The sequence below is a fragment of the Dama dama genome, chromosome 4 (genome assembly GCF_033118175.1).
Source record: "Dama dama isolate Ldn47 chromosome 4, ASM3311817v1, whole genome shotgun sequence".
NCBI classification, from domain to species: Eukaryota; Metazoa; Chordata; class Mammalia; order Artiodactyla; family Cervidae; genus Dama; species Dama dama.
This window is the reverse complement of record NC_083684.1, coordinates 48,659,833-48,784,964: the sequence shown is the minus strand read 5'-3', so window position 1 is coordinate 48,784,964 and position 125,132 is coordinate 48,659,833. Positions and strand designations below refer to the sequence as shown.

The 125,132-nt window shown below is 54.3% G+C and overlaps 1 protein-coding gene across 3 annotated transcripts; it reads left to right on the top strand.

The window, feature by feature from the left end:
* Positions 1-3,512: 3,512 nt before the first annotated feature.
* PEPD (peptidase D) lies at positions 3,513-122,169 on the top strand. Of its 3 annotated transcripts, none has more exons than XM_061138962.1 (15): positions 3,513-3,667; positions 11,817-12,000; positions 13,878-14,005; positions 21,645-21,708; positions 27,191-27,238; positions 28,570-28,631; positions 37,091-37,135; positions 47,613-47,688; positions 48,803-48,849; positions 97,789-97,857; positions 99,810-99,887; positions 110,003-110,151; positions 117,577-117,761; positions 121,001-121,192; positions 121,628-122,169. In XM_061138962.1, the coding sequence occupies exons 1-15, from the start codon at positions 3,651-3,653 to the stop codon at positions 121,763-121,765; spliced, it is 1,482 nt and encodes a 493-aa protein (XP_060994945.1). In that variant the 5' UTR covers positions 3,513-3,650; the 3' UTR covers positions 121,766-122,169. The 3 variants fall into 3 exon arrangements, with proteins under 3 accessions (XP_060994945.1, XP_060994946.1, XP_060994947.1); XM_061138964.1 differs by having other exon boundaries at positions 3,632-3,743; XM_061138963.1 differs by lacking the exons at positions 97,789-97,857; positions 99,810-99,887.
* The last annotated feature ends 2,963 nt before the right edge of the window (positions 122,170-125,132 follow it).

Below are 125,132 nucleotides of genomic sequence, written 5' to 3'. Positions count from 1 at the left end.
GGGAGCTCCGAGGAGAAGGTTTCCTGGGACCAAGTTTCTTTGTGGGCTCTGGCCGGGGCAGGGCAGTTCTTGAGAGCCACAATGCCCCGGCCACCGGACCAGCAGAGTGCAAACACCTCTCAGCCACTTGTGGGTCACGACGAGGGGCGACTATTTCAGCCAAGGGTTTGTGACCTCAGAGGGGATGCTGCGTGAGGCCTGAGAGTGCTGGCTGGAGCTCTCCCTTGCTGATTTATACACTCTCGCTCCAACCCTCTAAAATCAATCTTCCCCCAATTGCCTCCTGGCTCCCAGCAGCGTTCAGGGTCGGCCCTGCATGAGTAACTATGCAATCTTCTCCCATTCCCAGGGCTGCTTCTCTTGGAGCCCCTGCCAGAACCTTGATAAGGAGGGGGTGAGAGTCGGGACAGCCCTGCCAGAGCCTCTGATGGGAAGGGGTGAGCAGTGGCGAGCAGCCCTCTGTGCCAGGCTCACTGGCAGGGTAAGCCCACCATCCAGACAGACCTGGGTGGGCAGGAATTAGGGGCAGCCCTCCCCCTCCAGCACTGCCCGCAAACAAGGGCACCCCACTCAGTCGGTAGGTGACCTCCCTCTATTATTTTGTGACTGTTTAGGATAATTATTCTTTTTCATATTAATAAACACTCAGAGCTGGCAGCTGGCTTAATTCTGACATATTTTCTGTCAAAAGAAAAGGTGGAGGGGTGGTGATTAGCTCCAGGGCAGGTTTTCCTTCCACAAAAGAGCATGAGAAGCTCATTCTGCTCACTCTTTGTTGTTTTTAAAAAGTGTCTCTTATTAGAGAATGAAGTTTCTCCAGCTGAAGGTGGAAAACTGCTTAAAGGAAACGAGGGTGGGGGAGTCCAAGTTCTCAGAAAACTGGGCTGGGCAGTGGGGTGTGGGGCTTATACCTCTGCTCAGCTTCTTTGAAACTGCCAAGAGGGCAGATAGGTCCTCTCTGTGGTCTCTGGAGGAAGTGGGAAGTGGGAGGAAGGATGGGGGTCCCCTCCTTCCATCAAGTCTCCTTGGTTTTATCTGGGTGAGGGAGGTGGGAAGGGCTGTCTGGAGGAGCTGCCGGCCTCCTTACAGCTTTGGCCATTTTAGCTGTGCCACAGGCTGAAGATGCCTGGATGTTTGTTCGTGAAGTCCAACAGCAGCCCCATGAGGCAAGAACCATTAGCTCCCACCTGACAGATGCAGAAACCAGGGATGGCGCTCGGACGTGAAGCAGGCACGCTTCAAGTCACCCATCCTGCTTATGCTTCGACTTGCCCTTTCAGCCTGCTTAAGGGGCTGCTCTCTTCCCAGCTTTGTGGGGGCAAACAGCAGCTGCTTCCCTGTCCCTGGTGGTTCCCTAGCTCAGCCACGGTAACCCACATTCCTGATCCTGACAAAGAAACAAGAGGAACCCCAAATGCCAAACAGAAGCTACTTCCAGCTGTGAGATAGCTAGGGGCTGTGGGCATGTGCTGGGCCCCTCCTCCTGTCCACCCACATCTGCACGGCCTTGTGTGGCCCAGGACTCAAGGGGTACCCCCTCCCAATAGCCCTGGGCCCCTTCCTTTACAGAGCGGGTGTGAGTCACTCCCAAGTCACTACTGCATGAACTCAGCCCCTGTGTGAACTTGGGTGAGTTATTTTGTTATAGCCATGCTTTCCGGGAAACAAACTCACTTAGAAGGACAATACAGATAGTGGAGTGCAGTTTATTACACCGGCGGGCCCAAGGCAGAGTCTCCTCTTAGCCAAGGACCCCGACCAGCATTTGTGAAAATCTTTTATAACCCATGTGTACGTGTCCAAACCCACCACCCCAATCCCTTGATGCTTACAAAGGAAGGGTAAATACAATCACAATAACCCCATCATTCACGTGTTATGTGTTAAAACAGTTAATAATCAATAAGCCCGCGGTTACATTCCAAGCAGTTAATAACTAATAAGCCTGTGCTTACATTCTGATAGATACTGTCCAGAGGCAGGGGTGATTAATGTCTGTTTTCTCTTAGGTGATGAGTAACCTGGATATGATCTTCAAGGCTTCCCTGTCTGGAGGGGGTCTTATCCTTCCATTGTCGTTCCCACAGGCACTAAGCAGAGAGTTCAGAGTCCACTGGAGAAGTGGCCGAGCACAATCAGCACAGACAGGCCTGAGATGGAGTCCAGGACCTATGAATTTCTTACTTCAATTTATCTCTCTGGGCCTCAGTTTCCTCATCTGTAAAATGGCATTAAGGACAAAGCCCACCTCACAGGGCTCTTGAGAGGATTCAGTGAAATGACATTCGCAAAGCACTGGGGCACAGTAAGTGCTCCATACCTGCTAGTGTTACTATTATTCTAAGGTACCAACAGCATAGGGAGCTGCCTTGCGTCAACTACAAACTGGCACTTACCAAGAGCATTGCCGACAACTGAATGACAAAGGCATTTGCCATCTACCTCTACGGAGATTGAACCCCCTGCTGCCATAGCTGTTGACCTTCAACAACCCCTGAGGGAGTTCGGGGTGGAGTGAGACACTCCTTGCTCCAGGGAATCTGGTGGGACAAGTCTTTAGACAGCTGGATGTTTCTAGAAACAGATGTTATGATCTCAATCCTCACATCTCCTCATGTTTACAGAAGCACTGAGTCCCTTCATGGTGACATCAGATCCTCATGAATAACAAAAACCCTTTTGTAAAATGAGTGCTTCAAGTTATTGAACGCCCCCTTCACCAAAACCTTATATATTGACCTTCCCCCACTGCTGCTTTGGAGCAGTCTCTCAGAGCTATCTGAGATGCTGCCTCCTGGGCTGCAGTCCTCATTTTGTCTCAAATAAAACTTAACTTGTAACTCTCAAGCTGTACATCTTTTTTAGTCAACACTTGGAATATTTACTTACCATCCCCCTTCCTGCCCCACTTTTCAACTCTCTGGAGGACCCTGCACCCAAAAAGAGTGCACAGCTGGGCAAGGGTGGGGGGTGACCCTCTAATCGATTCTCCATCCTAAACTGTGCCCTCCCTGTGGCCACTTCTCCCTAGCCTTCCTCACTGGCCGCCCTGCCTTCAGGTTCTTCACCCTGCGGTTGAGTGAGCTCAGAAAGGTCCCAACAGACCTAACTCCCTGGCCCCGTTTTCAAGCCAGTGCAAGATCTGACCCTTGCTCACCTCTGAGGCTGCACCTCCTCTCTCTCCTGGACACTGAACTTTTAGGTTACTTCAATTGCCTTGGCCTTTGCTCAAGCCATTTCCCTTCTTAAGCCAATCACTGTCACCTCTGCCGTTACTAGACTGGGTCAGAGGCTCCTCTCTCAAGGTGTCTTTCACCCTGGGCAGGCTGGGACGTCGGGTGAAGGGCAGAATCAAGGTATTCACTGCCTCGGGTATGTTCGCTTCTATTCTGGAAAGGCCTCTGTCCGCACCCCAGCCGCACCCCTCCCCTGCAGCAAGAGGCGGGCGACCAGACAGATTCTCCACCTCCTCCAGGGCTCCGCCCCTCCGGGTCGGGGGAAGCGCTTCGCTGGAGGGCACTGGACAGGGGCTCCCGGCCCCGCCCATCCAGCCCCGCCCAGGCCCCGCCCATCCAGCCCCGCCCCCCGGAGTGGGACCTGGTCGGGCTCAGCTGACGCCCCACTTCACGTGACGCTGGAGCTGGGGAAGCATGGCGGCGGCCACCGGGTGAGTGCTGCCGCTGTCCCTGGCCCTTGGCCGGCGGCGCGGAGCGGGGGCCTTGGGCCTGCCGATTGGACAGCGGGTGAGAGCCCCGCGCTGCCAGGCCGCGTCCCCGCCGGGCGGGCAGTGAGGCCGTGGGCAGCGCGCTTCTTCGCGCGGGTCGGTCCTCCGAGCGCTGGGCATCCGGCTGCGAGTCCCCTCCCTGGCCGCTGCCCATTGCCCTCAGGGCTGCCGTGGCGCTCAGGCCCCACCCGCGTGTGTGGCGTCCCCACTGTGCGGCCGAGTTGGGTGTCGGATCCACACGCGCGTTCCGTCATGGAACTCCGATGGGAAGGCGGCGTTGCCAGGGTGCTGGGGTCCTGGGGATCCGGGGAAGAGGCAGCATTTGAGATGGCCTTGGAATCCTCTCCCCTAGCCAGGCAATTTCACTCTTTCTTCAGGGCCCAGATGGAACCTCCTCAGAGAAGCCTTCCCTGAGCACCTTTCCCACTCTTAGCACCACTTGGTTAATAATATAGTACCTTAAAAAAAAAAACAAACAAAAAAAAAACCCAACGAACCTGTTCTTGTCCTCTCTCCATTTAGAGTGTGAGGTCACGGGCTTTGTCTCCTTCATCCCTGGGCCTCATTTGCCTTGCATACATGCCTCATAAATCCTGCCCAATAGAAGAATGGTGAGTGGTCCTAGTGGAAGGAAGTGTGGACAGATGGGCTCACTGAAGCATTGGAGAGTGTCCAAGATGAAGGAACATTCCAACAAAGGTTGAGAGTGTTCTGGGGACAGGGGACAATGGAGTGTGTCCCTGTGCTGGAGGGCACGGTGTCCCAGTTGGCTTTTCTAGACTTTGTCCTAAGGGACTGGGACATTCCAAGGGTTTTAATCTGCTCAGTTTAGATAACTATCTTCTGAGCTCTGGGTGAGTTCTGCCTTTTAGATAACTATTTCCTGAGCTATTGTGAGTTTAGGGCAAGACCTGGCCTGGGGATGCTGGGGCTGGAATGGGGTGTGGTAGATAGAGCAAAGGCACTGCTCTAGATGCCAGGCCCAGAACTGAGATCAGAATGGGGAAACTGGTGGACTAAATGGGCGTCTCTCTTTGGAAGGTACGGAGAATGGCAACAGAAAATGGCCCCCGAGGTTGGGAGAGCTTAGGACAAACAAACACGTTAATACAAATCAAACACATAATAGGACCCTGCTGTATTACAGAAAGAGTACTGGGTCTACCCTTAGGTGTTCACGGGCCACCTGCGTAGATGTCATCCATCTGTCTGCCTCTTGATGGGTGCCTTGGACGTGCACGGGTTCTGAGCTCAGGGGAGAGTGTGGGTGGCCTTCACTCCCTGGATGGTATTTGTGCTAGTCCTTGAGTACCCCTCAGGCAGATAACTAAGTCTCACATGAATGTCATGGAATCCAGGGTCAGACCCTTGAACCCAGCCTGTGACCCTGTCTTAAAGAGCACAGTGAGCAGTAGGTGTGGGCCCGTGCCCAAATGTGGTTCTGTTAGCACTGTATCTGGGCCACCATGTGGTCACAGGGAGTTCCGGTTGCTCCATTTGGGTTCAGGGCTCCATGCTGGTTTGAGGTCTGTGCTACCAAAGGTACAGTGAGCTGGGCTGGTGATTGGATGGGCATGAGCCTCGAGCTGGCTGAATCCTGGAGGGAAGGCCTTTATAGCAAAGCTGATTCTCTGGGCCATGTGCAGTAAAAACAGAGGTCTTGGAAAGGCGTGTAATGCGAAGGGAGACCTGAGAGGTAGCTTCCAGAGCTTGATAGGCCCTCCTTGGCAAGAACCACCCCAGGCTGGTGTTGGTTGCCCTGCTGGACACTTGGAACCCAGCAACTTCCTTAGGTGGAAGAGGCTTTGAGTGTGTTTCCAGCAAAGCTGTGTCCTAGTATGTCTGGGGACCTTGAAGAATGGCTTTACTGCTGTAGTTATAGTTCTTCAAGGTCCCCAGACATACTCAGAGCAGGTCGGAGCGTCAGGCATAATGAGGCACTGCATCACCAAGTCATAGCCACAGTCTCCCCAGGAGTTGAATTTGGTTGCTTATAGAGCCCTCCCTGAACACGGAGCTTCCCTGGCGGCTCAGTGGTAAAAAATTCACCTGCCAATGCAGGAGATGTGGATTTGCTCCTTGCATTGGGAAGATCCCCTGGAGAAGGAAATAGCAACCCACTCCATTATTCTTGCCTGGGAAATCCCATGGAGCCTAGTGGGCTACAGTCCATGGGGTCTCAAAGAATCGGGCACGACTTAGCGACTAAACAACAAGAGTCCTTCCAGATCCTGGGCCCCGGGAGGCCAGGAGACCCAGGTGCTGGTTTGTGCTCCATGTGATCTGGGGAGCATTGGAAGCCCTAAGGTAGTATCTCAGGTTCAACTGGAAACTTGAACTGCTCCTCTGAGGAGTGTTTCAGGGTTGATCCTGCTTTGTCCTACCGGCCTGGGCGAGGACTTCAAGATTGAGACAGAGGGTCCCACAGCCCCCAGAGGGTCTGCTGTGAAGTCACCTCCACACCCCCCGTCCATCCCATGACACTTGATGGAAGGTGTTTTCTCCTTGAGTAGAGATGAGACTGCTCTGCTGTAGCCAGAGCTGCTGAATCGGTACCCCTCATGGCTTTTTCCTTTCTCCTCCTCCCTCTGCCCACTCACTGGCTGGCCCTGGACCGCCCTCACCCTCTCACATACTGTTCTCACACTTGCAGGCTCAGCTCAGGTGGTTCCTCCTCCTAAAAGCCTTTCCTGACCTCCTTCCCCGCCCCCCGCCCCCCACCGCCTCCCTGATTTGGACCTCCAGTCAAAGCTTCCTTCTCAGAACTTCAGAGAATCCCAGTTTTTCCCTGCTGGCAGGATGCTCTTCTGCATCTGCATGCCTGCCCATAGTGGTCAGGTGAGGGGTTGCTCCCCTTCATGCCTCTGCCAGCATCCTTAAGCCCAGGGACTACTTCAGTGTGTGTCTCCAGGGCCCCATGGCTGCCTTGTGATTGGTTCTGGGTGACGTGGTACCTAATGATTTCTCTATGTTAGTCCAGCATGCCATCCTGCTTTCCATGGAGCCCTCAGTAATTGAGGAAGGGAGCTGTGGGCGGGAGTGGGGACAGCACGCTGAGCAGGATGAAGGGATATCTTTAACTCTCTGAGTGACACTCGGGATGGAGGGGCTGCTGCCCAGAGGGCTTTTGCCCAGCGAGGAGCAGCAGGTGAGCTGTCCTGGATGTGTCCCTGTGAGGTCATAGGTCACACTGGAGTCAGCATTTCTGGAGAGCAAGTATCTGGAGGAGTCAGATTCTGGATCAGAGCCTGTCTCCACCCTGATATGAACCTTGTGCTCTTGGAGAAGAGGCAACGAGCTGACCTTGGGGGCTGGGGTGAGGGGTGGGTCTGTGGGAGGCAGACTGGCCAATGAGTGCCCCTTTGCCCTCTGAGGCCCTTTCTCAGGCCTGGTCTGCCTCCACACAGGTCCCTGGTGTGCTTAGCCCTGCTCACCCTCCTCAGGAGAAGGGTAGGCAGAGTGGGAGATGCCGGCCAGCTGCTGGGAGGCCCCTTCAGCCAGGGTGAGAGGGTCGGCCTTGCTGTCAGCCAGCCAGAGGGTTCAGTGCCTGACCTGAGCTGGAGGCTGTGGCTGAGGAATTAGACCAGTCCTTGGCTGGCCTCTCTTGCTGGGAGCTTAGCAGTATGGCCCCATTCAGAAGTGGTGTCACATCACAGGGCAAGGATGTTGTCCTCATCCGTGCTATGGACCCCATGGACATCCATGAGAACTTTTTATCCCTCCCAGCATGACTCCCACGTGGCTCAGTGATAAAGAGTCTGCCTGCCAATGCAGAAAATGCGGGTTCAATCCCTGGGCCGGGAAGGTCCCCTGGAGAAGTAAATGGCAATCTACTCCAGTATTCTTGCCTGGGAAATCCCATGGACATAGGAGCCTGGCATGCTGTAGTCCATGGGGTTGCAAAGAGTTGGATGCGACTGAGCAACTAAACAACAAAAACATGATGAAATAAATTACAGAGGCGTACAAGGAGAACCAATTATATAGGAACACAGTTATTAAGATGTTAGGAAACAAATTTGTGGTATAGTAATATATGCTTCTTTATTAACACATTAAATAATAAAAGCAGCAGGTCTAACCTTAGTGTTGAAGTAGTGATGAGGAAAAGTGGTAATCTTGAGATATGGTAACATCTATAAGGTGACATGAAAATACTTCTGATTTCTGTTCATAGATTCATGCTCTGCTGATACTGCTGTGGTTTGTTGCTTATGTTAATAACTGAAGAAAATGTTAATTTGAAAGAGAGGTTAGAGAAAATAAAGATATAACTTTTTTCCCCATTTAGGTAGGTGGAGTCCCTAAACTCTGTGCATTAATCCCTTGGGTAAGAGCCCAGCAGGTAGCCATTGAGGGAAAGGAGAGGTGGCTTGGTGCTGACTTGGGGGACAGGAGAGGTTTTCCCGGGCATCAGTGTCACACCTTCCATGGGGGCAGGTCACTGGCTGTTTCCTGGGCTCTGGCTGTTGACAGGGGGTGGGCTGGCCCATGAGGGCTGGAGCTTGTTCTGTGGGTCTCTTTGATACCCTGGAGTCTTTATCCGCCAGCCCCTACTGTCTTCCCTGGGCGTTGCCCGTGCCCTTGGCTGCCTGCAGTAAAGTGTGCCTTATTTACACTTGGACTTGGAGATGACCTGGCTTTTGCATTTTAGATTCCAGGTGCCAGTTAGCAAAAGCTCCAGCAGAAACCAGGTGGGGATGTTTTATTAGTGCTGCTTTTGCTGAACTTGCAGGGAGAAGCCACCTGCGATGGCTTTGGGCCCAACATTCTCTCTGAGGGTTGGTTTATGCCATGAGAAATCAAAGGGCATGTCTCTATACCCTTGGATTCTGAGGTGCCCTGCAGTAATAAATGACTGCAGCCGTCAGCCCTGCCCAGGGGCTCTGGCCAGGCTGCCTTTCTCTGTTCTGGCTGAGCCCATGCAGGATTAGGTAGTATTGGAGATTTCCTTTGCAGCAGCAGCTCATGCTCCCAGGGACGGTAGCTTGTCAAGTTTCCTGTCTTGACCTGGGCTGCTCGGCCCTTGGGCCAGAAAACTCCTGTCCAGGTGCCCTGAGGAGTTTAGGTCTCTTAGAAAGTTCTGGATAAGATGAAGTGAAAGTCGCTCAGTTGTGTCTGACTCTTTTTGACCCCACGGACTGTAGCCTCCCAGGCTCCTCCATCCATGGAATTCTCCAGGCCAGAATACTGGAGTGGGCAGCCTTTCCCTTCTCCAGGGGGATCTTCCCAACCCAGGGATTGAACCCAGGTCTCCCGCATTGTGGGTGGATTCTTTACCATTTGAGCCACCAGGAAAGCCCAGATAAGATGACGCCTAGCCCTTCTGAGAGCCTTCCAGGTGGGGATGCTGTGTCAACTTGGGGATGCTGTGTCAACTGGTTTTGTTGTTTAGTTGCTAAGTCATGTCCGACTCTTTTGTGACCCCATGGACTGTAGCCCACCAGACTATTCCATCCATGGGATCATGGAATTTTCCAGGCAAGAATACTGGAGTGGGTTGCCATTTCCTTCTCCAGGGGAGCTTCCCAACCCAAGGATCGAACTCATGTCTTTTGTATCACCGGTGGACTCTTTACCATGAGCCACCCGGACAACTGGTACCTGGTATGTTTAAGGAGGGAGGTGGCGGGGTGAGGTGGGGGGAGCTGAGGTGGGCGGGCTCTGCAGGCTGGGGGCCAAGGCTGGGCATTTTTAGGCACTGGTGCTGTTGAGTCTGCATGGGTCTAGGCAGCTTTGGCCGGGGCCTCTGCAGCGGTCCTTCCCCTTCTGTGCTGTTGGGAGTCCAGAGAGACAAGGCTTTTCCCTGAGCCCACCCCATGGGCTTTGCTGAGTGAGGGGAAAGAACGGGGAAACACAGGGGCCTCTGTGCAGGGGTGCGGGCGGCTGCACTTTCAGTTCCTGACAGCGGGGATGCCGGCCTGTTTGTGAGCCGTCACCCCTTCCTTTCATCCTGGTGCTGAGCATGGCAGGCAAGTGGCCTGGCTGAGAGGAAGCCCTGGCCCCTTGGGTCCACCCTCCCGGGAGGGTGAGGGAGGGCCGTGCCCAGGGAGGCTCTTGTCCCGTCAGCACGTTGGGTGGGCAGGACCTGTCTATCCTTCCTGGCCAGGCCGGTCTAAGGGTGGGGCTTCCTTCCCCTCTGGGGCTGAAATGGCAGCTTTGCACAGCTGTGTGGGTGGCCCCAGGCTGTGACAGTTGCTCACTCAGCAAATCTTTATTGAGCACTTGCCACGTGCCCAGCACAGAGCTTGGTGTGGGGCGGCACTGACCAGAGCAGACCCAGCTCTCTGGGCTCGTGGGGTTTCCGTTCTAGTGGCTGGAGGCGGCCCTCACCCGTGAGCACCGTCTCTCACTGCAGCCCCAGGCAGCGCCCCCTCTCTCTGGGCTGTCCCTGCCCTCCTGGACCTCCGCTGGCTAGAGAGCTTGCAGGGCCTCCCTCCGCACAGGTCACACGCCCCTGCCTAACTCCTGCCCTCTGGCCCTGACCTTGCTGGCCCCCAGCCCACTCACTGGGACTGCCCTTCCTCCACTTAGTCATTCATGCAGCTCTGTTTTGGGCTTCCCAGGTGACGCCAGTGGTAAAGGACCCACCTGCCGGTGCAGGAGATGTTACAGACCTGGGCTCGATCCCTGGGTGTGGAAGATCCCCTGGAGGAGGGCATGGCAACCCCCTCCAGCATTGCCTGGAGAATCCCATGGACAGAGGAGCTTGGTGGGCTACGGTCCACAGGGTTGCAGAGTCGGACACAAATGAAGCGACTTAGCATGCATGCACGCATGAAGCACTGTTTTAGGGGCCTGGAAGGAGGTGGTCCCCACCCTCATGGAGCTTACATTTTACCTGGGGAGACAACGAGCAAGTAAACATATACCATTAGACAGTGATGCGTGCTCTAGAGAGGTGGGAAGAGAGCAGTGGATAGGTTTGGGTGGGGTTGTTGGAAAAGTTTCCGGGAAGAGGGGTTATGTCTGCAGAGGCCTGGATGAAGGGAGAACATGACCCTGGTCGGCAGTAGGAGAGGGTGTTCCTTATGGGGAATAGGAAGGCCCCAGGTGGGAGCGTTCTTAGGGTTTAGGGAAGAGTATGATGCCCGTGTGGCCCGCCTCAGCGCCTTGTGGCTGGGAGGAAGTCTGCACTGGGTTCTAAGTGCGCTGGGGTGGCCAGGACATGGGGAACGGCTGGGTGACTCTTCAGAGGATTTTATTGCACAGAGAGAGAGAGAGAAGTAGATGCTGGTGGGTAGAGGTCAAGGGGCGTGTTTTTACTTATTTTAAAGATGGGTGAGGTTCCTGTACGTCTGAATGCTGAGAATGGTCCCCAGAGGGGAAAATTGATGCTGGAGCAATGCAAGGGGTTGCAGGGGTGGGGAGAAACATGAGGGGTAGCTCAGGCCACGCCCAGGTGGAGGGGAGGCCTCAGCACAAAGGCCGCAACTTCTGGATCCTTCTTGTCATGGTTCCCCCTCAGGCTGGCTCGGCTCAGTGCCTGGTGCTGAGTGCCGTGTGTGTGTGTGTGTGTGTGTGTGTGTGTGTGTCTGTGTGTGTGTCTGTCTATGTCTGTGTGTGTGTCTGTGTGTGTGTGTGTGTCTGTCTGTCTGTCTGTGTGTGTGTGTGTCTGTGTGTGTGGTGTCCCAGCTCAGGTGAGAAACAACCCGGGCTGCCGGGTCTGTGACCTACAGAACAGATGCAGCCTGCGGACACGTGGGCAGGGATCCAGTGTCCTCTGGGAAAACATCTCACATGGATGGGAAGCTCCTTGAGGGCAGGAACTGGAGGGTAGGAAGTGTGTCTGGGCACCGTTATAGAGTCTCCCTCGGTGGCCTCATCTGTCTGCTGGTTAAACAGACCCAGCTGCCCCTCATCCCACTTGTCTGGCGCTCAGGGCCAGGAGGGGAGGGTGTGGTTGACAGCCCCTGTGGTCCGCCGGCGGCCGGGCAAGGAGCTGTTTCCGGATCACGCGCAGGTCGAGCTTGGATCAGCTTGCCACGTGCTAATGGGGGTCCGGTGTCAGGCTGAGCCCTGAGGCCGCCCCAGACTGTGCATAGGGCATGTGCCTGGCGGTGCTAACAGAAGCCTGCTTGTGTCTTTGCAGACCCTCGTTTTGGCTGGGGAACGAAACCCTGAAGGTGCCGCTGGCTCTCTTTGCGCTGAACAGGCGGCGCCTGTGTGAGCGGCTGCGGAAGAACCCGGCGGTGCAGGCGGGCTCCGCGGTGGTGCTGCAGGGCGGCGAGGAGACGCAGCGCTACTGCACTGACACCGGGGTGATCTTCCGCCAGGTGAGCGCTGCCGGCAGCTTCCCGCCTCTCTGGGTCTGCGCTGGGCCTCCTGTAGGCCGTCTGCCCTCCTCCAGCACCAGGCCGGGTGGGTCTGGGCAACTCTGCCCTCCTGAGGGACCAGGAGGAGGTTCTTTCTCTGAAGGCAGGCCAAGGCCGAGGTCCCCAGGGGGCCCCCACTCCGGAGGCAGAGCTGTCACCAATCAGCCTCTGCTCTCTCAGATCAGAGTACAGAGGGATGATGTTCCTGGGGAGCAAGCAGGCAAGGCTTCCTGGAGGAGGCAGTATTGGGCATGGACCCTGAAGGCCAGTGTGAATTCTGACAGATGGAGCTGGGGTTCGGTGTTCTGGGTGGGGGAATGGTATCCACAGGATTGGACCCCAGAGGGTGGGCTGGGCAGCCTTCCCTGGGCTGGGAGAGGTGCTGTTGGGGAGGGCTGAGTTCCTGTGACCAGATTTTGCCGCAGCAGGAAGAATGGACTGGTGCTACAGAGGTCCTGGGAGGAGGAGGCGTGGAAGCAGGGTCTGAACAGGAGTTCAGTGCCCTGGCATTCATCCCAGCTTGGCCAGTGCTGACCCCTTGGGTTTGGTTTCCTCCCCTGGGAAGTGATCCAGGGGCTCCTCAAAGTTCTAGAACCCTGGGGGATGGCGGCGGGTGGCTAAGCTGTAGAAAGCCAGCCTGGATGTGATGGCCTCTGGCGTCACTCAGTTCCCAGGGACAGGAACAAGGACAGTCATCAGAGGCTCACCCAGGGGGCCCTAGGCTGCCCCCACTTTATAGATGAGGAAATAGACTCAGCGGGAAATGACTTGCCAGAGGGGGAGCTGGGATTAATTAGAACCCATCTGCTGACTCCAAGTCTCCCAGAGCAGGGGTCTGATGCACTGGGAACTCCCTGGGGCCAGGCAAGGCCTAGAGGACATGGCTGTCCAGCATCCAGGTCAGGGAGCAGGCAGGGGAATGGGAAGGGAGCTGAGCATGGAGAGCAGACAGCAAAGCATGGCCTCCGCAGCTGGACAGTGTCTACCCTTCGCGGCACAGGCCTAGATCCGCTGCTGGGAGCCATGGAGCACGCAGCACCTTCCACACAAAGTGTCTCCTACTGGAGGGCTTCCCTCTGCCTCTTCGTTCCTGCCGTCCCTGGTCTGCTGGAGACGTGGAGGTCTAAACAAGTTTTCTCTGCCTCGTCCTGATGCTTCTTGAGGTTTCCGTAGTCTATGGTTTAAAAACCAATCTCCTAAATTCAGCTGTTGGCTCCCTTACTGATGTTTTATGCAAGATTAATTTTAGAAGAGCGCCTCCTCCACTTCATACCTTTACAACGATATTTTAGCTCCGTGTTTAATGCTAAACACTGAAGTCATCAGCTGCCCCGGGGGCGGGAGAAGGAAGGAAGAAGTCCTAAATGGAGGAATCTGCTTCTGAGCAGATGCCCGGCCTGGGCGTCTTAAGTCAAGGTGGAACCTTGCCTGCCTGCAGGCAGTGGGGGTGGCAGAGAGGTGGGGAGGGACAGGAGGATGCAGGTAGGGCGTTGCCAGATCTGTGATGCTCTCGGGAACCGAGTTTTAACCTGTCCTGTCTGGGACCTGAGGGGTGTGGCGGGGAGGCAGGGATGGCGGGTGGGCCTGGGACATGGGCATGAAGCGGGGTCCAAGCAGCCAGCCAGGAGGAAAGAGATGGCAGTTGGTTGGAGTCGGGGGCACAGTGCTGAGGTGCAGGGCAGTGTGAGACTGGGGTCCAACTTCAAGAGCTAGGGAGACTGAGTCTCCTCTCTGGGGTGTGGGGAGGAAGGCACTCGGTCAGACTCCCCACCTCTCTCCTTGTGCCTTAAGTTTCTGTCCTGCCGACTGGGTGACCTGGGTCCTCGTTCCTGCCATAGGAATCCTTCTTTCACTGGGCGTTTGGTGTCACCGAGCCGGGCTGCTACGGCGTGATCGACGTGGACACTGGGACGGCCACTCTGTTCGTGCCCAGGCTTCCTCCCAGCCACGCCACCTGGATGGGCAAGTAAGGAGCAGTCTGGGGCTGTGAGTGTGCCTGCTGGCCACTGGCTGGGGGCTGTGAGCGTGCCTGCTGGCCACTGGCGGGCTGGGGGCGGGGGCACGGCCTGGCCTGTGAGTGGCAACGGGGGAAGGTTAGCAAGGGGCAAGGCTTAGTGGGCAAGCGTATTAACAGCCTGCTCTGGGCTGGAGCCCAGTGCCCTTGGATGGGAAGGAGTGTCAGAGCCGGAGCCGCAGACTTTTCATGTTTGTTTGGAGGTGGTGTTTGTTAATACTGAGATTCCGGATTCCCGGCTGTGTTGAGATGCCTGAGGCCTTGGCTCTGGGCAGGGGGGACCTTCACTCCTGTGTAGCGTCCATGGGAGGCGGCCCCACCCTGGTGTGCTGGGGTTGGCTTTGGCCAGGGAGGACATCCTGGGGTCCTTCTCTGAGGCCTGTCACAGATTACATGCTGTCACGGGGTGCCTCCCATGTACTGGCCTCTGGGCTAAGCCATGAGGGGCCGAGGATGTAGGCCCTGCCTCCGGTGGCTCAGCTGGGAGACAGGGTCATGCTCAGGGGTATGCTGTGTGATAAGCTTGGGGCCAGAGGCCTGAGTGAGGCTGAGAGGCTGCCACACTCATCATCTGGGGTGTCTGCCAGTGTCAGGACCCTTGGCCACATCCGCTGCTCCCAGGAACTGTTCCTGCCAGCTCCAAGGTGCTGAGGTGGAGGCTGTACTTAACTGGGCACGCTTGAGGTGATCAGAGGATTCCGCTAGATGCTCTCCACCTTCTAGCATGTCATTTCTGCCAGGAGAGTGCTTATTCTGGGCTAATGTACAAATTTCAGCCTTCGCTGCCTTGTGTCCCAACGCTCATTGCCAGGTCGGCTGGTGGGTCTGTGGCTGGTTTGAATGACGAGGCGTCTGTGCAGAGGGCCAGGGCAGGGCCCCCCAACCTCAGTGGGCTTCTCCAGGGAGCGGGTCTGACCACTGTTGGAGCCTCCAATGCCTTATCTGTGGAACAGCCATGGTGCCACTCACGAGGCATCACCAGGGCTTTAGTCAGTCACTGTGCGGTGGTTACACTGTGGGACGGTCACTGTGGTATGGCATTTGAGTGAGGCAGTGAGGATGCTGGGCACAGGCAGCTTGTAATGTCCACAGTATTTATGGCCATTCCCTATGGAGAGTTGGAATCATTTCCCTCCTGCCTGGCTTGGTCAGGACCTGGGTCATGGCCTCAATGCATAAACGTGGCTGGGTCACTGTGTGACTTCTGAGTGAAGTGAGTGTTAGTCGCTTAGTTGTATCTGACTTTTTGTGACCCCATGAACTATAGCCCTCCAGACTCCTCTGTCCATGGATTTCCCAGGTGAGAGTACTGGGGTGGGTAACCATTCCCTTCTCCAGGGGATCTACTCAAACCCAGGAATTGAACCCAAGTCTTCTACATGGCAGGTGGATTCTTTACCATCTGAGCCACCAGGAGAGCCTGTGACTTCTGGGGCTAGACTGTAAATTGTGCTGTAGTTTCCATCAGGATCTCGTTCCTCAAGCCCAGCTGCCACGTGGTGAGGAACCCAGACTCACTGTGTGGAGGGCCCAGGGCCGGCTGTCAGCCAACAACCCCCGCTGGAGCCCCAGCTCTCTTGGGACTCTTCCCGAGCCCCGACCTGCAGGGTCTGTGGGCGTGGTACGTGGTTTTTTACTCCCCTACGGGTCAGGGTGGCTTGTCACAAAGCCCTGGTGACTGCAGGAGTTCCCTGGTGAGAGTTTAGATCTGGTCTGGGTGAGAAGCCTCTCCCAGAGCCCTCCCTGCACCCTGAGGTGATCACCAAGCTGCAGCCTCAGCCCTTCCTGCCAGGGGCGTGTCCGGGGCCCCTGTGCCTGGATGGCCCCCGTGGCCTTGGCCTGCCCGCCCTCTCAGCCTCCCCGTGGCCCTGCCTCCTGGCCCCAGCTGTGCTGAGATGCCCAGAGCATCAGAGACGCAGTCCCGTGAGACGTGGGTGTGGACAGTGGTGAGTTTCCATCAGGAGGCGTGGCGGTGCTCTGAGGGCGTCCCCCCTTCTGACCACTGATGCTGCTTACCCAGGGCTGACTCTTGCCAGAAGTCAGGGAGTGCCTGTCCACGGGGTAGGGTGCACACCCTCCAGGGTGTGGCTCCTGGCCCTGGGGACTCCACACAGCTGAGCAGGTCTCACCCTGCCTCCCCACAGCCAAATGGCATTTGGGGGGTTTTGTTTCGGCCGCTTGGCATGACATGTGGAATCTAGTTCCCTGACTAGGGATATAACCCTTGCCCCCTGAAGTGGAAGTGCAGAGTCTTAACCCCTGGACCACCAGGGATGTCCTAACATGAGGATTTAAAACTCTGGACCTGACTGGTCAGGGAGCAGCTGTTAGCGGTTGCCTGTTCTAGAGTATGGTGTTGCTGCTGCTGCTGCTCCTAAGTCGCTTCAGTCATGTCTGACTCTGTGCGACCCCATAGAGAGCAGCCCACCAGGCTCCCCTGTCCCTGGGATTCTCCAGGCAAGAGTACTGGAGTGGAGTGCCATTGCCTTCTCTGGTTCTAGAGCATAGTCTTCAATAATACAAGAATGATCTTCTGCACTCTGACCATGGCTGCGTTTCAGAGCTGCTGTTAAAAAGTTCTTCTCTAGTCTGTCCCTGCTTTGCCAGGGCAACTGACTGTGTGGTGTGGATTTTGGAGGGTACAGATGGGTCTGCAGGGCACGTCTCCCTGTCGGAAAGGCTCCAGGTGGTCTGGGCAGGCCAGACGGAGCAGGCCAGTCCCCAGGGCATTCTGGCTCTGCAGCAGAGAGCTAGCCCCTTGTCTCTGGCAGACCTGGCTCTCCTCCGTGCCTACCCCATCTGGCCTTTCCCTCCCTCTGCTCTGGTGTGACCTTCTACTAGTCCGCGTGTCCCAAGCCTTTGGGAGAGAAGGCGGCATGTCGGGCAAAGGGCAGTGGAAGGGTTGGACTGTCTGAGGCTGGAGTGGGGAGTGGCTGGATCTGATGTGCGGAGCTGATCAGACACTCCTGATCAATAGGGCGGGAGCGAGGCTGGCGGGATTACCTGGCCTTTGTGATCAAAACCCGCCAGCCTGAACGTTTGACCTTCAGCTCCTCAGCTTCCTTCTGAGTCTCTCTCTGATAGCTTTTGAAAATTCTGCTGGCAGATACTGCAATCCGAAGTCGCCCAGGGAAACAGCACCCCCGTCTCCACATTTGCTGCTTCCTGTGTAAACAGCCTGTCCTGTCATCAAGGCTTCAGACGCAAGGGGCCCGAGGGCAGCCGGTGGCTCAGGCTGTTCCTCACCCTGGGCCGTTGTGGGGACGGGAATGTGGTAGTTTCTATTTTGTTTTTATTTGGCATCTTTGCTTGTACAAGTCTGGTGGTTTTTTTGTTGTGAGAGTGTTTCCTGTCATTTCCATCAGAATTGGGCTCAGCTGATGGCAGTTTTGGCCCCCGGGGTGTCTGGGGTCCTCTGAGCAGGCGGGAAATTGGCATCCTGGGGAAGCTTCAGCACGGATAGAGGGCGAACGACTCTGGGCCAGGTTGGGGGACCCCTTCTAGGACCTTGGCAGCCTGGCTGTGTTCTGCTCCCACCCCTGGCTGAGACCTCAGGCTTGAACGTGAGAGAGTGTGGCTGGCCTGGAGTTTGTAGGGAGGAGGGAGGTGTCTGCAGGGCTGAGGCCCTGAACATGGCACTTCTGGTGTGGGAACTGAAGTGTGTGTGATGTGTCTGCAGCGTGTGTGCTGTGTGCATGTGTGATGTGTGTGGGTCTGTGTGTGGGGCGTATAGGGGGTATATGTGGTGTGGTATGTGTATGGGGTGGTGTGTGTGTAGGGTAGATGGCATAGGAGTGGGGTGTGGCACAGTATGTGTGGTGCAGTGTGTGTATGTTGTATGGTTGTGGTGTGGTGCGTATGTGGGGGGTGTGGGGTGTCTTCACAGCCCCTGCCCCCCACCCTGTACACACAGCTGGGTCACAGGATGATGGCTGCCTCAGCCTGTCTGGTGGCCTGGTCCTGGCTCCCTTGTCTTCAGGATAGTGATGAGAGGTGCAGGCCTCCCAGAGGAGGAGGACCGAGGGAATTCCTTTGGCTCTGACCCCAGGCAGCCTGAGGCCTGGCAAGGGGTTTTGCCAGGATGCTCAGCAAGGCTCCTGTCCATCACCTCTGCTCCCTGCACCAGCCTCTCTGAGAATTGCCGCCTTGCCCCCAGGATCAGTGACCCGCACTTTGGAGAGTCCTGCTCTTCTTTCTTAAGCTAACAGAACCCCGACATGGTTGCCATCTTCATTCCGGAGCTGGTGTGGGGCGCTGGGTGGTGAGCAAGAGGGGAAGAGCTGCAGGCAGGCTCCGGCTGCTGGACATGGATGCTGACGGCTGTAATTTGGCCCTGTTACTGGTTCATTAGCCACATGCAGGTGGTCAGCTCGCCAGCTAGACCTGTGCTTGGAAATTTTATTTTCTAGAGGGTTTCACTGTGTCTGCCCCGTGGGCGTTAGTTGAAAGTTTCCTTCTCAGGGGAGGCCCCGCACAGGGTATTGGCACTCAGCGCGCCCGCCCTGACTCTGAGTTCTAGGAGAGGCCTCCCCTGTCGCCTGCTGGGCCCAGTTGCCAGTGGAGAAGGCCTGCATGGGCCGGGGCCGTGGACACCGGCTCCTTCCTGAAGATGTGAACCCTTTTGAGAGGGGGCCCTGCCTCCTCTCTCCTGCCAGAGCTTCCCCTTCCTTTTTTGTACATTTTTTTTAATTTTAATTTTTTATTATTAATTTTTTAATACCCAAAATATTTTGCATTGAGGTATAGCTGATTAACAGTGTTGTGGGAGATTGAGGTTGCCCCTTCCTTTTGAAGGGAGAGTTTCCGGGGTGGGCTTGGCTTCCCTGCTGGCCCACTCTCTCGCATCCAGTTGCTGCCACTTGGATCTCCCATATGATGAGATCTGGCCCGAGCTGCCCTGCTGGACTCCAGACTCCAGTCTGGGCAGCGTGCAGCTCTCCGTGTGGCTGCGGCCGGCCCAGCGCTTGGTGGGCATGGAGTTGCCCAGTGACCTCTCCTGCAGGGCTTGTGTGGACATGGCACTCCTTTTCCTGTCAATCCCTCTGGTGGCTGGGTGACGTGGTGGTCTGGCACACTTATCTCTTACGGTGCCACTTAAATGATTTTTACTAGAATTGGCGCCAAAACATGAAAAATAAGTACTATTCCAACTTAACTATCCCTATCCTTTAGAAAGAAGTGACATGCTAAGTGCCAGAGAAGATGCAGTTGGTTATTCCTGTTGAGAGCCAGGCCTGTGGCTAGTTGGTTGACTCGGGGCCCTTGAGGCCCATGTGCACTCTGGACTTGTTGAGGTGGGCAAAGGGCGTTTGGTGGGGCTGACTTCCCAACTCGCTTCCTCTTGGACATCAGAGCAGCAGCATCTGCCTCTCCCGTGGGCTGGCTGGCCCCTTGTGGCTCCTTGGCTCCCGTGGCAAGTGGGCTGGCTCGTGGCTAGTGGGTGAGGGGTGGACAGGCAAGCACACAGCCCTGGGCCACCCATGGGTCACAGCTTCCTGTGCTCCTCTCTCCTTTACTCCCTCCTCCGCCCCCCCTCCACCAGTTCCTCCCTGTTAAGACTTTGACCTCAGGCTGAATACATGGAGATGTTCCCAGATCTGAAGTCTCCTGGGTTTCTGCTGAATCCTGATTGACAAGACCCCCCACCCCCGCCCCGCCCCCGGGCAAGGGCCAGCAGGAGCACGATTCCTGCGGTGTCCCTTGGCAAGGTGGCTTGGGAGACCTGGGAGGGTTAGGGTCCCCAACAAGAGGTGAGATGAGAAGGTCAGTGTCCAGGCTAATGGCCGAGACACCCGCTGTAGGATCATCGAGGCCGGCCTCGGAAGCAGGCCCTTAGCTCTTCCTGACTCTTTTGGGAGTTTGCTTTTGATGTCTGTCACAGCTGGAGCAGATGGAGTGACGGGGGCCCACAGGTGAACTGGGGACCCACCGAGGTTGTTGAGTGTCTATCCTTAGCTGGGGCTGGAGTCACAGCAGTCATCGGGAACATGGTGATGACCCCAAGGTCCCTACCTCTTGCCCTTCTGGCCTGCGCTTCTGTGTGTGGCTGCAGGGTCACCTGCAGAGTGTCACCCCTTAGTAGCAAAGGGTCAGCGAGCTCTTGGCAATAAGCCTTGGAGCCAGGGCCTCCAGTGTCCACGCGGGGTGCTTGTCATTAGTTCCTGCCCCATGTAGCTGCTATGGTCAATGCTAACGGAGGCACCAGACTTTGGCCATTTACCTTTGAGTCCTGTCTCAACCACAGAAGCTGATGCAGTTGGATCCTGAAAGTTTAATTAATGATGGGAGCTTGACACCCAGTGCCCATGTCAGAGAAGCCAGAAGGGAGCTGAAGCAAAGAGGGTTCTGGGACAGTGAGCTGCCCGTTGCCAGGGGCCACTGTCTCCCCAGCCCAGCTCGCCCCCTGGGGCTGTGAGCGCCCTGCTGCTAATTCCCAAGGCCACCTGTCTGTCCATGGATCATGCTGTGTGTTTCCTGGCCACAGTCCAGGCTGGGCTGCCTGTTTGGGTGGAAGGAAAATTCCCACTCAGGGGATGGGAGTCTGTTTTCTGGGTAGTGATGCTGTTACCTCAGAGGTGCGTGGAGCTTGCTCTCAGAGGTGGTCGTCTCCAAGTGCCCTCTTCCTTATCCCCTGTGGGCCTCCCAGGCGCACTGTCCTTGGCACCTCCCCCTGCCTGTCTGCTCATCCTTGACAGCCCAGGAAACACACTCCAAAAGCCATCTGCTGCTTCCTCTGAGACCTCCTTTGGATCTGACACTTAGTGACTAGAGTACCACACATCGCAGGTAGGGGAAGGGCGAACCCCCTGAGCTGATGCAGTGCCCAGGCATGGGATGGCACAGGGCAGTGTGTGTATGTGTGTGTGTGTGTGAGACTAGACTTGGGTTGGACACCCTTCTCCTGGGTGGCTAATGCTCCTGATGTGAGCTCTGTCACCAGCAGTGACATTGATTCATTTTTCCCACCAAGAGGCTGGGGGATGGGGGTGGCGCTTGCTGGACCCGCCAGCCCTGCCCAACACAGCCATGACCACGGTCAGCACACACGTGATCGTGAGCCGGGCAGGGGCAACTCAGCCACCTCCGCTCCGGGTCTTTGTCTTCTCACCAGCTGATTTTTTAGGGACGATGAGTAAGCTTGAGTGTTTCTCATCACAGTGAGTAATACTGTTATTGACTTCTTTAAAATGTTAATTTTTAATTTTTAAACTTCCTTTAAAGAGGCTCCGTGGGGGCCTGGGAGGCAGCTTATTTCACTCCCCAAAGAGTAGGGTGTGCTGACAGGCTGCCCTTGGACTCTCCCTGGTGGGTGGAGGAAGGGTTGTCCCTACTTGCTGCCAGCGGCGAGGGTCACAGACTCGAAGGAAGAGCAGAGGTCGGCTGGGAAGGTGGAGGGAGGCAGGCGGGGTTCAGCGGTCTCTCTGTGGTCCAGTGTCCTTTGCCCCCTGTCCCCGAGTCTGTGTTGGGCAGACTGGCTTGGTGCCAGGTGCTGGATTGGGTAGGAATGGGCCTTAGACTTGGGGGTGGGAAGGCAGCCGGGGCCCAGCCAAGGCCAGACCCTGACCCTGGCTTTCTTTGTGCTTCTTTTGAGGATCCACTCCAAGGAGCACTTCAAGGAGAAGTACGCCGTGGATGACGTCCAGTACACAGACGAGGTCAGTAGTGGCTGACCCCTTCCCCTGCCGCAGCCTGGCTTGACATTGTGGGGCAGCATGGGCCAGCCACCAGCCCCCTTAGCAGTGCCGGAAGCGTCTGGTACCTGGGAGGTGGCCGCTGAGCTGCCTGGGGGAGGCTATCTCTGTGAGGGTCTGATCAGGCTCGGCTGGACCTTCATGTATCGGGAGGCCCTCTCGCAGGCCCTCATCAGCTGCAGATGCTGCTGTCAGAAAAGCCCCAGGCTGCGAGAGGCCTGTGGGGTGGGGTGGACTTGGAGGTCCCCTGGCTATACTTTTATTTATTTATTGGCTATGCCACAGAGTTTGCGAGATCTTAGTTCCCCAACTAAGGATGGAACCCGGGTCACGGCAGTGAAAGCGTGGAATCCTCACCGCTAGGCCACCAGGGAACTCCCCCCAGCTTTAATCTTCTTCCTAGTGTGCTTGGCCAATAGTGTGTGGCCAGGGTAGGGATGCAACTGTCTTCCTGGGACTTTGAATCTGTCCCCAGTCCAGGCAATTGGAAGCAGCTGCCCCTGACTTCCACTGCTGTTAGAGCAGGGGGAGATGCCCATGCTTAGTTCTCATTTTGTTCCGATCCTCTCTTTTGGTGGGTGTGTCCCTCCTGCCTTTGTAAACTGCATTGTAACATTATTGCCCTTTGGGACCTTGACCTTCTGGGTCTCCTGGGTGTGAAACCTGGAGGTGGGCAGCCTGGGATGGGTCCTGGGGCTCAGCCCACCAAGTCAGAGCCTCCCAGCCACAATCTGATGGTTTTGCTTCTATGAGTAGGAGGTGAGCAGTGGCAGGAAGAGGGTGAACTCAGCTCCACTTACACTGTGATTTCTGGGGAGAAGGAGAGCTGGCTTCTAGATGAGGTAAAACAGAAGAGGTCTCGTGTCAGGACAGGAAAGCCTGTAATGATGGTCTAGGATTACAGCCCCACAGACCAGCTCATTCTGAGTCTGTGTTTAGGAAGCAGAATCTTAAGTGAAGGCATCAGTGGAGTTGAAAACAGGGAGCTTTCAGCAGGCCCCTCTATCATCAGTGTCATCGGCCTTGTCGTGCCTGTTTCTCCTGTGGATCTTACTGGAAACGAGGGCTCTTGTGGACTGGGGGAGAGGTGCTTCACCCTGGGGCGGCACCTGCAGGTTCCAGGAACCTCAGTAACTCTTATGGATTCCCTCCTCCCTCTGCCCTGTGCTGTGGGGGCCAGAGTCTCACCCTGATAAAAGGAGGAGGCCAAGGCTCCAAGCAGCGAAGGGCCTCATCCACAGCCCCACCAGTGTGGAGTACCAGACTTGGATGTGACCTCAGAGCCTGTGGACCCCAGAGGTGCACCCTCCACCCCCGCCTGTGCCCTGTCAGAAGTGAGCAGGTGCTGCTGGACGCGCCTGTAGAGCTGACAAGGCCCCCAAGTGCCTTGGATTTTCTGTGGCTTGACTTGGAGCCCAACCAAAGTACAGATGGCTAAGCTGGGAGGCACTCAAGGTGCCCGGGGCTGCTCCATCACGGACGGTGACAGGAAACCCTTTGTCTTGGGCCGGTTCTATGAGGCTTGGCTCGATCTAACCCTCAGACAGCCGTGGCTGTCTGCACAAATCACAGACAGGAAGCAGCTGACACGTGTCTCCTCTGAAAGAAGGCAGGAAGCCCCCACCCCAGGGCATGGCCTGTCACTTGATACCACATGCAGGTGGCTGATGTAGCAAACCTGGCTGTTTAGTCCCCCCTCCTCGTATAGGTGATCCTGAGTTTAATTATTGAGAAGGTCGAGTGAATAGTGGCTCCCCTGAGAGGGTGGGGCTCAGGAAAACGTTGAGAGGGGCTAGGCATTGCCGTCGAGGTGCAGTGCAGAGGCTGTGTCCCTGGTGATGGGAGCTGGCCTGGCAGAGGGCAAGTCTTGTGTCCTCTTTTGTGGCACCAGACAGGTATTGCCAAGGTCACTGACTCAGATATAAGAGACCTTGGTGACAGCCCAGTGGCTGATACCCCCTGTCTCCCCACCTCAGTGGGTAAAGGCATCAGGAAGAGGTGTGCCCCCGATCGCTCTGTGGGACACTGGCCCCAGGTTACCGGATACCCCAATTGTTCGTGAGTAGATGCACATCCATGTTGTTTATGGTCATTCCCCACATTTAAATTTTAGGAACAATTTGAAAATTTTAAATGCATTGCTGTATTTAAAAACTATTGTGCAGCCCTGTTTCAGACTGCCATGATAAAGGTTCATTTTTTAAAAAGCTTTGCTTTTTGCATCGTGAACCCAGCTTCCTGGAGCAGTAGGAGCTTGTTTTGACAGTACTGGTCAAGGATCGTCCAGCCCCCTTTTCTGGATCATCACCCTTGAAGAGTGGCCAGCAGGCCTGGTGGAAGCCTTAGGTGCGAGGGTGCAAGAGGAAGCCTCTGACTGTCCCCAGGGAAGGATCCTTGTCCACAGGGCTCTGAAGCATTCTGTGTTTGCTGTCCACCTCAACCTGCCGGAGAGGCCAGGCTGTCTGGGAAACAGGTGCTATAGCATGAAGTTAGGCAGGGGTGTTTAACAGCACTGGTGCGTGAGAGCTGGTGGGTCCCCAGTGACCGCTGCTCCATGGAAACAAGGCCCTGTGTGACCGGAGCTGTGTCATCCTGTATGTGGAGTGGCATTTCCCACTGGTGACGCATAGCTGCCTCCCGTCACCTTAATTTCAGAGGCATGGAATCAGGGTGTGCCGATGAGAGTGTAGCAGTAATGGGTCTCCACAGGGAAGGGTGGATGCGGCTGCCCGGCTCGGGGAGGTTTCACAGCCGCAGAGGTAAGCAGGGCCCACTCAAGAGGTCGTGATCAATAAAAGACGCTGTCCTGCCAGGACCGTCAGACGCCCGGCCCGCCACGTCAGTCCTCCTCCATCCGTCTGCTCCTTCTCCTCTGTTATCCCCCACCAGCACGTCCTGAGTCGCAGCAGAGAAGAAAACCAGCAGCCAGCACATTTGTCATCCTCCTCCCCTCTCCCAAGGACAATAGCGCCTACAATCCCCAAGTGCCCGCTCGCGCTCTGGCTCTGCTGCTGCAGTTGACAGACCCGCTCCACGCTGATGAATGTAGACCCTTCAGTCGCCGTAACAACACACCCAGGGCTGACAAGCACGGCTCCGGTTCCTTCTAATGAGCCGCCCCCTCCTCAAGGAGGGCCTGGGGAGTGTCAGTGACTCAGCGTGCTGTGGTGCGTGCAGCTCGGAGGCCGGGCTTCAGTCATTCTCAGAGCAGTTACTGAGCAAACGAGGAGGGCCTGGGGAGATGGAGCGTCGGTGGGAGGGTGGTTGGTACACACCCGGGACTCATCAAAACCTTGACAAAGTGTGGGGCTTGTCAGACAGCAGTTTCCCTAAATCAATTTTTTTTTTTTTAAGAAAGCCATTTTTTTTAAAGATAATTTATTTTAAGGAAATAAAGACTCTATACCAGGATGTCCATTGTCATGATTTATAATAATTATTAGAAATAATGTAAGTGCCCACAGAGGAATGAGTAAATAAACTATGCCAGCTCTGTTAAGAGACTAGGACACGGCGCAGCTCTGCACTCTGCTGTCTTTTAACTGTGAACCTGGTTAGATGAAGTCTTAAGTTTTTTATTTTATTTTACTGTTTATTTTGGGGCTTCTCAGGTGGCTTAGTGGTAAAGCATCCACCTGTCAATGCAAGAGACGTGGGAAGAGATGTGGGAAGAGATGCGAGAAGAGATGCGGGTTTGATCCTGGGGTCGGGAAGATCCCTTGCAAAAGGAAATGGCAACCCACTCAAGTATTCTTGCCTGGGAAATCCCAGAGGAGCCCGGAAGGCTCCTGTCCATGGGGTCACAGAGTCAGACTCAACTGAGCAACTGAGCTTGTGTGCACGCAGTGTTTATTTGTTTGGCTGCATCAGATCTTAGTCGCAGCACACAGGATCTTCCTTGCATCATGCAGAATCTTTCACTGCTCGGGCTCTCTAGTTGTGGTGTGAGGGCTCTGGAGTACGCAGGCCCAGTAGTTGTGGTGCATGGACTTAGTTGCCCTGCGGCACGTGGGATCTTAGTTTCCTGACCAGGGATTGAGCCCACATCCCCTGCATTTCAAGGCAGGTTCTGGGGTCACCAGGAAGTTCCCCTTAAGCTTTTTCACCAGTGGAACCTGAATCTGCAGCACTGGTTTGGTGGGTGGTTACATGAGATGAGCCTGCAGTGACTGACACAGGCCATAATCAAGGTCTCCCTGGATGTTCACCATCCCCCTCGGCGGTGACTGGTAAAAATGGCAAGTTTGAAGAATATTTAATGACAGGAAATAAGCGAAGCGTGTAACTTCATATAATCCAGATGTCCTTACAGATCTGTTTGTATATGCAGAGGTAAAAAGTCTCAGGGGATGGTTTTGTAGGTGTGTTTTATCTTTTTTTTATAGTTTTCAGTATCTTCCAGATATTCTTTGGGAGCCTCTCAGTATTAAAAAGCATATGTATTACATATGTCAAAGCTTATCAAAACATGCACTTCAAATAATGTGCAGCATAGAATATGTCAGTGACGGTTCCATAAAGCAGTTGAAACAACAAACAAATCCCCCTCACTCCCATCCTGTGTCAGAGTGTTAGAGTTTAGGGTGGGGGCTTGGGGAGGGGGCCCAAATACAGTGGGAGCTGCCATGGCCAAGATGCAGAGTGGACTGAGGGGTGGTGCCAGGAGAGGAAGCAGGTGGTCCCACTGGAGTGGCAGGCACCCTTGGATGTCATGGCCGATGCAGTGTGATGGGCAGGTTGCCAGGGGAATGAGGGCTGTTCGGGGGCAGTAGAGGAGGGGGTGAACCAACCTGCCTGGGAGGGGGGCAGGGACCTAAGTCTTGAGTACAAATTGAGGAAGCAGCTGAGATGGGGAGAAGTGTGCCAGGCAGCAGTGAGAGCCCAGGCAAAGGCATGGGGATGAGCCTGCGTGGCGGGGGTGGGAGTGGGGTTGTTCAAGGGGGTTGACTAGGAAGCAGCCAGCAATCAAGGGCATGAGTGGGCCATGGGAGGGATGGAGAGCAAGGATGTGGCGTCAGGAGTGGCTGAGTCCATGTGGTCAAGGGGATGAATCGGGGCAGGGAGGCGGGTGTCTGCCCAAGGCACCAGAGCCAGGTGGGGCCGGTACCTAAGAGCTGGCTGGAACAGGTGTTTTGCAAGGGACCAGGCAGATGAACAGAGGTGCTGCCCTTGGCAGGCGGGTGGGACTGGCTGTTTAGAGCTGGGGTCCATGTGGGTCCCGGAGGCTGGGCAGCACATGGGGAAGTGTGCCAGGTTTAAGCTTGTCTCCCTCTCTGCCCCCTGATATCTCTGTGGCTTTCTGAAGTCCCTTATTCTCTGTAAGTTTCCTGTTTGAAGGATGTGCTTGATCCATGTGAATTGTCAGCCCTTAATAACCCTTGTACGTCACCACCATCAGGCTTCATGCGGTGGCACTAAAGAGGATGTTTTCTTTCTGACCTTTCAGATCGCCAGTGTTCTGACATCCCGGAGCCCCTCTGTGCTCCTCACGCTGGTAAGTGGCTGGTGTTCAGGGACCAGGCAGCGTCTGTGCGCAGGGAGGGGCTTTGGGGAGCTGCTTGACTCTGCAGAGGTCAGGGCCTTGGGGTGGGATGGAAAACTGTGAGCAGCAGTCACTGGTGATCAGTAGTGACACCTCGGTCTGAATGACTAATCGTGCCCAGGATCACACCCTCCATTCTCTAGTCGCCCTGGGCCGCGTCCTGTCCTGAGGCCACTGTGGACGAGGTGCCTTGCATACTCCAACAAGAGTTAAAACCCGGCTAGAGGATGTATTTGGGTCAGGTTGAGCTCTCGGGGTTTGTTTATCAATTTGCTTCCACCCTGTGCCTCCCTCATTGTTGATAGAATTTGAAAAACACACCCTTTGCATCAGCCCATAAAGGTGCTGGGCTGTGTGGCGTCAGATTTTGGACCCAGGGCGCCAAATAACAGAGGACCTGCGGCAGCCTGGGGCTGGCAGGGGTGCACAGTGCACCCCAGCGGGGTGGGAATGCTGGGGCTGTGAAACGGCTCCAAGAAGAAGCCTGCCTTCGTACACTTCTTCAGCCTTGGGGAGCTTCCAATATGAAGAGTGTACAGAAAGTGACCCTTCTCTCCTTTGTTAATTGATTTTTACAGGAATAGTTTTTTCTCAGTTATTTTTGTTAGCACTTCACATGGTCTCTTTTTTCCACCCTGTTGTTTTGATGGCTGAGAAGAAAAGTTAAGATTGTGGTCACAGTGGGTCCAGTTTGTTTTATTTGGGGGGACGCAATCAGACATCCACCTGAAGGTCTTGAGGAAGAATTAAAAGGGGATTTTAAAGGCCTGGCCTCTCTGGGGATAGCAGATTTTCCTCTGAATCTTTTGTTTTCTCTCCTTCCCTGTCTGAGTTCTACTTGGAGTCTCCTTACAACTAGGGAAAGAGAGGAATGTAGCAGAGTCCCATCGTCACCGGGAAAGTCCCATCCCTCCCGAGTTGGGTCACACCGGCAGCTCTGGCAGGGTCAGATTTGACAGTGTTCTTGGGACACTGTCTGAGGAGCGTGTGTGCACACACACGTGTGCAAGGGAGATGGGTCAGGCTTGGGGGCAGGGGCTTGTGATCGAAGGTGGTCCCAGGCAGCCCGAGCTGGGGTCAGCAAAGTGCTTGGACGAAGGAGACCTTGGTTTCCTCTGCCTTTCAAGCTACAGCAGAGAAAGGAGGGTTGCCCTTCTGCTGGGGCCTGGCCTTTCAGGAAGGGATGGGTTGGCTGGGCCAGGGTGGGGGCTCCCGGTCCTTACCCAGTCCCACAAGGCCCCGTGTGGCAGGTCTATGCCCTCACTCTCCATCTCTCTCCCCAGCGCGGTGTCAACACCGACAGCGGCAGCATCTGCAGGGAGGCCTCCTTCGAGGGCATCAGCAAGTGAGTCCTGGGGCCCCGGGAACCGTCTTCCTACTCCCTCATCTCACATCTTCTCCCCGCAGGCCTGACCCAGTCTATTTATATAAACTAGATGCAAAACACACAAGCAGGGGACTTCCCTTGGCGGTCCATTGGCTAAGACTCCCTGCTTCCAATGCAGAGGGCATGGGTTCTATCCCTGATCAGGGAACTGGATCCCACATGCTGCAGATCATGGCCAAAAAGTTAAAAAGAAAAAACAAAAACCAGAAGGATATTTATAGAAAGGGGTTCAATTTGGTACTTTTGAGGAAATGCTTAGAAAAAAATTTGCTTACATTCAGTTCAAGTTTGACTTTAAGGACCGATGCTACTTCCCTACAGAGCTCCATCATCAAAGTGCTGGCGACCGGGTGCTTAGGGAGCCCTGGCCACTGGGCACACTCAGGGGGCCGTGCACACTCAGGGGGCCGAGTACACACAGCGGGCGGCTGTTTTCCCTCCAGGGACCTGCTCTGACCTTGTGGTCTTCATTCTTACCAGCCCCCTCCCCTCACTCCTGGCTGATGACCCTCTCCCAGTCTGGCTTACAGCTTTCTCCTGTGCCCGCTGCTGCCCCAGTCCCGGGCAGGGGCCCCTGCCTTTCCTGCCCTCACTCCCCAGTGTAGCCCCAGGCGGGGCCCTGGAGCCCTGTTCCCCACTTTAGGCCTCTGTACACAGGAGGGCAGATGTTGGGCACAGAATCTTGCCTGCCTTGCCACCCTCACGCCCTGGCCCCCAAAGAATGTGGCCAGCCAGCCACCCTCATGTCTCTGGGCTGGCTGCTGACTAGCCCTGGCGGGGACGGGGGGTTATCTGCGGGGCCCCAGGCTGCAGCAAACGAGCCCTTGAGGAGAGCACTACCCCTCGGGGCTGCTGAGTGTGGATGGCTTGCTGGCCTGTTCCTCTGGCCCCAGCCCCTCCCGCACCACCCGTCCTCTGCACCAGGGCGTCCTCTGTTGTCCTTTGGTGGACCGCAGCGGTGGCAGAGGAAGCGCCTTATAACTATGTATGAGCCAGAGCCATGGGAGTTTGTGCGTATGTGTGATGTAGGGTGATTAGCAGGGATTATGAGCTCATAAATATGTATCACTTCCCCCAATGATAAGAGCGGCGGGGCAGGGGGAGCGGGTATCAGGTTTGCTGCTTTTCATTGCACGAATCTCTGCATCCTCTCGGGAGTTTCCCAGAGTGGCCTACCTCCCACACCAGCGGTGATTAGCCCAGCTCGTTGAGATGCTGGCCGCGGAGCCGCTGTCTCTTCCCCAGGCCCTTGAGAGGGTGGTGTGGGTGCAGCCGGCTGCTTCCCGTCCCAAGCCTCCCCTGGTCCCCAAGCATAGCCCGATGCCAGCGCTCCCGTGCCCTGTTCACCTGCCTCTGCCAGCACCATGGACCATCTCTGGTCCTACGGGCTGGCCCCTCTGGTCTCAGCGTGGGTCACTACCTTGTGGGGAGGGCCCCAGGCTGGGAGGAGGGTGGGCTTGCCACGTGATGCAGTGAGACCCCACTCATCCAGAGCCTGGCGTGGAGCCAGTGCTTAGTAAACAGTTACCCATGAGCAAACCCCCATCATGCCCCAGTGCCTCTACAAGCCTCAGTTTCCCCAGCTGTGTAGTGGGCCAGTGGACTTTAGAATCTCTGATGACAAGATTCCCGGATGTCAGTGAGCTGTCGGGCTTCTCGGCTGTGGGGTCTTTGCTTGCCCAGCTCCCCAGCCGAGGTCTCTGCTGTGGAGAATGCCTCCCTAGCACCCTGGGCACAGGTGGTGAGGCCAGAGTGGCTGCTGGCTACTCCCTAAAGTTTTCTGGGGGGAGAGGCAGGGGACCCTAGCGACATCATCACTGTCAGTGAGCAGTGAAAGCTGAGGCCCCCTGCTCACTCCCCCGGGAGGATTCCCGCTGTGGGCCGACCCCTCCCTCCATGGAGTAGACCCAGCCTCTTCCCTGCTGCCCCCGGAGTCGCCATGGTCCCTGCCAAGAGCCCAGAGGAGCCTGTGCTCGGCCAATACTCCACCCCACCGTGGGACGCTTTTTGGAGAGCCAGGGCCTGCCTTAGCTTTGCACACGTTCTCAGGCACTAGGTTAGCCCTCTCCAATCCATGGTCCAGTCCAGACAGGGGCTGGCTATGGGCTGCTCCCCAGGCCCCTCACTGCTGGGCTGAGTGCTGCCCCATGCTGGGTGGATTCATTTCCACGCCCACGTGGCAGCAGAGTTTTCTGACTTGGCTGCAGATGAGAGCCCTCCATGCCTTGGGGTCCCCAGGCCCACCTGCAGCACTCACCTCTCTCCTGTCCCCTCACACCTCCCGCTGGGCCCCACACCCCAGTGTGGCGGCCTTCATGTAGCTCTGCCCTCCAGGGTTGCTCCATTTGGGTGCCCTCACCCCGCACGCGTGGTCACTGACCTCGGGTCCCCTGCCAGCGCCTTCCCTATGGAAAAGTCATGTTCAGATTCCTGGGGTCTGGGTGCAGTCCAGCCCGCTGCCAGCACTCTAGTTCTGCCACCTCCCGGACCCTGTTTCCGAGCTGGCGGGGCCCTTGTCCTCCAGAGCCGCGGGGCTCAGTGACCGAGTTCACCTGCCTGCCGCGAGCCTCTCCAGCTGTTTTCGGGGATAATAATAGCCTGTTTCCTAAGCAAGATGAATCTTGCTGTCGTCCTAGTTTCCAGTACTAAGCTGCTGCTATCCTCGGTCACTTCTCATTGCCCTAATGAAGTGCCTTATTCCTGGAATTTTGTTTTTAACCGTTTTGAACTTCTCTGCAAACCTCCCACCTTAGATCCTTATTTGACCTCTGGCAGAAGTTCAGGATCCGGCCTCTCAATTTGTCCTAATGGGCCACCCCCAGCCACCTTGATCCCTTGACTTGGGGTAGGAGGGAGCTTGTGGCAGAACAATGGCCTCACCTGTCCACCCATGCCTGACCCTCCTGGCCCTGGTCCAGCCTAGTGATTGGGCTGTGACTGTCTCTCCAGGTGTGGCTCCTCAGGGTTGGCTGCCTCGGGCCTGACACCTTGTCAGAGGCGGGGGTGGCTGTGGTTTGATCCTGGGAGCCTTTAGGCCTCCCTCAGCCTTCCCAGATCAGGGCCAGGCCTCCTGCTGCCCACGGCAGGGTTTGTACCAGGCATCACAGTGGTGGCATCGGCAGAGGATCGGGAGCAGGGAGGCAGAGGCAGGCTGGGGGCGGTAGACGTGTGCTGGGTTCTCCCCATGGCATGGGGCCCCCGCACTCATCCGGGAGGTACCCTCTGCTTCTGGGACACGCCCCACCCTCATGGGCTCTGGTGGGCTTTGTTTTTATTTTTTACATAATTATGATATGCTCGCGTAGAGAGCTCTTAACTCACACAGAGGCGAAAGCAAGGTGGGGCTTTGTCCTTCCTGGGGGGCAGGGTGTGCTATGCTGGGCTGAAGGGAGCGGGGTGGGGGCAGGCCTCCTGCTCAGCTGGACTCTGGCCCAGGCCACAGCTCCCACGAAGGTGCAGGAGGAGCAGGCCCCGAAGGGGCTCTGGACACAGGGTAGGGTCCAGCGTCCATTGCCAGGTGCTGGCGAGGGCAGGGCCAAAGCTGGTCTGTGGAGAGGACAGCTTTGCCGTAAACACGGCTTCTTCCCGTGGGCTGCACGTACCACTGGGCCTGCCGTAGCGGGTTCCTGCAGCCTGGGCTCCAAGGCAGACATAAGTCTTTGTTAGCAATCTGAGGGGGTAGACTTGATTTTCCTGAGAGACAGACAGACCCTGGCTCTGAAGGGAGCGAGATTATCTGTGGGGGACCACCCTTTTGGCCTGAGACCGCTCCTTCCGAGGCGGGCAGGCTGCCCAGGAGCCCCAGGCGGGGGCCATTAGCTCAGAGCGCTTTGTTTCACGCCGTTGTCTGACAGAGAAATATGGTCGATATTTTACATCAGCTGGTTGTTCAGGATAAGCATATTTCTTATCTTTTGGCATTTACTTAAATTGCCTTGCGCACTTGAAGACAATCGGTTACAAATTAATTCCGTTTAAATAAGCGGTTAAATATGAAATTGCTGAATTGGGGGGTTATTAATACAGGAATATTAATGTTCAGAGATGTGAATTTTTAAACCCAAGAAATAGAAGAACATTATTAAAACCTGACAATTACAATAAAATGCTGGTCTGTGATGGGGGGACCAGTGGCTCTCTGGTTCCTGTTAACTTATGTATCAAGGTAGCAGTTCAGATTGAGGTTCTGATTCTGGCTCATGGAATTTCCATGAGTCTCCTGAAGAGACAAGAGCCCGTCCCAGCCCCCAGAGTTGGTGGAGTGGGAAGCCTTCGGGGCCTGTTCTCCATCCTCAAGTTGGAAACTAGGGAGGAGCCTGGGGGCTGGGGCAGGGCTGGCTGGGCCCGTACTGCTCACTTTGCATCATCCAGCCCACAGGTGGAGCCCACCAGGCAGGCACCCTCTGCTTCTAGGACACTCTTCACCCTCATGGACTCTGGTGGGCTTTTTTTTTTTTTCCCACATAATAATTACATGTTCGTTGTAGAAAGGTCTAACTAGCACAGAGGCAAAAGCAAGGAGCTTTCCAATTTCATGACCCTAAGTTAAACCATCAACATTGTAGTGAATGTCTTTTGGACTCTTATGTGTGTGTCTGAGTGTGACTCTCTGAGTGTTTTTGTGTCTCATGTGTACGAATCTGTATATTTCTGTATGTGTGTATATTTGGATGTGGATCTTTGTTAGTCTAAGTGTATGCCTTTTTGTGTGTGTATTTGCCCATGTCCGTGAATATACATCCATGTGTGGGTCTGCATGTGCCTCTTTTTTAAGCATATGCCCTCATGTGTGTGTGTCTGTGTGTCTGCATCTGGGTCTTTGTGCTGGGTCACCTTGCTGTCCGTATGTGTGTGTGAGCACATGTGTATATGTATGTATGTTTTGTAATGTGAGATTTTATTGGCATGTTTGGCTTTTGAAGAGATAGGCCATTGCTTTTCCCAGCATCAAAGTGACATTTGGCAGAATGGGAGACAGAATCTCTATTGCCATCTTTATTTATGTCATCTGCTTCTCTGTTCTTCACTCTGCACCACATTGGCTGTCTGTGGTCGCTTTGATATTTCACAAGTAGGGCTTGATTCTACAACATTTTGCTTGACTTTGCAGTAAGTAGTCTTATTTTTCTAGTTAGGGATCCTGAAAGCTTTCATACTGTGAAAACCTCTCAGCCTGCCAGTACCTCCTTCTCTCTCCTCTCCCCTTTCCCTTTCTCTTCTTCAGCCAGGAGTGGGGGTGCTAGCTACACAACCAAGGCATTAGATAGGTGTTTTCAAACACCCGTCATTGAGGCCCTGGAGAATTCCTGATTGCTCACAATCCTGTATGCCCTGCGTGCAATCTCCTGGCTTGAGATGGAGCAGGACTCAGAATCCCGAGGGTCGAAGGCCTGCCAAGGCTTCTCTGCTGAGGCCCATGCATTGTGCCGGGCCGCATTGTGCTTCCCCGGCTGTCTCACTGATAGCTTGAGCTCTGAGGCATATGTGACACCAGTCTCAGGGGTTTGCCCCAGCCTGATCTTTTTGTTTCTTGGGTTCCGTTTCCAGTTATGTTCACTTTACCAAAGAACAACTTGCTTTCTATTTGCTTTCTATTTCATTGATTTTTGCTTTGAAAAGTTTCTAATCTCTTTACATTTTGTTTGTTCTTTCTCTAGCTTCTTGAGAAAGAAGAAAGGCATTTCCGGGAAAGAAGTTTAGATCACTGGTTTTCAATTTTTCTTTTCTACTACCTACATTTAGAGCTTTAAATTTTCCTCTAAGCACTGCTTTAGCTGCAGTTCACCAGTTAGGCTATTTCATGTTTTTATTTTCTAATTTTATTATTATCTCCTCTTTGAAGAGTGGATATTTAGAAGTTTATTGCTTAATTCTCAATTTTGGATTTTATATTTTTCTTTCTGTTACTGATTTCTAATTTAATTCTATTGTAATCAGTGAATGTTCTCTGTATTTCAGCCCTTTGAAATTTGTTGAAACTTTCTACATATGATCATTATGATAAGTGTTTCATGTGTACTTAAAGAGAGCACAGTTCACAGCATGTAGGTTGTAATGTTCTGTATATGTCAATGAAGTTAAGTTGGTTAAGTGTATTGTTTATATCTTCTGCATCTTTACTGATTTCTCTGTTTGCTTGTTCTGTCATCCAAAGAGGTATGTGAAAATCTCAAACTATTCTTGTTGATTTATCTGTTTCCGTTTCTGTTCTGAGAAATTTTAGAAATCAATTTTATTAGAATAAAATTTGTATGTAATAAAATTAATTATGTATATATTCAGTAAGTTTTTAAAAACAGTTTTGTCAGGATATAATTCATATGCCTTACAATTGACTCACTTAAACTATACAATTAAATGGTTTTTGTATGTTTATAGATTTGTGCAATTATCATCACAGCCAACTTTATAATATTTTCGTCATCCATAAAGAAACCTTATATCCATTAGCAATCATTCCCTTGCCCACCACTAATCTACTTTCTATCTTTGTAGATTTGCCTACATTAGTATTTGATATAAATGGAATCCTGCAATAAATTGCCTTCTATATCTGGCTTCATTCACTTACTGTGTTTTCAAAATTCATCCATATTGTAGCATGAATCAATACTTTGCTCATTTTTACGGCTGAAAAATATTCCAGTCTATGGATGTATTGGTTTCTGTTTGCATAATATATCTTTTCCTATCCTTTCACTTTCATCTTGTGTCTTTGAGTCTAAAGTATCTCTTTAGAGCATATAGTTGAGTTATTTTTTGCATCTATTCTGTCAATCTTTGTCTTCTAATTAGAAATTTTAATCCATTTACATCTAAATTACTGATAAGGAAGATCTTTTTTATGCCATTTTGTTTTTAGTTTCCTGTGTCCTATATTATTTTTATTTCTCAGTTTCTCCATTACTCTCATTCTTTGTGTTTGAGGTTTTTGCAGTATTCAGTTTTGATTCCTTTTTTATTTTGCTTTCTGTATATTTTAGTTATTTTCTCAGTGGTTACCCAGAGGATTACAAATGACCTCTTAAACTTATAATAATATAGTTTGCATTAATAGCAGCTGGTTTCAGTAGTACACAAAAAGTATGCTGTCTTCCTTTGTGCTGTTATTGCATACAGGTTGCATCTTTATACATCTTGTGGTGATCTACACAGGTTTATAATTATCGCTTTATGCAATTGTCTTTTAAATCAGATAGGAGAAAACTAGGACTTAGAAACAAATAATGCATTTACACTGTTCCTATACTTGCCTATGTAATTACCTCTACCCCTGCCTTTTTTCTTCTCATTTGAATCCTAGTTACTCTAGTAACTCCTTTCACTATAGTCTGAGAGATCCCTTTTGATATTTCTTGTAGGCTAGATCTTCTAGTGATGAATTCTCTCAGTTTTCATTTATCTGGAACTGTTTTAATTTCTTTCATTATTTGAAGCATAGCTTTGCTGGATATGGAATCTTGATGGACAGATTTTTTTTTTTTCTTTTAGCACTTTGAATATGTCATCTTATATTCTGTCTTCTGGCTTCTGTAGTTTCTGATGAGAAATCAGCCATGAATCTTATTAAAGATTCTTTGTATGTGATAAATTTATTTTCTCTTACTGCTTTTAAGATTTTCTTTTGACAGTTTGATCATATGTCTGGGAGTGGATCTCTTTGAGTTTATCCTACTTGGAGTTCGTTAAGCATTATGGAAATTAACACTGATATTTTTCATTAAATTGGGAAAGTTTTTGGCCATGATATTTTCAAATATTCTGCTTCACTATCACTCTCCTTTTCTTCTGGGACTTCTGTTATGTACATGTTGGTACACTTGATGGAAGCAGCTATGCTCCCTGTCTAGTGAGGGTGGAAGATTGTGTTTTGCAGCCAAGCAGCTTGTTCTCCAACTGACTGCACTTGGAGGACATGGCCTGAGCTGCCAAGTCTGCTGCAGGAAGTGAGCAGCAGGCCTTCTGTTGTCCAGAGAGTCATGAAGTTAAAGTTCTCTTGATTAGATCTTCTCTCAGTATGTCTTTTATTTATTTATTTATGGCTGTGGTGAGTCTTCGTTGCTGCGTAGGCTTTTCTCTAGTTGTGGCTAGCGGGAGCTGCTTTCTAGTTGTGGTGCATGGACTCCTCATTACGGTGGCTTCTCTTACTGCAGAGCATGGGCTCTGACACTTAGGCTCATAGTTGTGGCTCCTGGGCTCTATAGGTTTAATACTCATGACACACAGGCTTAGTTGCTCTGAAGGATGTGGGATCTTCCCGGATCAAGGATCAAACCTGTGTCTCCTGCATTGGCAGGTGGATTCTTTACCACTGAGCCACCAAGGAAGCCCTCTTGATGTGTCTTGAATGAAATATTTCTTGCTGGGAGATGAATAGACTGTTGAACTAATGGACTTGACTTGTTTTCTCTCCGTAGGTTCAATGTCAACAACACCATTCTTCATCCGGAGATCGTGGAGTGGTGAGTATGGCTTGTGGCTGTTGGTTGTGCTCAGCCCAGGAAGGGGAAAGACCCCGCTGTTCCCACCCACCCTGTCTCAGGGAGCCCCTCAGGCAAGCTGGTCACTAGAAGCTCTTCTCTCAGCCTCTTCTGTTTTGTTCTTTTGTCGGTTGGTCTGTTTTTCCAGAAGGGCATGAGTCACTCGAGTGTCAATTGTATTTCTCCCTTTCTTTATTTAGAAGTTTTTAAAACGAAATCTTAACTGTAAAGGAGCCAAAGTTACATAGCTCAGTTAAAGTTGATAGTGAAAGGAATAAAAGTAAACCTCATACATAATTCCATAACCCAAAAGGCAAACATGTTTTCCTCATGTCACATGTATGTCTTAACTAGTTGGCCTCCTTTTCACGTGTCTTACGTTGCCCGCTCGCTTCCCAGGCCAGAACCGGTAGCCCCTGCCTGCCGTGTTGTTTCTGTTGGGTCACAGCAGGGTGACGTGCCTCCAGTGCGTCCCAGAAGAGACCCTTCAACTCTGATCGCTGCCAGTTTTCCTACGCCATCGAGGTGCTCTTGGGTAGCACTAAAACATGTTTTATTTGTCATGTGGCTGCACTTATTGTGAAGAGAGGAGAGGGGAGAGGCAGGGCCTTTGCCACGTCATCCCCGGACTGGGAGGTGTGTGGATGCCTCACGTCTGACCCTAAGGCCATTAGTCAAGTTCACCCTCTGGTTGGGAGACCTCGCCCATCTAGTCTTGGGAACACTGTGGCCTGAGGGTGAGCACGGGTTGGCTCATGAGGTTGGGGGGCAACTCAGAGCAGGGGAGAAGGAGAGCATAATCCAGGCCAAGGGGCCACTTGTTCAAAGGCTGGAGATGAGAAAGATTGGTGGCTCTGTGGCCAGCCTAGGGCCACTCACTGTGGAAGTGACCCCTGAGGTTGGTCAGAGAGACGGGCAGGGGCCAGGCAGGCCATACTGTCTGCCCAGACCTTGTCTTGAGACAGTGGAACCAGAAGAGTGGTGGGATCAGCTTTGTGATTTTTTAAGTCGTGGGGCAGGAATGGGAGCAGGCTGCCAATTAGGAGGCTGCTGCAGGGTCCAGGTGGCTGTGGAGGGCTGGGGTAGGTGGCAGAGTTGAGAGTAAAGGGCAGTCAAGCAGAACGCTCCTGAGAGGAACTGGCCTTGGTGCCTGAGTGAAGGGCACAGTTGAAGGTGACTCTGGGTTTTTGTCCTGATTAACTCTGGGTGGTGTGTCACTGAGATGGGGCTGGTGCTGTGGCCGATGAGGGACTTGTTTGTGGTGTGTTGAGTTTGAGGCAGGTGCCAGTGGGAGAGAGGCTGAGCCAGAGGCGAAGATCTGAGGGCTGGTCGACTGGCATCTGTACCAACCCTTGGGAGAGCTGGGGGCTGGCGGGCCAGCAGCTCTGTCGGCAGCCCTGGCCAAGTGCCCGGCATGGCTGCACACTTGGAGCATGAGGGCCTGTGTCTTGCCAGTTCACAGCCACCTCTTTTTATTTTTATTTTTTTAATTTAAAAATATTTGTGTATTTTATGTTTTTATTTGGCAGAGCCGGGTCTTAGTTGCAGCAAGCGGGATCTTCCTTATGGCATGTGGAATCTTTAGTTTCAGCATGCAGGAGCTGTTAGTTGCAGCGTGAGAACTCTTAGTTGCAGCCTGTGGGACCTAGTTCCCTGGCTGGGAATTGAACCCAGGCTGGCTGCGTCGGAAGCACAGGGTCTTAGCCAGTGGACCACCAGGGAAGTCCCCCATCTCTTATTGTTTATATGAAGTAACATGCCTGGCCCCTCCGTAGCCCGCAGCCAGCAGAAAAATAAATCCTGGATGCCCAGGAACCGTGTCTGCTCCTCCTCGTTACATCCCTCACAGCTGCTGACACTCTGGGTGCTTTGGAGACCAGGGCTGGTTGTGCACCTCGCATCTCCAGAGGGACAAGTCATTAGTTTGTCATTTTGGAACAAGCGCACTTTAATTCTAGTGACATTTCCAATGCTCTGAGGTAGATCCTGCACTCATAAACTACTTCCCAGTCTTATTAAAGCCTTTAGCAGAGAGGACTTACTTGGCATTTGATGGCCATGGAACTATTTTAGCAATGTCAGACCGTGCTTACAGCCTCAGGGGTGTGTTTAGCAGCGTGGGTTCCGGCCTCTGTAGTGACTGCAGTCATTCTTGGCAGGCTCGGTCACCATCCTCGCCCTCCTCTCTGGTCACTGACGGAAGGACTCTGGGTGGGACCGTGGGCAGGCCCCTCATTTATGGGGGAGACTGGCCTTCCGTGGTGTTAAATTATGGCTCATTGATGTGTCTTCGGGCCCTGTGTCCTGGCTGCTTTTACCACCCTCTTTTTCTCGGCTCCACGGAGAGAAGTTACCTGGGGTGATGGAAGAAGTGTCCAGTCAGGCATATCCAGATTCTATCCCCAGCCCATCCTTACACGCCCTCTCGCCCCACGGGAAGTCACTTAACTTTTGTGAGCCTCAGCTTCTACATCTGTAAAATGGGGATGTAATGCCTAACTCACAGCATGCATGTGAAGATGCGTGTTGCCTAACAATTACCACAGACCGAGTGGCTTACAAGCAACCAAAGTTTATTTCTCACAGTTCAGAAGACTGGGAGGTTCAAGGCCAAGGCGCGGGCCCACTGTCTGGTTCATAGACGGTGCCTTCACGTTATGTCCTCAAGTGGCAGAAGGGGTAAGGGAGTCCTCTAGAGTGTCTTTTATAAGGGTGCTAATCCACATTCATGAGGGTTCCACCCTCATGACCTAAAGCACCCCACAAAGTTGCTACCTCCAAACACCATCACACTGGAGATAGGTTTCAACCTATAAATTTGAGGGGAACACAGCATTCAGTGTACAACACACCACACCTCAGTTTTCTCAACTGCAAAGTATATGTGGTCTCCCTTGGTGAATGGCTCAAAGACTGAGGGCAGAAATCAAGTGACGACACATCCTGGTAATAATGGCAGTCACTTATTTTGGCTGCACTGGGTCCTCCTGGCAGCCCACGGGCTCCCAACATGTGGGAATTACGGCTTCCCAGGTGGCACAGTGATAAAGAATCTGTCTGCCAATGCAGGAGATGCAGGTTCAGCCTCTGATTTGGGGGGATCCCCTGGAGGAGGAAGTGGCAACCCACTCCAGTATTCTTGCCTGGGAAATCCCATGGACAGAGGAGCCTGGTGGGCTACAGTCCGTAGGGTTGCACAGAGTCAGACATGACTGAGCAACTGAGCACGCACATGTGGGATCTTAGTTCCCCGACCAGGGATTGAACCCACGTCTGATGCATTGGAAGGTGAATTCCTAACCCCTGGTCCACCAGCTGTCACCTTTTGAGGCTTCCTGTGTCCCAGATGCTGTGCTAAGCACTCGACACCCATCACCTCATTTGAAGAGACATTTTATTTACGTTATAAGGTAGGATTCTGATCATCCCCATGCTGCAGGTGGGCAGACTGAGGCACAGGGAAATGATTTGCCCAAGAAGAGGCCAGGAGCTGAGCCCAAGCCAGTGGCTCTAGGCTCAGATACCGCCCCATGTGGCTCTGAGGAGCATCTTGTGGCGTGTGGGTGCTGCCTGAGTATCAGCCACTATCAGTTCATTCTTGGCCACCCGACATGCTCAGAGCCCCTGGAATAGATCTCATGTGAGGCCAGGGTGTGGTGGGGTGGAAGAACCATGCCCTGCTACCCACATGCACCCCAGCTCCCAGGTGGCAGCTGGCCTGGGGATTTGGGATCCTTCCTGGAGACTGTCTGATTCAGAGGCCTCTCCTAGCACAGGAGAAGCTTCCCTTCCCATTTTTGTTTGGTGTCATTCATTTCCTTTCTATGACTGCTTTTATTGTTTTCCATTCACTTGAGCAGTACCTTTTTGATTTCTTGTAAATTCCTCTATAATCATACTCTTCTTCCCCCACAAACATGTGATCATAACTGATCATTTCTTTCCTTACGCCGGGTATTGCAGTGGGAGCGTGGAGGTCAAAAGTTGAAACTTAATAAGAGCAGGCGTCTCACTTCCATAATTTAGGCTGTGGTTCTGCTTTCCTGTTTGGCAGATGATTAAATTGATCTGAAGGTGGGTGAGGAAATAAAAGGAGATGCCTCTGTGCTGTCTAATAGCTCGGTGCTGTGGGTTTTAGTTCAGCACCTCTGGAAACGTCACAAAAGAGCAAGCATGTCAGCCATTGCCACGTACCTTTTCGGGTTTTAAGTGAGACCATGTTAACTTGAGTCCTATGCCAGTGTTGGAGCTGTTAGTGACACTGGGCGGAGGTGGCCTGTGTGTATTCATCAGGCGGTGGGGTGACCCTTCTGTTTCTACTGCCCTGCCTTTCTGTGCCCAGGAGATGGTGAGGTGTGGATGGTTTGGGGCAGACGTGCATCAGGATCCTGCATCCTGGGTAACGTGGCCCAAATTAGAAAGGGTACATGGATGATGACCTAGATTCTCTGACCTGTATGTGGAAAGCATTCCGGTAGGATTGCTGTCTTTGCCTCCCAATGAATAGGCATTTAGCCCTAAGTCAACCAGAAAGCGGAGTGGAAAGTGGGGACCTGAGATTAGAGGGAGAACCTGGCTTACCATGGGCCAGAAGGCTGGACACAGGATATGGGGGCATTAGGCCCCGGTCCCAGCCCTCCCCCCACGTGGGCCACGACTGCCTGGCCCCCGTCAGTTTTCAGGCACTCTCAACTACCAGCTGAGCTCAACCACCGTTTTCTTTCTTCGCAGCTCTGGTTTCTCTGAGAGGACGTATTGATCGAGCTTCCTGAGAATATGTAATTCCAACCAGCTCTTTCCTTTCCCTCCCTCCTGTTGTTCCGGGATTTTACCCTTTTCGTCCCTGGGTCGTGGCGTAGGGAAGGAATGGCCACGTGGGTGCGGGGGTATTGAAATCCTGCCCATGGCTCCCGCAGAACTTGCCTCTGCACATCCATCTCTGGGAGAGACGAAATTCCTGTCCCTTTCAAATGGGTTTTTGTTCAACACTGTGACACTTCGATGCTTAGAGACTGATTTTGGAAATCCTTCATCCTGTCTTGCTACTGTTTTAATCAGTGGAGCATTCAGACTTTACTTAATTGATGTCTTAATCCTGGGTTTAATGCCCAGAGGCAGTTTTGTGACCTGTGAATATTTAAGGGAAAGGGAAAAAAAGATTGCACAAATGGATCTCAGCCTGGTCCGGTTATTGTCGTTTTAGGCCTGTAGCCGGGGATTCTGGGCCTTCACCCCCTCTCTCCCCTCCTCTCCCCTCCTCTCATGTGGGGCTGCCTTTCTCCTTGAGCGGCCTCCTGATATGGTGGTACTCACAGGCCTGGCCATGAGCAGGGGGCTCTGCCTGAGTGTCCTCATCTGCACACGTCAGGCACCTCCTCTTGCTGCTAGAAGAGCCTGAACTGCTTTCTGCCCAGACATCTGAAGGGCATCAGTGCCATCCTGTCCTGAGCATTGTTGGTCCCCTGATGCTTCATGGAGGAGGTGACCTCCATCCTCTACTGGGGATGGACACCTCGCAGGTGATGTTTCTAACCCCACCCCATACATCCTTGGGCTGAGCAAAGCTGGGGCTCAGTGTGACACTCAGCATCCTTCCATCACTCCAAGGCTGCTGGGCCTACAGAGGCCAAACCATGGCCAAACCACTTGCCTTTTTGTGCTCGGCAATAAAGGAAACAGCTTTCTCAACCTCAGGGCAGCACAGTCTTCTTGCAGATGAGGAGAAACTGTGCAGAACACTGGAAAGTCTTACTGCTTCCTGCCACGGTCCTAAAGATAGTTTCCCGTGCTTGTGTTGTGGAGTTAACGGGGCCAGGCTGGGACCCCCAGGACCAGGGCGAGACGTCAGCCCTAGAGCACCCATGGGCAGTCGGGTTAGCCGGCACACGCAGCTGTCTGGGCCCTTAAAGCATGGATTCAACAAGGCCAGGCCTGGGCTCAGCAGGCTGGCTTCACTGGAGAACTGCCTTCTCGGGACAGTTCACCCTGGTTCTGTTTGATTTTTTTTTAACATGACTAAAAATATAAGTCCTGAGTAAATCAGCTAGAGGTCGAGTTTGTCATCTTCCCCAAAGTAAAATTAGAAAAGAAAACAGGACTCTGGGCCTCAGATAGCTCGACATGCTTATCAGCTCTGATGGGAGGGGGCATGGTTTTGGGCTCCCAGAGCCCTCTCTCCTTGGCTGGTGGAGCCTCTTCCCTGCTTATTTCAACACTGAGGGTGTCCAGGCTGCAGAGAGGAGGGGAGTGGAGAGCCTTGGAGGTATATATGCTGGCAAGTGAGTATAAGAGCCTGTGAGGTGGGCTCCTGGGGCTCAATCACTGGGGCTGCCTCTTCCTACCTGGGTGGTGGGGGGCGGGCAGTGGTGGGGCAGGGTCAGGCAGTTGAGGCCTGGGGAGGCTGTGTTTCCCCGTCCTGCCCCGGATCTGCCAGGCTGGGCAACATCCCACACTGACCTAGGGAACAACCCAGGGTGGGCAAGAGTGGGGAGGCCTCTTTTTCTTTTTGAGATGCGCCATTCTCTCTCCTGGTTGGAAGTGAGGTGTTTTCCAGCTTTGGTTTCAATGCTCAGGTCCTGTGTGTCTGCTCAGGGCCAGGTACTGTTTTGGCTCTGGGAACCTTCTCTCAGGGACCATGGGTGGGAGACTTAAATGAAAAAGAAACTACAAGCCTGATCGCTTACTGCACAGGGAATAGAGGGAGGGGATTTTGCCTGGTGAGGGACTGGATGGAGCCAGCCCTGAGAAAGGGGCATTTCAGGTGGAAGCCAGAGAATGAAAAGGCAAGAATCAGTTCCAGGCAGAGGGGTCCCTGGTCGGGGACGGGGGAGGAGGCTGCAGCTAAGTGATGGAGATAGGTCAGGTGGGCCCTGGAGAGCCTCAGGGTCCCAAGATAGGATTGTTGTTGTGGTTTTTAACTGAAGTAGACCCTGATGCTGGGAAGGATTGAAGGCAGGAGGAGAAGGGGACGACAGAGGACGAGATGGTTGGATGGCATCACTGACTCAACGGACATGAGTTTGAGCAAACTCTGGGAGATGGTGAAGGACAGGGAAGCCTGGAGTGCTGCAGTCCACAGGGCCACAAAGAGTCAGACACGACTGAGCGACTGAGCAACAATAGTTGATTTACAGTGTCATATTAGTTTCAGGCATGCAGCACAGCGATCCAGTTATTTTTCACACACAAATATTCCCTTATAGGTTATTACAAAATATTGAGCATAGGTCCTTGTTTTAACTTCGTCTGGACATCTAGGGACTACTAAAGGTTTTAAGCCAGGGAATGCCTGGTCATATTTGCATTGTCTGAAGAGCCACAGCTGTGGTCCAGGAAGCAGATGGGGCTGGAGGCCAGAAGAGCCAGGAGAGGTGGTCCAGGCTGGGGGCGGTGGGGCAAAGAGAAAGGGGAGGCATGAGAAGGTGCGGAGGTGGGATCACAGCCCCTGGTCATCAGTTGGATGTGGGAGTGATGAACAGATGAGAGAGAGGTCGCCCAGGTCTGTGTATTAGGCAGTGGGGATGGGCAGCTGTGGCTGGAGGTGGGAGCTCAAGGAAGGATGGGAGTCTCTTCCCTGCTGAGCTGGGGGTGCCTCGGGAGTCCTGCAGGTAGAATGCAGCTGAGAGGCCTATATCTGAGCCAGGGGTTTGGAAGCAGGTTGTGTGGCAAAGCTCAGGGTGTGGGGTGCAGGGAGGGGAGGACCCAAGAGAGATGGAGGAGGTGAGGTGGCTGAGGATGGGCCAGTGGAGGCAGGCGTCTTGGTGCCTCTTGCTTTCAGGAGGTCACTGATGCCTCTGGGCTTGTGAGAAGGTCATCCCATACATTGGTGGCAGGAGAGCTGGGAGAGTGGCGGGGGCCGAAGGAGACAAGGAGAGGGGAGAAGGTAAGGGAGAAGCCAGGGAAGAGGCTCGTAAAAGCTCTTCTCCCAGGGCAAGGACTGTCCGGGTTTCCTTTCTGGAAACAGGGCCAGGAGTTGGGGAGAAAGCTTGGCCAGAGGAGGAGGTGAGCGGTCATGGAGCTTCCAGGAAGAGCGGCAGGTGCGGAGCCCAGGTGTGCATGTTAGGGGGCTGAGCCTCACTGGTAAGAGGGCACGCCTTCCCTTGTACCAGTTTGGGGGACAGTATGGGGGGAGGGCTTGGGAGTTCGGAGAAAAGGTGAGAGCACACCTGCCTGCCGGCTTCCGCGTTCCCCAGGAGGCAGGAGGTGAGTTCCTTCGTGTGAGAAGGAGCCCTGGGAGGCCTCCCTGGTGGGGGAAGTCGAGAGCAGCCTGCATGCTCTGCTGTGACTCCTGGCAGAGCGGGAGCATTGGAGGCCGGTGGCGGTGCTGCCGTCTGCCCGCCGGCCGAGTGGTTTCCGTTCAGCCATCCTGTCCTACACACGAAGGCCTGGGCTTGGCTTCGTGCCTCTTGGGGCTTTGGCCAAGCCCCTGCTGATGGAAGGGCGCAGGGCCTAGGGGTTTAAGTGGCAGCAAGAGTGTGGCTAGAGCACTGGACCAGGCTGAAGAGGAGGGTCAGAGGCTGGGCAGCCTGCGCCTGGTCCCCACGTGTGTTGTCACCGTTGTCATCACTGTATCGGAGAATAGAGAGGTCTGCTCCCCCTCACAGATCTTAGGGCTGGTGCTAAGTAGGCAGGATCAAAACACCAGGGGCCACTAGGCTATCCTGCGAGTGGATTTGGACCTCAGCCTCCAGGGCACAGGAACCAGCTTTTGGTTCCTCCTGTGGCAGTGCTCACAGCACCCGGAGAAGGAGCCAGAGTACCTTTATGATGATAAAGAGCAGGCTGAGACTTCCAGGTCTGGTTCTCGGCAAAGAAGACGTGTTTGTTTGGACAGAATCTCAGTGGGTGGGTGGTTGATCTTTCCCCCAGAAGGTTTTATAGACTTAGAAAGGTGTTCCTGTGCTGTACAATGCCTCCCTTCCTTCCTGGTGTTAAATGGCTGGAGGCTGTCCAGCTGGGCACCATGGAGACAGCGTGTGTTGGGGAGTGCATCTGGTGGAGACGGGTGCTCCATGCCATCCTCGGCCACCTTGGCTGAGACTAGCTCAGAGCCACCAGGCTTTAGGGGAGGACAGTGCTTAGACGCAGGTGCACTCTGGATGGAGGAGCAGGCGTTAATCTATCACCATGACAGTACGCTCTGCTGATCTTGTTTTTGGCCCTGTCGGGTCTCAGTTGCAGCACAAGGGATCTTTCATTGCAGCACACGGACTCTCTAGTTGCAGTGCACAGACTCCTTAGTTGTGGTGCATGGACTCTAGTTGTGGCGCACAGGCTTAGCTGCTTTGCAGCATGTGGGATCTTAGTACCCCCACCAAGGATGGAACCCGTGTCCCATGCATTGGAAGGCAGATTCTTAACCCTTGGGCCACCGGGAAGTCCCCTACCGTGCTGATCTTGAGGGGGCTTGGGCATGTTCCCGTTGTGAGAGGAGGGGTGGCCATGTGGGCCCTTTGGTGAAGCCGGGTCACCTTTCATAAAGGGAGCAGACTCGGCCGTCAGGGATGCACCGAGGACTCCATGCACATGAGGGCTGGGCCGGGCTGCTGTCTAAATGCTCGTGACCTACAGTTGCTTATTTCAAATGAGTAGAGGTAGAAAATGAATATTTATTTAGCTTCTCTACAGGAGTCTGACTTAGGCTTGTGATTGATTGCAGAGACCAGAAACCGAACCAGATTTGGGCAAACTAACATGAGTTTATTGGGAGGACCCCCCTGGAGTGCAGCTGGCAGGAGGCACAGTTGAGCCTTGAGGGGATGGCAGGGTGTCTTGGTTGCATTGCTCGCCCCGTCCCTGTTCCCACCATGACCCTGTCTCACGGTAGGGGCCTGAGTCACATGGTTTTCTAAGGCTCCCTGACCTGTGGGCTAGGTGAGGAGGAAATGGGAGAACTCTTCAGCCATCTGGGCAGAGCGCTGGGAGTCAGCACACTTAAGAATCAGGTCCAGCAGCCTTGCTGTGCTGGAGGAGGGCACTTCAACCCACTCTAATATTCTTGCCTGGAGAATGCTGTGGACAGAGGAGTCTGGCAGGCTACGGCCCATAGGATCGCAAAGAGTCAAACACGACTGAAGCAACTTAGCACGCATGCGTGCAGTGTTACCGTGTAGCCATATTCCCATTTAATGGATGAGGAAGCTGAGTCCTGGTGAGGCAAGCTGTCTCTGGCCACAGAATCTGGTCTTCTACCACCCACAGTGGCTTCCCAATCTCATCGCTGGAAACAGCCCACGCTCCTGAGGCTGGCGCTGGGTCTCCAGGGCCATGCCTAGCTCAGCTTATTATTGCTGAGGCTTGGCGGCCCATCCCCTGCCCACCCCCATGCCCAGGCAGCCCATCTGCAGCACCAGGCTCCTTGTCAGGCAGTGCTGGGTGTAGTGCAGGGTCTCCCTGGAGGGGTCGGCCAGCTCCCACTGGAAGTCACTGACTTGCTGCTTTGTTTCTCTCCTCTCTGCAGCCGGGTCTTCAAGACGGACATGGAGCTGGAGGTTTTACGCTACACCAATAAAATCTCCAGTGAGGCCCACCGGGAGGTAAGCTGGGCGCTGGCTTGTGGGACTTGCCATTCCGGGAGGGCCAGGGAAGCAGCCTTGCTCTGTGTGGGCCAAGAGGGGAGCGTGGAGATGGACGAGGGGAGGATGGACGAGATGGAGAGGGGAGTGTCGAGAGTGGCACTGGTCCCCAGGCCACGCCAGCAGGCAGGAAGTGCCTCTGCAGGCCGAATGCACAGTGCTGGCTCCTTACTGTTCCCCAGTGGGCACAGGACCTGTAGGACAGAGGCTCCGCCCCAGTTTCTCACCTTAAGACCCCCACTCTCAGGGAATTTCTCAAGAAGAAGTACCCCCTTCTGGGAGAATAGGACTCTCCCTCCTGGCATCCTGGCCGTCCCAGCTCCTTTGAAAGAATCTGTGGTCCTCCGGACTTCCCTGGTGGTCCGGTGGTTAAGAGACCACCTTCCAATGCAGGGAGTGTAGGTTCGCTCCCTGTTCGAGGAACTAAGATCCCACATGCCACAGGCTGTGGCCAAAAGTTTAAATAAATAAATAAAGCCTGTTACAAAAAAATAATCTGTGGTCCTTACCCATGAATCAAGCACATTTATTACCATCATACATTTTCTGAAAACACCCTCACATGGTTTTTTCCCAAACCTTTCCACTTTATCCAAAGGAAGTTTATTTCCCAAAATGAGTCTGGTTGAGTGGGCTAGCCCGGTACCTGCTCACTGCCCTTTGTAGCCTTGTGTCAGGAGATGGGTGGGGATCATTGAGAGCAACAGAATCTGTTGTCCCAGTTCATGTTGTCTGTGTTTTATAAGGAGGGAAACCTTCTAGGATAGTTGCCATGGCCTTCTGAGCATTAAGTATTCACCCGACACATCTTGGTTAAATCTTCACTCGCCTGCCGAGGTGTTTATTGACTGCTGAATAGAAGTGCTCCGGAGTGGTTTAAATAAACTATATGACTTTGGAGCTTTAAAAAAAAAAAAAGTTCTAATTTGTCACATTTCTGCACCGCTGTGTGCTCGTATCTTTCTTTTTTTTTTTAAAGAAGAGATTCTTTGGAAAAAAGTGCTATACATTATTTATAAGGCAGTGTTACTTATCTCCTTAATACAAATGTCTTTGCTTAATATCCGTCCTCCAGGTAATGAAGGCTGTAAAAGTGGGAATGAAAGAATATGAGATGGAAAGGTAAGCTGCCGTGTTTCTCTGGGTAAAGATTAAAATGTAAAAAGCAGTAATTGATGCTCCCCGAGCGAGTAACAGATGAGGCGCGGCGGCTGGCACACAGATTGAGCAGGGATTAGGGGCAGACTCGACGTCGTGGGCAGAGAGGATTTCTCTCCTGACTCGGGCCACCTCCCTGCCTCTTGGCAGAGTGTTTGATGGTAATGGTCTTTGATTACTTTTCAGGGTGGTTTAGTGCCCCAGCATTCCACTCTTGGACTTTCTGCCATTTGTGGGAAACTTTACCAAATAGCTGCTATTGTGACTCTGAAAGCCGCTAGTAAAAACAGCTTGCCATTTTTATGTGTAAACACTGCCATTATGTCTGCTGTGCTTGGACGACTGGGTTGGAGGGATGGTTAAGTGGCTCATAAAGCGTTCTGGAGAGCTCTGTCGTCCTGTGGCTCCAATTAGGCTGAGTCCCTTGCCACCCGGAGGCCTTGAGGTGGGGCGAGGGCTGCCCCACTATCCTGGGTGTGGCCCGGCCAGTTCCTCAGCCCCACTCTAGGACCCTGGGGTCAGCAGGCTGCTCCCCAGGGCATGAAGAAGCCCTGCAGTCAGCCCCAAGCTGCCCCAGTGGCTGCCCTCCCACCCACCTCCTGGGGAAGGAAGCCCCCATTCCCAAGTCTCCCACTCGTGACCACACTGGGAGCCCCCATCCTGTGGAGAGAGGACACTGAAGAGGCTGCCATTTTTCCATGAGTGACGTAATAAAAAATGCATGTTTTGTCTCTACCACCAGTTCCTGGCACAGAGCTTATAAAACCTTTGAAATCCCCTCATAGAGAGGAGCATATGATTATTTACAATGAGCCCCTTTCCACCACAGCTGAGTTTATACTAATGAGTGAGTGAGTGTGAAAGTTGCTCCGTCCTGTCCAACTCTGTGACCCCATGGACTACACAGTCCATGGAATTCTCCTGGCCAGAACACTGGAGTGGTTAGCCTTTCCCTTCTCCAGGGGATCTTCCCAACCCAGGGATCAAACCCAGGTCTCCTGCATTGCAGGCAGATTCTTTACCAGCTGAGCCACCAGGGAAGCCCAAGAATACTGGATTAGGTAGCCTATCCCTTCTCCAGCAGATCTTCCTGACCCAGGAATCGAACCGGGATCTCCTGCATTGCAATAGGCAGATTCTTTACCAACTGAGCCCTCAGGGAAGCCCCTTATATTAATGAGGAACCCTCAGAGTGGGAGGAGAGAGGCACTAGGGATTGAGACTGAGTTCTGGCTGTGATTTAATCAGTCGTGTATCTAAGGAGGTAATGGCACTTCCATAAAAGCCCTAAACCACAGAGTTCGGAAAGCATCTAGGTTGGCGAACATGGGGAGGGTTTGGAAGCTCTGTGTCCTTACCCCCACACCTGGCCCTGTGCTGCTCTCCATTCAGCCCTTGCTGAGTTTTATCCTTCATAATGAAGTGGTTGTAGCAAGTAAAGCGCTTTCCTGAGCTCTGCAAGCCATTCTAGCAGACTGTGAAACCCAAGGCTCGGCTCGGTGGGAACCCCTGATTTCAGGCTGATCAGTCAGAGTTTAGTAAAGGAGGCCCGGACTTGGGCTTGGTGCCTGCAGAGGGGCCAGTTTTGTGGTACGGAGCCCTTAATCTATGTCGTCTGCAACTAACTCCAGCAGTCAGTATCAGAAGGTATCACAGAGAACTGGAGAATTACTTAGTGTGGAAAACCCACTTATTTGATGTCAGAAATGTTGTGAGCACAAAAAAATGTTTTGCCCTGTATCATCCATCCTGGGCTGCCTGGCCTTGTAAGAGCTCAGTGTTGTGCCCCTTACCCCCTTGCAGGACCCAAGTCTACCCGAGGTGCCCTCTGGGTTGGCCTGCCTCCACACCCCTAGCCTATTCTGACAGCCCACCTCATCAGTGCAGGATGAGGGTGAGGTGCAGACTGAGTCAGCTGTGGGCATCGTGGACATTTATGGTCATTGTCATCCTGGGCTTGGGGGGTAGGCATCTTTTTTTCAAAGTCTAATAACCTATAAAGGAGTCCTCTGTATTTCTCTCTTCTTATCCCCGGAGATAAGATGTTAACATGGCCTCAGAGGCCCGGCTGCTATGACTTCCCACGAGAGGGCACAGAATTGGTGAGTCATCAAGGACCCAGCCCTGTCACTCCTGCCACAGGAGGACTCTTGCCTCCCCATGGTCTCCTGCTGCAACATGGTATCTGCTCTGGGACTCCTATGGATGTGGGCCCTGGGTCAGGGGCCGGCCACTTGAAATACCTCCTTCCTGCTCCCTAACTCCCTGACCCCAGGCAATAGAGATCATTTTTTTCTTTTAATGAGAAATTTCAAAGACTCCCCAAGTAGACTCATTGGAAGAGACCCTGATGCTGGGAAAGAAGGCAAAAGGAGAAGAGGACGGCAGAGGATGAGATGGTTAGAGAGCATCACTGACTCAGTGGACGTGAATTTGAGCACACTCCAGGAGACAGTGAAGGACAGGGAAGCCCAGCGGGCTGCAGTCCAAAGGGTCCCAAAGAGTCAGACATGACTTAGTGACTGAACAACAGCAGCAACAACTGCAGAAGAGTATAATAAACTTCCAAGTCCCCATCAGGGTTTTTGTTTAGTATTGTTTTGCTGGAGTATTTAAAACCAAACCCCAGACATGGAGTCATCTCACCTATAAATACGTCAGCAGGTGTCTCAGTGGATGAGGGTACTTTTTCCCTTTTCATGTAACCACTGAGTAAGTTAACAGTCATCTTGAATATTACAAGTGTCTAGGTCACATTGTCTAAAGCTATCCTTTTCAAGTTGGTCTGTGTGAGTTGGGATTCAGCATCTACATGTTGTGTTTGGCTGTCATTTGAAGGAGAGCCTCTTGACAAGCTGAGCTCTGGGGAGAGCTTACATTTGTCTACACACTCCTTGGTCTCCCCCCTGCCCCCGCCCCCACCCGTCCCAGGCTGGCCCCACTGCCACCGCCTCTGTATATCAGGGGTGGCCCTCCGAGAAATGATGCTGAGGCTCTGGGCCAGAAGCAGCCGCCCTGAGGGCGATGAGGGGCATTAATCCAGCTCAAGTGCCAGGTGGGTACACTGTTGTGCACCTACAGTGTGCTGTGCCCACCCTGCGGCTGGCCGTGAGGGATACAGATGGGAAGTGGTGCCTGCCCTCAAGGCCTCAGCCAGGCAGAGTGGGGAGGGCATCTGATCTGTGGGTCCCTGAACCCTGGGAGCAGGGGGTTCCTGGGGTGGAGGGTAGAGGCAGTTTTCCTCTTGGAGAAAAGCTGAGGCAGAGATGATGAGAACAAGAGATGGGGTCTGTTCCTGAAGGGCAAGGGGGAGGGGAGAGGCAGGGCAAATGACCCTGGGGAGCAGATAGTATCATACCCCCCCCCCCCCAATAGAGGCAATGGGAAGGTGGTTGTCCTGGGAAAGACTGGAGGTAGGAGGAGAAGGGGACAACAGAGGATGAGACAGTTGGATGGCATCACCAACTCGATGGACATGAGTTTGAATAAGCTCCGGGAGTTGGTGATGGATACGGAAGCCTGGCGTGCTGCAGTCCATGGGGTCACAAAGAGTCAGACATGACTGAGCGACTGAACTGAACTGTCCTGGGACACCGCCACATCTTGGGGTGTCTCTGGCCAGATTTGAGGAGGGCACCCCCTACTGCCAGCGCCACCACTCAGTCTTCGGTGGTGAGGTGGGCCCACACCTCTGCCTCAGGCTCCCTCTCCCCACAGGCACGTCTCTGTCATGGCCCAGGTGGCCCAGGATGCTGTTTTGTGGCCTGTGTCCTTGGAGCCTAGGAACTTCCCCTTGGAGGCCCCACCGTCTCATTAATCTGCAGCGTCCGCCCCACACTTGGTGTCAGGAAATACACGTGGGTGAGTTAGATGGATGGGCACGCAAGAGAAGAAAATGTCCTGAACTACTTTTCTCCTGTCGTCTCAGCTGGCTGTAAACTTCAGCGTTCTTCTCTTGACTGGGAGTGTGAGATCGTGTCTGAAGCAGGTGGAGGTTCCCCAGGAGGTGTGGTGCTCATTACACAGGCTGGACTGATGCCCGGGATGGTCCAGGGCAGCGATTCCCCTGCAGGCCACTGACCCCTGGGCTGGAAGTCTCCCTAGAGTCTTCTGGACGTTCTGCTGGGAGCATGGCCAAGCCCCAGCCCCACGGAAGGGGGAACTCAGGGCAAGAAGCACAGGGACTCTTGCAGGTCAGGATTGAAGGGGGAGGAGACAGGACTGACTTTCCAGGAGGAGGGCATACCACCCCCGGCACAGTGGTGCTCAGACCCAGACAGGGGCTGCTGGCCAGGAGACCTAGTTGTAAGCCTCATCTTCTTGTTTTGTTTCATCATCAAAGGTTTGTCATAAAATCTTCAGGGCACAGTGGAAAAATGGAAACGACCCGCTGCCATTTATTAAGACTCCCCCCTCCTCCGCACTGTGCCTGTGAGCGGGGTTCCAGAGGAAATGAAAATCAGTTTCCGCAATTGAGGTGTCGTAAATTGTGTTAAACCGATGAGACGTTAATGTTTGGGTAAATTGGGCGCTAACGGCATCTGACTGCAGGCCCAGTCAGGCAGCACGCTTTACCGCCCCATATTATTTAATGTTAGTGGCGTCACCAGCTTGTAGCGGCCGGCGTGAGGCTGGCAGCTGAATCAATTACCTGCAAACACTAATTTAGAGCACGCTCAATTGGCTGTGTAAGCAGGTCCCGGTTCACATTTGCCACGAGGAGATTAATAACTTGACGTTTTTTGACAGTCTGGGACCTTAATTGAAATTATGCTCTCTTTCTCTCCAAGTGGTGAATGGGGGCATTTCGGGCTCTTTCCCGGCAGCGTCCCTGGGGGTTGTGGGTGTCACTGAATAGGCAGAGGGGTCTGTGAGGGCTCCAAGGGACAAGCACCGTGTTGTCCTCCTCCCCTGGCTGGGTCTTCGCAGACCCCCGAGCCTGTGTGGAGACCCCCTGTCAGGGCCTGATTTTCCCTGTGCTCCGCCCCAGACGGTAGCCCGCAGTAAGAGTCTCCTCTCCTCTTTCAGTCGTTTGGTAGTGACCAGCTGCGCGGCCGGACCGCTCTGGGCTCAGGGTGGCCTCGCTTCTTCCTGCCCTTTTGTCGGAGGGAGGAAGTCATGGTTCTGTGTGCCCACTGGGCCCGGACTGGGGGTCGGGGGACGGGACCTGGCCTAAGGGGCTTCTCCCCAGGGCTGGAGGGGGGGCTCCCCCCCATACACGTCACGCAGACACACTGCGCCACTCATATCACACACACACACATACACACACTCTACCACACATCCTGTCTCACAAACACCCCACCACTTACACCACACACACATTCCCCACTACCCACACCACATATCCCACACATGCACACACACACTCCATCACATACTCTGCAACACATCCTCTCACAAACTCCCCACCACTCACACCGTACACACACACACTCACACACACACCGCACGATATGCTCCACAAACTCACATCCCATCACATATGCACACACACCTAGCACTCATACCACATGCACACTCTGCCACACATTTTGCCACACACACCCCAGCTCTCACATCATATATCACACACCTCACACACACACACACACACTCCACCATATATTCTCACACTCACTTGCACTGCAACCCGCACTCTTTCACAAACTCACATCCCATCATACACACACACACACCCCACCCCCCACACACATACCACACATATACCACACGCCACGCCACACACTCACACACGAATTCCCTCCAAGCCATGTGTTGCTGGATCTGCTGGTTGAGCTTTCCGTTTACCCACCCCAGGGAATAGGCTGCAAAAAAAAAAAAAAAAAAACACAAAAAACCCTTGCTGTGTTCTTGTTAAACAAGGCCTATGTTGTTTGTTTTTCCTGAGGATTAGAAAATGTAACTCCAGTGAGGATAATTGGAAGGTAGGAGAGTTTACAGGAAGCCGTACAACCCTATGAACCCGTGGTGATTGTGGCCGCTGAGAGCGTAGGCAGGTGTGGAGAGTTCTGTCTCTCCCACCCAGGCCTCGCCTGCACGGTTAACCCCCCACCCCAAACTCTCTGCAGTGCCACCCCGCCCTCACTGGTCTGGACCAGCTTCTCAGATCTGCAGAAGCTGTGTCTCCCGCTCTCGGCCTGTGTCCCTCTTCTTCCTCAGCCCGTCCCTTCTGGTGCCCTGTAACTCCGGAGGGGCCATCTCTTAGATTCTTGGGCCTTCGTGGTCCTCCTCTTGCTCTGGGTCTTGCCCAGGGCTCTCCCTGCCCGGCACGGTGGTCAGGCATGGCCCTGTGTGTCTTTGGCCACCCCATGGGTCTCGCTGGAGATCCAGGTTTCATTGGTGATGCGCATCACCCAGAGGCCCTTATTACTTCCTACTTTCCTGGAGGGTCTGGAGATGTCACCTGGAGTGATCCAACCTAATGTGCTCACAGCCTGGGCAAGCTTGGGCCCCTGTGAGACTGCCCTCTGTTTATTACCCTGGGAAGGTACTAGACTTTTGCCGGGGGCCCTGGGACAGGCCTGGGTCCAGGCAGCCTCTGAGACTAGAGCCACTAGGTAAGTACAGGTGTAATGGGCCCTCTCTATGGGCCCGGCTGCCCTCTGGGCAGTACCTCACACCCTCCACAGCAGACCTCACTCAGTCTCGTCCACCCCCTTGAGGGACGAGGCTGGGCCTGGCCCGCTGAGACCCCCAGGTCTGGTGTGGCCAAACCGGCTCTTTGCCTTGTGTGTGTGAGGCTGCTGCGGGTTTCCTGCCAGCACTTCCTCGGCTGTTGGAGATGGACCACACACAGCCCACCACGAGGGGGTCAGGAAACCCCCATCTGTTTGGTGCACCCCTCAGGAAGGCCGTCCATGAGTCCTGCCCCCCCACCAGCCATGCGCGCCTTGGTGTTCGAGCTGAGCCCTTTCTGAGAAGTCGGGGCTGTCTTGGGTGGAGAGTTCCTGGAATTCTGAACAGACTTGACCTCACCCTGGGCCACCCAGTATCAGAGAGGGGAACTGTGAGGCTCTGCAGAGTCCGGTGTCTGGAGTGTAGGTGGGCTTTGAGGATGGAAGGCTGTGGGGATCTGTGTCTTGAAGCCTGGATAGCTCATTTTGCTTGAAAAATAGCTGAGAAATGGGCATCTTTAGGACATAAACCAAGTGTCTGGTAAGTGGCTCAGACCGTAAAGAATCTGCCTGCAATGCAGGAGACGCTGGTTAGATCCCTGGGTCAGGAAGATCCTCTGGAGATGGGAATGGCAACCTGCTCCGGTATTCCTGCCTGGGAAATCCCATGGACAGAGGACCCTGGTAGGCTACAGTCTATGGGGTCGAAAAGAGTCAGACACGACTGAGCAACTAACACGTTCACTTTCAGGACAGAAACTAGACTGCTTGGTATTCAGCCAGAAAGCTCGCCAAGAACTGGAGGGAACAGCTTCTGCAAATACGCACCCTGGTTGATGCAACCCTAATTAGAGCTTTTGGGGGCAAAGCCAACAGAAATAGGCATTTTCTTTCACATGCCAGGGGAATTGCCCTTGGAGAACCTATTAAATAACAGTAGTGCTGGTTGGCATCTTTATGGATTTGCCTCTAGTATGTCACCATTGAACCTGGTGCTGACTGTTGATTTTTGATAAATATTTATCATCATTGTAAGGAAGTAGTGTTTTCTTCCTGGCTTACTAAGATTTTATCAGGAAAGGATGTTGAATTTTATCAGCCTTTTGTCTCTGTGTTTTAAGCAGTTAATAAACTTTTAACTTCAGAATAGTTTTAGATCACAGAAAAGTTACAGGAATATTACAGACAGTTCTCTTTTTCCCCTATCATTAATGTGCTTGTGATATACTGTCGTAACTAATGGGCAGTGTTGATACATTATTATTATTGAAAGCCCATACTGTATTCCAATTTCCATAATATCTTTTATTTCTTTCTTTATTTGTGCTAGTGCAGCATGCGGGATCTTAGTTCCCTGACCAGGGATCGAACCCGTGCCCCCTGCAGTGGAAGACGTGAGTCCTAACTACTGAACCGCCAGGGAATTCCTTCCTTAGCTTTTACCTAATTAACTTTCTTCTGTTCCAGGATCCCACGTTACATTTAGGCTCCCCTGGCTTGTGGCAATTTCTACAACTTCCCCTGTTTTCAGTGGCCTAAAATTTTGAGTGGTCAGGTATTTTGCAGAACGTCCCTCAGTTTTGGTTTTTCTGATGTTTTTCTCCTGGTTAGACTGGAGGTATGTGTCACTGGGAGGAGGACCCCAAAGGTAAAGGGCCACTTTTATATCTTATCATTGTGAGAGCACATGCTAGTGGCCTGACGTCACTGATACTGAGCTTGACCGCCTAACTGAGGTAGTGTTTGTCACGCCTTCCCACTGTAAGCATACTTGTTTTCCCCCTGGCTATACTGCCTTCTTCAGAAGAATTCACAGTGTGCGGCTCATGCTTACGGAGAGGGGGGTTATGCTCTGTCTCCTTGGGTGGGGAGTTATCTACATACGCTGTTTATAATTCTTCTGTAGGGGAGATTTGTCTCTTGTTTCCTGTTTATTCAATGGCTTATTTGCTTCTGTCTTTTTGGATTCATAGATGTGTTTTGTACCTTGGGTTATAAACCAGTATTACACTATTTTATTGCTTAAATCGTTCCAACTTGGCCATTGGGGATTCTTTCATCAGGCTCCTTTGTCCCTCTGATATACCCCATAATTTTGCGTCTTAAGTACTTCCTTACTTTCTGGCCCTGCAGGATGCTCCAGGCTCATCTTGTATATTTCCTGCTCCATCCCTCAAATCAGCCATTTCTCGGAGAAGCCCTGGCTGGCTGCTTTTATTGGAGCATGGTATCAGATACCAACACCAGGCACTGGGTGTCCCTTAGATGAATTTTGTGAGCAGACTTCCCAGTGCAGAGCCAGCCTGGCATCCCTGGTATACCTTACTTTGTTGTGGTGGATTCCTGTTTTAATAAACTGCAGGACTGAAAGGGGAGGCAGTGTATTTCAGTGATTAGGGCATGGTCTCTAGAGACTGGTGTCCTGGGTTTGGGTCACAGTTGTGCCACGGTTTCCTCATCTGGAAGAAAGGATAATAATAGCACTTCATAGGATGGTTGGGAGGATTTGGTGAGTTGATACATATACACTATATAGAACAGTGCAGGTAGTGAGCATCATAATGGTTGTTTTGATGATATTCTTTTACTAGGATTGTATGTAGGTTCCAAAATCAGGGATTGAGGTCTACTTTTTTTTTTCTTTAGCTGTGTTGTTTTTTTGAGATCATGATTTGGGAATCTCTCTACTTTTAACAATTTAGAAAGCATCGGGGCTGTCTGCTCCTTGAAGGTATAAAGAAGTCTTTTGATGCTGTCAGAACCCATTGTTTCTTTGGGGAGAATTTCTCTGATACCTTTTTAAGTTTCTCACAGATGATGTTTTATTCTGACTTTATCCCTCTTAAAGTCAATACAGTACATTTTCCTGGAAAGTTTTTGTTTTCATCAAGAATTTTGAACTTCTTAGAAGCAAGTTATCAGTTTTATTCCCTTAATTTTATTTATTTATTTATTTTTCCCTTAATTTTAAAAACTACATTCTCTAGGGAATTCCCTGGTGGTCCAGTGGTTCAGACACGGTGGTTTCACTGCCAGGGCCCAGGTTCAATCCCTGATTGGGGAACTAAGATCCTGCTAGCCACAGGGTGTGGCCCCCACCCCCACCCCCAGCCCCACCCACAAATTCTCTGTAACTGTAGTTGTATTCCCTTTCACATTCTTGTTCTTTTTCTATTCATTAGCACTGCTAAAATTGTATCAGTTTTATAGGTATTTTCATAAATCAGATATTAAACATATTTATTGGTTCTGCTTGTCTAACTCATGGATTCCTAGTTTCATTATTGATTCCTTTCTCCCTCCACTTCCTGACCTTGTTTTGAACATCCGTCTTTTAACTTGTTTAGTTGAATCTAATTTTTAAATTTTTTCTCCTTTAATAATATGTGAATTTAAGCTAATATATTTTTAAATACTGCCTTGACCATATCCCAAGAGGTTTTGATTCACTCATGTTTTAACCCCAGAAATGAGCTAAAAGCATTTCTTTTCATTTTTAGGTAAATGTGATTTGTTAACTTTTTGTTATTGGTTTCTGGTTTTATCACCATTGTAGCGACAGATTGTGGTCTATGTGAATTTTGAGATTTTTCTTTGTGGACTCTGTAGACATCTTTTTGGTCAGTATTTTATGGAATACTAGAAACTATTTTTTTAATTTGTATATTACTTACTTTGGTGTACATTAAATCAGATTTCTTATATTATTCCAATCCTCTGCCTCCTTCCTTATTTTTTTATATTTAAGATTAAGAGAAATGGTTTTATGATTCTCTTTGTGATTCTTAGTAGCTTTTGTTTTGTTCATTTCCACCCCAAGTTGTTTGATGCATAAAGGTTGATGATTATGACATTATTGTGATATTTTACCTTTTTATGGCTTTTAAGAACCATTTGACCTAATTAATCCTTTTCGTCTTAAATCTGACTTTAACTGACACTGGTTTTGCTATTAAATGTTTTCTTTGTGAAATTTGCATAATATATCTTTGCTTACTCCTTTATTTTAAACTTTGTTCATTGGTTGCAGTTTATCTGTTCCAAATGGAGCCCCTCTAAGTGTTAGGAGAGCCAATGGCATCTGTGGTAATGACTAATATGTTTGGTTTCTCATCAGAGTCTCCTTTGGCACATTCTGGTTTCTGTTCTGGCTTTGGGAAAAACAGTTTTTTTGTCTTTGGAAAGTTGGTGAAATTTCCTTTGTTCTTTTTTATGCATTCCACTTTTATTGTAGAATTTATCTTTAAATTAAGAAAAAATGACCTGTATTTCTCTCCATTTTCTACCTCTGTTAAAAAGTTAATTATGTTAATAGTTATTTAGTTGTCACTGTGTTACTGAATCCAGTGTGGACCCGTATTTTGCCCTGTGTTCCCCCTTTCCTCTAAAGCAGAAGTCCCCAACCTTTCTGCCATGAGGGACCAGTTTCATGGAAAAGAATTTTTCTACAGACCAGGGTGGGGGAATGGTTTGGGGATGATTCAGGCACATTACACGTATTGGGCACTTTATTTCTATTATTATTAAATCAGCTCCACCTCAGATCATCAGGCATTAGATCTCGGAGGTTGGGGACCCCTGCTCTAAAGCATTTAGTTTAACCTTGAACATCAGAAGATCCTTTCCTTGCCTCCTGTGTGAAGGATGGCTTCCCAGGTATTGAATCTCTGTTGTTTGAAAACATTCCCTCCATTGTTGCTGAAGACCTTAGGCAAATCATATGCTGCTCCTCTCTAGGGAGCTGTTAATTTTCTTGCCCGATGCTTACAGGATTCTTTTTTGTTTTTTTAATTTTCTGTTTATTTCTTTTTGGCTGTGCTGGGTCTTTGTTGCTGTGTGGGCTTTTGTCCAGTTGTGGTACGCAGACTTCTCATTGTGGTGGCCTCTGTTGTGGAGCAGGGACCCTAGCGCAGGGCTTCAGTATTTGCATCTCTCGGGCTCTAGAGCACAGACTCAATAGCTGTGGCTCACGGGCTTAGTTGCTACACAACATGTGGGATCTTCCCAGATCAGGGATTGAACCCACATTTCCTGCATTGGCAGGCAGACTCTTTACCACTGACCACCAGGGGAGTCCCGCTTACAGGATTCTTGAGTGCAGCAATATTTCCCAAGGATCCGTACTTCTGCTGGACTCCGGGAGTCACGGTTCCGCCAGCCTCGCCAGCTGGGTGGGAGCCCTGTAGGCAGCGCCTGGAGGAGAGGTGTGCGTGGGCCTCGTGTTAACTGACCACTCTCCAGCCAGGCGGCGTGTGTGTGTGTGTGCAGAGGGCAGCACAGCTCAAGTGGCAGGACTCCGGTCAGGTGTGTTCTGACTTAGGCCAGTGAAGGGTCGAGCAAAGAAGCAGTCACACCTGCACACAGACCAGACGAGGTGGAGGAGGACACAGCCTGTCGACCGTGATCCAGGTGACAGGTCCGGCGATGTCATCAGCAGCTCTGTGGGGTCAGGAGCAGCTGGGCCACCAGCAAGGACAGGCCGGAGGCAGTGGCCACACACTCTCAAGTGAGTGTGTCACACGCTGTGTATTTCCTGTCTGTTATCCTGCTGGTCACTTCCCGGGCGCAGGCATTTATCCCCCAGGTCACGTTATCTGAGACTTGTGATGGAATTATTTATCATGTCACCCTGGACAGGTTTCACACCCCCATCTTTCTGTGGCTTCCTTTCTTCTTAGTTAACAGGAGCTAACGTGGTGACCCGTTGGGTGCCAGCAGCTGTGTAGACAAGCCTGGGGTCGACCCTACGATCTCCCGAATGGTCTAGAAACTGACTCTCTAATCTGAACACTGAAACCTTTCTTCTCCTCAGGGCCTTCATTCCACAGGTATTGGGTCACTGGCCATTGTCTTGGGGCTCTCATCTTTTCTCTTGCACTTCTGCATTGGTGGAAAGTTTGCGGGCTTGTCTTCCTTTTCACTTCCTGCCACCCCCTTCCAGAAGCTTTGCTCCTTCCAAATACACCCTTTTTATAACCTGGCCACCATTTCTGTGGTCTTGGAGAGCCCCTCCCTAATAAGGCCCCTTCTCCATCCATGACTGTCGGCTCTGGCTCTTCAGATATGCTGTCCTTGTGGATCCCATAAAAACATGGGCTCGGGACTTGCTTTAAATTTCCTCCCGTTTCCCACAGGGAGAGATTCTTTCTGGCTCCTTCTGCACAGCTGAAAGCCATCTGATTGACTCTGGGATGCCGGGTGCTGTTGAAATGGCTCAGGCCCAGAAGAAAAGGGGAGGAAGGTTAGGGTTGCCTGTGGATTCACTTTCAAGATGAGCCACTCAGGGGTGCTGAGGAGGGCATGAGCCACACCGGGGGTGCAGCAAGCTTCCGCCCTGGTCGCTACTGGAGTTGGTTTAGGCCGTACCCCCTGAGCTGGCCTGCCTCCACCTGGGGCCCTGGTGAGATTGGCCTGCAGCCCCTGTGGGTTTCCAGAAACTTCTGTCAGGTTAAGGCCTTGTAGGAGAGGGGTTAGAACCTTTGGTGTCCCCACTATTTTCTAGCAAGACCAAATCCAGAGGTTGTATACTGGTGGGTAGCCCTTTGGGCCGGACCCAGGGCATAGGCAGAGTGAGTTTAGCCCACACAGTGAGATTTTTTGGCTTATTCTGGTCATTCTAATGCAACAATTGTGGTTTTGGAGAAGACTCTTGAGAGTCTCTTGGACTGCAAGGAGATCCAACCAGTCCTAAAGGAGATCAGTCCAGGGTGTTCATTGGAAGGACTGATGTTGAAGCTGAAATTCCAATACTTTGGCCACCTCATGTGAAGAGCTGACTCATTTGAAAAGACCCTGATGCTGGGAAAGATTGAGGACAGGAGGAGAAGGGGATGACAGAGGATGAGATGGTTGGATGGCATCACTGACTCAATGGCCATGAGTTTGGGTAAATTCCGGGAGTTGGTGATGGACAGGGAGGCCTGGCGTGCTTCAGTCCATGGGGTCACAAAGGGTTGGACATGACTGAGTGACTGAACTGAACTGAATTCAACAATTAAAAATCAGGAAACTTCTCTGGGTTTCCCTAGACATTGAAATTAGTTCTTGGGTGGCAGCTCCCACAGAGCAGCGGCCCAGTAGGGCAGAGTCCTGCTGCCTCCCCCAGCACTAAGGCAGACCCTGCCCCCACCTTTTCTCGTGGCTCTCATGCCACTGGTTCTTTCATAGTTGAGAAAGATTTCTCAAGCACCAGTGTCTCTATAAAAACACAGGAAAAGAGAAGATAGTCAAAGGGGTCATGTATTTTGAGAAAAATGGGAACACTATGGGGAAAAAAAAAAAAGGCCACTCTCATATTTTGTGTATAAATCTCTGGTCAACTTCACTCCTTTACAGGTTACCAGCCAGGTGCCCCTAGGCCTCTGAGCAGGTCCTGGCCCTCAGCACACCCAGGAGTAGCTTTTCTGCTTTTCCATATAGGAGGAACCGCATGGCAGATAGATAGGGATGGGGAGGGGGTGCTATGTGTAGGCCAGGGGCCCATCTTGGAGGGCAGTCTTCGCTGCCTGGGTCTGATGATCAGAACAATCACTCAGGGTCTCAGGAGCGTCTGGTGAGAAATTACCCTGCAGGAGCCATTATTTCGGTTTGGCTCCCCAAACAAGCAAACAGTTGTGATTTTGCTGCAAGGTTTGGTGCCGGTTTTTAGAATATTCTCATCCAGACCTATTACATTCTGGTGCAGAAAGATGCTCCCTGTGGGAGCAATTATTCTGGGCTGGGAGTTTTTCCCTGCTAACTCTGAATTCTGTAGATGTCATGAAGGGTTTAATCCAGGAACTCTGAAAGCCCGTTCCCATATCTGCCAGCTGACTTGTGTGCTTTTAAAACCCAGAGGTAATTGATGGTGGAACCATAGAGAGACTTTCCCGCTTAGAGGTTCCAACATCAGGTGCCATGCAGGAGTGCCCCCACCTCCACCCACCCTGGGCCAGGCCAGTCTCTGTGCCCTGCACCAGGGCTCCCCTTGGTCCCTGGCCTGAAGGGTGGGCAGGTGCACCTCTGACCTTCTCTGGTTGTGGAAAGGCCTGCCATGGCCTCTCCTCCCACTGCTGCCCCAGAACAGGGGAAGAAGAGTGCAGGGTTGGGTGGACGGTCAGGAGATGGGCTCTTGCAGCTCCCATGGACCTGGGACTTTCCGCATGCTGTGCTTGAGGCTTGGAGGACATGAGGATGTCCGGGAACCAGGCTGCCACTGCCCAACTAGGGGCCAAGTCCAGTGTTGGTGATCGACCTCAGGTCAGGGGTCTGGGCTCACCTGTTGTCCCTGTGGAGTGTCCTGGGTTCCTTCAGGCCCTGCACTGCCAGGACTCAAGTTCCCTCTGTCCCTTGCTTCTCCAAGGAGAGTAAGATGATGGCTGTGCCCTTGGTCACGGCCCTGGGCAAAAGGTTGGTGTCCCCCGGCCAGCACCTGCAGGAACCTGGTGTGGTTACCGCCGCCCCCAGACTCAGCGGGCTTTGTTTATGTTAATTCCACTGTTTTGCTGGAAAGGCCAGCTCTGCGGCGGCCACACCTCATCCCCCTCTGCTCCAGCATCCTGAGCCTGTGCTTCCCACCACCCCGCCCTCCCCGGCATCCTCCTCGACTGTGTCCCACCCACATCACCGGGCTGCGCTCCTGACTGCTCCTTGGGTCCCCTCGCTTGCTGAGTGGCAGTCCCCTACCTTCTGTGTTCAGGCCTGGGCTGCGGCTCTTCTCATGTCCTGACCTTCAGGAGCAGCACAGAGGCCTGGGTGTCCTGGCCAGGGCTGGGGCACGCTGTACCTATCCCGCCTGGGTTGACCATGGCTTCTTGGTGGACATTCCTGCCCATCCGGCCCCCTGCACAGGCAGGCATCTGGTAGCTTTTGGGGTCGGGGCCTGGCTGGGCTTGTTTCTTCTGTTCTACTTTGTCTTGATGTTCATCCCAGCAAGAGAAGTGGGGTTGGACTGCTTGATCTAGAGCTGGGCTGGTGGCTGTGCAGATGGGCACCCTGGGTGGGGGAGGCTGCTATCAGTTGGGCCCTGCCCCCATGGGTGGTGAGCAGCCCCTTCATGGGTAGGGGTCTTTTGGGAAAGAGTTACCAGCTGCAGGACTGGGGAAAGAGGGTCCTCCTGCATTCACAGTTTGAAAATTGGGCTACCTCCTTGTTCCCACTAGCCACAGCTGGTGTATGTCCCTAGGGCCATGGGTGACATTCTGCTGAGGGGTAGGAGGGGCTTGACCGAGGCATGGGCAGCTGGTGCTGGCTGCAGATGGACAAGTGTCACTGTCCTGCAGGTGAAAAGACACAGGAAGGAATGTGCAGGGGCCCGCCTGCCAGCACTACCTGTGGGATGAGTGTGGTCGGAGCCGTTTCCCCCAGCGTGGGGTTATTCTGAATAGGCTCTACGCAGTCCATATATTTTCAGCACGAGCTGGAGTCTTTGAATCATTTATCTTGGCAGCTCTTCTTGAAACTGGAGAAAGGTAAAAATTCATCCAGGTGCTGAGAAAGGAGCCCGGAAGAAGAAAGTGTCTGGTAGCTGCCGTGATGGGTGGCATGCCTGGAGATAGTGCTGGTGGCTCAGAGATCAAACAGCTGAGAAATGGTTTCCCAGGAAGAACTCGGGGAATTCTAAGTAGGTAATGAGTAGTGACTTTCTTTTGATTTACAGCAAGACTTGGCAATCAATCCGTAATGCTTTGAAGAGGAAAGAAATGAATCTCCGCGAGGCTGCAGTCTGGATGGTTCAGAGCGGCCACCCTTCCTTGGAGTGGCAGTGGAGGGGGGTTGCCAGAACTCCAGCCAGGGGCCGGCTGGGTGGGGGCGGGGAGGGGTCTGCTTCTCTCTTCTGTTGTGAAGACACAGTCCCCTACTGACAGGCGACACAGCTGTGGCTGGAGCTCACCTGGGGGCTGGGCTTGTCACTTCCTCTCTCTGGCCTCTGAAGTCTTGGCTCTGACCCTGATGGGACTCTGGTTCAGCTTTCAGGACATGGGCAGTTCAGGCCTTGGTGCTTTGTGGCCACAGCCTCCCCGAGAGCTTCTGGGGACTGCTCAGCCTTCTGGCTTCCCTATGGTAGTTTGCTGGCACTGCCATAACGAAATATCCCAGACTGGGGGCTTCAGCCACAGAAATCTATACTCTTGTAGCCTTGTAAGCTGAGAGAGACCAAAATCAAGGTGTGGGCAGGTTTAGTTTCTTCTGAGGCCTCTCTCCTTGGCTTGCAGATGGCCACCCTCTCCCCAGGTCCTCACGTGGTCTCTCCTCAGTGGACAGATGTCCCTGGTGTCTCTCTGTGCCCTAATCCCCTCCTCTAAGGGTGTCAGATTGGACTAGAGCCCTATGATGGCCTTAATTTAGTTTAATCACCCCTCCAAAGGCCCTATCTCTATCTCCATACAGTCACATTCTGAGGCACTGGGGTTTGAGCTTCAGCATAGGAATTTAGGGGGCACACAGCTTAGCCCCTAAGAGTGCACCGCTAACATTCCAGAGAAGACAGACAAGCAGGAGAATTGTACATGGTGATAATCCGGAATCCAGGAAGGAACAGGGAGCCGATGGCCCAGCATGAGGGTTGTGTTGAGCCCGAGAAGGGCTGAGCAGCCAGCCTGGCACTGACCACGTGGTGAGGGGCACAGGGACCAGGGACCGGGGGGTGTGAGGAGCAGTGGGGCGCCAGGTCTCAGTGAGACGCCCTTCGGAGGTGTCTGTGAGTGGGTGACGTGACTTGCTGAGGCTGTGGCTTTGGGTGGCAAGCAGACAGAGGCGGCCACCGGAGAGCAGTGACAGGGCTGCCATGGGGCCGGGCTGGGCGGCAGGAGGAGAGGGTGGGTTGGAGGATGTTGGGGGCTGGAGCTGGGGGCTCGCTGACACGTGGCACATGAGGGTGAGGGGGAAGGAGTGGTCCCAGGCTCCTGACTTGCCACCTGGTGGTGCCGGGCCAGGCTGGGCAGGCTGAGTCATGCTTCCCCAACGTCCCTTACCTGTCTTCTTACAGGTGAGTCTGGTCTAGGTAGCTGCAGGCGCTACTCCCCCAGACACCTGCTCTTCTCTCTCCTGCCTCCTACCTCCCAAGCATTGTAGTTTCAGCCCCTGGAATGCAGAGGCTCTGCCTTCAGGCTGTGCTTTTATGACATCCTGAGTTTGGATGGGGGAGAGATTCCCTAGGGCCCCGGCGCTGCACTTTCATTCAGGCCTGGCTGTATTTCACATCTGCCTTGAGTGTGGTGTGTGAGAGAGAGTGTGCGCGTGTGTGTGTGTGGTGGTGGTGGGGTGTGTATGTGGTGGGATGTGTGTGTGAATGGGTGTGGGCTGGGGTGTGTGTGTGTGTGTGTGTGTGTGTGTGTGGTGGGGTGTGTGTGTGTGGTGTGTGTGTGTGGTGGTGGTGGGGTGTGAGTGTGTGTGGGGGTATGTGTGTGTGGTGGTGGTGGTGGGGTGTGTGTATGTGGTGTGGTGTGTGTGTGTGGTGGTGGTGGGGTGTGAGTGTGTGTGGGGTGGAGTATATGTGTGTGGTGGTGGGATGTGTGTGTGAATGGGTGTGGGGTGGGGTGTGTGTGTGTGTGTATGTGTGGTGGTGGGGTGTGTGTATGTGGTGTGATGTGTGTGTGTGATGGTGGTGGGGTGTGTGTGTGGGAGTATGTGTGTGTGGTGGTGGTGGTGGGGTGTGTGTATGTGGTGTGTGTGTGTGTGGTGGTGGTGGGGTGTGTCTATGTGGTGTGTGTGTGTGTGGTGGTGGTGGGGTGTGAGTGTGTGTGGGAGTATGTGTGTGTGGTGGTGGTGGTGGGGTGTGTCTATGTGGTGTGTGTGTGTGTGGTGGTGGTGGGGTGTGAGTGTGTGTGAGGTGGAGTATATGTGTGGTGGTGGGGTGTGTGGGGGGGGATTGTGTGTGGTGGTGGGGTGTGTGTGTGTGTGTGTGTGGTGGTGGTGGGGTGTGGGGGGGGATATATGTGTGAGTGTGTAGTGTGTATGTGGTGGTGGGGGGGGTGTGTGTGTGTGTGGTGGTGGGGTGTGTGTGTGTGTGTGTGTGTGTGTGTGGTGGTGGGGTGTGTGTATGTGGTATGGTGTGTGTGGTGGTGGTGGGGTGTGAGTGTGTGTGGGGTGGAGTATATGTGTGGTGGTGGGGTGTGTGTTTGTGCAGTGGTGGGGTGTGTGGGGGGGATTGTGTGTGGTGGTGGGGTGTGTGTGTGTGTGTGGTGGTGGTGGGGTGGGGGGGATATATGTGTGAGTGTGTAGTGTGTATGTGGTGGTGGGGGGGGTATGTGTGTGTGTGCTGGTGGGGTGTGTGTGTGTGTGTGTGTATGTGTGGTGGTGGGGTGTGTGTATGTGGTATGGTGTGTGTGGTGGTGGTGGGGTGTGAGTGTGTGTGTGTGTGTGTGTGTGTGTGGTGTGTGTGACATGTGGGGTGGCAGCAGCAGCAGTCCCACAGGTGTTTCAGAGGCCTGGGCCCTTTTGCACTTCTCGTATTGAATGAGGAGGGGACAGTGCGTTTCATCCTCCCAGCAGCCTTCTGCATGTAGGGACAGTTGCCTCTTTCATAGGCAAGGAAAGCGAGGAACAGAGAGGCTGAGTAGCTTTTCCAAGGCCCTGCCACTGACACGCAGAGCAGCCAGGACTGGCGCCCCAGCTGCCAGCTCTAGAGCCTGCAGCCTTTGCTGCTTGGCCATGGCGATCTCTGCCCAGTGGATGGGGGCCTGCTTCTTTCAGCCTGGCAGTGGTCACTGCACAGTGCAGGGTTCCGGAAAGGCCCACTTCTTTTCTGTGGGGAGTTCTTATTTGTTTAAATATCTATGCAGATTAAAAATGATAATATCTATCAGTTTACGAATTATGATGACATAACCTAATGCCAGAGTCGGGGAGGGGTGGGATCTGGAGCCAGCTGTAGGTAAGGAAGAAGCCTCTGCCCCCTAAATTGGAAAGAGATTGCCTAAGAAATGGCAGGGCATTCAAAACACCCCCCACCCACTCTCAGGGTCAAGGCCATTGTCTGGAGGCCAGGGCGTGGCCTTCAGAGGTTGCTCCAGCGTCTGGAAATGTTCTCTGTGGCCCTGCAGAGACCGCAGGTCCAGAGCAAAGGGACGGCTGGGCAGGGAAGGGATGAGGAGGCATGGGGGAGATGGCAGAGGTCGCCAGCAGGGATGGACGGCTCCGGACTGCAGATGGAGCCGGAAGGACCAGCCTGGTACACAGCAGGTGCTCAGTAAGTGTTCCCGAGGAGGAGGAGGACTCCGCAGGCTCCTCGCTTAACCTTCGGAGGATTCAAGGTCCAAGGAGTGTCCAGGCTGGACGGGGCCGAAGTCCTGCCTGTCAGGGCAAGGTCACACGCCACCCCCGCCCCACCCTGCACCCACGGCCACACACTCTTCCAGGCACCTCGCTTCCTGTGGATGTGGTCTCTGGCCCTGGTGAACCTGCCAGCCCAGTGGTTATCAAGGAATTGGGTCCGTGCCCCTGGGCTGGCAGATAAAAGGTCTGATGGTGTCGCAACGAGGCACGTGTGGCAGTCGTTCACAGGTGGTCTCAGGGCCAGGCAAAGGCCAGCCTCACCGGAAGGATGTTCAGACGGCAGGCTGACGAGGCCATCTCCGGGGGCCCGGGAGAGCCAGGGCTGACCTCTCTGGGTTTGGCGGAACCTGCCAAGCCAGGTTCACTGTCCCTTCAACACCAGTATTTCCAAAGTCATTTCCAGATGCAGTGGGGGTGTCTCGAAACTACCTTTAGGGCTGTGCATTGCAGAGCTGATGTGACCACGCAGAGGCTTCACCGGAAGGGCAGTGCAGCCCCTGACCCTCTCACCTGCTTTGGCCAAGCGGGCTGACAGATGCCCCCCACATGCTGCCCGTCCTTGGCAAGCGGGTCCCCGCCCCGGGGCCCATCCTGCCCGCTGGCCAGCAAGTGTTGGCTCAGCCTCAGCTTGCCTGTGCCAATTGGTTGGATTATAGACCTTTATGGGGGAACCACAGGTGCCAAGCAGTGTTCTAGGAGCAGGGAGATAGAACAGGGAAACCTGTCTGGAGCTCTGGAAGGAAGACAAACAAAATAAATAAGTAAAATACAGAATGTTTGATGGTGACAAATTCTACAGAAAATGGGAAACCATAGAGAGTGATGGAAGGAGTCCTGGGAGTGATTGTGTGTGTTTGTTTTTTATATTTTTATTTTTGATGGCACCCCGAGGCATGTGGGATCTGAGTTCCCCAACCAGGGATCAAACCTGCACCCCCCTCCATTGGAAGGGGGAGTCTTAACCACTGGACCTCCAGGGAAGTCCCTTCTAGGATTTATTTGCAGTTTTGAGTAGGGTGGCATCACGGCCTCGCAGAGAGGTTGTGGAGGACCCAGAGGGGCCCCTGGCCACAGCAGAGCGGCGCGGAGGAGAGGGCTGGGGGTGAGAGCCGAGAGGCGGCAAGTCGGGCAGAACAGGGACAGTCTGATGGCAAAGAGCAGCCTCGGGCAGCTCTGCTGAGCTGAGATTGCAGTGGGGCAAGGGTACCAGCAGGGGCCTGGAGAGGAGGCCGCTGCAGTGGTGAGAGGCGGCAGGGCCTCAGTCTGGGGTCAGAACATTCAAGGGGAGAAGTGGGCAGGTTCTGGGCATACCTTACGCCAGACCTGGTGAACCTGAAAGCTCAGAGGTTATCGAGGAACCCTGTCTTATTGGAAGGTGGAGACCAGCAGAGTTTGTTGTCAGATCAAGGTTGACTACAGGGTTTTCGACATGAGTATCTGGAAGAATAGAGTTGCTATTAAATGATGGAGAGGAATAACATTAGAAAAAAGAATCAGGCTCATAGCAGCTATTGTGTAGAAATTCCCATTACTTGTAATTTTCTGATGAAGGGAAAAAAATCTATCTGTGATATTTTCAGGGACTTTTGCTCTAGTATGGGTATTTAAACAATAAAAACTTAAAAGAAAAAATAATAAATGATAGGAGGGGGAAGTCTGGCTGGGAGAGGCCAGACCACCTATCCCTGGGGAGATGGAGGCAACAGAGGGGAAAAGTTCATCTCTAGCCAGGGTCACCCGGCCTGTGACAGGTCCCGCTGGACATCATTTAGAATCTTTATAAATGAACCATTTCTGTGCTTCAGGAGAAGCCAGCATAAAGTCATTCAGAACATTCCTTGGAACCGTTTTCTTGTGAAGTTTGACATTTGCTCTGGGGAGCATGTGAAAGGCATTCAGCAAGGTCCAAGAGTGGCAGTGCCTGAGAGGCTATGATCCGGTTTAATCGCAGGCGCTGACAGTTGGGGTCACTGGCCACCCTTCATAAGGATGGTGCCAGGCTGTGTGGCCCACAGACCCCTGACAAGTCAGCTGTGGTGGGCATCTCGTGGCCAAGGCCTCTCACTTGGCAGTGTTTTTGAAGAGCCCCCAGGAAGCTAACACAACTGCCTGGGCCCAGGAGCCCTGCTGGGTCTACCCCCACGAACCCCCGCCAGAGCCCCAGCTGCTTGGGGAGGCTTGCCAGCCTGTTCTGTGCCCTGCCCCCCCACCCCACCGCCCCTGTGCATGGGGGAGAAAGCCTTTTTCTGAAGCTTTGGCTCCTCCATGAGAGAATTTGGGGGCTCTGGGACTGCTCCCCAGTCCCGACGAAGTCATGGTCACCAACACCTGGGGCCCCTTGTCCTGAGTGCCCAGCCAGGGGAGGCGGGGCCAGGGGTTGCAGGAGGTGTCGGTGCCCCCTGGGACCTGTGGGTGCATGTGAGACGAGGCAGGTTATGGGAGCCCTGGCCAGGTCACGATTTTCCCTCCCTGGACCGTGACCCGTCTGGAGCAGCCCCTCAAACCTCCCCTTCAAGAGCAGCCACTTTAAAAATTTTTTGCCATGCCACATGGCATGCAGGATCTTAGTTCCCCGACCAGGAATTGAACCCATGCCCCCTGCAGTAGAAGCACAGAGTCCTGACCACTGGATCGGCAGGGAAGACCCAAGACAGCAGCGACTTTTGCACTGCCAGGGAGAACTGTGTCACCGGCTGTCCTGGAGCACAGGCTCCTCTTGGTTAGAAAGCATCTTACCTTCTTAGAGCAAAACGCTTCAGTCCCAGAGGTGTCTTTGGTTGGGCTCTGGAAGTTCTGCTCCGGGGAGAGCGGCCAGTGCCGGGAGAACATTTCCTTCAGTGCAGCTGCTCTGCCAGGGCCAGCTGTTGATGAGAGCAGGACCCTGCTGTGCCCACCTCGGTCTCCCAGGGGCCACCCCAGTTTGGCCTGGCCAGCTGGGCAGTGGAAGAGCTCCCACCCAGCAGGGCTCGGGGCACAGCAGACCCTGGCGGAGGGAGGTCTTGGCCTTGCCGGAAATAGGACTAAAGGGACCCTTTGACCTGCCTCTTCTCTCAAACCCTGCAGGCTACATTTTCTGGCAACCACTAAATCAGGCTGGCCTGGTGCCAGAGAAAGGAGCAGCCCAGTGTGCTGGCTGAAGCTCTGAGCCGGGGTAGGATCCTAAGACAGGTGTTGTTTCTCCCGTGGGACAGGCATAGCACGTGAGTTGGGGTGTGGCGTCCCTGCCTCTGATGGTTCTTCCCCAGACCTGGGGGCAGATGAATGTCTGTGCACCCAGTTGAATGTCTATACCAGAAGCCTGTGTGCCCCGGGGTGGTGGTGGGGGGGCTGCCCTCTGAGCACCCACCCCAGTTCCTGGATGGCGCACAAAGTCTTGCTGGTTGGCAACACCCTTGAGGGCTTGCCTCCTGGCAGTGGGTCAGCCAGTGGGACGTGGAGGGAGATTTCCCGCTGTCCAGGAGCATCAGCCATTGCTTTAATGCCATGTCTATCCTTATATTTCACGGTTGGACACTGCACTCCATCATTCTCTGTATTTATTTATTTTTTCTTCCCATTTCACTGTCTCTGCTGTGATGTGGTGGTTGTTGGGGAGAGCTGAGTATCAGACCCCACGTGTTATTGAGGGTTGGAAACAGTGACATGACATGACAGGAAGTGGTGAGAGTTGGCAAGAAAGCAGGCCTCTTTGCATGGCCCACACACCTCCAGAAATCACTGTCTGAGTCACTTCTGATACCACTCCCCCCTCAACCCCCCTGTCACCGCCTGGTTGCCTGTAGTGGGGAATTTGGTTGGATTTATTCCGATGGGCTCTGTGCACTTAGCAGTTGAGAAAGATATTTGTCATTTTGCTATACAGCATCAGACACACGGTGGCCTAAACGATTGTGACAACAGAGATTGCAGCCACCGTCTAAAATTTCAGCATTATTTATGATGCTGAGAAGTCCTGGGTCTATGCTATCTCCTTAATCCAGTCTAAATCTAGAGCCCTGTCTCCCGGCCCGCCCGCGTGTCTCTAATGGCTGTTAATAACAGTCCTCCAGGCGCCCTGTTTGCTGAAGGAAAATCCATCTGAAGCTTTTGCATCTCATGTGGCTGTTAAAAATTGACGTTTCTTTATTGATGTAACTGGTTCCTGCCAAATACTTGGGGACAAATAGAAGTGATTGAACTCAGAGATAAGCAGAGAGCCATTTGTTCGTGGAATGTCTGGCCAATTGATGTTGCTAGTTAAACAAGCTATCATTTCAAAGAACCTTGAAAGAGGAAAAAAGTAGACTGTTTTGAGAAGTTAGTGTTCAGAGTGCGAAGGGCAAGTGACATACGTGTTGTGAGGGTCAGACCCCACCCCCTTTGCCCCCTGAGCTCTGGCTGCCTCCTCGGGCCTTGTTGCTGCCCCCTCACATGTTCTGCTTCCCTCTCCCTCTGAATTTCCCACTTGCTCTGCCCCCTCCTCCAGGAAGTCCTCCAGTGAGTTCCATCCCTTTGGCTGTGCTTTGTCCAACTTCCCATTGCCACGGTTAATCAGGTCATGCCCATCTCTCCGTGGATAAGGGCCCGGGTCTCCCTCATCCTGTGGTCACAGTGTGTGACAGCTGGCATATAGTAGGTGTACAACAGTATCGCCCACAGGCCTAGTGGACACGCACGGGAGCTGGGCGTGATGAGTCTCTTCTGGCAGCTTCCCATCCCGGGCCCTCCTGGGATGCAGGGGTGGGGGCGGGCAGGCGCTCCAGGGAGCACTGGCCCGGTTTTGGCCTGTTGCCTTACGGAGAAATTACTTTAGACCAGCAACAAGTGTGGAAGATCGAGGAGACAGTATCATTGATTTTCCCATAAAGGTACAATTTATAGTAAGTAAGAGGAGCTTCCTGGCAATTCCTCACCAGTGGGCCCCGAGGCCCTCCGGGGGGAGTGGACCGTCTCTTGGCTGACCTAATCAGGGGCAGCCACTGAGACACCCCCCCCACCCCCGGCTCTAGTGGACACTCGACTCATAGCCCACGCCAGGGGAAGGTGTCTCCTCAGCGTGCAAGGGCGCTGGAGTTCTGGACTGGGCTGGTCTCGGTCAGGCAGGAGCAGCCTGGGCTGGGCCAGCGGAGAGGCCTCCAGGTGGGGCACTGGGGGCCCGCTGGGAAGGCTCCAGCCTGAGCCCTCCTGCCCCTCCCTTCCCCTGCCTCCTCTCCTCCCCTCTCCTGGTCCTCTCACCAGAAGGAACCAGAAGTCAAGTTGGGAGCCCAGAAGTCAGACGGAGCTCTGAGCCACATTGACCTCAGGCTTCACCTTGCTGCCCCCAGCTCCAGAGGCCGGCGTCTCTCCTCCTCCACACCTGCTCTGCCTTCCATTGACGCTCGTTGAGGGGAACTGGGTGCCAGGCACTGGGAAAGCAGAGGAGCTCCTGAGAGCCTGGGGCAGGGCAGGGTACCCACCTGCAGGCTGGCGGGAGCTCGGACTAGTGGGAGCACATCCCTGGGGCCAGCGTCAGAGTCCAGGCAGGGGCCACCGTGGGAATGTGGTGTGAGGACCCCCAAGCAGCCCTCACCTCGCAGCCTGTGGCCGTTCTGACCCCAGGATGCCGACGTGAGTGAGAGTGGAGGGTCACGGGATCAGCACTGGGGTGACAACATCCAGTCTGAGCGTGGTCCTTGTTCCAGTTCACAGCCGAGGGGACCTGGGCCTGAGAGGCACGCTCAGAAGCCAGGACCCCTATACCGCCAGGGCGGGCCGGGCCTGGCACCGAACCAGGGGGAGGGTGCTGGGGGCCTGTATCTCGCACCCAGACCCAGACCCCGATGGTCCTTTGTTCTGGGCTGAGGCCAGGTGAGAGAGGGGCCCGGCGCCCCCGCCTCCTGACTGCCTGTCCTTTGTGAGGGACCGGGCAGCCAGAAGTGGCAAGGGAGGCCACCTGCTGAGTCATCACCCACCCCGAGGCCTCCACTCGGCTTCTGTTTTCCATCACATTAATTGCATTTATTATTCATAAACTTCCAAAACTGGCCTCTGGGGCCTTCATTTTCCAACCTCCCCTTGCCCCCACACCCGCTGGCACAGCTGAGCCTCTGTGTTGGGGCTCACCAGGGATCCGCTGTGGCTTTGAGTCAGGATCAGACACTGGCTGACGCCAGCCCAGGGCCCTTTGAATTGGGAAAGGAAAACAAAGGACCCCCAGCTTGGCGTCTTTCCGGCAGCCCTGGGAGGCTGGGCCTCTTCTCTCCTCTGCCTGGAAGTGCAGGGTGAATAAGGAGCTGTCACCTCAGCCGCCTGCGCTCGGCCGCCCGCCGCGCCCAGGGCTGTCCGCCACCTCCGCTGTCCCGCGTCGTCCCTCAGCCTCCGTCTAGCCCGCACCCTGGCCGTCCCTGGCCCCGTGCTGCAGCTGGCCTGCGTCCTGAGGCTCCCTCCCAGGGAAGCTGGCGTCTGGCTGCTTCCTCCCCCGGCTTGTCCTCACACGTTTGCCTGTCCAGGGTCTGCGCGCCACCCCCACGCCCGCCCTGCCGCAGTCCATCGTTCAGAGCAGGGAGGGCTGGACCTCAAATGTTGTTTACTGGGCTTCCTCCGGCTCCTTCCTGACTCTGCTCCCAAGACTGAGCGGCCACTCGAAAGACGTGACCTTTCCCAGCCACTTCTGGATGCCCCCAGCTGACACCTTTCTCTCCCAGTTGGACGGGTGTGTGATTTTCACTCCCTCTGCCTTGTTCTGGATCAAGTGTCTGCGTCTGCAGACATCTACTTGTAGATGAAGGGGCCTCGGAGTCCACCTGCAGCTCTGCTTCTCAGGAACGTGTGGTCCTGCCTCTGGGGTTGGGGGAAGGCCAGTTGTGCCATCATCCCGTGTGCAGGTCTGGCTTTGTGTCCTAAATCGCTCAGTCTTGTCCAACTCTTTGTGGCCCCATAGACTGTAGCCCTCCAGGCACCTCTGCCCATGGGATTCTCCAGGCAAGAATACTGGAGTGGGTTGCCTTTTCCTCCTCCAGGGGATCTTCCTGAACCAAGGATCGAACACCAGTCTCTTACATCTCCTGCTTTGGCAGGTGGTTTCTTTACCACTAGCGCCACCTGGGAATCCCAGGTCTGGCTTTCAGAGAAGGCAGTTTCTTCCAGCTTTGGCCAAAATGACCAAGGGAGGCAGGACCCAGGCCTGGTGAGGTGCTCAGGCTTCACCCTCGGGTTCATTCCTCTAGTTCAGAAAGTGATGGGCTTGAAAGTTTCTTCTGTGCCAGGGAAAAAGCAGCAAACTTGAAAAACAGAGACACTGGAGGACTATTGGCAGCGTCCGTGAAAGCTGAGTGTTCCTTACCTGGTGACTAGCGGGTCCACTCAGCTCACAGCCGACATGCTAGAGCCACACACGAGAACGCTGTGTGTATGGGCTGGGAGTGCTCTAAAACCAGGGGGACCCAAAGCCTGCCTGTGGAGGTGGATAAACTATGGTGTGTTCACACGATGAATACCAGCACACAAGACCAGGGTTGGGCAGCTCCCATGGGGGCAGTGTCGAGAGAAAGGAGAACCGTTCCATTCCTTCAGGTTCCCCAACAGGCAAAATTCAGGTGATGGAGGAGCAGGGGCCAGGGAGAGGGGCAGCAGTGTTCCCTGCCAGGGGACTAGAAATGTTCTGTGTCTTGATCTAAAGGGTACATTTGTAAAGTCTCATCCGTCTGGACGCCTACGATGTGTGCATTTTATTGGTGGTTTAGTCGCTAAGTCATGCCCGACTCTTATAACCCCATGGACTGTAGCCTGCCAGATTCCTCTGTCCGTGGGATTTCCCAGATATGAATACTGAAGTGGGTTACCATTTCCTTCTCCAGGGGATCTTCCCAACCCAGTAAGTGAACCCGGGTCTCCTGCATTGCAGGCATTTTACTGTGTGTATGTTCTATTTTTTAATAAATAGGGTTACCAAAAAAAGGAAATACTAAACAACTCTACAAAAAGGCATGCTACTGCAGTAACCAGGCAAGAAGCTGCTGCATGTCTCTTGTCCTAAGCGGCCTTCGTACCTTCTAAATTTATAGGCGTCTCGGGAGTCACAGGCTGACGCAGTAAGATGACCATTTGTGTGCTTCCAGAATGATTCCGTTGGCCAGTGACAGTGAGAAAACGAAAAGTGTAATTTGGGGAAGCACCACCCGGGCTGTCTACTAAGGCCAGGACCTGAATATTGAGTCTATTAGAAGCAATTATAAAAGGGACAGCATTTTTTTTAATGTTTCTCATTTGACAGGAAGGTTTTTAAATATGGGACATTAGTTAATAAAAAGTCCCCAGAAGCCTATTGTAATATATTACCTAATTCCTATCAGTTCGTAGTCACTGAAATAGGTAAAAAGGGAATGCAAAATTAATATATAGTTATTATTAAAATTGCCTTATAAATTAGTTAAGTCCCCTGGAGGTTCCCAGTGGGCATCATTATTCTAAGACCATCTGAAGGGCCTCCGTGTGCCCCGTGTGTGTGTGTGTGTGTGTGTGTGTGTGTGTGTGTGGAGTGGGAATGCCCAGCCAGGACGGGAGCGCTCCGTCTCCGTACTTAAGGATAAAACCCCTGCTCACCCCAGAAGAGGCAAGAACTAGCAGCCAGACCACAGAAATTTCATAGAGAAATCTCTTCCCTAGTTGGTGAAGTTTCTGGGGAGGCTGGCACTTTGTGGCCTCACCAAGCCTGTCCTGTGCCCGAGTGAGGAAGGCCGGGAGAGACGACCAGGTTCAAGTGGTAGAATTGGTTGGAAGCCACATTCAAGTGTTTGTGTAGCTCCCCAATCCCTGGGGACCACCAGTTGTCTCAGAACTGGGGTGGGAGGTGTAGACAGAAACAATTCCCTTAAAGTATCCTCCCCCAGGACGCCCTGCTGCTGGCAGGCAGGCAGAAGGGTCTGATGCCATGCTCCCAGCCACAGCAGCAGCTGGTACAGCAGAGAGGGACCAGGGGCCTCTGGGAGACGTGTGTGCATTTGACTCAGGCAGTGTCAGGGGACCGTCTCCAGGCTACAACGTGCAGGGAGCCCCAGCTTCCCACCTTTGCCGTGCAGCAGTGCGTCGCACTGGGGATTTAGAAGCTATGAATGGAAATCCATTCGACTCCGAGCTACTTGCTGAATTCAAGTGCTCTTTCCAGGGGCACTTGGTGAATGTCAGGTCTTCCCTGATGGCTTGGACAGTGAAGAATCTGCCTGCAGTGCAGGAGATGTGAGTTCAGTCCCTGGGTCGGGAAGATCCCCTGGAGAAGGGCATGGCACCCCACGCCAGTACTGTCTGGGGAATTCCATGGACAGAGGAGCCTGGCAGTCCATAGGGTTGCAAAGAGACTGACACGACTGAGCAACTACCGCTTTAACTTGTTTTTTTCACTTTCATGCCTAGCGCGTCCTGGGTAGGATTTGCCCTGTACCTGCTGAGTCTGTTTACAGTAGCAGACTTGCCTCCAGACAGCCCAGTCCCCAGGGCAGAGAAGCTTCCTTCTGCTCCCAGGAGAGAGAGAGAGAGCTGGGGTTTCCCAGCAGCTCCCTCCACCCAGAGGGAGGCCAAGCCCTGTGAGTTTGCCGAGGGGGTGGGTAGGTGGTCCAGGAAGGGCAGTGTGCACGGTGGGGTCAGACAGAGGGGGTCCAGCCAGTCCCTGACATCCCCAGCTCACGCTGCAGTGGGGGTCCCTCCTCATGCAGACAGAATCCCGTTCTAGAGAAGACAACTAAGTGGGGTTTTGAAGCAAGACTGAGCAGACATTCTTGTGGCTTGGATTCTTCGCACCCCATGCCCAAGAGTTCCTGCAGGGTTTGTTTCTGAACCGTGGGTCCCTCAAGCCAGACTGCAGGTTTCTCAAGGTACTCAGTGTGGGCGGCAGGCAGTGTGCACTAGCGACCCCTTGTGGCAGCTTCGTAGCATCGTCTTAGTTGGTGGCTTTGCGGGTCGTGTCCACTGAGCCCCGCACATGGGTCTTTAAAGAGGCCTACTGGGGCTGGTGCGGCAAGGCTGGCTGCAGGGGAGCTGGTCTTTAACAAGTAGCTTTCATTCCTTCCGGAAAATATTGTCAAAATGAAAACAGTTTTCTCGGATGAAAAGATGAAGAGATATTGCTTGTGCCAGCAGGAAATTCAGTCAGCACAAAGCATTATAGGCAAGCTATGAAAAATCTCCTGTGATGCAGAGGTTCGCTCACCCCTGTTTCTTCAGTAGACGTGTTGTGGATCTCTCCGGGGGCACAGACACACAGACTCAGGTCTGCCGGGATCACACCGGGCAGAGTTTTCCCTCCTCCTTCTGAGAGGGGGAAATCTCTCCCATCAGTGAGCCGGGGCCTGCCGCACCTGCGGGGCTGTGTCATAATCCGCTTATCCAGCCCTCCGCCGGGGCAGCCAGGTGGTTTCCGACTTTACGGTGTAAATGACACTGTGATGATCAGCCTTATCTATCCCCCTCTTGGGTTTTAACTGATAATCTCTTCGGGGTAAATTCTGGGGTTGGGGCGGGGGTAGGATTTTGATGCGCGAAGCATAACTGCCTTCTCGAAGCTGTTCTCCCACACAGCTTGGATGACATTAATGTCTGTCTGGTGAGCACACGCTACGCGCTTCCTGGGGATTTTCTCATTTAATCTTGGAAGGTGGGGATGGCATCCTCTGAACTTTACACTGCACAGAGCTTTAAGGAACTGGCCCAAGATCCCACAGCAGACAGATGGGTCTTAGAGGAGCCAGGTGGCCTCTGTTCAGAAACCAAATTCTCACCTACCGAACTGGACACACACACATGCCACGCATCCATCCTTAGGTGCCTGTGCCCACTTGGGCTTCAAAGTTAATTAGTATTGTTTTTATTATTAACAATCTGCCCAGTCTGATAAAAGTATCCCACCTTTATTTGTACTTCTTTATTTACTGGTGAGATTAAACTTCTCTTAAAGGTATTTCCTGGGCATTTGTTTTTGTGGCTTGTCTGTCCTTGGCACAATTTTGCCCTTGGGACATTTGTAGGTGGACTTTCTACAAGAACACTTTATAATAGGGCTCTTTGTGTTACTGTTCTATCTGTTAAAATATTTTTCCCAGTTTGATATACAAGAAATTTAATAGTTCAAATTGACTTTTTCTTGTATAGTTTTTGCCTTTTGCATAGTTAGATCGTTTCTACCACCTCAGCACAGTTCAGTTGTTTGCCTGTGTTTTCATCTATCTTTATGATTTCATGGTTTTCTTTTAACAATATTTTCTGTATGATTATGAAATAGTTTGACACTGGTACGTGTCGTTTCACATATCCGTGTGATTTCATTTTTTACTTTTAACTTTTTAATTAAAGTGCGTTTAAGAGTGATGAGCAAGTGAGGATCCTGGCCCTTGTGTCCTCACAAAGTGACTAGTTGGTCCGCTGTCTTTGGAATAATGTCTTTTCCCTATTCACTTATAATTTCACCTTTGTTGTTGTTGTTCAGTTGCCAAGTCATCTCCGACTGTGACCCCATGGACTGCAGCACGCCAGGCCTTCCTGTCCCTCACCATTTTCTGGAGTCTGCCCAGTTTCATGTCCACTGAGTCAGTGATGCCATAGTTTCACCTTTATCGTGTTCTGAACTCCTGTGTGTGTTAGTCAGTATAGGATAGCCTTTGCTGCAGTAACAATAAAACCCCAGATCTCAGTGACTTAGCCCAGGAACAGTTTGTTTCTGACTTACGCTGAGGTCTGATCAGGCCCTGTGGCCTTCCTCCAGAAGTGTTGGGTCAGTTGCATTGTCCGACTCTATCCCCTTTGAGAGGAGAGAGAGAAAGCACGAGGAGCATGCATCCAGTTAAAAGTCTCATAGGAAGCAGCACGCGTCCCTTCCCCTCTTACTGCCGTTGACAAGAGTCAGCCCCTGGTCCCAGCCAAACTGCAGGGAGTCTGAAAAATGTGTCCAGAAGAGGAAGTGGAGTGGTAAGTAAACACATGGCCAGGTCTCCACCCGGGGCTCCGTTTGTACAGGCGAGGCTTAAGGCTATGAGTGTGTACTCACATGTGTGCGTGTTCTGTTTTGGTCGTTAGGCATGTGCAGGCCAGCCACCCATATCAGCTGTTACCCTTGCCCCCAGAAGAGGACTGACGGCGTGCTCTTCACTGTGCCCAGCCTTGGGTACATGGTGACTCGGGCCCGCCTCTGGGAGCTCCCTCTGAGCCTTGTGGGGGAAGGACAGGCCCTGTGGCACAGGCGTCTGCAAGACCACCGGCCATGGGGGCGTGCTGGGGAGTGTGGCGGGGGTGGGGGGAGGAGGAGAGGGCTCACCTGTGAAGGGCTTGTGGTGGGGAGAGGAGGGGGAGGCTGCAGAGTGGGCAGATGGGCCCTGAGAGACCCTGGTTAAGGCCAGCAGGGCAGCCAGGTGGCCTGGAGGGAGCCACGAGGAGGGGCTGCAGTGTGCTGGGGAAGGGGACCTGGCGGGGGCCGAGGGGCTGGCAGGAGGCAGTGCTGCAGGTGGAGCCCAGGAAGGAGAGCTCGGGGCACGCCGGGCAGGGTGAAGATGCTCCCTGCGGTGGTCAGCGTGCTGGGGGGGGAAGCACGCCTCTCAGGGTGGCCCCCTCTTCCTCACCCTCCAGGCTCTTGTGAGTTTCTCTGAATTTTGCTGTCTGATCTGGTGGCTCTGACGAGAAACCTTGCAGGGTGTGCCGGGAAGGGACATCAAGGGGCTTTTCTGCCTTGTGACTGCACAGCAGAAGGGGAAACCCTGACCCTCATCACATAACTGGCGTGTCCGCCTCGCTCAGACCAGGAGCCAGGAGAGCACTTCCACACCAGGCGGTTTGCTGGAATTAGACTGCTGTCTGCCAGGACCAGGGCACAGAGTTCCTCTAAGTACCTCTGCTGCTCTCCGGCTCCCTGCGAGGGGATTTCACACCAGCTACTCGTCTGCCGGCTTTGGTTAGCAGCATTAGTACCATGAAGAAAGATCATTTAACTTTGCATCAATAGGCAAAGAATAATTAAAATATAATTAAAAGCATGAATTTTTCTAATTATTGGCTTTATATAATGTATATTTAAAAACGAGACATCTGTTAAGGCTTTCTTTTGAATCTATCCAGAAACCAAGAGAGGGGTAGCATTTTAATTAAAAATGGATTATTTCGAAAACACTTCAATCACTCTGTCATCACAGGACTTGGACCTTATTAATTAGCTATTGATGAATAGGTTCCAGTCACCAAAATATTTAATTCATGGGGCTTAGAGGACTGCTTTTAGGAGCCTGCCCTGCAACACTGGGATGGCATCAGTGGGAGGAAGGTTCAGAGCACAGGAGTGAGTTCTTTTTTGTGTTTGTTTTTTATGGGTGTAATATTTTTATTTTATTTACTTTTGACTGTGCTGGGTCTTTGTTGCTGCACAGGCTTTTTCTAGTTGTGGCAAGCGGGCTTCTCACTGCAGTGGCTTCTCGTGGAGCATGGGCTTGGCTGCCCCAGGAGTGACTTCTTAAGTCACCTCCTCTGTCCCCTCAGACCCCGAGCAGACGTCCGGCAGCAAGTCGGGAACAGTGGGGAGCACCGTGGTGGTGGAAGATGGCCGTGTCCTCACTGTGCTGAACCGTGGCCGAGGCCCCGCTGATCAGTTTCCGAGGGAGCACCTATGTGGCCCCTGCCATGCCCGGGCTAAAGCTCCGGCCCCTTTGCCCCCCGACCACACCCCATACTTGCCGAGTGTCCCCGCAGGCAGCACTTCCTGTTTTCAGGGCTGATCATTTTATAAGGAGAGCGTAAGTGCCACTCCCATTTGTCATCTTAAGCAGATGATGAGTTTCAAAGTGATCAATAACATCCTCCTTTGTTCCTTCAGCTGAGTGTGCCTAAAATAGCATTTGGAGTCCTGAGTGGGGATGGAAAGGGTCATGAGAAGAGGGGTCTCGGCAGCTCACACCAAATAGTCAATTGTTGTTGTTCAATTACTAAGTCGTGTCCAACTCTTTTCACCTCCGTGGACTGCAGCACGCCAGGCTCCTCTGTCCTCCACTGTTTCCTGGAGTTTGCTCAAATTCATGTCCATTGAATAGGTGATGCTATCCGACCATCTCATCCTCTGTTACCTCCTTCTCCTTCTTCCCTCAATCTTTCCCAGCATCAGGGTCTTTTTCAGTGAATTAGTTCTAAGTATTGGGTGGCCAAAGTATTGGAGCTTCAGCATCAGTCTCAGTCCTTCCAATGAATATTCAGAGTTGATTTTCTTTAGGACTAACTGGTTTGATCTCCTTGCAGTCCAAGGGACTCTCAAGAGTCTTCTCCATCTAACACCACAATTCAAAAGCATCAATTCTTTGGCAATCAGCTTTCTTTATGGTCCAACTCTCACATCCGTACATGGCTACTGGAAAAACCAGAGTGACTAACAAAGTGATAGCTATGCTTTTTAATACACTGTCTAGGTTTGTCATAGCTTTCCTTCCAAGGAGAAAGAGTCTGTTAATTTCATGGCTCCAGTCACCATCCACAGTGATTTTGGAGCCCAAGAAAATAAAATCTGCCATTGTTTCCACTTTTTCCCCTTCTATTTTCCATGAAGTGATGGGACCAGATGCCATGATCTTAGTTTTATTTTAATGTCCAGTTTCAAGCCAGCTTTTTTCAGTCTCATCTTTCACCCTCATCAAAATGCTCTTTAGTTCCTTTTCACTTTCTGCCGTTAGAGTGGTATCATCTACATATCTGAGGTTGTTGATATTTTCCCTGGCAGTCTCGAGTCCAGCTTGTGATTCACCCAGCCCAGTGTTTTGCATGAAGTACTCTTCAAAGTTAGATAAGCAGGATGACAATATACAGCCTTGACGTATTCCTTTCCTAGTTTTGAACCAGTCCATTGTTCCATGTTCAGTTCTAACTATTGCGCCTAGACCTGCATTCTAGTTTCTCAAGAGACAGGTAAGGTGGTCTGGTACTCCTGTCTCTTTAAGAATTTTCCACAGCTTGTTGTGATCCACACAGTCAAAGGCTTTCGAGTAGTCAGTGATGTGGAAGTAGATGTTTTTCTGGAGCTCCTTTGCTTTCTCCATGATCCAACAGATGTTGGCAGTTTGATTCCTCTGCCTTTTCTAAACCCAACTTGTACATCTGAAACTTCTTGGTTCACGTACTGCTGAAGCCTCCCGTGAAAGATTTTGAGCATAACCATACTACCATGTGAAATGAACACGATTGTACGGTAGTTTGAACATTCTTTGGCATTGCCCTTCTTTGGGATTGGAATGATAACTGACCTTCTCCGGTCCTGTGGCCATTGTAAAGTTTTCCAAATTTGCGGACATACTACGTGTAGCATTTTAACAGCATCATCTTTTAGGATTTGAAATAGCTTAGCTGGAATTCAGTCACCTCCACTAGCTTTGTTCGTAGTAATGCTTCGTAAGGCCCACTTGACTTCACACTCCAGGATATCTGGCTCTAGGTGAGTGACTGCCGCCCCGCATTGTGGTTATTCGGGTCATTAAGACCTTTCCTGTATAGTGCTGTGTATTCTTGCCACCTCTTCCTCATCTCTGCTGCTTCTGTTAGGTCGTTACCATTTCTGTCCTTTATCGTGCCCTTTCTGCCATGGAATGTTTCCTTTAAATCTCCAGTTTTCTTGAAGAGATCTCTAGTCTTCCCCGTTCTATTATTTTCCTCTGTTTCTTTGCATTGTTCATTTAAGAAAGCTTTCTTATCTCTCCTTGCTGTTCTCTGGAACTCTGCATTCAGTTGGGTATATCTGTCCCTTTCTCCCTTGTCTTTGCTTCTCTTCTTTCCTCAGCTATTTGTAAGACCTTCTCAGATAACCACTTTGCCTTCTTGCATTTCTTTTTCTTTGGAATAGTTTTGGTCACTGTCTCTTTTTTTTTTTTTTTTTTTAATTTTATTCATTTATTTGGCTGCACCAGGTCTTAGTTGCAGCATGTGGGATCTAGTTCCCTGACCAGGGATCGAACCTGGGCCCCCTGCATTGGGAGCTCAGAATCTTAACCACTGGGCCAGCAGGGAAGTCCCGGTCACTGTCTCTTGTACAGTGTTACGAACCTCTGTCCATAGTTCTTCAGGCCCTCTTTACCAGATCTAATCTCTTCAATCTATTTGTCACCTCCACTGTATAATCACAAGGGATTTGATTTAGATCATACCTGAATGGCCTAGTGGTTTTCCCTACTTTCTTCAATTTAAGCCTGAATTTTGCAATAGGTAGCTCATGATCTGAGCCACAGTCAGCTCTAGGTCTTATTTTTGCTGACTGTGTAGAGCTTCTCCATCTTCGGCTGCAAAGAACTAATCCATCTGATTTCAGTATTAACCATCTGGTGATAGGCATACATAGAGCTGTCTCTTGGGTTGTTGGAAAGGGTATTTGCTATGATCAACATGTTCTTTTGACAAACCTCTGTCAGCCTTTGCCCTGATTCATTTTGTACTCCAAGGCCATATTGCCTGTTATTCCAGGGATCTCTTGACTTCCTAGTTTTGCATTTCAATCCCCTATGATAAAAAGGACATCTTTTTTTGGTGTTAGTTCTAGAAGGTGTTATAAGTCTTTATAGAACCAGTCAACATCAGCTTCTTCATTGTCAGTGTTTGGGGCATAGACTTGGATTATTGTGATGTTCAGTGGTTTGCCTTGGAAATGAACCGAGATCATTCTGTTTTTGAGATTACACCCAAGTACTGCATTTCAGACTCTTTTGTTAACTCTGAAGGCTACTCCATTTCTTCTAGTGGGTTCTTGCCCACAGTAGTAGATATAATGGTCACCTGAATTAAATTTGCCCATCCCTGTCCATTTTAGTTCACTGATTCCTAAAATGTCCATGTTCAATCTTGCCATCTCCTATTTGACACAACTTATTTGCCTTGATTCATGGACCTAACATTCCAGGTTCCTATGCAATATTGTTCTTTATAGCATTGGACTTTACTTTTACCACCAGACACATCCACAACTGAGCCTCATTTCCGCTTCTTCATTCTTTTTGAAGCTATTAGTAGTTGCCTGCTACTCTTCCCCGGTATCATACTGGACACCTCCGATCTGGGGGATGCATCTTCTGGTGTCATATCTTTTTGCCTTTTCACACGATTCATGGGGTCTCGTGGCAAAAATACTGGAGTGGTTTACCATTCCCTCCTCTAGTGGACCACAGTTTGTCAGAACTCCTCACTGGGTCCTGTCTGTCTTGGGTGGCCCTGCACGGCATGGCTCATAACTTCATTGAGTCACACACTCCCTTCTCCAGGACAAGTCTGTGATGCATGAAGGAGAAATAGTCAATATGCTACCCCCCAGAACACAGCCACACACAGGTTGGGAAGGGTTGTTTCTACCAAGGTTCTGCCTGGGTCCTGTCAGTGTCCAGGCCTCCCTTCCTGGTTCTTTTGACTTCAAGCTGGGCTCTTTGCCTCCTGGGAGCCTGGGAGCGGGAGAGGGAGCCGGCGCTTGACATGAGAAAGGCATTGACATAAAATGGTGTTTTCCAGAGAAACTTCTATTTGAAATGACACACTTGTGAAATATGTTAAGATTGTAAGGCCGAAAAAGAAATTTGATGTTTGGAAATAAAGTGGCACTGGGCTCTGTAGCACCCTAGAGGGATTCAGAAAGCAGAGCCCAGAGGGATTCAGGAAGAAGGGCTGGCTATAGGCATGCTATCCTGACTGCACTGGGCTGAACCCAGGACCTTGTCTCCTGTAGGGTTTGTATTTAGGAAACACCTGTTTGGTGAAAGATTCCAGGTTTTGTTTTTTCCACTGGGGATGGGAGGAGAGCTCATGGAATGGGGAGAGTTGTGGCAAATGGTACCCCAAAGACACCCCAGGGTGGAGTAGGGTAGCTTCCAGCACGCGAAGTGCCATGCAACCATGGTCCTGAGTGGACACCCTGAGAGGTGGCCATTGCCCTGTCCAGGCTCCATCAATGATCCGGCCTGATGAGCAGCTGTTGAATAAAGGAAGGTGGAAAGCTAGGCTCTAGCCAGGATCCTGGGCTGAAGGGAAGTTCTCACTAGCCTGCACGTGATAGGGAGCAGAGCATTGTGATAAGAGCTCGGCATCTGTTTGTCTGAGGCCCTCGGCAGTCAGGTTTGCTGGAGGTGGCTTTGTTCCCTGAGCCCCCCTAGTACCCCCAAGTCCTAAGGACAGAGGGCCCGTTTGTCCGTTGGCCTTTGTCCACGGGGTCCACAGTGACCTGGGGTCCAGGCTGCTGAGCAGGGCACAGGAGCAGGTGGGGGCGTGGGTAAGAGCCTGGGTTCTGTTGGAGTCCATCCCACCAGCTGTTTTCCAAAGGCCAGCAGATTTGGGGGACTCCTGGGAACGGGGAGCATCTGGATGGTGTCCTCCCACCCAGAACTAAAAACAGGCTTTTCCTCAGAAAGCTTCTGCCCCATTCTTGTATTATTTGCTTAATAATTGACTTACTTCTTTCTTGAAATATACTTTAAAGGAAAGCTTTGTATTCCTATCAGTGTAATTTGCCATAAGTGGAAGGTGACTTTAAGATAAACACCTAGGGCAAAACATGTTTATCGGTGTACCCCATCCCATAATGTCATCTCATGGACCTTTGTCATGCTTTGGGAAATACCAGCTCCAAGAAAACCGCTTCCCTCCTCTCTCTGTGTAAGGCCGGCCCTGCCTTGCGCCTTCCTGGGGAGGGGAGGAGGGGGTGCTGGCCTCCCTTGGAGGGAAAGTAGCCTCTAGATCCTGGTGAACAAGGATCCTCTCTCTCCACATCTTCCGGTCATGCAATTTGAGCCTCCCTGGCTGATTCCTATGGCGGCCTGGTGCATTTTTAAAGGGGAAGTTTTTGGTTTGGGGCCAAGAAAGATATTCTTGCTGACATGGGGAAAAACTAGTGAGATTGGGTCAGATGAGAGCAGACCCTGTTGATCTCTGAGGAAGGCAGAGAGCAGTTAGCAGACTGTGCCTGTGTTTGCAGGGCTCTTCCAAGGCCTTCCAGAGCTGAGGCCTCTCACTTGCTCAAGAGTGCCAGCCCCAAGTTCAGTTCAGTTCAGTTGCTCAGTCGTGTCCAGCTCTTTACAACCCCATGCACTGCAGCACACCAGGCTTCTCTGTCCATCAGCAACTCCCAGAGCTTGCTCAAACTCATGTGCATTGAATCAGTGATGCCATCCAACCATCTCATCCTCTGTCATCCCCTTCTCCTGCCTTCAGCCTTTCCCAGAATCAGGGTCTTTGCCAGTGAGTCAGTTCTTCACATCAGGTTGCCAAAGTATTGGAGCTTCAGCTTCAGCATCAGTCCTTTCAATGACTATTCAGGATTGATTTCCTTTAGGATTGACTGATTTAATCTCCTTGGAGTCCAAGAGACTCTCAGGAGTCTTCTCCAACACCATAGTTCAAAAGCATCAATTCTTCGGTAGTCAGCTTTCTTTATGGTCCAACTCTCACATCCATACTTGACTACTGGAAAAACCGTAGCTTTGACTAGATGAACCTTTGTCGGCAAAGTAATGTCTCTGCTTTTTGATGTGCTGTCTAGGTTTGTCGTAGCTTTTCTTCCAAGGAGCAAGCATCTTTTAATTTCATAGCTGCAGTCACCATCTGCAGTGATTTTGGAGCCCCCAAAAATAAAGTCTGTCACTGTTTCCACTGTTCCCCCATCTATTTGCCATGAAGTGATGGGACCTGATGCCATGATCTTTGTTTTCTGAATGTTGAGTTTTAGGCCAGCTTTTTCACTCTCCTCTTTCACTTTTATTAAGAGGCTCTTTAGTTCCTCTTCACTTTCTGCCATAAGGGTGGTGTCATCTGCATATCTGAGGTTATTGATATTTCTCCTGGCAGTCATGATTCCAGCTTGTGCTTTGTCCAGCCTGGCATTTCTCAGGATGTACTCTGCATATAAGTTTAATAAGCAGGGTGACAGTATACAACCTTGACGTACTCCTTTCCCAATTTGGAACCAGTCCATTGTTCCATGTTCAGTTCTAACTGTTGCTTCTTGACCTGCATACATATAGGTTTCTCAGGAGGCAGGTAAGGTGTTCTGATATTCCCATCTCTTTAAGAATTTTCCACAGTTTGTTGTGATCCACACAGTCAAAGGCTTTGGCAGAATCAATAAAGCAGAAGTAGATGTTTTTCTGGAACTCTTGCTCTTTCTGTGATCCAACAGATGTTGGCAATTTGATCTCTGGTTCCTCTGGCTTTTCTAAATCCAGCTTGAATATCTGGAAGTTCTTGGTTCAGGCACAGTTGAAGCCTAGCTTGGAGAATTTTGAGCATTACTTTGCTAGCATGTGAGATGAATGCAATTGAGGGGTAGATTGCACATTCTTTGGCATTGCCTTTCTTTGGGATTGAAATAAAAACTGACCTTTTCTAGTAGCCATTGCTGAGTTTTCCAAATTTGCTGGCTTATTGAGTGCAGCACTTTCACAGTATCATCTTTTAGGATTTGAAATAGCTCAACTGGAATTCCATCACCTCCACTAGCTTTGTTCATAGTGATGCTTCCTAAGGCTCACTTGACTTCACATTCCAGGATGTCTGGTTCTAGGTGGGTGATCACACCATCGTGGTTTTCTGGGTCATGAATATCTTTTTTGTATAGTTCTTCTGTGTATTCTTGCCACCTCTGTTTAATATCTTCTGCTTCTGTTAGGTCCAAACTGTTTCTCTCCTTTATTGTGCCCATCTTTTCATGAAATGTTTCCTTGGTATCTCTGGTTTTCTTGGAAAGATCTCTAGTCTTTTTCATTGTTTTCCTCTCTTTTTTGCATTGATCTCTGAGGAAGGCTTTCTTATCTCTCCTTGCTGTTCTTTGGAATTCTGCATTCATTTGGGTATATCTTTCCTTTTCTCGTTTGCCTTTTGCTTCTCTTCTTTTCACAGCTATTTGTAAGGCCTCCTCAGTCAACCATTTTACCTCTTTGCATTTCTTTTTCTTCGAGATGGTCTTGATCACTGTCTCCTGTACAATGTCATGAACCTCCATCCATAGTTCTTCAGACACTCTTATCAGATCTAATCCCTTGAATCTATTTGCGATTTCCACTATATAATTATAAGGGATTTGATTTAGCTCATACCTGAATTGTCTAGTGGTTTTTCCTACTTTCTTCAATTTAAGTCTGAATTTTGCAATAAGGAGTTCATGATCTGAACCACAGTCAGCTCGCAATCTTGCTTTTACTGACTGTATACAGCCTCTCCATCTTCAACTGCAAAGAATATAATCAGTCTGATTTTGGTATTGACCATCTGGTGATGTCCAATAGAGTCGTCTCTTGTGTTGTTGGAAGAGGGTGTTTGCTATGACCAGTGCATTCTCTTGGCAAAACTCTGTTAGTCTTTGCCCTGCTTCATTTTGTACTCCAAGGCCAAACTTGCCTGTTACTCCAGGTATCTCTTGACTTCCTACTTTGGCATTACTGTCCCCTTTGATGAAAAGGACATCTTTTTATGGTGTTAGTTCTAGATGGTCTCGTAGGTCATCATAGAACCATTCAACTTCAGCTTCTTTGGTATTTGGCAGAGACTTGGGTTACTGTGATATGAATAGTTTGCCTTGGAAATGAACAGCGATCATTCTGTCATTTTTGAGATTGCACCCAAGTACTGCATTTTGGACTCACTTGTTGACTATGAGGGCTGCTGGATCTATTGATCTGGACTATCCCACTTGAGCCATGTGCTGTGGGAATCCAGGGTTTCTTCCTCCTGTGTGTTTTCACCATCCTGGGAAGCAGTCATGTCCTGCCCCGGGCACCCTATTCTCCCCGACAAAGAAGGTGCTGGAGAGGGTCAGAACAGGCCAGCCCCTTGCCATGTAGATGATGGTCCAAATCTTATGTAAATCCCTTGAAGATCAGTAAGGAAAAGGTGAACATTCAGTTTTCTTTTTTTTTTTAATAATTGCATTTATTTATTGGCTGTGGCTGGGTCTCTGCTGCTGCGTGGGCTTTTCTCTAGTTGCGGTAAGTGGGGGCTACTCTCTAGTTGGGATGCATGAGCTTCTCATTGCAGTGGCTCTTCTTATTGTGAGCAAAGGCTCTAGGTGCACAAGCTTCAGTAGTTGTAGCGTGTGGGCTCAGCAGTCTCAGCTTCCGGTCTCTAGAGCACAGGCTTGGTAGTTGTGGCACACAGGCTTAGTTGCTCTGTGGCATGTGAGATCTTCCCAGACCAGGAATCGAACCCATGACTCCTACATTGGCAGGCGGATTCTTTACCACTGAGCCAGCCACCAGGGAAGCCCAACATTCAGTTTTCTAAATGAATGGAAGGAATAAATATGAGTAAATAAACATGTAAATATGTTCAAACTTGCCAGTTAATGAGACAGCAAAATCCTGTTTGTTTTGCCTGCCAGACTCTCAGTCCAGTGGCCGACAGGCCCCATGGTACACAGCTCAGGACCCTGGAAATCCTTGTGAGCTTTCTGGAGCCCATTTGGCAGAACATTCCCTGAGATCAAAACTACTGTGCATATGCTCAGGAATTCTAGGAATTTAGCCCGAAGATAGTAAAAAGGCATATGGCCACGGGTGTCCATCATAACACGGAGGTGGAAGCAACCTAGATATCTAATAGCATGAAGTGAGATAAGTAAATTATAGACTGTGATCCTGCTCACACAGCCACTTACTTACTCAGTCTTTCAACAGCTATACTGAAAATCTCCTGTGTTCCAGGCACTATTCCAGGTTCTGGGGGTTCTACAGTGAACAGAAGAGATAGGAGCCAGCCTAGTGGGAAGCAAGAGAGGATGGAGGGATGCATAGATGGATGAAGGAATGGATATTGGTGAAGGAGTGTTCTTTCCCCAGGGAGCTCAGGACAGGTGTCCTTGAGGAGGAGACATGAAGAAGCCTGAAGGAGAGAGAGCAAGCTGTAGACCTCTGGGCCAGACGTTCCAGACAGAAAAGACAGGGCTCAGCTGGTGGTCCTGCGGTGGGAGCTTGGCTGGTGGTCCCATGAATAGCAAGGAGGCATATTGAGAAGATGAGCCGAGACTCAGGAACGAAAGGAAAGTGGATTGCTCATGGCAAGGTGGGGTTTGAGCAGAGGAGTCCTGGGAGCCCATTTACGTTGTTGAAGGGATACACTCTGGGGGTGAGGGCTGAAGCAGGGGCTCCGGCTCCACCACTGTCACCGTGGACCAGGCAAGAGAAGGTGCATCAGGGGCGAGCACTGGGGGAAGTGTCAGGGTCTTGTCATGGAGACAGTCGCGTAGACATGTATCTGTTGACCGGGAACAACACTCCAGCCCTCATCCTGGCCTGAGTGGGGCCACTGAGATGTGCACAGGTATGAAGTGGAAGAGACCAGTGAACACATGGATCCAGCTGCCTGGAAAGACTGGCTTTATCTGCTAAAACTGGACCTACACAGAATCCAGCAACACATAGCGTTTCTACTCCTGGCTATGTGCTTGACGGGGATGCGTGCATGTGCCCCAAAAGACCACATGAGAATGTCCTCAGCAGCACTGTTCCTGATGGCCACTATCTGGAAGCAACAGGAATGCCCAACAATAGAGTGGGGCACATTACCTGGTGGAACACTGCCCTCGATGAGAGGGAGCAAGTGACCATGACTCATTGTTGAGGATTGGTTCACCCATGTGACGTGGAGCAGTCGGGGAGGCCACACTCAGAGGTCTTGTTGTTTGATTCCATTTACATCAAGTTCAGAAACAGGAGAAGCTAACCCACAGTCTTGGAAGTCAGGCTTCCCATGGGTGTGAAGACTGCCGGGGCAGGGCCTCTGGGTGCTAGGCACAGAGATGCTCACTTTGTGACTGGCCATCGTGCCCAGTCCTTATGATTGTGGTCTTTTTCTCTGTGTGTGTCAGACTTCAGTCAAAAGGTGACTATTTTTCAGTAAAGTTTGAAAGTGAAAGTCTCTCAGTCATGTCTGACTCTTTGCGACCCCATGGACTGTAGTCCATGGAATTCTCCAGGCCAGAATACTGGAGTGAGTAGCCTTTCCCTTCTCTAGGGGATCTTTACAACCCAGGGATCATACCCAGGTCTCCCGCATTGCAGGTAGATTCTTTACCCCCTGAGCCACAAGGGAAGAAGCCCAAGAATACTGGAGTGGGTAGCCTATCCCTTCTCCAGCAGATTTTCCTGACTGAGGAATTGAACCAGGGTCTGCTCCATTGCAGGTGTAAGCTAATTGTTATTTTAAAAATCTGTGTTTCTGCGTTTAGAAGTGTCTGAGAAGATGTTCAAGAAAATATGTGATAGAGGTTATTTTGTGGGGAGAAGATTATGGGCAGACTATAAAGAAAGTTGAGCACCTAAGAATTGATGCTTTTGAACTGTGGTGTTGGAGAAGACTCTTGAGAGTCCCTTGGACTGCAAGGAGATCCAACCAGTCCATCCTAAAGATCTGTCATGGGTGTTCATTGGAAGGACTGATGTTGAAGCTGAAACTCCAATACTTTGGCCACCTGATGTGAAGAGCTGACTCATTTGAAAAGACCCTGATGCTGAGAAAGATTGAGGGCAGGAGGAGAAGGGGACAACAGAGGATGAGATGGTTGGATGACATCACCAACTCGATGGACATGGGTTTGGGTGGACTCCAGGAGTTGGTGATGGACAGGGAAGCCTGGTGTGCTGTGGTTCATGCGGTCACAAAGAGTTGGACACGACTGAGTGACTGTACTGAACTGAACTGAACTGATTATGGGTGATTGTCATTCTCTTTTTCTTTTGTGTAGAAAATGTCTAAAATTGCATATGTGTATAATGCCGACTCTATATATGTTGATGATTAGCAGTCTGAGGCAGCCAGGGATTTGACAGCCGAGAGGATATAGCACTTTATCCAGGAATTGATGTTGAGGAACTCAGAAGCTCCAACTAATTGAGCATGTCAAGAATAAAAGGGAATATTTGTTAATTGAATGTCATTTATGTCCTCAGTCACGCCTCATACAAGATAGGCAATTCGGAATTCCCAATTACCCAATTAAAATGCTAATTATCTCATACCTTGATAAGGCCACTCTCTCCGGGGGAGAAACAGTGGCCTCTCCCTGACGCTGCCCCGACCACAGCCATCCTTGCAACCGCCCTTGCCTCTAGTCGGCGGGTTCTCCTTTTCCAAGGTCTCCGCACCCCAGGGGCCTCTTCCAGAGCACCAGCTCCAGCTTTCCACTGGCCGTCCCTGGGGTTGGTGGGCCATGTGTCCTAGCAGACCTGTTCCCGCTCTGTCTGGGCTCCCTGCACAGAGTCCAGAGTCCAGAGCCCTGGAAGGCCCAGCATGGCATCACCCACCGCTGGTGTTTGGGGAGCAGAGGGCCTTGTCCTGCCCAGACAGCTGCTGTTCCAGACCCCCGTCACTGACAAACCTGAGGTTTAGAGGCATCAGGGTCAGAAACCCTGCATGGACTCCAGGCTCACAGGACTCCTTCAGGAGGTTCTCTGACCATAGCACAGCACCACGCTGACCCGCAGTTTTCCTCATTAGCAAAGTTGGAAACCCTCTCCTTCCCCCGAAGGATGGTCGTAAACACCAAAGGCTACAGGAGGCTACTGGGTGTTTCTTGCTGGCTGGGCCTGTGCCGGGTCGTGGTGGGAAAGCAGCAGCGGCCCCAGTCTGGCCAGGGTTTGTCCTCTGTCCCTGGTGGTGCTGCATTGGTGCCAGGGCAGGTCTTAGCCTGCTGTTTGCTCTATTATTGGGAGTTCTGGGGGGCTGCGTCTCAGCCTGCTGCTTGCAGTGTCTGACAGCTCCTGTGGACTGTTTTCAGATCCCGAGTTCCTCTCCAGTGCGTGCGTTGTGTATACGTACCTATGTGTGAGTATGTGTGTGGGTGCATGTATTTACATGTATGTACACGTGTGTCTGTACATGTGTGCTGTCCTGCCTGGGTAGAGGTGCGGCCAACCAGTTTGGCTTTGTCGGTTTGACTCCAGGTATCACCGGTCAGGGACTCAGTTTTTTGTTGATTTCCTGGCTTCAGGGTTTCCAAAACCATGTAAGTCCTTCACCCTTGCACCTGAACCCCATGGAGGACAGACCTATGCTGCGAATTCTGAGGAAACCTTCCCTGTTTTTTCCCAGAGCCCAGGAACACTTCTGCATTGCATCCTGAGATGCTGGTGAATTTTCTCCAAGTCTGTCCTTTCGCAGAGGGTGCATCCTTGCCCCGCCCCTGGCGTTATGTCAGGGGAGAGCTCAGTTCTGGCCCCCAACTCTGGTTTGCCTGAAGTCTCCTCACTGTCCCCATGTGGCAATGAATGCCAAGCCCTTCAGGCTCGCAAGACCGGCAGCTTCCTCTTCTGGCCTCACCTCCCTGCTTCTCCTATGGACATGGCTCTGCTTATCACATTTAATCTTCAGCGCTGCGGGTTGGGGGTCAGAGGGTTTCTGGCCGTGGACTCTGCCTTCATCTCATCGTGGCTCTGGAGGGGCTCAGTGGTAGCTCACAGCCGAATTCAGCCGTGGACGTATATCATCAGTAGTCAGCCCCTCCGGTTACGCAGCAGCTGGCCCCTCTTTGGCTCACAGTTTGCCGTCTTTTTTGTAAAGATCGAGTGGGTCTTTACAGAGCGTCCTCCCATTGCTGCATCTGGGAGCCATCCATTGGGACTGAGGTGGCTCTGCTGCTGCTGCGATCTGTCCTCTAGACCCATTCCTGCCGAGCTCTGACCGGGCCATTCAGGAGCCTCACGTCGAGCCTGTAGCCCCAGTTTGGAGCATCCTCGCACCCCCACCCCTTGAAAATCAGAAAGATGTTAAGATTTAGGGCCTGGGCCACAGCACTTGCCCCAGAACGTGTCCACAGCCCAGGGCCGAGCTCCTGGGGAGAGGGGTTCCCTGAGGGGTGTGAGCAAAAATAGGGCCCACTGTATCTGTTACGCCCCCGTTGCATCGGGTGGTTCTTGTGTCATGTCAGACAAGTTCACCTGAGACAGGATCAGGTGCTGAAGTTCAGTGTGAAGGACTGGAGCCCTTCTGCGGGAGACTGGATTTCCAGCATTGGTGTTTGCGGCTCTTCTTGCGGGTGTGGGATCGTGTGACTGGCAGAGGCAACCCCGGCTACAGTTAGCAGATGAAAACTGGGTCGGCCCTTCCTTAGTCTGGCACTTCTGTGAGCCATGCGTTTTCTCTAAAAGGCTTTTCTTTACTCAAGTGGGAGCCCGAGCGTGCGATGAAGGCTGTTTTATTGAGTAGATTACAGGGCAGGACAGTGCCCGCTGCTGAGACTGGAAGCAGGTGGGGGAGCCAGTGTTAGCCCATTCCCCCAGGCTGCTCTAGCGGTTCTGGTTTGTTCATCTGCCGCCCTTCTGCCTGTGCCCGTCTGCCCCCGTCATCCGGAGAGCAGCTGCTGCCCCCTGACCTGCTTCTGTCTGGGCAGGGCCTCGTCCCCCAAGGCTCAGGGGAGCCCGGCGGCTCCTTGGCCAGTCAGCATCCCCCAGTCTCTGGGGGGCAGCTGCATGGAGTCCCCGTGTCTGAGGCCCCAGCATCTGGGCAGGCCGTGTGGAGCCACCGTGGGGCCCGGGCTTGGCCCAGTTGTCCTGTGGCCTCAGTAACCGAGGCTGAGGTCGGCGGCAGCTGCCTGAGCGCTCCCACTAAGACTGTGGGGGCGGCTCGTACCTCACACGGCTTTCCTCACCTCCCTGGCAGTTCCTGGATTCTTTTGTGTTGAGGAAATATTTCACTTGCAGATACCCAATTATCCTGTGAGATTTGTAAAGCAAGTCTGAAAGCTGACTGAATAGAGCAGAACCCTTCCTGCATAACAACTACTTTATACCCAATCATAACAATTACACATAATTTGTGTTTACAGTGCCTGAAGATTAGACTCCTCCGTTCAGACGTTCTCTTAAACAGGCCCAGAACATGCAGGCAGAACTGCCACTTAGCATGCCCACAGGCGGCCTCGGGGCTCTGAGCACGCCCCGTGGTCGGTCTCCCCGCCACTGGTGGTCAGTGGGTGGGGCGGGGTCCACTTGGACCTGCTTCTCAACTGGGGCCAAGCTCTGGCGAGGCCTCAGGGAGGGGGCGGGGGCAGCCCCCAAGTGTCTCCCCCTTCCCCACTGGGTTCTGCAGAGGCGGGGCCCTTGGCACCCTGAGTCCCATGCCCAGACAGTTTCTTACCCGCTCAGGTCCTGGGGTGTGTGGTGAGGGGCAGGGGCAGGGACCTGGCCTCTGCAGAGCCCTGGGCAGCGTGGTCTCCCGAGGGTTCCAAACGCTGCTCACGTTTGTGGATGTGGCGGGTCTGGTCCACCAGTCACCCCCAGGATCTGCCCCAGGGGGACAGGGTTGAGGCTGGCTCATCCTCTGACCTCTCACCCTCCACTCCCGCGCTTGCTGGGCTCTGCTGACAGCCGAGCTCCCAGAGGCCTCCACTGGCTCTGACTGTGTCTGGGCGCAGCCTGGAGGCAGGCTCCCAGTTGCCAGCTACCTGCTCTGGGCTCTCATCTTCCCTCCAGACCTTGTTCTTGGACTCCCCAGCTCAGAGAGGGAGCTTGTCTAGGGGACCAACTGGTCAGTGCCTACCCCCAGACTGTGCCTCTCTTCCCCCCTGCCAGAGCCCACCCAGCCCTGCTCGTCTATACACCGACCTGCCCCCCATCCCCAGTCCCCAGGCCAGAGCCCAGCAGCCCCTGTTCTCCTTCCTCCGCACCCCTCCCCAGGGTCAGGCTCGGGGCCCCGGGTGAGTCCCGCACTGGGGTCCAGAGAGCTCTCATCCATCCCTGGCTGTGCACCCAGCCCCTGCTGGTGGGGGAAGGATGTGACCTCTGGAGGAGGGAGTCACAGGGACATGCCCCCTCCAGCCCTGCAGAAACAGGGGGTCCCACCCCAGGCTGTCTCCCCACAGGACCAGACCTGTCCTCCCGATGGGCCCGAAAGGCTGGCGCTGGAAGTGGCCGGCTCCTCCAGCCTTGCTCCCTCTCTGCGCTGACCTCTGTGCTTCAGTGGCCCGTGTCCTCCAGGCTACCAGCCACTGACCCACACTGCGCAGCTCAGGCCTTCCTGTGGGCGCAGCCGAGGGAGGCCTGGGCTGAGGATTTGCACGGGGGCAGGGGGCGCGTGTGCTCCGGTGACCCCACTCTGACCCATCTTCCTTCGCCCGCAGCCTCTTCGAACACTACTGCTACTCCCGGGGGGGCATGCGCCATAGCTCCTACACCTGCATCTGCGGCAGGTAAGCAGCCACCTGGGCCACGTGGGGATGATGGCAAGAGGGGGTTGGGGGGGAGTGAGGGGACCCCACCATCCCCCAGCTTAGACGCACCTGTTTGCTCTCCTGCCCCCGGCACCTCATGAGCCTGGAAGTCACTCCCCACTCCTAAGGCTCTGGGAGCAGAGGTTGCTTCCTGCCCGCCCTGGGCAGTTCGGTGTGCAGAGGGGAGCCTTGCCCTCCCATCCCATGTCCTGCTGGCGGCTCCTCCTGGGGCCGGCCTTCCTTGCCTCCTCCACACAGGCAGCTCCCAGTGTGTGGGGACCAGGCCATGACCCCAGACTGTGACGGCTTCTGTGTGCAGGGTGTGTGGAAGGAGCTATATCGGGGCAGGAGGCTGTGGTTGTGTGTGTGTGGCTGTGTGTGCATGTGTGTGTGTGGTTGTGTGTGGCTATGTGTGTGTGCGTGTGTGTGGCTGTGTGGGGAAGAGCACAGCCACGGGTGGGTCTGGGGCTCTGCCGTGGGGGCTCTTACTGTAGATGTGTGTGTGTGTGACGTGGCTGGGGGCAGGGGGTTCTGTGTGTGTGTGTCTGTGTGACATGTGGCTGGGGGCAGGGGGTTCTCTGTGTGCGCGCACGCGTGTGTGTGTGTGCGCGTGTATGTGTGTGACATGTGGCTGGGGGCAGGGGGTTCTGTGTGTGTGTGTGTGACATGTGGCTGGGGGCAGGGGGTTCTGTGTGTGTGTGTGTGTGTGTGTGACGTGGCTGGGGGCAGGGGGTTCTCTGTGTGCACGCGTGCGTGTGTGTGTGCGCGTGTGTGTGTGTGACATGTGGCTGGGGGCAGGGGGTTCTGTGTGTGCATGTGTGTGTGTGACATGTGGCTGGGAGCAGGGGGTTCTGTGTGTGTGTGTGTGTGGCATGTGGCTGGGGGCAGGGGGTTCTGTGTGTGTGTGTGTGACATGTGGCTGGGGGCAGGGGGTTCTGTGTGTGCATGTGTGTGTGTGACATGTGGCTGGGAGCAGGGGATTCTGTGTGTGTGTGTGTGTGTGTGGCATGTGGCTGGGGGCAGGGGGTTCTGTGCGTGTGTGTGTGTGCGTGTGTGTCTGTCTGTGTGTGTGTGTGTGTGACCTGCACTTGGCTGGTGGGCTTGCAGGCCCAGGGTAGAAGTGACCATGCATGTGGGGCAGCTCATAGCCGTGAGCCTGCAGGCCTGTGTGTCTTTGAGGGACACGTCCTGACTGTGGGGGCTCCCAGTCCCCCAGGCTCACCCCATCTCATCTCCCTGTGTTCTCCCCTTGGGTCAGAGGATCAGGCCTCTGCCCAGCCGGGATGGAGCCGGCAGCTCTGCTGGCGTGCACGTCCTTGGCACATGAATAATACATGTGAACATCTCAGTCCTTGGAAATGTTCTTCTCTGGTGGATAGAGAGAAAAATCATTATTTCTACTTTTATGATTCCTGAGACTCCTGAACGGGGCCATAAATATTATACACAGGTGGGTTTTTTTTTTCCCCCTTTGGACAGACTAAAAAGTCCTTTTTTCTTAAAGGTATCGCTCATTAGGGAAGTGCTCTCAAGCTGAGGAGCGGGCAGCCGCTGGCTCCCTGGCTGCGGCCCTGGCCCAGCCCAGCCAATCTCCATGTAGCCCCGTCACAGTCCCGGCCCTTCCCAGTGGGCCTCCCCTCCCCGTTTAGCCACCAGCACGCCCGGCTTCCTTGGGGTCCCTTCCCCTGGCCTGCAGGCCCTTGCTCCCACATCAGGCCCACATCCTCAGCCCCAAGGGCACCTACCTGAGCAGCCCAGAGGCCAGCCGCCAGCTCTGTGGCTGCAGGACGCCAGGGCCACCATGCCCGTCACCCTACCTCAGGCTCCTGGCCGGGTCCACCTGGCCCTGGGCCTCTGCTGCAGGGTATGGTCCCGCCCACGGGGCCCACTGGGTGAGAATGGGCTCTTGACTTCCCCCTGATGCTCCGCAGTGGTGAGAACTCAGCCGTGCTGCACTACGGACACGCCGGGGCCCCCAACGACAAGACCATCCAAGACGGAGACATGTGGTGAGTGGGGCCAGCCCACAGCTGCCCTGGCTGGCGTGTGAATGGTGGGGCCCAGGTGGGACTCAACCCCAGGCGTGGCTGATGGGGGCCCCTCGGCCCCAGCCCGGGAAGGCTGGCCACAGCACGGTCCCTGGGCCTGCTCTGGGTCTAGACTTCTCCGCCAAGGCTTTGTCCTCCATGTTGTCTCCTCTCCAGGACCAAGGAGGCCCTGAGAGGGGAGCGGGGGCCAAGTGCTGTGAGGGTAAGGCCCCACCTCAGAGGAGGACCTACCCTGTGACCCAGCACCCACCGTGCTGGCGTCTCCAGCTCGAGTCTCCAGTTTGGAGCAAGGGAGACCCCTAGGGAGTCCCCCGCCCTCTGAACCTGCCAGCTCTTGCCTCCCGACTCCTCGGCATGAGCGGCCACTTGTTCAGGAGGTCAGAGCGGGTGCTTGGCCCTCAGGACTGCCTGCCCACACGCCACCACTCCTCATGGATTCCTGACTGAGCATATGTGGGCAGGCCCCACAGCCTCCAACTCCCCAGTGTGTAGGGCTCCCATTGGGCATACACCCCTCCACTCTGAGCGGCCCCTTGGCAGAGCATCCCTGTCCTCAGCTCATGGGCACTTGTATTCCCCGCCTGTACTCTCCACCACCCAGACGTCGGGCAGGGCCAGTCCAGGCCAGAGGCTGAGAGCCGCCCAGAGGCCACAAGTTCCACGGGGCCTCCTGTCTTGCCCTTGAGACATCTCACATGGCCACCAACCCGCAGGTGTGGGCAGGAGAGCTGGTGCACATTGGCCTCAGTTCAGTCAGTCACTCAGACGTGTCTGACTCTTCACGACCCCCTGAATCGCAGCACGCCAGGCCTCCCTGTCCATCACCAACTCCCGGAGTTTACTCAAACTCAAGTCCATTGAGTCGGTGATGCCATCCAACCATCTCATCCTCTGCCGTCCCCTTCTCCTCCCGCCTTCAGTCTTTCCCAGCGTCAGGGTCTTTTCTAATGAGTCAGTTCTTTGCATCAGGTAGCACATTGCCCTACCTGGTCCTTTGGTCCTTTTCCTCTTGCTGCTAAGGCAGCTGAGCCCCTCTGTCCCACTTCCCACCAGCACCAGTTCATCCGGCACCTCATCCGCCTCGGTTCATATGTGCCATCCTGTGAGGTTTTGACCCCACGCTCGTATTCTGGTCATGCCTGGACACTGGCCAGGACCTGGCCTCAGGCTGGGAGTTGGGGAACCTGCGCATGGGGGGCCCTCGCCCACAGCCATCAGGGGACCTGAGCCGAGAGACACCCCATTCCGAGCTGTCACTGCCCAGTGTTCTCAGAAACCCACCCAAGCCCAGGGTGCCCCCTGCCCCAGGACGCCCCAGCACCACTGGCTGTGGTATCCACTCGCCCGGGGTCAGTAGCTGGATGGGATGTTCTGGCTCGGGACCCTGTTGGGGTCCAGGAGCCCAGCTCAGGCTTCTGGGAGGAAGCAAAGCCTCCGGGTTCCCTCTGAGCCTGAGTTTACTGTCTGTTGGTGGAGATGGCACGCAGCACTCAGCCCTGCAAGGGGTAGTGTCAGGGACGTGTCAGGACCACAAGTGCTGGTGGACACACGGTCCCAGGAGCCTGGGCCCACAGGACAGGGACAGGGGCACGCAGAGGGGGACCCCAGCGTGGTCACAGAGGTCACTGCAGCCCCGCTCACTGCTCACTCCACCCCCGGAGAGTCTGAAGCCCTTCCTGGCATGGGGGTCAAGGGTGTGCAGCAGCCTGCATGGGGTTCTGGCCCTGCCTGACACAAGGTGCCGCTCATGATGTAGATTCGCTCACTCTGATCCCATGAGGTGGGTGTCTCCCCCTCCCACCAGACCCCCCCCCCCAACATGTAGCAGAGCCACTGAGACCCACGGAGCGTCCGGGTGCAGAGCCAGAGGGATTTGGGGGAGGGGTCAGCTGCCTCCAACCTGACTCAGCTGGAGACTAAGGAAACGGGGGGCCTGCCCTCTGGGCCACAGCTGGGTCACTGGTGGCCCCAAAGGGAGACCAACTGGTGTCTTCAGGGACTCACGCCTCCAGAACGTGTCGTAACGCTTCTGACTCTGCAGCCTGCTCTGGCTGAGCCAGGACGTGGGAACCCAGTCCCCAGGCGGGCAGAGCCCCGGCCACACGAGCAGCCACAGCTGTCCCTGCGGAGGGTCCTGCGCCGGGGCCATGTGGCTCCGAGTCTGTCTTCTCTGTGAGTTCACACAGCCCGGAGGAAGTGGTTGCTTCTCCTCTCTCTCTCTGTCCCAAGAGAGTCCTCACCCGTGAGAGGCTTGTTGCAGCTGTGTTCCGGGGGTGCCTGGCACACTGGGGCCTGGCTGCCTAGGGACGCCATGCATCAGGCCTCCATGCATCCAGATGCTGTGTCCCCGACCCTCCTGGGCAGCGTGTGGCACCCGAGTCTCCTGCTGCTTGAGAGTCAGGAGTGATCCAGAGAATCCCACAGATGTTAATGCCAAGCCCAAATGGGTGATTTTATTTTTCTAGTGCTAACTTTGAAATGTAGCCAGTAGAATAATTATGAGTTTGTTATAGTCAATTTATTATGCAGCATTTAGAACAACATGTTTTGTTGATTACTGCTACTGCCAGATTGCTGGCAGCATTTATAATCCATTGTTTTATTGAAATTGATCTGCCGAGCGCCTACTGTGTTCGGTAAATAATAAATCACTCTGTTAGCCCAACATAAAAGTCACAGCACTTCATTATAAGGTATGAAACCAAAATATGAGCCTGGTGTAGAATTTTTCTGAACCTGAGTGTCTCTCTCAGCTGCGACTGTTCTCCAGGCGCCCGTCCTGTGGTACGCTCTGGGTCTCAGTTCCTTGAGGTCAGGTGAAAATGCCCCAGAGATCTTTAACGTTTAGGAATGGGGCTGTTTGGGGGCCAGGAGCTGGTCCAGGGCAGTCAGACTCTGCTGGAGAAGGTGGAGAGTGGATGCTGAAGGGCATCCCTCTCCCTCCAGCCCCAGAAGTGTGGTGATGAGCATAGAAGGTCCCTGGCTCAAATCCCTGGCGCCCCCATCCCCACCCCCCACCGCCCAGCTGAGTGATCACCCCTCTGAGCCTGTTTCTCCATCCATCTTTGTGGGTGAGAGCACCCAGCCCCGGGAGGACTCACTGATCATAAGGCTGAGCATGGAGCCTGCACAGGGGGCCCCTGGTGGGATTGCTGCTACACACCAGAATTCCCAGAGCCAGCAGCACACCTGTGCCCCGAGGCCCGCCTCCCAGCAGCGCTTCTGGACAGATACTGGAGGCAAGAGGCCCCAGCGCAGCGCAAGACGGCCCCGGTTTGTTCACACAACTCTCAGGTTATGTAATTGCCTGCTCTCTGTTTTTAGCCCCTAAACCGTCCTCGAGGCTTGCGCTGGGTAGGGCATGTAGCTGGCCAGCGCCGCATTCTACTCCTCTGTCCTTCCAGTACCAGGTGCTGCCTGGGAGCTGGGCCCAGAAATTGGGGCCTGTTTATCAGATGCACTGGTTCTTACTCCATGTCAGAGGCATCACCCAAGAGCTGAGAAGGGGATTTTGAGGACCACTCCTCACACCACACCAGCCCCGCCCACCCCCCGTTTATCTCAGCTGGATGCTGCCAGACTTGCTCTGCCTGGATCCGAGGGTGTGGGGGGGACGACGAATGGACTTTGATGTGGCCTTGGGTCCCCACAGACCTCCCTCTTGGCTGGTTTAGAGGCACACAGCCTCTTGTGGGGCCGCCCAGGGCTTTGCTGTCGCCTCTGAGAGCCCTTTTCCTGCTGTGGCCCTCAGGGCTCTCCATGAACCCCATCACTAAGTCGCTCTCCTCTTAAGCCATTAGTTGCTTTCTGTTTTTGTTTTAAGACAAAAGCAAGCAGACCTTCTAAAACACGGTCCCAGAAGTGTGGTGCACTTCTGATGAATACCCTTCCCAAGCTCACACAGCAGACCGTGTCTGAAGCCATCAGAAGTCTTCCTGGGTGGGAGCCCCGGAAGACCCCTCCCCACCAGATCAGCCCTGAGCTTGTGGCGGCGAGGTCATTGTCCTCACCGTCCTCATCGTCCTCTGTCGTCATCTGAGCCCTCAAGCGCTGGCCCGTCCTCCCAGAGCCTCCATGGTGGGTGGAGGCACCCAGGGCTAGGGCCCTGCCCATGGGCCAGGGAGCGCCACTGTCCCCAAGGAAGCCGTGTACCCAGACTTGGACCCTCTTTTGTGCTAGACTCCCCGCCTCCTTCTGGGCGCAGCAGGCACACCCCAGAGGGCAGAGGTGGGGAGGGTCCAGGGTCTGCTTCCACTGGGCTCTGATTTGGAAAACAGCTGGGACAACCTCTTCTCAACTGCCACCACCTCCCTCTCCCACCATTTGATTAGGTAGCAGGGGGGTGGTTCCTGGGGTAGGGAGCCCAGTGGCCGCCCTCAGAACCTTCTAGATGCCCTAGTCGAAGCATGCTCGGGCCTGGGTTGCCCAGCTGCAGGCAGGATGTGGCTGCTGGGTGGCAAGCCGGACCTCCCAGCACTGGCCAGAAGAGGGCAGCGTTGTTTCAGGACATGCCAGCCGGCCAGGCTCATCCCTGCTGGCTGTGTTCTCTGTGTTCTGGGGCCTGGGAGCGGGTGGCTGGCCTGGTTAGTGGGGGAGAGGCTTGTCCCAACCCCACTCAGCAGCCACTCAGCGTGCTAAGTCACTTCAAACGTGTCCGACTCTTTGCGACCCCATGGACTGTAGCCTGCCAGGCTCCTCTGTCTGTGGGCTTCTCCAGGCAAGAATACTGTAGTGGGTTGTCTGCCCTGCTCTCCAGTTAGTTCCCTGATCATTCCACAGGTTTGATGTGGACTAGACATTAGTTTAAACTGCTTGGGGGAGCTCCCCCCTTCTTACCTCCATCACACTGTGCCTGGGGCTATAGCCTGCATCTTCATCACAGACATCCGCCCCCACCTCCACAGGCTTTGGGTGCCTGCTGCTCACTCGGGGCCCAAGCAGTCCCCTTAGCATTTCTGGGGCTCCTCTGGCAGGAGTGGGAACAATTCTGCCTGCTCCTGGGGGCCCCTTGGTCTGACATCTGTCTGGCATCTGTGTGCTGCTTCCTGGGGGCAGGCAAGTCATGCCTGGGTCTCCTCCCCAGCTGGCAGAGGGGCCGCAGTGAGGGGTCTTCAAGTCCCTCCTTGTCTTGGTGCCTGAAGCCTTGGTCAGCTTTAGAGAACAAGTGTTTCCTCCAAGCCCAGCCCAGGACACCACTCCCCCAACTTTGCTGTCTCCTTAGAGGACATCTCTGGAGAAGGAAATGGCAACCCACTCCAGTATTCTTGCCTGGAGACTCCCATGGACAGAGGAGCCTGGTGGGCCTTACAGTCACCAGCTGGCCCCATCCTGAGGAGTTGATGGTCTTCGGGACATGCCCCAGTCCTGGGGGCAAGAGAACACACTCAGGAAGGCACAGGCCCTGGTCAGCTATCTGTCCAGACCAGTGGCCGTGGCCTTCAACCTGCCGTCTGGGTTGAAGCAGCCTTTGCATTCTAACGTAGTACCGCACAAGCGGATATGCCTGACAATAACCAAGCGCCCTCACCGTGGGGTCCGCCCTGTGTTGCCTGTTTATGCTGCTGTCCCTGCATCCCACATGGTTGACGCCACAACCCACAGTGTGAAAGCACCAGGTCAGCCGGGGTGCTCGCAGACACCATGGGACACTGCTTACCGAAAAGTGGAACGAAGCATGTGCTGTGCGCGTGACGCCGACTCACCGCCTCCCCCGACCCCGGGGAGGCCACTGCCCGTGGCGGCAGGAAGCCCCGGGGCTGGGCGGCCGCCGCGTCCCACCCACATGTGGGGCTAGGGACCGCGGAACGTCCTTCCTGGGGTCGTGGCCTGCACTGGGGCTCTGCCGCTCCCCACGTCCTCCACGGAAAGGTAACAGCAGTTCCATCCAGACACACGGGAGGCCCACAGCACGTGCCGACCCTTGGCTCGGGGCTCCTGGGGCTGGTTGCCTGGATGACTTTCCTGTCTGCCCGGGCGCCACACACCCATCCCATGGCTGGGATGGGGAGCAGGGACGCCCAGAAGGCAGTGGAGAGAGGTCGGCTTGGGGAGTCAGCCCCAGGGCTTTGAGCGTAGGCCTTTGTCCCAGGGCTCGGCACCACCCAGAAGGTCTGGCTGGGAGCTGGCGGGTGACCCGTGGGCCTTGTGTGGCCACCACCAGTGGGAAGGTCACCAGTTCGCCTTCCTCTCTGTCTCAGGCTGAGGTCTGGAGGGGAAGCAGGAGATTCCTGCAGCTCAGAAATCCCCCAGCCTGGTCTAGAACGCCGACTGGGGTGGGTGCAAGTCAAGGTCTGAAATGGTGCGCTGCGGTGAATAGATCTATGAGTGAGTGCACATGTGTGGGCACGTGTGTACCGTGCCTGTCTGGGGTGAGAGAGAGCTGAGAGCGAGGCCACAGCCCTGGAGAGTAAACCAGAGCTGCAGCCTGTGTACACAGTGACCTTGCCGTAAAGATCACAGAGTTCCCCCCAAAACTCTTCCCAGGCCTCATATCAGAGACCGAACCATCTCATAGGCCTTCTGCCTGCAGTGGGGCAGAGAGGACAGAGGGGATCTGGGGAGGGCCTGGGTGGGCCGATGGTGGCAGGTAGCTCGGGCCCAAAGTTGCCCGGGAGGAGCCAACGGAAGACAGAACCTCTCCTCTAAGCCAGAAATAGAACCAGATGAACATGTGAGGAATGAGCCACCAGCATATTGCTTGGAGATGTGTAATACCTCCCCAGATGGCTTAGATTATCACAACGCATTCACTCGGCCAGAGATGGTAGGGTCCCCGGTGGGTGTCCCCAGGCAGCTGGGAGGAGGGCTTTCGTGTTCTCTGTTGAGCCAAAGTATGAGCGAATTCTCCGTCATCAGCCTGCGTTCAGAGGACGGACGGAGTGGACACAGAGGAACTGGGGGAAATGATTTATAAAAGCGATGGCTTTCATCCCTGGATTCCAGAACGACTTGAAATCTGAATAACTAATACATGTAGGAACTCCCTGAGGGAGATTTAAAAAAAAAAGGCAGAGGGATAGGGAACTGAGAGCACAAAAATAGACGTCAGCCCCGTGCCCAAGTATCGCTGGGCAGGATGGAGCTGGCCGGCTGGGTGTACACTTCCTTCTCCCTAAAGTGGATGATTTTAAAACAAAAAAACTAGAGCTGAAGGTTTCTAGAAGCTGAACAATAAAGCCAGGCTGGCCAGGGAGCTCACCCCCGCCTCCCGTGTTTTTGTTTTTGAGAACTTGGTCAGGAGTCGTGCCTGCCCCGGGGAAGGGGCCTGTTTTCACTGCTCCGGATGACTCCAGCATTTGGTGTGCTCTTGTGGGCTTCCTGGCTTTTTAAATAGTTTAATTTCTGTTTTCCTTTGAGCCCTGCACAGCCCCATAGAACTTTCTGCCTGGGGGGATGCTGCTGCAGGTCTCTTTCTGATGTGGTGGCCCCCAGGAATCTGTGTCCCCACGCCCCTGGCTCTGTCCTGTCTGCTCAGGCCATTCCTGGTCCTTCTGAATCAACAAACCACAGACCATTTTCCTTTGTTGCCTCCAAGGACCCCAAGTAAGAATGCTCTGCTCCCCGGGTGAAGCTGGGCCATGGCCCCATGCAGTTCCACTCCCAGGCCTGCCTGCACGCTGGCCGCGGAGGACGCAAAGCCGCCGCAATGGCGGCAGCCACATGCTAAATGTGGGGCCGCCCTGAGGCGCTCGAGGCTGAGTGCCGGAGCGAGGACAGGAGAGCCCGTCTCTGGGCTCTGAGCTGCTGACCCCGACTTGAGATGTTGCCAGGCCAGTGTGCAGAGCCTTGGTTTCCCTGCAGTTTAGGGTTCTGATGTGCTCCGCCCTCCTGGCCAGCTGGCGGGAGGGGGAATGTGTCCTGGGGCACTAGTAAACCTGCAGACAGCTGTCAGCCCCAACCCGCTGGTGCATCAGAGCGTCCTGGGGAGCAGATGCTGGGCGTGTCTACCGGGGCCTCTTGCCCTTGGATCCTTGGCTTCCACACCTGGGCTGAGCGGGTCCCGTCTAGTGAGCCCCAAGTCCCCCCGCAGACACACACACATTGGCCCACCCCAGGGTGGGTCCCCCAGAGTCTCTGGCCTTGACCCAACCCAAAGTTCCTCTGCCGTTCGGCTGAGCTCTCCCCACCACCACCTGAGAATCACCTGAGTTGTTATCCGGTGCTTCTTGCACTGTTGACAGTTTATGATGTTTTGCAGTCAGAAAAAGACAGGAGATTAAAAAGTGCCCGACTGGGGACTTCGATTTCCAGCGGAGTATCTTGAGATCCTGAGTTATTCACGACTTTCCTTTAGAAACAATTCTGTTTCTGTGGAGTCCCTGTTGCTGCCATCAGGCCGCGTGGCCGACCCCTGGCTCCCCCTGTAGGGCCAGTTGCTCAGGGTGGAGGTCCCCTGAGACAGGCATGCAGGCAGCTCTTGGAATGCGGTATGAGCCATCGTGTTTACCACTGAACTTTGGGGGTTTTAAAAAAATAATTTTATTTCTTTATTTTTGGCCGCGCTGGGTCTTCATTGCTTTGAGGGCTTTTCTCTCGTTGTGACAAGCGGGGACTACTCTCTAATACAAGGACTTCTTGCGGTGGCTTCTCTTGTTTCAGAGCATGGGCTCTAGGGCACACAGACTTAAGTAATTGTGACTCCTGGATTCTAGAGCACAGACTCAGTTGTGGCGCATGGGCTTAGCTGCTCCGAGGCATGTGGGATCTTCCCAGACCAGGGGTTCCAAGCCGTGTCTCCTGCGTTGGCAGGCAGACTCTTCACCACTGAGCTCTCAGGGAAGCCCAGAATTGGGGTTTGAGAGGCTCTTTTCATGGCAGGTGTGGCTCTGCCTCGGGGCTCCAATTTTCCAACAGTGGCTGCAGACTGCCCCCCACGGGGCGGAGCCAGACCCAGAGAGGACAGCGGCACCCACCTCCGCCCCTACCCTTCCCGGGGCCCCTAGTCCCGAAGGTACCGCAGGGGCCTGGGCCTGAGGCTGAACTGATGCCCCCAGGCTGTCTTGTCACCATCAGCATCATGACTTGACCCTGACCCCATGATGGTCCAGCTCTGGGCCCGCTGTCCAGCATCCTGCTGGTGAGGAGACAGGACAGGGAGGCTGCTCATTCTGGGCACCCCACTCCTCTCTGTGGGTAACCTGGTGGGAGCCAAGGTTGGACCCAGCAGCCCCTCCCTCGTTTTTGTCTTATCCCCATGTGGAGGGTGCATGAGGCGGGATTCTCACCTGCCCTTGACAGTAGGGCCAGGCGGCGAGGGTGTGGGAGCCTGGCTCCCCGCACTCTGGCCCAGCCCCGTGGCTCGGGGCCCTGTCATGGGTGTCCAGAGGGCAGGCCCGGTGGCCCGGCCTCCTGACTCAGCAGCCTGCTGTCTGTCCCAGCACCGCCCTGCCACCGCCGGCAGGGGCTCGCGGCTCCCGCTTCTGCCTTCCTCCCACACTCTCCACGCCCACCTCTGTGCCTCCTGGTCCCTGCTCTGTGGCCCGGGGATGCTGGGGGCCAGGCAGCCCCCAAGTCGGGATATTCACTGGGGCCCTGGGGCCTGTGAGAGGTGGGCGCCGCGCCTCAGCCCACGTCTTCTGTGTGGCAGGTGCATCTGTCCCGAGGCCCCGTCCGGCTCCCATGAGCATTGCCCTGTGGGCTGCAGCTGTGCCCATGCTGGGTGCAGGGTGGCCCCTGGGGGGGTGGGGGCAGCGCTGTCAGAGTGCCTCTGTGGAGGCCAGGTGGCAGGTCGGGGCCTGGGGATTCCTCCACCCCTCCCTCAGGGAATCCCCACAGCCAGGCGTCCAGGGGCCTGGCCCGCAGAGGCCGTGAGGGTGTGGTGTGTGGGCAGCCACATTCCCCCCCAACCTTCCTGCTCTGGAGCGGGAGCCTCCCGGGGCGCCCCTGGGTCCTTGACTGCCTGTGCACCGTGAGGAGACAGTGGGGTAGGAGGGCCCCACGCTGCTGTCTGCACAGGCCGTGTTGCAAGAAGTCTCTGGTTTGGTGGCCTTGAGTGCCCAGCAGGAGGGAAGCGTGGCTGGGGCGGGTACAGGTGCCCCCGAGGGTCCCACCAGCCTGACGCCCCACTCTCCCGGCAGCGTGTTCGACATGGGCGGTGAATATTACTGTTTCGCTTCTGACATCACGTGCTCCTTCCCCGCCAACGGCAAGTTCACCCCAGACCAGAAGGCCATCTATGAGGCGGTGCTGCGGAGCTGCCGGGCCGTCATGAGCGCCGTGAAGCCAGGTGAGGGCAGGGGTGGGGCCTGGGGGGAGGACCTCCTGGTAAGGGGATGCCGGTGGCCAGGGGGCGGGGCACCTCTGAGAAGCAGGTCCGGCACTCTGCAGCGACCTGACTCTGTCCCCCCATCTCATGCTCAGCCAGTAGGGCCCCAGATGCTAGTGGGTCCCCAGCATCACTCCTGGGAAAGAGGGCTGACCACCAAGCAGAGACAGGGCCAGGGGGTTCAGGGAGCTCAGCCCGAGGCCACCCCCCATCCCCTCCCACCTTCTCCTTCTGCGCATCTCCCTGTCCACACTGGCCACTGGGATGTCAGCATGTCCGCTGCCCTGTCCCACAGCAGCGGCTGCTGCAGCGAGGGCTTGGCAGTGTGGACACTCGCCTCTGGGTGGGCAGGAGCTGAGTGTCTGTCCGGTGTGTGGCGAGTGATGAGCAGAGGCTGTGGGGCCATTTGAGGACCTGGCCTGACAGGCCTTGAAGGCTGGACTCTGAGTTCATACTGGAATCAGGGGGACTGTGGCAGTCAGACTTGTATTTCTTCACGGAACTTTTACAGTCAGTCCCCAACATGCGAACCTTCAAGTCGCGAGCTCTCAAAGATGCGAATGTGCGTGCGCCTATCCAGTCACTTAAATTAGTTCACGTGTCTGGCATTGTCTAGAAAAGTCAGATACCTAGGCTAACTTGGTCGGACTTAACGAACACGTTGTCAGAACTGAACTCATTTGTATGTAGGAAATTTATTGTATTTACAAAGGGAAAAAGAAGAAAAGATCCTGAGCCCCTAAACTGTAAAGGCCCCAGAGTGTGGCCCCTTGAGGGCCCAGAATCTGATGGCTCCGCCTGGAGCCCCTGCCACCCCGTGTCCAGTCGTTGCCGGCCAAGTGCTGCTTGTGAGGGTTCAGCAGCGGCTGCCGCCTCCCGAGGAGGCAAACCGTGAGCAGGGCTTTCCGGACGCCCCCATCCAGTGCCGGGGCCACCAGAGGCCAGGGAGCCGGGGAGGGGTGACGGGCCCACACTCTCACTTGTCCAGCGGGAATAAAGCCTGGTGATCAGATGAGTCCAAAGATGAGGAACTCAGATACACCCGAAAAAGGACACAAGGAAGGAAACCTGAAAGCTCAGCTCGGGGCAGCTGACGGCGTCAACAGGGCTGGCCTGGTGTGGCGGTTGCAGAAGAGAGCAGCAGCTTGCGCTGTGTTTAAAAAGCAGTTCTCTCTAGGTAGGGGCTAGTGTGGACACTTTCAGGGCGGACTGTTGCATAAAGACAGAGCGGCACAGGAGCGGGTGAATTCACAGAAGGTGATGATGAAGAGGGCGAGGGCTGTGAGAACATGGATTCACAAGTGCTTGTAAATCCACAGGGGGAGGGGCAGGAAGGGAGCCAGCCAGACAGACTGACAGACCGGGTGGGGCGCGGCGAGGAGGGAGGGTGCTCACCGGGAGCCTTTTATACTTTCTGACCTTTAAACCCCGGTACATGGCACCTGTTACCTGTAAAACTCTGCCTGTGTGGAGCCGTCACCCCGAGTAAGGGGCACCATCTCCTCCTCCTGATATCCTCGCGTTACCCCAGGGAGAGAAGGAGTAGAAGGTTCTGTCCAGCTTTGAACGTTAGTTGTTTAAGTGATAAGCATTTCACTTGCAGCAAAAGGTTTGGGCCAGTGGGAGTGCATGGAGGTGCACGGCCCCAAGACCCTGGTGCACCCACAGCCCATGGCAGGTCCCTCCAGGAGCATAGAGGGACCTGTGTGGACCCGATTCTGGCTCCGGGCCGTGGTACAGAGTGTGGTCCTGGGCAGGCTCTGGGTGGCACGTCCCCAGCTGGTGTCCTGGCCGGCTCAGTCGATCAACAAAGCAACCCCAATTCTGCTCAGAAAGTGGCCAGGTCCACAGGCAAGTCCCGGAGGCCACACATTGAACTGAAAAGGGTCCCAGCACCAAGGTCCTATGGGACTGCCTGGCCATGTCACTTTGGGGGCGGTTACAAGGCTTCAGGCCCCACCAGGCCAGACTCAGCCGAGATGGTCCCTGGGGACTGTGAGGCAGGCCTCCCCCTGCACACGGCGGGGCACAGGCCTGGCCTGCCCTGGGGCCTCAAGGTTCCCGTGTGGAGGGGAAGGGAGCAGAGCCCCCAGCGTGCCCCCCACCCCATTCTTCAAGGCTGTGACACACTCTTCCCTGGGGGTCACATGCCAGGCAGGCCTGGCAGGCCAGGGGTCCTATGCTCACAGCGCTGCCCTCAGAGGGGGTAGCCATACCCCCCACAGCAGCACAAAGGCTGTGGCCAGGTCAGCCCCGTGCCCGGTCCTAGCGGAAATGCCCCTGGTTTGTGGGCCTGGCTCCTGGGCCAAGACAAACACCCGCAGAGACTGTGTGACTGCTTCCTGCGCCTTCCAGGGACGAGTGAATAGAGACAGCCGGGGTCACAGCGAGATGCCCAGAGGAGGGGCAGGGGCCAGTGCTTGGAGCACACAGGGATCCTGAGTGAGGCAGGCCTGGGGCCACGGGGGAGTGTCCCGCCCTGCCACGCAGAGGCAGCCTGGGAAGGAGGGCTGAGTTCGCTCAGAAGCTGTACGAGAGCAGCAGGGCCGGCCAGGCAGTGGCGGCACCTGGGGGAAGCGCCACCCTCACTGGCCCCTCGGCGGGGTGGGGGGTCGGTGCAGCGGCCACGTGCCGGCTTCTGGCCCATGCAAGCAAATCTCTCCAAGGCTTCCGCGTCAGGGCAGGCGCCCATCCTGGGCTGACCACCTGTCTCCGCGGGCTCCCATGGGCTTGCTGATAGGACACCCGGCCCCCACGAGAGGAGGAGGTGCTGTGGGCAGGGCAGGGACCAGAGTCGGTGTCTGAGCTGGCCACCGGTCGGGGCAGGGTCGTTCGTTCTGCAGACTCTGGTCAGGGTCCATTTGCCAACTTTGCCTCCCTCCCTGGTCGGGGCAGGGGCCGCAGTGTCTGGACTCCCCTGGAGGCCTAGCCTCAGAGATGGTGCTGGGCACAGAGGCCCAGCAGGCAGAGGCAGTGGGACAGCATGCCTTGCAGACCGGGGGCACCCTAGGGCAGAAACCAGCAGAGCCAGGACTGTGCTTGGTGAAGGCACTGTGTCCCCCCTCTGGCCTGAGAGAGGCCCTTCTGCTGGCCAAAGGGCAGTGGGGGAGTTCCCGCCCTCCCTGGCCTCTCTGCCAGGGTTTGGGGTGGGGGACCACATGGGGACCGCATGGGGTGGTCATGCTTAACTCAGCATCGTGGTGCCTGCTGCCCAGGCGTGTGCTGCCCCTGCCCTTCTGCAGGGTGAGTGGGTCCCCCGAGGTCCTGGCAGCAGGCTGGGCTGGAAGCCCTCCGCCCCGCGCCAGCATGGCCTGCCAGACACTTCCCTGCAGCCCATGGGGCCTGCCCTGGGACCCCGGCCCTGAGCCTTCCCTCCTGCACCCCCAGGGCCTGGCGCGCGGTCATCCCCCGAGGGCCATTGTCTTCGGATGAAGTGAGCTCTTTGTCTGGATGGGCTGTGAGGATGTAGCTCAAGGGGCTCTCCGCTGCCTTCCCGGCTCGGCTCCGGGCCTTGGAGCCCCCAGGCCTGTCACGCTCTGGGCAGGAGGCCTCAAGGCCGTGATGGATGCTGCCGAGGCTCCCAGGAGCCCGCCCCGGCAGCAGGCCCAGCAGGCTCCCGGCCCATCAGGGGAAGGTGTGGTCCGAGGGGGCCAGGTGAGCACAAAGGCCAGTCGGTGACTTGAGGCTGCTCGGGACACGTAGTGGGGCCTGGGCCCCAGGCCTCGGGTCCCTCTGAGCCAAGAGGCAGGTGGTGCAGTGCAAACACAGATGCCGCCTTGCTACCCTGGGCCCGAGTGCACAGAGGAGCGGGGATGGGAGCACACGTGAATCCTGGGCCCATCAAGTCATAGCACAGGCTGCAAGAGAGCCACAGGGAGGCTGGGGCTCCCGGTCAGGCCACGTGGTTGTCAGACTCGGAGCAGGGCAGAGGGCCCCGCCTTCTCGGGGTTCAGAGACCGAGCCCTGCCCAGCTCGGGCAGCAAAGGAAGAGGCAGTCAGGGAGGGCTTCCTGGAGAAAGCCTCCGCAGAGGCCCACAGGAGGCCAGGCAGTGAGACTGGGAAGGTGAGGTGTCCTAGCGGAGGGAGTGGCAGGTGGCAGGCACAGGGGCACCTCAGGAGTGGGTGGGCATGAAGCTGGAGAGGGAAGCCAATCCAAGGAGCTTGGGGCTCTGTCCTCGGGGCGGGGACTGGCCTGGTCTGACCCGTGCTCCAGAGAGATGGCCCGGTGTCCCGGCCGTTTACAGGAGGCAGCGGGGTGAGGAGTCTGGAGGAGCCAGGCAAGGGTCCCGGAGAGGTGGGGGCCCACGGAGGCGCCGGAGTCAGGAGAGGTTTCAGGAAGAGAGGATGAGATTCGGTGCTTGCCGGCGGTGGGAGGGCGGGCAGGGCAGATGACCTGGTCTCTGCAGCACGATCTCGGTGCAGTGTTCCCAGTGTGAGCAAGCTCGGGGGACCCCCGATGCTCCTGGCCAGGCCTGTGGGCTCAGATGTGCCCACGGGCTGCAGAGGCCGAGGAGCCGGGGCGTTGGGGCCTTAGGCGGGCAGGGAGACCCTCTGGCCTGTGCCCACCCCTGCATCCTCGCCCGAGGACAGTAACCTCCACTCACTTCAGGGGCCCCTGCCCTGGCCGTGGGTGTTGTAACCACCATCCGGGCCAGACACTGGGGCCAAGTTGCTGGAGGTTTAATCACTGTCACAACCCTAACCACACACAGGCAGAAACTCCCACTCCCGGCCAAGAGAGCCGTGTGCACGGCCTTCCCCAAGGGCGCGCAGGCAAGGAAGACTACAGGCGCCGCGGGGACCGCCGGGGCCCACACGTCCGGCCCCCACGAGGGGCCGCGAAGACAGGAGGGGAGCCGAGCTGCCAGCACAGAGCTTGATTTATACCTGATTCCCACCCGCTGCCTGGGCCCGGCCGAGACCGCAGCCCCGCACTGTGGAAGGTAGCCAGGTTTGAAGTCAGCCTGCTTCCCGGGCCTCTTGCTTGGCGACCCGAAAAGGCCCTGCCCGAGAGAGATGGAGCTGCCCTGGGGCATTGGCCCTTCCCGGTTCACCGGGGCCAGGCTGAGTGATGGGAGCGGAGTTCGCAGGGTTACTTGGGGTCTTACTCTTTAGGCCCAGAGGCCCTGGGCAGGGGCGGGCCTTAGGAAAGAGGGCGCTGCACGCCCACCCCTGGACCAGCACCCGCTCTGCCCAGCCGTGATGTGCCCTGGAGAGGCAGCCGCCCTCCTGGTGGAGAGACCCTAGAAGCAAGTGAGCATACTTGTGCAGGGAACAAGGTGCAGACAGTAGTGGCCGGGACAGCAGAGCGATCACGATGGGGGAGATCACTCCAGCAGGGGCGGATGTGTACGCTGAGACCTCGAGGAGGAGGGTCACGGGCCAGCCGGCTCTGCAAAGGGTCAGACGTGCAGGGCCCTCCGGTGCGCTTCTGGGGCAGGGGTCCCTGGCCCGAGGAGGGCGAGGCGGGTGAGTCAGTCTTAGGAAAAGAGCAGTGGCTGAGGCTGGGCAGGCTTGGCTTGTGCCCCAGGGACGCACTGATCATAAAGTGTCGAAACTAGGGTCTGACTGGCCACACGTGATGGGTGAACAGTGGCAGTTTGGGGGAGCTTACTGAGCCGGTCCCCAGTAGATGCCAGAGGCTCTACAGCCAGCTTTCTGAAACCAGTGTCACGGCTCTTTGACAAAGGAAGCATCTGAGGCTCCCGGAGGTGAAGGCCGGCCTAGGCCACACAGCAGGTGAGCGGCCTAGCTGGGACCTGGTTAACAAGGTCTCTATTTCAGGATCCAGACCATCAGAGAAAAGCTCCCCACGCTGGCTCCACCCCCAGGGGTGCAGACCCAGCCACCCGCGCCGACGTGGTTGTAACCAGACCCCAGGACGCCACCCCCACTTCATGGGCTAAGGCAGGTAGAACAGGGCTGGACTCCAAGGAGGCTGTGTCTCTGGACAAGACTGGGCTTCCTCCACCCTTGGCCTCCCTGTGTCTTGGGCTGGGGACTGGCCACTGCCTGATGATCGGGGTGCAGCACCACCAGCTCAGACCCTGGGTCCTGGGTTCAGGAGGTTGGATCAGCCCTGGGTCTCCAGCCAGCTCAAGACCCCAAACATGGGCCAACTGTCTCTGGCAGGGTAGGGGGACACCTGGGGGACTGGTGCCCAGCAAGTGTCTGAAAGGGGAGGGCCTGTGTCTCATCTCCCTCTACCTGTCGGGCCCATCATCTGCTCCCTGCCAGCCCCAGAGGCTCGGATCCTGGTGGCCCACCCCTCACCAGTGCAGGGTCCATAGCAAGGCCCCTTGGGGTGTGGAATCCCAGTGCTCCCCTCTTGTAGCCGAGATCATCAGGGCATGGCTGAGCAGCCCCTTGGGAGCCAGGGTTACGCCCCACATGGAGGGGCCACAGGGTCAAGCCCTGGCCCTCTTTCTGGGTGCAGGTCCCACCCTGTCCTCGTGGCCCCGTTCGTCCCAGGGCTGCTGGCCTCGGCTGGCACATGGCCTGCCCCCAACTCCGCCCTCTTAAGGTGGGGCAGGGAGCATTGCCAACCTAGGTTCTTGTGCTCAGTCTGAGCACCTGGTGCCGTCATTTCGTGGAGCCCAGTGGGCAAGGCGGCCACGCCCCAGTGACAGCGAGGCTCCTGGAGGCCGCTCCCTGAGGGCCTAAGGCTCCAGCCCCTCAGGGCCTCCCTGGGGGCCAGGCAGCTCCGAAGAGCCTGCACTCCTCAGAACTCGGTGCCTGGGGATGCTCTACATGGTGACCTTTGCCCCAGAAACATGGGGCCGGGATGAGTTTGATTAGAGCCCAGGGTTTGGACATCTGGGCTACCACGGAGATGGTCACCTGGTGCTCGTAGCCACAGGGCCACAGACCCCTGCCGGTTTGCTGGGAGGCTGTGCCGGCTGCACCTTCACCCCAGAAACCTTTGCTCCCCACAGCGGCTCCAAGGACGATTCAGCCCCCCATGCGGGGGTGTGCAGGGACGCCCCTCCCCCACCCCCACCTGAGCCTCTGTCTGGGGCTCACTGAGCCCACCCCACCTCGGCTCTTGGGGACACATGGTTTTCTCCTCCTGGTGCCAAAGATTTTACTGGGCTCCCCTGGCCCTGGGAGCACACAACAGGAGCTGGGCCCCTGCGGGTGACCGTGGATGAGAGGAGCCTAGCCCCGAGGGCACAGTGGAGAGAGAGGAGGGGTCTCGAGTCCAGAGCTGCGCTGAGAGAGCCCTGCAGGGGGACCGCCTGGGCCGCATCGCTCTTGCCCCTCACCTCAGGCTCCCCACCTTCAGCCAATGCAAGGGCTTCCTGTGTTCCCTGCAACCTTGCCCTGGGAAGCCCTGGCCAGGCTGCCAGAGGCCTCAGCTCATCGCAGCCTCCTTCTGAGCCCCAGGTGTCTGGTGGCCCGACATGCACCGCCTGGCCGACCGCATCCACCTGGAGGAACTGACCCGCATCGGCCTCCTGACCGGCAGCGTGGACGCCATGGTCCAGGTCCACCTGGGAGCCGTGTTCATGCCTCACGGGCTCGGCCACTTCCTAGGACTCGACGTGCATGACGTGGGAGGCTACCCTGAGGTCAGTGGGTGCGTTGGCCCGAGCGGCCTGCCTGTGAGCCGGAGCTGAGCCTGGACCTCCCTGGGGGTGGAGTGGGGCTCTGGGACACGGCCGCAGTGTAGGGGGACAGGCAGGATGAGAAGGACTGGGGTCTTGGCAAGGCCTGCTCTCCCTCCTCCCCCTTCACCCAGGGGTTGATCCCAACCCAGGTCACTGCCCACGCCCAAGGGCCCTGGTCCTTACACAAGGGCGTCTCCCCTGGCGGCCGCCTCCACAGAACCTGGCGGGCAATGGGTGTGCTCTGCACAGGGCCCAGGGCTGCACGCTGGGGGCGGCACCTGCCCTGAAAGTGGAGCCCCAAAGCTGGGTCTCACTGGTGGGCTGGCAGTGCGCCCGTCATGTCCTCCTGCCTCTGGCTTCGTTCATCGGGTGTGACGAGGCTCCTCAGGCTGGTGAGCGGTCCATCCTGGGGCGAGCTGAGCCCCGCGCCCCTCGCAAGTCCTGCCACACCCTCTCCTGGTTCAGCTGGACGGTTCAGCTTCCATCCACCCAGATGCCTGGGCCAACAGGGCCCCCATGGCCTCCTCATCTCCTGGAGGCATGCTCAGCGGGACAGGGAGGCTTGTATGGGCATCTCTAGGCCAGGCTTTCCCCTCCCCCTCCTACTGACCGACCCTTGAAAGGACCACCCAGACGAAGCTTGAGGCTTCAGGAGGCTCTGCCGGGCAGGTGGCTGCAGCCTCCACAGGCCCTGGGTGGGGGTGAGCCGGCCCTGCCGTCTGGCCAGGTGCCCGAAGCACAGGGGGGTGGATTATGCAATCGGTGCACGCCCTGGGGCCCACCAGCCAGTTAGCCAAGATGGCTTGGCCCCTTAGCTGCAGGGTATTTTGAAAGCTCTAAGAACGATTTTGGGGGGGTGGGGGGAATTGCTCAAGAGAAGCATTATTATTCAATTATTTTTTCCTCAAGTGTAAACAGTTAAATTTGGAGAAACAAAATCAGTTTTAATTTCCTAATTTCTATCCATCACACTGTGCGCAGGGAGCCAAGAGCAGAGCCTTCCAGACATTGTTAACTGAGGTTCGTTATTCATTAGTCGCCAAAGCACTTTTTTTTTCCACCAGAGAAAATTGGCAGCAAACTGTTTTCATCTTTTCCAGTAAGCGGTCCTTTGTGCTCACGGAGTCTATTCTTCTGACAGATAAACATTGTGGAAAAAATATGGCTTTTCCTCTAAAAGTCATTTGTTTTATTTCAGACACATCTGGGTCTCCTCTGCCCGGAGCCCAGTGCAGCGGAGGCCCGGTCAAGCCCTGAGCCCAAGTGGAAGCCGGCATGGACCCGGCGTGAGCAGGGTCCCCCCACCCCCAACAAGGCTGAAGTCCCCAGGCCTGAGGGGCTGGGCGCTCCGCCTCTCCCCTTCATGGGGTCTTCTCGCTACTCAGCCCCGCCTCCATCCTTCTCCCAGCCCTAATCTGGCCGTCCCTTGGTGAGGCCTATAGGGCAGACTCCTGGGAGCGAATGCTCTGCAGGGGTCACAGTCAGTGGGCAGGGGGCAGGCACATCCTCCTGTGCCCCCCAGATCCCTTCCATTCACCCCTCACCCCCAGTCTGAGCAGTGGTCCTGAAATCTTCTGGAGAGAAGGCCGTCTGTAGAAGTTTGAGCAAACCCCCCACCTTTGGCACAGCCCCTCAGCCACCAAGGAGATCAGGGAGGCAAGACCTCGTCAGCTCTCAGCCTCCGCCAGGTCCCTGACTTTGACAGCCTTGGAAAGAAAGGGTTGGCTCTTGGGGGCAGCATGAAGGGAAGGGAGGGGAGGGGCTGCCCAGGGGGCAGACGCAGGCTTCAGATGGCAGGAGATAGGCCCCTGCTACCCACCGCCCAGCACCTCTCACCTGAGCACAGGGACCGTCATCCCAGACTGTGCCGTCCTGTGTCCCCTGCCCTCCTGCCCAGACCCTCCGGGCACGTAGTACTGTGGGGTCAAACACCACACTAGATGGGCGTCTGTGCCCAGGGGTCACAGGGCCTTGGTGCCCCCTCGTCACCTCCGTCCCAGCCTGGCTCCCACCTGGTCAGGGCGGCCGTGCACACAGTGCCCCGCTGGCCCCGCCCTCGTGGAATCTCGGTCACAGCCTTCCCTGCTGTGCCCAGCCATGGATGGAGGCTGAGCCAGCCCGTTTCTGGTTACCTTACATGAACCACTAATTGAAGTCTGATGTTCTTGGCCCCCAAACAGTCAGAAATGACAGTTCCATCTCCAGCAGCTGGGCTTCCAGCATAGAGCCATGAGCGGGGCAGGGCAAGCTCAGAGGCCGACCAGAAAGCTTGCCTGCTGCGCGCTTGCTCCCAGGCCTTGGCCAAAGGCCGGACGGGTGCCTCCAGGACTTGGGGAAGGCAGGGAAATTTCTGCAAGTGTCCTAGGTGCCACCTGCCCCATTGGCCATGCCCATGTGAGTGCTGGGGGAGAGAGCTGACAGCCAGTCCCCCACAGCCCAGCGGAGGCTCAGCGCATGGGTGTGGTGTGGAGCTGCCCCATGTGCTCCTCGTGGGCCACACCCCCAGGCCATGCACACGGGGTGAGTGTGCATCTGTGCACACACAAGCCAGGGCTGGTGTCCTGCTGACAGCACCTGTCCCTCTTCCTGGAAAGCCACACGGAAAACCTGGGCCTCGGCTTGTAGGGAGCCAGGCCTAGCACTTCAGGGCTGGTTTCCACTCTGCCTGGAAACCAGCTGCCTGGAAGAAAGCTGCAGCCTGGGAGGCCCTGCAGCCTCCTAAGAGCTTTTTTGGCTTCACAGGTTTGGCTTCAACTGCTCCCCTGGCGGGGAGAGGGCCTGTGTAAGGCAGCCGGACCCCCAGCCAGCCCCCTGGGTCAGCAGGGGCAGCATGCCTTGGGTGTGTGCACACGAGTGTCCATGGGGCACAGTTCTAGGGGTGACAAGGGGCAGGGACACGAGAAATCTAGGGGAGCGTGCAGAGAGCAGAGGGCTTTATCTGAAGTACCGTGGACGACCCAGCAAGTCTGAGTCTGGGCTGGAGACCCCCGAGGTCACAGAGCCTCCTGCGGCTCCAGGAGGACCCAAGGGGCTCGAGCCAGGCCCCACGTGTGGATGCCTGCACGGGCAGGGGCGGGTGCCCTGCGCACTTGCCCGTTTCTGTCTGCCTCCCGCCGAGGCGGTGGCCTTGGCCTGGGGCTGTGCCCTTCTGGGTGCCCCCCTCACTGTCCTCTCCCCACCACCCCCCTACCCCCACCCAGGGCGTGGATCGGATTGACGAGCCCGGCCTGCGGCGCCTGCGCACCGCTCGGCACCTGGAGCCACGCATGGTGCTCACCGTGGAGCCGGGCATCTACTTCATCGACCACCTCCTGGACGAGGCCCTGGCCGACCCGGCCCGCGCCTGCTTCTTTAACCGCGAGGTCCTGCAGCGCTTCCGTGGTTTTGGTGGGGTGAGTGCTGATTGCTCCCAGAACGCCCCCTCCCCTGCCCCCCAACCTGTCACCTGTTTGTTCTCCAGGACAGGAGGCACAGTCTTGACTCTCCTCACTTGAGAGGCACCTGGCCCACCCTTCCTCATGGTCTGTCACCAGCCCTCAACACAAGCGACACAGATTCCTACAAAACCTCTGCCCACTCCAGGGGCTCCCACCCACCCGGCAGGGGGCAAGCCAGGGTGGGCAGGTGGAGGAGCAGATGTCCTGTGGGAGGCGCCTTCCGCCCAGCAGCTGCCCACAGTGGCCTTAAGGCCAGCACCCCGACCCGGGCCGTGCTGCCCACTCCACAGAAAGGGCTCTTCCCACTCAGCCTGGCGCTGTCGGGCCTGATGCTCAAACTAAGCACGCAAAGGCAGCTCAGAAATAACAAGCGTCCATCCGTCTGACCAGGTCCGGATCGAGGAGGACGTCGTGGTGACTGACACTGGCATGGAGCTGCTGACCTGCGTGCCCCGCACGGTGGAGGAGGTGGAAGCGTGCATGGCGGGCCAGGACAAGGCCTTTGCTCCCTTCTCTGGCCCCAAGTAGAGCCACGGGTGTGCCCTGGGGCAGGGGGCTGGGCCCCGGCCTCGCAAGTTGCTTCCTGGAGGGCGGCCTGCTGATCGGCCCCAGTGGTGCTCAGAAATCACACAGGACATCATCGGCCTTTGATCACACCCAATATGCTGTTTCCCTGGAGAAACTTTCTTACTACCCTTCTGTGGGATCACACCCGTCATCTAAATGTCTTTACTTTGCTTGAGTGACAGCGGCTTTTAGAATGCTAATTTTCAATTATCGCGTTATTTTCAATAATCCTGTTCTCTTTACTAGCAACTAAATGTGTATTTTGCTGTCATTTGTATTCTGCTCAGGAAAGGGGCATTTCTAGTGTTTTCTCTCAAAATCAATACACAGAATGGAATTTGCAATAAAAGATTTCCTAAAATGGACTTTTGTGCCCATCCCCCCCCCCCCCTTTTCCCTTTGCAGATGAACACATGCTTAGACCTGGAAAGTGACCCTGCAGAGCCCTCTGGGGGCCGGAATGTGTAGGTGGGGCTGTCTTGCCTCTGCACAGGTGCAAAGGAGGACTGTAACGTAAGAAGCCTTTTTGATATGGGTGACTCAGTGGAAAAGCATCCACCTGCCAATGTGGGGGACACAGGAGATGCGGGTTCGATCCCGGGGTTGGGAAGATCCTCCAGAGATGGGAATGGCAACCCGCTCTGGTATTCTTGCCTGGAAAATCCCTTGGACAGAGGAGCCTGGTGGACTACAGCCCATGGGGTCACAGACGTGACTGAACATGCACGCATGCACTGCCTCAAAGCTGGATTCCCGAAGTGGTCATAACTGCGTAGCATTTAAAGCACAGTTACCTGAGAACCTGAGACTCGCAGACTCCTTGTCCTTGGTCTCCTTTTCATGTGAGATATGCTAGTAAAGCCAGCATCTGTCTGAGAGACACTGCCGCCTCAGGCAGCACCATGACAAAGGTGAGCTCTCTCATTCCTTCCACGTTTGCCGAGTCCGTTTGTCTCCCATGAGTGGGAGCCTGCAGGCCGAACCCCACTCTGAGGCGCTGGGGCCATCCGGGCCATCTGGCTCAGTCCCTGCCAGTGGCCGGACACCTGGCCTTCCTCTGCTTGCCTGGCCTTCCCATGGTCTCCCAGACCCACCCCCACTCCGCAGCTAGCTTCTAGAATCCTACACACCATCCCAGGGTTGTCTCTGCACGTCTGGGAGTTTTTGAGCCCAGGTGAAGGGCAGGTGAGAAGGGCAGATGTCACTGATGAAGCCTTGACAGGATGGGGAAACCATAGCCCAAGCCAGAGACTGTTTAAGTCACTGAGGAGAAGAGTACAAACTGATTTCTTCTATGCCACTAACACGAAAGTGCTTGTGATGTGGCCGCGTTAAAATAAAGCAGTATTCGTTTCAAATCACTCTTTTTTATAAATTGTAAGATTTATAACATCCAGTTTTTAAGGTTTCCTGCTGACAAGCCAGGTATGTTCCCTAATAATGATTATTCATGATATTGAGCAGTTTGAGTAATGGCTGTCTTTCTGAAGGTCAGTTTGAGTTCGCCCAAATCGTCCTCACCACCAGCTGTACCTGCAAGCCACGTTCTATGCACAGGGTTTCAAGTTCCCCCCACCCCCAGGATAAAACCAGTTAAAATTAGGTTGGAACTCTTAAGTGGACACTTCAGTTGTGTTAACTGAAAAATACATCTTTCTCCTTCCTCCCCTTTAGATGTTTTATACCAAAACTGCCCGTTTCACATAATGTTTGCTCTGATTATCAAGAAAGTTGATAAAAAAAGTTCAAGGAGAAATCTCAGTAACTCAGTGCTCTTTGTCCCAGAGGGACAATGGGGACAGAAATGGCTGCTTGGACCCAGGTGGGTGAGCCAAAGGGCATTCTTTGCAGGTAGGACTCAGGGACACAGTAGTCACCTACTTCGCCCCATGTTTCAGAGGCTGCGTTCAATTCCTAAGTCTCCAAGTTTTGCAGAAATTTGTACAGCTTCAGAAATTCATTAGAGACCATTCCAGAAAGCCACACAGTGCCAACGAGCCTTTCCAAAATCCAGGAAAAGTCTAGGTATTCATTTAAGAAATGAGCATCTCCTATACGCCAAGGTTGGCATAAAAACAAGACCCCAGCTCTCAGAGCCTGGAGTCTGACTTCTCCTTAAACATGCACAAATAGATTGTCTCAAACACTGAAAAGTGCCAAGAAGGAAAGTAAAACAAGATTGACTTTGCCTAGAAAGCCAGGGGCCTGAGACAGGAAGGGTGGAAAGTGAAAAGTATAGGGATGAAGCCATTCCAGAGCTGTGCTAAGGCAGCCAGCCCTGGGGTAGAGTGCTGAGAAAAGCCCTGCTGTCAAAGCAAAGTGATGCAATGATGCGCAAGAGTTGCGGGGGGTTAGGGTGGGGGGGGGTGGGGGTGTGAAGGCAGCAAGAGCAAACAGAGCCACATCCCAGGGAGGCTGGGTCTCACCCAGAGTGTACTGGGGAACCACCAAGATCTGGAAAGCGTGCACGATTCCAGGGAGACCAAAGCCAGGCCAGAGAGGGTGATGTCTCCTGCAGAAGGTGGGGCAGGGGAGGTGAGGCCGGGGAAGTCTGGAGACAGCTGGCAGAACTGAAAGGTGGTGATGTACAAAGGTATCTGGTCCAATAGCTGCTTCCCAGGACGCAAGACTTGGGTAAATGGGCTGCAAACAAGTGTGATGTGTGACAGCCTAACAACTCCATTCTCTTCCAAGCCCTGTTCTCTAGACACCCCTGCACAACCTTCAGGTCTGGAGTGCTGGGAGAAGCGGGGACTTTGCAGTAAAAGGGTACTCAGGGTTGCTGCTCTCCCCTGAGAACGTGTAAAGGGCACATGAGCTCTTCACTCCCAGGCAGCCACAGAGCAGTAGGTCTAAAGTGCTTTTATTGAAATAGGGCTGGCACCCTCACAACCATCTTGATATAGAATTGCCTGACAAGTTACTGGATGCTAACTTACAACTAATTCATAAAAATGAAATGGGACGTACTACCCACAGAAATCATTACTGTACTCCAGTTTTCATTAAGATGCAGTAAGTAGAAATCTGTTTCCCAAGGCATGAAAATAACTGAAGAATAATAGAAGACAAGGATCTAGATGGTGTCTTCCCTTGAAACACTCAGATCAGCTTTTCTCAGGCTTGTATTTATGAATCCCTTTTTAGACACTCAAACGAAGACAGTGCACATACTGGACTGTGAGGGGAAAGGCCTGACTTTGATGTCCCGTCGACCTCAAAGCCCAGGAACTCATTTCCTACCCTGAAGGTGAAGGCCGCATTCTGAGACACTAGGTGTTCTGCTTCCTCTATTCTGGTATATAGTTTTACATTAGACTAGGTGACA

Excerpts from the sequence above, each read along its gene's own strand:
- PEPD (XM_061138962.1), top strand. Across the intron at positions 117,762-121,000 it reads ACGTGGGAGGCTACCCTGAG|GGCGTGGATCGGATTGACGA; the intron begins GTCAGTGGGTGC and ends ACCCCCACCCAG. Across the intron at positions 121,193-121,627 it reads GCTTCCGTGGTTTTGGTGGG|GTCCGGATCGAGGAGGACGT; the intron begins GTGAGTGCTGAT and ends CCGTCTGACCAG.